The 131,987-nt window shown below is 51.7% G+C and overlaps 4 protein-coding genes across 4 annotated transcripts in view; 2 read left to right on the forward strand and 2 right to left on the reverse strand.

Moving 5' to 3' along the window:
• Window positions 1-14,343: 14,343 nt before the first annotated feature.
• LOC306758711 (uncharacterized protein) lies at window positions 14,344-38,057 on the reverse strand. Its single transcript, XM_079244087.1, has 8 exons — window positions 38,031-38,057; window positions 22,028-22,516; window positions 17,937-18,411; window positions 17,800-17,860; window positions 16,874-17,002; window positions 16,417-16,550; window positions 14,994-15,117; window positions 14,344-14,824 (listed from the first exon to the last, which is right to left on the reverse strand). The coding sequence occupies exons 2-8, from the start codon at window positions 22,445-22,447 to the stop codon at window positions 14,686-14,688; spliced, it is 1,482 nt and encodes a 493-aa protein (XP_079100213.1). The 5' UTR covers window positions 22,448-22,516; window positions 38,031-38,057; the 3' UTR covers window positions 14,344-14,685.
• Window positions 38,058-49,955: 11,898 nt separating this feature from the next.
• Window positions 49,956-54,511, forward strand: ccr9a (chemokine (C-C motif) receptor 9a). Its single transcript, XM_079243662.1, has 3 exons — window positions 49,956-50,081; window positions 50,718-50,783; window positions 53,140-54,511. Exons 2-3 carry the CDS (start codon window positions 50,718-50,720, stop codon window positions 54,217-54,219), a joined length of 1,146 nt encoding a protein of 381 aa, XP_079099788.1. The 5' UTR covers window positions 49,956-50,081; the 3' UTR covers window positions 54,220-54,511.
• A 15,674-nt stretch (window positions 54,512-70,185) lies between these two features.
• On the forward strand, window positions 70,186-120,423 carry bfsp2 (beaded filament structural protein 2, phakinin; the record flags this gene model as incomplete). Its single annotated transcript, XM_079243300.1, has 9 exons — window positions 70,186-70,626; window positions 70,705-70,787; window positions 106,280-106,436; window positions 111,327-111,488; window positions 111,563-111,691; window positions 111,764-112,008; window positions 114,124-114,257; window positions 120,017-120,143; window positions 120,297-120,423. 9 exons carry the CDS (start codon window positions 70,186-70,188, stop codon window positions 120,421-120,423), a joined length of 1,605 nt encoding a protein of 534 aa, XP_079099426.1.
• An 8,498-nt stretch (window positions 120,424-128,921) lies between these two features.
• klhl18 (kelch-like family member 18) overlaps window positions 128,922-131,987 on the reverse strand; it is a 24,485-nt gene continuing 21,419 nt past the window's right edge. The window contains exons 5-10 of the mRNA XM_079243268.1: window positions 131,816-131,976; window positions 131,460-131,596; window positions 131,162-131,384; window positions 130,927-131,031; window positions 130,739-130,850; window positions 128,922-130,656 (exon numbers count right to left, since the gene is read on the reverse strand). Coding sequence (XP_079099394.1) covers window positions 130,270-130,656; window positions 130,739-130,850; window positions 130,927-131,031; window positions 131,162-131,384; window positions 131,460-131,596; window positions 131,816-131,976 — 1,125 coding nt within the window. The 3' untranslated portion in view covers window positions 128,922-130,269. The remainder of the gene's footprint in view (window positions 130,657-130,738; window positions 130,851-130,926; window positions 131,032-131,161; window positions 131,385-131,459; window positions 131,597-131,815; window positions 131,977-131,987) is intronic.

The raw sequence follows: 131,987 nt of genomic DNA on the forward strand, positions 1-131,987 counted from the left end.
CTCCAGGACTTGTCTCCTCCAGGACTTGTCTCCATCAGGACTTGTCTCCATCAGGACTTGTCTCCATAAGGACTTGTCTCCATAAGGACTTGTCTCCTCCAGGACTTGTCTCCACCAGGACTTGTCTCCACCAGGACTTGTCTCCATCAGGACTTGTCTCCATAAGGACTTGTCTCCTCCAGGACTTGTCTCCACCAGGACTTGTCTCCTCCAGGACTTGTCTCCATCAGGACTTGTCTCCATCATGACTTGTCTCCTCCAGGACTGGTCTCCTCCAGGACTTGTCTCCACCAGGACTTGTCTCCATCAGGACTTGTCTCCACCAGGACTTGTCTCCTCCAGGACTTGTCTCCATCAGGACTTGTCTCCATCAGGACTTGTCTCCACCAGGACTTGTCTCCATCAGGACTTGTCTCCATCATGACTTGTCTCCTCCAGGACTGGTCTCCTCCAGGACTTGTCTCCACCAGGACTTGTCTCCATCAGGACTTGTCTCCACCAGGACTTGTCTCCTCCAGGACTTGTCTCCATCAGGACTTGTCTCCACCAGGACTTGTCTCCTCCAGGACTTGTCTCCTCCAGGACTTGTCTCCATAAGGACTTGTCTCCTCCAGGACTTGTCTCCACCAGGACTTGTCTCCACCAGGACTTGTCTCCATCAGGACTTGTCTCCATAAGGACTTGTCTCCTCCAGGACTTGTCTCCACCAGGACTTGTCTCCTCCAGGACTTGTCTCCATCAGGACTTGTCTCCATCATGACTTGTCTCCTCCAGGACTGGTCTCCTCCAGGACTTGTCTCCATAAGGACTTGTCTCCTCCAGGACTTGTCTCCACCAGGACTTGTCTCCACCAGGACTTGTCTCCATCAGGACTTGTCTCCATCAGGACTTGTCTCCTCCAGGACTTGTCTCCACCAGGACTTGTCTCCTCCAGTACTTGTCTCCTCCAGGACTTGTCTCCATCAGGACTTGTCTCCTCCAGGACTGGTCTCCTCCAGGACTTGTCTCCATAAGGACTTGTCTCCTCCAGGACTTGTCTCCACCAGGACTTGTCTCCATCAGGACTTGTCTCCATCAGGACTTGTCTCCATCATGACTTGTCTCCTCCAGGACTGGTCTCCTCCAGGACTTGTCTCCATAAGGACTTGTCTCCTCCAGGACTTGTCTCCACCAGGACTTGTCTCCATCAGGACTTGTCTCCATAAGGACTTGTCTCCTCCAGGACTTGTCTCCATCATGACTTGTCTCCTCCAGGACTTGTCTCCATCATGACTTGTCTCCTCCAGGACTTGTCTCCATCATGACTTGTCTCCTCCAGGACTTGTCTCCATCAGGACTTGTCTCCATCAGGACTTGTCTCCACCAGGACTTGTCTCCTCCAGGACTTGTCTCCATCAGGACTTGTCTCCATCATGACTTGTCTCCTCCAGGACTGGTCTCCTCCAGGACTTGTCTCCATAAGGACTTGTCTCCTCCAGGACTTGTCTCCACCAGGACTTGTCTCCATCAGGACTTGTCTCCATAAGGACTTGTCTCCATAAGGACTTGTCTCCATCATGACTTGTCTCCTCCAGGACTTGTCTCCATCAGGACTTGTCTCCATCAGGACTTGTCTCCACCAGGACTTGTCTCCACCAGGACTTGTCTCCTCCAGGACTGGTCTCCTCCAGGACTTGTCTCCTCCAGGACTTGTCTCCATCAGGACTTGTCTCCATCATGACTTGTCTCCTCCAGGACTGGTCTCCTCCAGGACTTGTCTCCATAAGGACTTGTCTCCTCCAGGACTTGTCTCCACCAGGACTTGTCTCCATAAGGACTTGTCTCCTCCAGGACATGTCTCCATCAGGACTTGTCTCCTCCAGGACTTGTCTCCACCAGGACTTGTCTCCATCAGGACTTGTCTCCACCAGGACTTGTCTCCTCCAGGACTTGTCTCCATCAGGACTTGTCTCCATCAGGACTTGTCTCCTCCAGGACTGGTCTCCTCCAGGACTTGTCTCCACCAGGACTTGTCTCCACCAGGACTTGTCTCCTCCAGGACTTGTCTCCACCAGGACTTGTCTCCACCAGGACTTGTCTCCTCCAGGACTTGTCTCCATCAGGACTTGTCTCCACCAGGACTTGTCTCCTCCAGGACCTGTCTCCATCAGGACTTGTCTCCATCAGGACTTGTCTCCACCAGGACTTGTCTCCTCCAGGACTTGTCTCCACCAGGACTTGTCTCCTCCAGGACTTGTCTCCATCAGGACTTGTCTCCATAAGGACTTGTCTCCTCCAGGACTTGTCTCCACCAGGACTTGTCTCCACCAGGACTTGTCTCCATCAGGACTTGTCTCCAGGGAGGAGACCGCCGTGGGGGGAGGAGACCGCCGTGGAGCGAGGAGACCGCCGTGGAGGGAGGAGACCGCCGTGGGGGGAGGAGACCGCCGTGGAGCGAGGAGACCGCCGTGGGGGGAGGAGACCGCCGTGGAGCGAGGAGACCGCCGTGGAGGGAGGAGACCGCCGTGGAGGGAGGAGACCGCCGTGGAGCGAGGAGACCGCCGTGGGGGGAGGAGACCGCCGTGGGGGGAGGAGACCGCCGTGGAGCGAGGAGACCGCCGTGGGGGGAGGAGACCGCCGTGGAGGGAGGAGACCGCCGTGGGGGGAGGAGACCGCCGTGGAGCGAGGAGACCGCCGTGGGGGGAGGAGACCGCCGTGGGGGGAGGAGACCGCCGTGGAGGGAGGAGACCGCCGTGGAGCGAGGAGACCGCCGTGGGGGGAGGAGACCGCCGTGGAGCGAGGAGACCGCCGTGGAGGGAGGAGACCGCCGTGGAGCGAGGAGACCGCCGTGGGGGGAGGAGACCGCCGTGGGGGGAGGAGACCGCCGTGGAGCGAGGAGACCGCCGTGGGGGGAGGAGACCGCCGTGGAGCGAGGAGACCGCCGTGGGGGGAGGAGACCGCCGTGGAGCGAGGAGACCGCCGTGGGGGGAGGAGACCGCCGTGGAGCGAGGAGACCGCCGTGGGGGGAGGAGACCGCCGTGGAGCGAGGAGACCGCCGTGGGGGGAGGAGACCGCCGTGGAGCGAGGAGACCGCCGTGGAGGGAGGAGACCGCCGTGGAGCGAGGAGACCGCCGTGGGGGGAGGAGACCGCCGTGGGGGGAGGAGACCGCCGTGGAGCGAGGAGACCGCCGTGGGGGGAGGAGACCGCCGTGGAGCGAGGAGACCGCCGTGGGGGGAGGAGACCGCCGTGGAGCGAGGAGACCGCCGTGGGGGGAGGAGACCGCCGTGGGGGGAGGAGACCGCCGTGGGGGGAGGAGACCGCCGTGGAGCGAGGAGACCGCCGTGGGGGGAGGAGACCGCCGTGGAGCGAGGAGACCGCCGTGGGGGGAGGAGACCGCCGTGGGGGGAGGAGACCGCCGTGGAGCGAGGAGACCGCCGTGGGGGGAGGAGACCGCCGTGGGGGGAGGAGACCGCCGTGGGGGGAGGAGACCGCCGTGGAGCGAGGAGACCGCCGTGGGGGGAGGAGACCGCCGTGGGGGGAGGAGACCGCCGTGGAGCGAGGAGACCGCCGTGGAGGGAGGAGACCGCCGTGGAGGGAGGAGACCGCCGTGGGGGGAGGAGACCGCCGTGGGGGGAGGAGACCGCCGTGGAGGGAGGAGACCGCCGTGGGGGGAGGAGACCGCCGTGGGAAGATAGGAACTGGACTAGACCAGCTGCTGGACTTCCAGAAGACGTGGACTGAAGTGATGATGTGAATCCCAGCAGGAAGATCCAGGCGGACCGGATCCGAGTCAGGAGCTCCGACCGTGGGGGGGCGGGGCAATGAGGACGGTGAGGTGGGCGGAGCTCCAGTGGAGAGAGCAGCAAATCAGACGCGTTCTTCATACAACTGAGCAGCTCTCAGACAGGACATGTCGGACGTCATGTTGGACGTCTTCTCTGTCAGGAACCCGGCGCCTGACAGAGTGTGTACTTATGTGTGTGTGTGTATGTGTATGTATATGTATGTGTATGTGTGTGTATGTATGTGTATGGATATGTATATATGTATGCATATGTGTGAGTGTATGTATATGTATATGTATGTGTGTGTATGTATGTGTATATGTATGTATGTATATCTATCTTTATGTATGCATGTATGTGTACATGTGTGTGTATGCATGTGTATGTATGTGTATATGTATGTATGTATATATATAATGTATGTGCGAGTGTATATACATATATATGTAGGTGGGTATGTATTTGCATATACATGTATGCATTATCTCTTTCTTTTGGTTGTTTTTTTTGTTTTTTGTTTTTTTATGTTCTCTTTTCTGTTCTCTTTCTGCCCCTTTCCTGTCCTTTCCGGTCGGGTCCAGCAGCATAAACTCTGTAATACAAACTATTATCCAAAACAAATTGAAAAATAAAATAAGAATCAAGAAATACAAGGGGATCATTACATCTACAAAAGTTCCCCTTGGCAAAATAAATTTGCTCAGCAGAACACAGCATCCAGAACATCAGTCTGCTTGCTTAAATGCTGGACAAGACAAAAAAAAAAAAAAAGGAACCCGGCGCCACGTCACTGAAACACTCACCGAGGACGTCGTCTCACCACGCCATGTTTGCAGAACGGCGAGCACAAAGATCAGACAAAGCAACGCTTGTTAGAGACAGAATTTTATTTCTACGGTTCAGGTGGAGAAGAACTCTGGATGAAGGACGGTTCAGGTGGAGAGGAGCTCTGGATGAAGGACGGTTCAGGTGGAGAGGAGCTCTGGATGAAGGACGGTTCAGGTGGAGAGGAGCTCTGGATGAAGGACGGTTCAGGTGGAGAGGAGCTCTGGATGAAGGACGGTTCAGGTGGAGAGGAACTCTGGATGAAGGACGGTTCAGGTGGAGAGGAGCTCTGGATGAAGGACGGTTCAGGTGGAGAAGAACTCTGGATGAAGGACGGTTCAGGTGGAGAAGAACTCTGGATGAAGGACGGTTCAGGTGGAGAGGAGCTCTGGATGAAGGACGGTTCAGGTGGAGAGGAGCTCTGGATGAAGGACGGTTCAGGTGGAGAGGAGCTCTGGATGAAGGACGGTTCAGGTGGAGAGGAACTCTGGATGAAGGACGGTTCAGGTGGAGAGGAACTCTGGATGAAGGACGGTTCAGGTGGAGAGGAGCTCTGGATGAAGGACGGTTCAGGTGGAGAGGAACTCTGGATGAAGGACGGTTCAGGTGGAGAAGAGCTCTGGATGAAGGACGGTTCAGGTGGAGAGGAACTCTGGATGAAGGACGGTTCAGGTGGAGAGGAGCTCTGGATGAAGGACGGTTCAGGTGGAGAGGAACTCTGGATGAAGGACGGTTCAGGTGGAGAGGAACTCTGGATGAAGGACGGTTCAGGTGGAGAGGAACTCTGGATGAAGGACGGTTCAGGTGGAGAGGAACTCTGGATGAAGGACGGTTCAGGTGGAGAGGAGCTCTGGATGAAGGACGGTTCAGGTGGAGAAGAGCTCTGGATGAAGGACGGTTCAGGTGGAGAAGAGCTCTGGATGAAGGACGGTTCAGGTGGAGAGGAGCTCTGGATGAAGGACGGTTCAGGTGGAGAGGAGCTCTGGATGAAGGACGGTTCAGGTGGAGAGGAGCTCTGGATGAAGGACGGTTCAGGTGGAGAGGAGCTCTGGATGAAGGACGGTTCAGGTGGAGAGGAGCTCTGGATGAAGGACGGTTCAGGTGGAGAGGAACTCTGGATGAAGGACGGTTCAGGTGGAGAGGAGCTCTGGATGAAGGACGGTTCAGGTGGAGAAGAACTCTGGATGAAGGACGGTTCAGGTGGAGAAGAACTCTGGATGAAGGACGGTTCAGGTGGAGAGGAGCTCTGGATGAAGGACGGTTCAGGTGGAGAGGAGCTCTGGATGAAGGACGGTTCAGGTGGAGAGGAGCTCTGGATGAAGGACGGTTCAGGTGGAGAGGAGCTCTGGATGAAGGACGGTTCAGGTGGAGAAGAGCTCTGGATGAAGGACGGTTCAGGTGGAGAGGAGCTCTGGATGAAGGACGGTTCAGGTGGAGAGGAGCTCTGGATGAAGGACGGTTCAGGTGGAGAGGAGCTCTGGATGAAGGACGGTTCAGGTGGAGAGGAGCTCTGGATGAAGGACGGTTCAGGTGGAGAGGAGCTCTGGATGAAGGACGGTTCAGGTGGAGAGGAACTCTGGATGAAGGACGGTTCAGGTGGAGAGGAGCTCTGGATGAAGGACGGTTCAGGTGGAGAAGAGCTCTGGATGAAGGACGGTTCAGGTGGAGAGGAGCTCTGGATGAAGGACGGTTCAGGTGGAGAGGAACTCTGGATGAAGGACGGTTCAGGTGGAGAGGAGCTCTGGATGAAGGACGGTTCAGGTGGAGAAGAACTCTGGATGAAGGACGGTTCAGGTGGAGAAGAACTCTGGATGAAGGACGGTTCAGGTGGAGAGGAGCTCTGGATGAAGGACGGTTCAGGTGGAGAGGAGCTCTGGATGAAGGACGGTTCAGGTGGAGAGGAGCTCTGGATGAAGGACGGTTCAGGTGGAGAGGAACTCTGGATGAAGGACGGTTCAGGTGGAGAGGAGCTCTGGATGAAGGACGGTTCAGGTGGAGAAGAGCTCTGGATGAAGGACGGTTCAGGTGGAGAGGAGCTCTGGATGAAGGACGGTTCAGGTGGAGAAGAGCTCTGGATGAAGGACGGTTCAGGTGGAGAAGAGCTCTGGATGAAGGGCGGTTCAGGTGGAGAAGAACTCTGGATGAAGGACGGTTCAGGTGGAGAGGAGCTCTGGATGAAGGACGGTTCAGGTGGAGAAGAGCTCTGGATGAAGGACGGTTCAGGTGGAGAGGAACTCTGGATGAAGGACGGTTCAGGTGGAGAGGAGCTCTGGATGAAGGACGGTTCAGGTGGAGAGGAACTCTGGATGAAGGACGGTTCAGGTGGAGAGGAGCTCTGGATGAAGGACGGTTCAGGTGGAGAGGAGCTCTGGATGAAGGACGGTTCAGGTGGAGAGGAGCTCTGGATGAAGGACGGTTCAGGTGGAGAAGAGCTCTGGATGAAGGACGGTTCAGGTGGAGAGGAACTCTGGATGAAGGACGGTTCAGGTGGAGAGGAGCTCTGGATGAAGGACGGTTCAGGTGGAGAGGAGCTCTGGATGAAGGACGGTTCAGGTGGAGAGGAGCTCTGGATGAAGGACGGTTCAGGTGGAGAAGAGCTCTGGATGAAGGGCGGTTCAGGTGGAGAAGAACTCTGGATGAAGGACGGTTCAGGTGGAGAGGAGCTCTGGATGAAGGACGGTTCAGGTGGAGAGGAGCTCTGGATGAAGGACGGTTCAGGTGGAGAGGAGCTCTGGATGAAGGACGGTTCAGGTGGAGAAGAGCTCTGGATGAAGGACGGTTCAGGTGGAGAAGAACTCTGGATGAAGGACGGTTCAGGTGGAGAAGAACTCTGGATGAAGGACGGTTCAGGTGGAGAGGAGCTCTGGATGAAGGACGGTTCAGGTGGAGAAGAACTCTGGATGAAGGACGGTTCAGGTGGAGAAGAACTCTGGATGAAGGACGGTTCAGGTGGAGAAGAGCTCTGGATGAAGGACGGTTCAGGTGGAGAAGAGCTCTGGATGAAGGACGGTTCAGGTGGAGAGGAACTCTGGATGAAGGACGGTTCAGGTGGAGAGGAGCTCTGGATGAAGGACGGTTCAGGTGGAGAAGAACTCTGGATGAAGGACGGTTCAGGTGGAGAGGAGCTCTGGATGAAGGACGGTTCAGGTGGAGAGGAACTCTGGATGAAGGACGGTTCAGGTGGAGAGGAACTCTGGATGAAGGACGGTTCAGGTGGAGAGGAGCTCTGGATGAAGGACGGTTCAGGTGGAGAGGAGCTCTGGATGAAGGACGGTTCAGGTGGAGAGGAGCTCTGGATGAAGGACGGTTCAGGTGGAGAGGAGCTCTGGATGAAGGACGGTTCAGGTGGAGAAGAGCTCTGGATGAAGGACGGTTCAGGTGGAGAAGAACTCTGGATGAAGGACGGTTCAGGTGGAGAGGAACTCTGGATGAAGGACGGTTCAGGTGGAGAGGAGCTCTGGATGAAGGACGGTTCAGGTGGAGAGGAACTCTGGATGAAGGACGGTTCAGGTGGAGAGGAGCTCTGGATGAAGGACGGTTCAGGTGGAGAGGAGCTCTGGATGAAGGACGGTTCAGGTGGAGAGGAGCTCTGGATGAAGGACGGTTCAGGTGGAGAGGAGCTCTGGATGAAGGACGGTTCAGGTGGAGAGGAACTCTGGATGAAGGACGGTTCAGGTGGAGAGGAGCTCTGGATGAAGGACGGTTCAGGTGGAGAGGAACTCTGGATGAAGGACGGTTCAGGTGGAGAGGAACTCTGGATGAAGGACGGTTCAGGTGGAGAGGAGCTCTGGATGAAGGACGGTTCAGGTGGAGAGGAGCTCTGGATGAAGGACGGTTCAGGTGGAGAGGAGCTCTGGATGAAGGACGGTTCAGGTGGAGAAGAACTCTGGATGAAGGACGGTTCAGGTGGAGAGGAGCTCTGGATGAAGGACGGTTCAGGTGGAGAGGAGCTCTGGATGAAGGACGGTTCAGGTGGAGAAGAACTCTGGATGAAGGACGGTTCAGGTGGAGAGGAGCTCTGGATGAAGGACGGTTCAGGTGGAGAGGAGCTCTGGATGAAGGACGGTTCAGGTGGAGAGGAACTCTGGATGAAGGACGGTTCAGGTGGAGAGGAACTCTGGATGAAGGACGGTTCAGGTGGAGAAGAACTCTGGATGAAGGACGGTTCAGGTGGAGAAGAACTCTGGATGAAGGACGGTTCAGGTGGAGAGGAACTCTGGATGAAGGACGGTTCAGGTGGAGAGGAGCTCTGGATGAAGGACGGTTCAGGTGGAGAGGAACTCTGGATGAAGGACGGTTCAGGTGGAGAAGAACTCTGGATGAAGGACGGTTCAGGTGGAGAGGAGCTCTGGATGAAGGACGGTTCAGGTGGAGAAGAACTCTGGATGAAGGACGGTTCAGGTGGAGAAGAACTCTGGATGAAGGACGGTTCAGGTGGAGAAGAACTCTGGATGAAGGACGGTTCAGGTGGAGAGGAGCTCTGGATGAAGGACGGTTCAGGTGGAGAAGAACTCTGGATGAAGGACGGTTCAGGTGGAGAGGAGCTCTGGATGAAGGACGGTTCAGGTGGAGAGGAGCTCTGGATGAAGGACGGTTCAGGTGGAGAAGAACTCTGGATGAAGGACGGTTCAGGTGGAGAGGAGCTCTGGATGAAGGACGGTTCAGGTGGAGAGGAGCTCTGGATGAAGGACGGTTCAGGTGGAGAGGAGCTCTGGATGAAGGACGGTTCAGGTGGAGAGGAGCTCTGGATGAAGGACGGTTCAGGTGGAGAAGAGCTCTGGATGAAGGACGGTTCAGGTGGAGAAGAGCTCTGGATGAAGGACGGTTCAGGTGGAGAGGAGCTCTGGATGAAGGACGGTTCAGGTGGAGAGGAACTCTGGATGAAGGACGGTTCAGGTGGAGAAGAACTCTGGATGAAGGACGGTTCAGGTGGAGAGGAGCTCTGGATGAAGGACGGTTCAGGTGGAGAGGAGCTCTGGATGAAGGACGGTTCAGGTGGAGAGGAGCTCTGGATGAAGGACGGTTCAGGTGGAGAGGAGCTCTGGATGAAGGACGGTTCAGGTGGAGAAGAACTCTGGATGAAGGACGGTTCAGGTGGAGAAGAACTCTGGATGAAGGACGGTTCAGGTGGAGAAGAACTCTGGATGAAGGACGGTTTAGGTGGAGAAGAACTCTGGATGAAGGACGGTTCAGGTGGAGAGGAACTCTGGATGAAGGACGGTTCAGGTGGAGAAGAACTCTGGATGAAGGACGGTTCAGGTGGAGAAGAACTCTGGATGAAGGACGGTTCAGGTGGAGAGGAACTCTGGATGAAGGACGGTTCAGGTGGAGAGGAACTCTGGATGAAGGACGGTTCAGGTGGAGAGGAGCTCTGGATGAAGGACGGTTCAGGTGGAGAAGAACTCTGGATGAAGGACGGTTCAGGTGGAGAAGAACTCTGGATGAAGGACGGTTCAGGTGGAGAGGAGCTCTGGATGAAGGACGGTTCAGGTGGAGAGGAGCTCTGGATGAAGGACGGTTCAGGTGGAGAAGAACTCTGGATGAAGGACGGTTCAGGTGGAGAGGAACTCTGGATGAAGGACGGTTCAGGTGGAGAAGAGCTCTGGATGAAGGACGGTTCAGGTGGAGAGGAACTCTGGATGAAGGACGGTTCAGGTGGAGAGGAGCTCTGGATGAAGGACGGTTCAGGTGGAGAGGAGCTCTGGATGAAGGACGGTTCAGGTGGAGAGGAGCTCTGGATGAAGGACGGTTCAGGTGGAGAGGAGCTCTGGATGAAGGACGGTTCAGGTGGAGAGGAGCTCTGGATGAAGGACGGTTCAGGTGGAGAGGAGCTCTGGATGAAGGACGGTTCAGGTGGAGAGGAGCTCTGGATGAAGGACGGTTCAGGTGGAGAGGAGCTCTGGATGAAGGACGGTTCAGGTGGAGAGGAACTCTGGATGAAGGGCGGTTCAGGTGGAGAGGAGCTCTGGATGAAGGACGGTTCAGGTGGAGAGGAGCTCTGGATGAAGGACGGTTCAGGTGGAGAGGAGCTCTGGATGAAGGACGGTTCAGGTGGAGAAGAACTCTGGATGAAGGACGGTTCAGGTGGAGAGGAACTCTGGATGAAGGACGGTTCAGGTGGAGAGGAACTCTGGATGAAGGACGGTTCAGGTGGAGAGGAACTCTGGATGAAGGACGGTTCAGGTGGAGAGGAGCTCTGGATGAAGGACGGTTCAGGTGGAGAAGAACTCTGGATGAAGGACGGTTCAGGTGGAGAGGAGCTCTGGATGAAGGACGGTTCAGGTGGAGAGGAGCTCTGGATGAAGGACGGTTCAGGTGGAGAAGAACTCTGGATGAAGGACGGTTCAGGTGGAGAGGAGCTCTGGATGAAGGACGGTTCAGGTGGAGAGGAGCTCTGGATGAAGGACGGTTCAGGTGGAGAAGAACTCTGGATGAAGGACGGTTCAGGTGGAGAAGAGCTCTGGATGAAGGACGGTTCAGGTGGAGAGGAGCTCTGGATGAAGGACGGTTCAGGTGGAGAGGAGCTCTGGATGAAGGACGGTTCAGGTGGAGAAGAACTCTGGATGAAGGACGGTTCAGGTGGAGAGGAGCTCTGGATGAAGGACGGTTCAGGTGGAGAGGAGCTCTGGATGAAGGACGGTTCAGGTGGAGAGGAGCTCTGGATGAAGGACGGTTCAGGTGGAGAAGAACTCTGGATGAAGGACGGTTCAGGTGGAGAAGAACTCTGGATGAAGGACGGTTCAGGTGGAGAGGAGCTCTGGATGAAGGACGGTTCAGGTGGAGAGGAGCTCTGGATGAAGGACGGTTCAGGTGGAGAGGAACTCTGGATGAAGGACGGTTCAGGTGGAGAAGAACTCTGGATGAAGGACGGTTCAGGTGGAGAGGAACTCTGGATGAAGGGCGGTTCAGGTGGAGAAGAACTCTGGATGAAGGACGGTTCAGGTGGAGAGGAGCTCTGGATGAAGGACGGTTCAGGTGGAGAGGAGCTCTGGATGAAGGACGGTTCAGGTGGAGAGGAACTCTGGATGAAGGACGGTTCAGGTGGAGAAGAACTCTGGATGAAGGACGGTTCAGGTGGAGAGGAACTCTGGATGAAGGGCGGTTCAGGTGGAGAGGAGCTCTGGATGAAGGACGGTTCAGGTGGAGAGGAACTCTGGATGAAGGGCGGTTCAGGTGGAGAGGAACTCTGGATGAAGGGCGGTTCAGGTGGAGAGGAGCTCTGGATGAAGGACGGTTCAGGTGGAGAGGAGCTCTGGATGAAGGGCGGTTCAGGTGGAGAGGAACTCTGGATGAAGGGCGGTTCAGGTGGAGAAGAACTCTGGATGAAGGGCGGTTCAGGTGGAGAGGAACTCTGGATGAAGGGCGGTTCAGGTGGAGAAGAACTCTGGATGAAGGACGGTTCAGGTGGAGAGGAGCTCTGGATGAAGGACGGTTCAGGTGGAGAGGAGCTCTGGATGAAGGACGGTTCAGGTGGAGAAGAACTCTGGATGAAGGACGGTTCAGGTGGAGAGGAACTCTGGATGAAGGACGGTTCAGGTGGAGAGGAGCTCTGGATGAAGGACGGTTCAGGTGGAGAGGAGCTCTGGATGAAGGACGGTTCAGGTGGAGAGGAGCTCTGGATGAAGGACGGTTCAGGTGGAGAGGAACTCTGGATGAAGGGCGGTTCAGGTGGAGAGGAGCTCTGGATGAAGGACGGTTCAGGTGGAGAGGAACTCTGGATGAAGGACGGTTCAGGTGGAGAGGAGCTCTGGATGAAGGACGGTTCAGGTGGAGAAGAACTCTGGATGAAGGACGGTTCAGGTGGAGAGGAGCTCTGGATGAAGGACGGTTCAGGTGGAGAGGAGCTCTGGATGAAGGACGGTTCAGGTGGAGAGGAGCTCTGGATGAAGGACGGTTCAGGTGGAGAGGAGCTCTGGATGAAGGACGGTTCAGGTGGAGAGGAGCTCTGGATGAAGGACGGTTCAGGTGGAGAGGAGCTCTGGATGAAGGACGGTTCAGGTGGAGAGGAGCTCTGGATGAAGGACGGTTCAGGTGGAGAAGAACTCTGGATGAAGGACGGTTCAGGTGGAGAAGAACTCTGGATGAAGGACGGTTCAGGTGGAGAGGAGCTCTGGATGAAGGACGGTTCAGGTGGAGAAGAACTCTGGATGAAGGACGGTTCAGGTGGAGAGGAGCTCTGGATGAAGGACGGTTCAGGTGGAGAAGAACTCTGGATGAAGGACGGTTCAGGTGGAGAGGAGCTCTGGATGAAGGACGGTTCAGGTGGAGAGGAGCTCTGGATGAAGGACGGTTCAGGTGGAGAGGAGCTCTGGATGAAGGACGGTTCAGGTGGAGAGGAGCTCTGGATGAAGGACGGTAGACCAGAAGCAGAGCTTTCAGTCTGAACTTCTGCACGTAAAATAATGTTCTCCAACGTTGGAAACAGAACCAGTAACGTCCAGCCGGCGTCGGACTCATGGTTCCTGTGGAGGAAACGCCGCAAGCTGCTGGCTGAAAAATATGTCCACATCCTGGTTTTCCTACCATGAATCTGGACCAGCTGGGGTCTCTGGGGTCTCTGGGGTCGCCGGGGTCTCTGGGGTCTCTGGGGTCTCTGGGGTCTCTGGGGTCACCGGGGTCTCTGGGGTCGCCGGGGTCTCTGGGGTCACCGGGGTCTCTGGGGTCGCCGGGGTCTCTGGGGTCTCTGGGGTCGCCGGGGTCTCTGGGGTCTCTGGGGTCTCTGGGGTCGCCGGGGTCTCTGGGGTCTCTGGGGTCGCCGGGGTCTCTGGGGTCTCTGGGGTCGCCGGGGTCGCCGGGGTCTCTGGGGTCGCCGGGGTCTCTGGGGTCGCCGGGGTCTCTGGGGTCTCTGGGGTCGCCGGGGTCTCTGGGGTCTCTGGGGTCTCTGGGGATGCCGGGGTCTCTGGGGTCTCTGGGGTCTCTGGGGTCGCCGGGGTCTCTGGGGTCTCTGGGGTCTCTGGGGTCGCCGGGGTCTCTGGGGTCTCTGGGGTCTCTGGGGTCTCTGGGGTCGCCGGGGTCGCCGGGGTCTCTGGGGTCGCCGGGGTCTCTGGGGTCGCCGGGGTCTCTGGGGTCGCCGGGGTCTCTGGGGTCTCTGGGGTCTCTGGTAATGCCGGGGACGCTGGCCGTACAAACATGTAGAATTCTCTACCTGCATACCTGTCCAAGACTGTCTGGGATCTGGCACCATGGAAAAACCGGTTCAAAGGCCTTTAGCACCTCTCCCCACAGAACCTGGTTCAGGGGACCCAGTCTTGAAGCTGGTCCAGGGGACCCAGTACGGAAGCTGGTCCAGGGGACCCAGTCTTGAAGCTGGTCCAGGGGACCCAGTACGGAAGCTGGTCCAGGGGACCCAGTACGGAAGCCGGTCCAGGGGACCCAGTACGGAAGCCGGTCCAGGGGACCCAGTCTTGAAGCTGGTCCAGGGGACCCAGTACGGAAGCCGGTCCAGGGGACCCAGTACGGAAGCCGGTCCAGGGGACCCAGTCTTGAAGCTGGTCCAGGGGACCCAGTACGGAAGCCGGTCCAGGGGACCCAGTACGGAAGCCGGTCCAGGGGACCCAGTCTTGAAGCTGGTCCAGGGGACCCAGTACGGAAGCCGGTCCAGGGGACCCAGTACGGAAGCCGGTCCAGGGGACCCAGTCTTGAAGCTGGTTCAGGGGACCCAGTACGGAAGCTGGTCCAGGGGACCCAGTACGGAAGCCGGTCCAGGGGACCCAGTCTTGAAGCTGGTCCAGGGGACCCAGTACGGAAGCCGGTCCAGGGGACCCAGTACGGAAGCCGGTCCAGGGGACCCAGTACGGAAGCCGGTTCAGGGGACCCAGTCTTGAAGCTGGTCCAGGGGACCCAGTCTTGAAGCTGGTCCAGGGGACCCAGTACGGAAGCTGGTCCAGGGGACCCAGTACGGAAGCCGGTCCAGGGGACCCAGTCTTGAAGCTGGTCCAGGGGACCCAGTACGGAAGCCGGTCCAGGGGACCCAGTACGGAAGCTGGTTCAGACAGATTAACTGGGAAAGCAGGAATTGAACCACCAACCTTTCTGTTATTTGATAACCTGCTTATGACATCAGCAACACTAACTGTCCAATCAGAGCCCAGCCAGCTAAGAGGGGTCGTGGTGTCTGTTGATGTGCTTTAGCAGCAGTTGCCGGTCCGGACTCGAGTACTCGCACTGTTGGCATGGAAACACCTCACCAGTGTGGTGACGGCGAGCGTGGAGGTCCAAACTTTTCTTCTGTATACTACAGGGAGGAAAATACAGAATCATCAGCTGTTACCACGGCAACTGGTAGTCAGGCGAACATCATCTGATTAGTGTCCTGGATCAGAACACCAGGACCAAAGCTGGGTCCTGGTGTTCTGATCCAGATGGGCCCAAAACAAACCACCATGTGTTACCTGTGTACTTACCTGCTGTAGGTACAAAGAGGACACCTGTAGGGTTTCTCCTGACTGTGAGTCCTGCAGTGTCTCAGCAGAGAGCTGCGATCAATGGATGCATAGGGACACTCAGAACACCTGTATGGCTTCTCACCTGGACGCACACACACACAAACACACACACAGAGTCACATTCACCTGGAGGATGGCATTTATTATGTCCTCAGGTGTTATTTACCTGTGTGTGTACTCAGGTGTTATTTACCTGTGTGTGTACCCAGGTGTTATTTACCTGTGTGTGTACTCAGGTGTTATTTACCTGTGTGTGTACCCAGGTGTTATTTACCTGTGTGTGTACTCAGGTGTTATTTACCTGTGTGTGTACCCAGGTGTTATTTACCTGTGTGTGTACTCAGATGTTATTTACCTGTGTGTGTACTCAGGTGTTATTTACCTGTGTGTGTACTCAGGTGTTATTTACCTGTGTGTGTACCCAGGTGTTATTTACCTGTGTGTGTACTCAGGTGTTATTTACCTGTGTGTGTACCCAGGTGTTATTTACCTGTGTGTGTACTCAAGTGTTATTTACCTGTGTGTGTACCCAGGTGTTATTTACCTGTGTGTGTACTCAGGTGTTATTTACCTGTGTGTGTACTCAGATGTTATTTACCTGTGTGTGTACCCAGGTGTTATTTACCTGTGTGTGTACCCAGGTGTTATTTACCTGTGTGTGTACTCAGGTGTTATTTACCTGTGTGTGTACTCAGGTGTTATTTACCTGTGTGTGTAATCAGGTGTTATTTACCTGTGTGTGTAATCAGGTGTTATTTACCTGTGTGTGTACTCAGGTGTTATTTACCTGTGTGTGTACTCAGGTGTTATTTACCTGTGTGTGTACCCAGGTGTTATTTACCTGTGTGTGTACTCAGGTGTTATTTACCTGTGTGTGTACTCAAGTGTTATTTACCTGTGTGGGTCCTCAGGTGTTATTTACCTGTGTGTGTACTCAAGTGTTATTTACCTGTGTGGGTCCTCAGGTGTTATTTACCTGTGTGTGTACTCAAGTGTTATTTACCTGTGTGTGTACCCAGGTGTTATTTACCTGTGTGTGTACTCAGGTGTTATTTACCTGTGTGGGTCCTCAGGTGTTATTTACCTGTGTGGGTCCTCAGGTGTTATTTACCTGTGTGTGTACCCAGGTGTTATTTACCTGTGTGTGTACTCAGGTGTTATTTACCTGTGTGTGTACCCAGGTGTTATTTACCTGTGTGTGTACTCAGGTGTTATTTACCTGTGTGGGTCCTCAGGTGTTATTTACCTGTGTGGGTCCTCAGGTGTTATTTACCTGTGTGGGTCCTCAGGTGTTATTTACCTGTGTGGGTCCTCAGGTGTTATTTACCTGTGTGGGTCCTCAGGTGTTATTTACCTGTGTGGGTCCTCAGGTGTTATTTACCTGTGTGGGTCCTCAGGTGTTGCCGTAGAGATGCCTTCAGTCTGCTGCTGTAGGTGCAGCGAGGACAGGTGAAGGGTTTCTCCCCTCTGTGGACGCCCAGGTGACGTCTCAGAGTCAGCTTAGAGGCGAACTTCCTGCAGGAAAGAGACCACAGGTGTGTGATGGGAGGAGTTCTGAATCTGACACACCTGCTGTGACTGTGATGTTTTACATTATGCAACACCTGATGAGACTTTGTGAACATGATAAAGATGATGCTGAACAGGGAACAGGTGAATCTCACCTTTCCTCCTCGTGTTCATGTCTGAACCACAACTGACCCTTTTCCACACATCTCACCTGTCCTCTGTCCAGACACCAGCTCTGTCATGTTACCAGTTAACATTCTGCAGGAGACAGACCATGTGCATCAGGTCAGGTGACCTGTGTGCAGAGGCATTATGGGAAATATAGTTACCTGTAACACAGAGAGCAGCTCAAACTCTCAGCCTCCTCTTTCTTCTTCTTCCTCCTGGACTTCTTCTTCATCTTGGAGACACAATGAGGAGGAGGAGGAGGAGGTTTACTGGTTGGATTTGGAACCGACCTAATGACCACACACACACACACACACACACACACACACACACACACACACACAAAAAGAGCTCAGAAACATTTAACATGCTCATCACAGACCACCCTGGTCCAGCATGACCTCATACATGACGATAGACACCTGGAAGCAGCTATGCTAACACGTAGCAGAATGAATGCAACATTTAACATAGGATAAATGCTAACATGTTGCAGCAATGCTAACATGTAAAGCCTGCAGCACTTCCTGCAAGGACCTGCATCCACCTGGACAGTCCACCATCACCTTCCTACCATGTCCTCTACTGTTGGATTTCCTGCTTGTGTTGTTCTTACTCAGATGTAAGTTACTTTGGATAAAAGCGTCTGCTACATGACCGTAGAATAGAATAGAATAGAATAGAATAGAATAGAATAGAATAGAATAGAATAGAATAGAACATGTTACATGACCCATTCCAAAGACTGCTTCACTCATCACATTTCCATGTTCTACTGTGTTCCGGGTGAATTACCTGACACAGTGACACATATTTGGCCCCAGGTGTTCCTACAGCAGCGATGCCCAGCTCTGGTCCTCGAGGGCCACCATCCTGCAGGTCTTCCATGTATCTGTGCTTCAACACACACGACTCAAATAATTGGTTGTTGTTCAGAACTTCATCGGCTGTTGGATCCATTTAATGCCAGGTGTGTTGGAGCAGGGACACATGGAAAACCTGCAGGACAGCGGCCCTCAGGGACCGACTTTGGACACTCGAGAGACCCTACATCCAGCCCTGGTAGATGTGGTGAAAACAGACTCACCTGTGAAGAGGCTCCTCCTCCTTTCCTTTTTCTTGTCCAATCAGTGGCTCAGTCCACCGGTCTGAGGACAACAAACATCAGTTTGTAAGTTTTTATTGATGACTGAATGATAATCATAATCTTATGATGAAGCTGACCTGAAGCAATGGAAGTCGTTCTCTGTGAGACCTCCTCTTCCTCTTCCCTCTTCTTCCTCCTCCTCCTGCAGTGGCTCCTCCAATGAGACTCCAGCTCCTCCCAGGTGTTGGACGGCCAGCTGCAGAGGACGCAGCTGAAACCGCCACCATCTCTATGAGATCTGACATGAACGTCCAGCAGGCGGCGGGACGGCAGCGTGAGAGGACACAGGAGACAAAGCAGACGGCGCCCTGTGTGATGCTGCAGGTGGGCGGAGTTAGCGGGGGGAGGTGGGCACTGGTCAGGTGGAGAGGCACCAGGAGGAGGTTTGACGGCAGAGATACGACACAGTCCCAAAGTCATGAGGTGAGCCGACTGGTCCATGTCCTCCTGGATTGAGGCAGGGTGGACAGGACCGGACAGATCGAGGCCGTCTTCCTTCAGAGGGAAGATGTTCTCCTCCTTCTCTTCCTCATGCTCAAACAGAGTGCTGACCTGCAGAAAGAATCAGGGACACATGAAACCAGATGTCATCAGTTTTTATTTTAATCCAGTTTAGATTAATATGGTCCGGTCCTGGTCCAGGTCCTGGTCTGACAAGCTGAAGTAATGAATATGAACCTACCAATGGTTAGAGACAACTGGACTAGAGGACAGAACCTACTATGCCCAAACCCGCTTCAGCCGAAGCTCCAGTACTTGGTTTCCATCGGTTCCATTACAAATGAGATAACCTCATTGTTTGACTCGACACGAACACAACCACAAAATGTGTCTACTCGGAGGTCCTGGTGGAAACACCTACACACCAGGACTGTCAGGCCGGGTTTCTAAGGGCTGCTGGCCTGACCATAGACAAGGTCTATGGACGGATGGACGGATGGATAGAAGGATGGATGGACTGATGGGTGGATGGACGGACTGATGGATGAATGGATGGAAGGATGGATGGACTGATGGGCGGATGGATGGACTGATGGATGGATGGATGGAAGGATCGAATGATGGATGGATTGAATGATGGATGGAATTGTGGATGGATAAAAGATTGGAATGATGATTGGTTGGACTAATGGATGGATGATGGATGATGGATGGATGGATATAATGATGGGTGGATGGATGTATGAATGATGGATGTATGGATGGATGGAATGATGAATGGATGGACTGATGGATGGATGAAAAAATGATGGGTGGATGGATGGATGGAATGATGGATGTATGTATGGATGGATGGATGGAAGGATGGAAGGATTGAATGACGGATGGAATGATGGATGGATGGAATGATGGAAGGATGGAATGATGATTGGATGGACTAATGGATGGATGGATGGACTGATAGATGGATAGATGGATGGGTGGATCGATGGAAGGATGGATGGATGGATGGAATGATAGATGGATATAAGGACTGAAGGATGGATGGGTGGATGGACTGACAGATGGATGATGGATGGATGGATGGAAGGATCAAACGATGGATGGATCGAATGACGGAATGATGGATGGATGGATGGGATGATGGATGGAAGGATTGAATGATGGATGGAATGATGGATGGAAGGATTGAAGGATGGATGATGGATGGATGGATGATGGATTGATGGATGGAAGGATGGATGGACTGATGGGCGGATTGATGGAAGGATGGACGGATGGATGGAAGGATGGATGGACTGATAGATGGATAGATGGATGGATGGATGGAAAGATGGATAGAAGGATGGATGGATGGATGGACGGATGGATAGAAGGATGGATGGACTGATGGGCGGATGGATGAACTGATGGATGGATGGATAGTTGGATGAATGGATGGATGGAATGATAGATGGATGGAAGGATTGAAGGATGGATGGATTGAAGGATGGATGGACTGACAGATGGAATGATGGATGTATGGATGGATGGAATGACAGACGGATGGAAGGATTGAAGGATGGATGGATGGATGGACTGACAGATGGAATGATGGATGGATGATGGATAGATGGATGGAAGGATCAAATGATGGATGGATCGAATGATGGAATGATGGATGGATGGATGGATGGAATGATGGACGGATGGAGGGATGGAAGGAACGGATGGAATGATGGATGGATAGAATGATGAGTGGATGGATGGATTGAAAGATGGGTGGAATGATGGACGGATGGAGGGATGGAAGGAACGGATGGAATTATGGATGATGATTGGATGGACTGATGGATGGATGGATGGATATAATGATGGGTGGATGGATGGATGGAATGATGGATGGATGGATGGATGGATGGATGGAAAGATGAGTGGATGGATGGATGGATGGGTGGATGGATGGATGGAATGATGGATGGATGGATTGAAGGATGGATAGATGGATGGATGGAATGATGGCTGGATATATGGATGGAATGAGTGGAGGGATGGATTGAATGATGGATGGATGGATGGAATTATGGAAGGATGGAGTGATGGATGGACGGATGGAATGATGGATGGATGGATGGAAGGATGGATGGACATAATGATGGGTGGATGGAAGGATGGATGGACTGACTGATGGATGGATGGATGGAATGATGGAAGGATGGATGGATGGATGAATGGACTGATGGAATGATGGATGGAATGATGGATGGAAGAATAGAAGGATGGATGGATGGAAGGATTGAGGGATGGATGGTAGGAAGGATTGAAGGAAGGATGGATGGATGGATGGATGGATGGACTGACGGATGGATGGATGTAATGATGGATGGATGGACTGACGGATGGAATGATGGATGTATGGATGGAATGATGGATGGATGGAAGGATGAATGGATGGATGGATAAATGGAATGATGGATGGATGGAAGGATGAATGGATAAATGGAATGATGGATGGATGGATAAATAGATGGAAGGATTGAAGGATGGATGGACTGACGGATGAAATGATGGATGGATGATGGATGGATGGAATGATGGACGGATGGATGGATAGATGGATGGATGGATTTAATGATAGGTGGATGGATGAATGGATTGATGGATGGATGGAATGACGGATGAAATGATGTATGGATGATGGATAGATGATGGATGGATGGACAGACGGATGGAATGATGTATGGATGGAATGATGGATGGATGGATGGAATGATGGATGCATTGATGGATGGAATGATGGAATGATGGATGGATGGAAGGACGGATGAAATGATGGATGGATGGACTGATGGATGGATTGACGGAATGATGGATGGATGTACGGATGGAATTATGGATGGATGGACTGATGGATGGATAGATGGATGGATGGATTTAATGATAGGTGGATGGATGAATGGATTGATGGATGGATGGAATGACGGATGAAATGATGGATGGAATGACGGAATGATGGATGGATGTACGGATGGAATGATGGATGGATGGACTGATGGATGGATTGATGGATGGACAAATGGAATGAACGATGGATGGAATGATGGATGGAATGACGGAATGATGGATGGATGTACGGATGGAATGATGGATGGATGGAATGATGGATGGCTGGAATAATGGATGGATTGACGGAATGATGGATGGAAGGATTCAGGGATGGATGGATAGACTGATGGTTGGATGGATGAATGAAAAGATGGATGGATAGACTGATGGATGGATGGATGGATGGATGGAATGATGGATGGAATGATAGATGGATGGATGGATGGATTGAATGATGGATGGATGGAATGATGGATGCATGGATGGATGGAATGATGGAAGGATGGAGGGATGGATGGACGGATGGAAAGATGGATGGATGGATATAATGATGGGTGGATGGATGGATAGAATGATGAATGTATGATGGATGGAATGATGGATGTATTGATGAATGGAATGATGGATGGATGGATGGATTGAATGATGGATAGATGGATTGAATGATGGATGGATGGATGGATGGACTGACGGATGGAATGATGGATGGAAGAATTGAAGGATGGATGGATGGATAGATGGGAGGATGGATGGATGGACTGATGGATGGACGGATGGAATGAACGATGGATGGAATAATGGATGGAATGATGGATGGAATGATGGAATGATGGATGGAAGGATGGATGGACGTGTGTATTACCTCACAGTTGTGCGCTACCTGCAGACCCTCCTGGCTGCTGATGTCACAGATGGGTGGGCTCATGCTGTCCAACATGTTGTAGAGGAGGAAGTCTTCATCTTCATCGCTCGGCCTCGTGTCTCCATTCAGCTCCAGCTGATAGGGTGGAGGATCCTGATGAAGCCTAGCTCTCTCACCTCTGTCTGTCCCTACGCAGGTGAGGGCGAGGGGGCGGTGCCTGAGCAGCAGGTGGCTGTTGATGGCAGTCCTGAGTCCGCAGGTGAACTGGCAGAGTTTACAGCGATACAGCTCCACCAGGTAGGACTCCACCAGGGACAATCCTTCCACCTCCTCACAGTACAGACTGGAGCTCATAGCTCCGCCCACAACCTGAAGGGTCACAGGGCTGATGTCATGGTAACGCTGTTTCACCCAGGACATTATGAGATGCTACGGTCATCTGACTGGATCTCCTCTGTCTGCAGGTGAGGTCCGGCAGGTGTCCAACACCTGTAAACAAGCACAAGCCCCACCCACTAACGTCAGACCACGCTCACTCACCGTTGCACCACCTTTTTTTTTTTTTTTTGCACCACCTAGAAACTTGATGATAAATTTACCCAATCAGCTAAGACACTGGCTGCCCCCCCCAAATTACTAAATTGCTGCACAGCACACGACAGAATGCACATAGGCAGATGGCTCGTTCCTCCTAGTTGCAGACCACGTCACTTCCGGATGTAACCACATCACTCTTCCGTCACACCGACAGAACCCCCGTCACACCGACAGAACCCCCGTCACACCAACAGAACCCCCGTCACACCGACAGAACCTCCAATACACCAACAGAACCTCTGTCACACCGACAGAACCCCCGTCACACCGACAGAACCTCCAATACACCAACAGAACCTCTGTCACACCAACAGAACCCCCGTCACACCAACAGAACCTAAGTCACCGACAGAACCTCCGTCACTCTGACAGAACCTCCGTCACTCCAACAGAACTTCCGTCACACCGACAGAACCTCAGTCACTCTGACAGAACCTCTGTCACAGCGACAGAACCTCTGTCACACCGACAGAACCTCCCTCAATGTGACAGAACCTCCGTCACACCGACAGAACCTCCATTACACCAACAGAACCTCCGTCACCGTCAGAAGCTCCGTCACACCAACAGAACCTCAGTCACATCGACAGAACCTAAGTCACCGACAGAACCTCCGTCACTGTGACAGAACCCCCGTCACATCGACAGAACCTCCGTCACACCAAGAGAACCTAAGTCACCGACAGAACCTCCGTCAATCTGACAGAACCTCCGTCACTCCAACAGAACCCCCGTCACACCGACAGAACCTCCGTCACTCCGACAGAACCTCTGTCACACCGACAGAACCTCCGTCACTCTGACAGAACCTCCGTCACACTGACAGAACCTCCGTCACTCCAACAGAACTTCCGTCACACCGACAGAACCTCCGTCACTCCGACAGAACCTCCGACACACTGACACAACTTCCGTCACTCCAACAGAACTTCCGTCACACCGACAGAACCTCCGTCACATCGACAGAACCTCAGTCACACCGACAGAACCTCCATTACACCAACAGAACCTCAGTCACACCGACAGAACCTCCGTCACTGTGACAGAACCTCCGTCACCGTCAGAAGCTCCGTCACTCTGACAGAACCTCTGTCACACCGACAGAACCTCAGTCACTCTGACAGAACCTCTGTCACACCGACAGAACCTCAGTCACTCTGACAGAACCTCTGTCACACCGACAGAACCTCCCTCAATGTGACAGAACCTCCGTCACACCGACAGAACCTAAGTCACCGACAGAACCTCCGTCACTCTGAAAGAACATCCGTCACTCCAACAGAACTTCCGTCACACCGACAGAACCTCAGTCATACCGACAGAACCTCCGTCACTCTGACAGAACCTCCGTCACTCCAACAGAACTTCCGTCACACCGACAGAACCTCAGTCACTCTGACAGAACCTCTGTCAAAGCGACAGAACCTCTGTCACACCGACAGAACCTCCGTCACTCTGAAAGAACCTCTGTCACAGCGACAGAACCTCTGTCACACCGAGAGAACCTCCCTCAATGTGACAGAACCTCCATCACACCGACAGAACCTAAGTCACCGCCAGAACCTCCGTCACTGTGACAGAACCCCCGTCACATCGACAGAACCTCCGTCACCGTCAGAAGCTCCGTCACACCAACAGAACCTCAGTCACATCGACAGAACCTCCGTCACTGTGACAGAACCCCCGTCATCGTCAGAAGCTCCGTCACTCCAACAGAACTTCCGTCACACCGACAGAGCCTCCATCACTCTGACAGAACCTGTGTCACATCGACAGAACCTCCGTCACTCGACAGAACCCCCGTCACAGCGACAGAACCGCCGTCACACTGACAGAACCTCTGTCACCGACAGAAGCTCCGTCACTCCAACAGAACTTCCGTCACACCGACAGAACCTCCATCACTGTGACAGAACCTCAGTCAGACCGACAGAACCTCAGTCAGACCGACAGAACCTCCGTCACTCCAACAGAACTTCCGTCACACCGAAAGAACCTCCGTCACACCGACAGAACCTCTGTCACACCGACAGAACCTCCCTCAATGTGACAGTACCTCCGTCACACAGACAGAACCTAAATCACTCTGACAGAACCTCCGTCACACCGACAGAACATCCGTCACTCTGACAGAACCTCCGTCGCTCCAACAGAACTTCCGTCACACCGACAGAACCTCAGTCACACCGACAGAACCTCCGTCACTGTGACAGAACCTCAGTCACACCGACAGAACCTCAGTCACACCGACAGAACCTCCATTACACCAACAGAACCTCAGTCACACCGACAGAACCTCCGTCACTGTGACAGAACCTCCGTCACCGTCAGAAGCTCCGTCACTCTGACAGAACCTCCATCACTCCAACAGAACCTCTGTCACACCGACAGAACCTCAGTCACTCTGACAGAACCTCTGTCACACCGACAGAACCTCCATCACTCCAACAGAACCTCTGTCACACCGACAGAACCTCAGTCACTCTGACAGAACCTCGGTCACACCGACAGAAACTCCCTCAATGTGACAGAACCTCCGTCACACCGACAGAACCTAAGTCACCGACAGAACCTCCGTCACTCTGACAGAACCTCCGTCACACCGACAGAACCTCAGTCACTCTGACAGAACCTCTGTCACACCGACAGAACCTCCCTCAATGTGACAGAACCTCCGTCACACCGACAGAACCTAAGTCACCGACAGAACCTCCGTCACTCTGACAGAACCTCCGTCACACTGACAGAACCTCCGTCACTCCAACAGAACTTCCGTCACACCGACAGAACCTCCGTCACTCAGACAGAACCTCCGTCACACCAACAGAACCTCCGTCACACCGACAGAACCTAAGTCACCGAAGGAACCTCCGTCACTCTGACAGAACCTCCGTCACTCCAACAGAACCTCTGTCACACCGACAGAACCTCAGTCACTCTGACAGAACCTCCGTCACTCCGACAGAACCTCCGTCACACTGACAGAACCTCCGTCACTCCAACAGAACTTCCGTCACACCGACAGAACCTCCGTCACACCGACACAACCTCCGTCAAACCGACAGAACCTCAGTCACACCGACAGAACCTCCATTACACCAACAGAACCTCTGTCACACCGACAGAACCTCCGTCACTCAGACAGAACCTCCGTCACACCAACAGAACCTCCGTCACACCGACAGAACCTAAGTCACCGAAGGAACCTCCGTCACTCTGACAGAACCTCCGTCACTCCAACAGAACTTCCGTCACACAGACAGAACCTCAGTCACTCTAACAGAACCTCTGTCACAGCGAAAGAACCTCTGTCACACCGACAGAACCTCCCTCAATGTGATAGAACCTCCGTCACACCGACAGAACCTCCATTACACCAACAGAACCTCCGTCACCGTCAGAAGCTCCGTCACACCAACAGAACCTCCGTCATATCGACAGAACCTAAGTCACCGACAGAACCTCCGTCACTGTGACAGAACCCCCGTCACATTGACAGAACCTCCGTCACACCGACAGAACCTAAGTCACCGACAGAACCTCCGTCACTCTGACAGAACCTCCGTCACTCCAACAGAACCCCCGTCACACCAACAGAACCTCCGTCACACCGACAGAACCTCCGTCACTCCGACAGAACCTCCGTCACTCCGACAGAACCTCCGTCACACTGACAGAACCTCCGTCACTCCAACAGAACTTCCGTCACTCCAACAGAACCTCCGTCACACCGACAGAACCTCCGTCACACTGACAGAACCTCTGTCACTCCAACAGAACTTCCGTCACACCGACAGAACCTCCGTCACACCGACACAACCTCCGTCAAACCGACAGAACCTCAGTCACACCGACAGAACCTCCATTACACCAACAGAACCTCAGTCACACCGACAGAACCTCCGTCACTGTGACAGAACCTCCGTCACCGTCAGAAGCTCCGTCACTCTGACAGAACCTCAGTCACTCCAACAGAACCTCTGTCACACCGACAGAACCTCAGTCACTCTGACAGAACCTCTGTCACACCGACAGAACCTCCCTCAATGTGACAGAACCTCCGTCACACCGACAGAACCTAAGTCACCGACAGAACCTCCGTCACTCTGACAGAACCTCCGTCACACCGACAGAACCTCAGTCACTCTGACAGAACCTCTGTCACACCGACAGAACCTCCCTCAATGTGACAGAACCTCCGTCACACCGACAGAACCTAAGTCACCGACAGAACCTCCGTCACACCGACAGAACCTCCATCTCTCTGACAGAACCTCTGTCACAGCGACAGAACCTCTGTCACACCGACAGAACCTCCGTCACTCTGACAGAACCTCTGTCACAGCGCAGAACCTCTGTCACACCGACAGAACCTCCCTCAATGTGACAGAACCTCCGTCACATCGAAATAACCTAAGTCACCGACAGAACCTCCGTCACTCTGACAGAACCTCCGTCACACTGACAGAACCTCCGTCACTCCAGCAGAACTCCCGTCACACCGACAGAACCTCCGTCACTCCGACAGAACCTCTGTCAAAACGCCAGAACCTCGATCTCTCTGACAGAACCTCTGTCACACCGACAGAACCTCCGTCACTGTGAAAGAACCTCCATCACTCCGACCGAACCTCAGTCACACCGACAGAACCTCCGTCACTCCGACAGAACCTCCGTCACACCGACAGAACCTCCGTCACCTCTGTCAAAACGCCAGAACCTCGATCTCTCTGACAGAACCTCTGTCACACCGACAGAACCTCCGTCACTGTGACAGAACCTCCATCACTCCGACAGAACCTCAGTCACACCGACAGAACCTCCGTCACTCCGACAGAACCTCCGTCACACCGACAGAACCTCCGTCACTGTGACAGAACCTCCATCAAACCGACAGAACCTCCATTACACCAACAGAACCTCCGTCACACCGACAGAACCTCCGTCACACCAACAGAACCCCTGTCACACCGACAGAACCTCAGTCACTCTGACAGAACCTCCGTCACACTGACAGAACCTCCGTCACTCCAACAGAACTTCCGTCAAACCGACAGAACCTCTGTCACACCGACACAACCTCCGTCACACCGACAGAACCTCCGTCACACCGACAGAACCTAAGTCACCGACAGAACCTCCGTCACTCTGACAGAACCTCCGTCACACTGACAGAACCTCCGTCACACTGACAGAACTTCCGTCACACCGACAGAACCTCAGTCACTCTGACAGAACCTCTGTCACAGCGACAGAACCTCTGTCACACCGACAGAACCTCCGTCACTCTGACAGAACCTCTGTCACAGCGACAGAACCTCTGTCACACCGACAGAACCTCCCTCAATGTGACACAACCTCCGTCACACCGACAGAACCTAAATCACCGACAGAACCTCCGTCACTCTGACAGAACTCCCGTCACACCGACAGAACCTCCGTCACTCCGACAGAACCTCCGTCACACCAACAGAACCTCTGTCAAAACGCCAGAACCTCGATCTCTCTGACAGAACCTCTGTCACACCGACAGAACCTCCGTCACTGTGACAGAACCTCCATCACTCCGACAGAACCTCAGTCACACCGACAGAACCTCCGTCACACGGACAGAACCTCCGTCACTGTGACAGAACCTCCATCAAACCGACAGAACCTCCATTACACCAACAGAACCTCCGTCACACCGACAGAACCTCCGTCACACCAACAGAACCCCTGTCACACCGACAGAACCTCCGTCACACTGACAGAACCTCCGTCACTCCAACAGAACTTCCGTCACACCGACAGAACCTCCGTCACACCGACACAACCTCCATCAAACCGACAGAACCTCAGTCACACCGACAGAACCTCCATTACACCAACAGAACCTCAGTCACACCGACAGAACCTCCGTCACTGTGAAAGAACCTCCGTCACACCGACAGAACCTCAGTCACTCTGACAGAACCTCTGTCACACCGACAGAACCTCCCTCAATGTGACAGAACCTCCATCACACCGACAGAACCTAAGTCACCGACAGAACCTCCGTCACTCTGACAGAAACTCCGTCACACCGACAGAACCTCAGTCACTCTGACAGAACCTCTGTCACACCGACAGAACCTCACTCAATGTGAAAGAACCTCCGTCACACCGACAGAACCTAAGTCACCGACAGAACCTCCGTCACTCTGACAGAACCTCCGTCACTCCAACAGAACTTCCGTCACACCGACAGAACCTCAGTCACTCTGACAGAACCTCTGTCACAGCGACAGAACCTCTGTCACACCGACAGAACCTCCGTCACTCTGACAGAACCTCTGTCACAGCGCAGAACCTCTGTCACACCGACAGAACCTCCCTCAATGTGACAGAACCTCCGTCACACCGACAGAACCTAAGTCACCGACAGAACCTCCGTCACTCTGACAGAACCTCCGTCACTCCAACAGAACTTCCGTCACACCGACAGAACCTCAGTCACTCTGACAGAACCTCTGTCACAGCGACAGAACCTCTGTCACACCGACAGAACCTCCGTCACTCTGACAGAACCTCTGTCACAGCGCAGAACCTCTGTCACACCGACAGAACCTCCCTCAATGTGACACAACCTCCGTCACACCGACAGAACCTAAGTCACCGACAGAACCTCCGTCATTCTGACAGAACCTCCGTCACTCCGACAGAACCTCCGTCACACCAACAGAACCTCTGTCAAAGCGCCAGAACCTCGATCTCTCTGACAGAACCTCTGTCACACCGACAGAACCTCCGTCACTGTGACAGAACCTCCATCACTCCGACAGAACCTCAGTCACACCGACAGAACCTCCGTCACTCCGACAGAACCTCCGTCACACGGACAGAACCTCCGTCACTGTTACAGAACCTCCATCAAACCGACAGAACCTCCATTACACCAACAGAACCTCCGTCACTCTGACAGAACCTCCGTCACACTGACAGAACCTCCGTCACTCCGACAGAACTTCCGTCACACCGACGGAACCTCCGTCACACCGACACAACCTCCGTCACACCGACAGAACCTCCGTCACACCGACAGAACCTAAGTCACCGACAGAACCTCCGTCACTCTGACAGAACCTCCGTCACACTGAAAGAACCTCCGTCACTGTGACAGAACCTCTGTCACACCGACAGAACCTCCGTCACTCTGAAAGAACCTCTGTCACAGCGACAGAACCTCTGTCACACCGACAGAACCTCCCTCAATGTGACAGAACCTCCATCACACCGACAGTACCTAAGTCACCGACAGAACCTCCGTCACTGTGACAGAACCCCCGTCACATCGACAGAACCTCCGTCACCGTCAGAAGCTCCGTCACACCAACAGAACCTCAGTCACATCGACAGAACCTCCGTCACTGTGACAAAACCCCCGTCATCGTCAGAAGCTCCGTCACTCCAACAGAACTTCCGTCACACCGACAGAGCCTCCATCACTCTGACAGAACCTCTGTCACATCGACAGAACCTCCGTCACTCGACAGAACCCCTGTCACAGCGACAGAACCGCCGTCACACTGACAGAACCTCTGTCACCGACAGAAGCTCCGTCACTCCAACAGAACTTCCGTCACACCGACAGAACCTCCATCACTGTGACAGAACCTCAGTCAGACCGACAGAACCTCAGTCAGACCGACAGAACCTCCGTCACTCCAACAGAACTTCCGTCACACCGACAGAACCTCTGTCACACCGACAGAACCTCCCTCAATGTGACAGTACCTCCGTCACACCGACAGAACCTAAATCACTCTGACAGAACCTCCGTCACACTGACAGAACCTCCGTCACTCCAACAGAACTTCCGTCACACCGACAGAACCTCCGTCACTCCGACAGAACCTCCGTCACACCAACAGAACCTCCGTCACACCGACAGAATCTAAGTCACCGAAGGAACCTCCGTCACTCTGACAGAACCTCCGTCACTCCAACAGAACTTCCGTCACACCGACAGAACCTCAGTCACTCTGACAGAACCTCTGTCACAGCGACAGAACCTCTGTCACACTGACAGAACCTCCCTCAATGTGACAGAACCTCCGTCACACCGACAGAACCTCCATTACACCAACAGAACCTCTGTCACCGTCAGAAGCTCCGTCACACCAACAGAACCTCCGTCACATCGACAGAACCTAAGTCACCGACAGAACCTCCGTCACTGTGACAGAACCCCCGTCACATCGACAGAACCTCCGTAACACCGACAGAACCTAAGTCACCGACAGAACCTCCGTCACTCTGACAGAACCTCCGTCACTCCAACAGAACCCCCGTCACACCGACAGAACCTCAGTCAGACCGACAGAACCTCCGTCACTCCAACAGAACTTCCGTCACACCGACAAAACCTCTGTCACACCGACAGAACCTCCCTCAATGTGACAGTACCTCCGTCACACCGACAGAACCTAAATCACTCTGACAGAACCTCCGTCACACCGACAGAACATCCCTCAATGTGACAGAACCTCCGTCACACCGACAGAAACTCCGTCACTCTGACAGAACCTCCGTCACTCCAACAGAACCTCAGTCACACCGACAGAACCTCCGTCACACCGACAGAACCTCCGTCACTCTGACAGAACCTCAGTCACACCGACAGAACCTCCATTACACCAACAGAACTTCAGTCACACCGACAGAACCTCCGTCACTGTGACAGAACCTCCGTCACCGTCAGAAGCTCCGTCACTCTGACAGAACCTCCGTCACTCCAACAGAACCTCTGTCACACCGACAGAACCTCAGTCACTCTGACAGAACCTCTGTCACACCGACAGAACCTCCCTCAATGTGACAGAACCTCCGTCACACCGACAGAACCTAAGTCACCGACAGAACCTCCGTCACTCTGACAGAACCTCCGTCACACTGACAGAACCTCCGTCACTCCAACAGAACTTCCGTCACACCGACAGAACCTCCGTCACTCCGACAGAACCTCCGTCACACCAACAGAACCTCCATCACACCGACAGAACCTAAGTCACCGAAGGAACCTCCGTCACTCTGACAGAACCTCCGTCACTCCAACAGAACTTCCGTCACACCGACAGAACCTCAGTCACTCTGACAGAACCTCTGTCACAGCGACAGAACCTCTGTCACACTGAAAGAACCTCCCTCAATGTGACAGAACCTCCGTCACACCGACAGAACCTCCATTACACCAACAGAACCTCTGTCACCGTCAGAAGCTCCGTCACACCAACAGAACCGTCACATCGACAGAACCTAAGTCACCGACAGAACCTCCGTCACTGTGACAGAACCCCCGTCACATCGACAGAACCTCCGTAACACCGACAGAACCTAAGTCACCGACAGAACCTCCGTCACTCTGACAGAACCTAAGTCACCGACAGAATCTCCGTCACTCTACAGAACCTCCGTCACACTGACAGAACCTCCGTCACTCCAACATAACCTCCATCAAACCGACAGAACCTCCGTCACTCCAACAGAACCTCTGTCACACCGACAGAACCTCAGTCACTCTGACAGAACCTCTGTCACACCGACAGAACCTCCCTCAATGTGACAGAACCTCCGTCACACCGACAGAACCTAAGTCACCGACAGAACCTCCGTCACTCTGAAAGAACCTCCGTCACACCGACAGAACCTCAGTCACTCTGACAGAACCTCTGTCACACCGACAGAACCTCCCTCAATGTGACAGAACCTCCGTCACACCGACAGAACCTAAGTCACCGACAGAACCTCCGTCACTCTGACAGAACCTCCGTCACACTGACAGAACCTCCGTCACTCCAACAGAACTTCCGTCACACCGACAAAAGCTCCGTCACTCCGACAGAACCTCCGTCACACTGACTGAACCTCCGTCACTCCAACAGAACTTCCGTCACACCGACAGAACCTCCGTCACACCGACACAACCTCCGTCACACCGACAGAACCTCAGTCACACCGACAGAACCTCCATTACACCAACAGAACCTCAGTCACACCGACAGAACCTCCGTCACTGTGACAGAACCTCCGTCACCGTCAGAAGCTCCGTCACTCTGAAAGAACCTCAGTCACTCCAACAGAACCTCTGTCGCACCGACAGAACCTCAGTCACTCTGACAGAACCTCTGTCACACCGACAGAACCTCCCTCAATGTGACAGAACCTCCGTCACACCGACAGAACCTAAGTCACCGACAGAACCTCCGTCACTCTGAAAGAACCTCCGTCACACCGACAGAACCTCAGTCACTCTGACAGAACCTCTGTCACACCGACAGAACCTCCCTCAATGTGACAGAACCTCCGTCACAACGACAGAACCTAAGTCACCGACAGAACCTCCGTCACTCTGACAGAACCTCCGTCACACTGACTGAACCTCCGTCACTCCAACAGAACTTCCGTCACACCGACAGAACCTCCGTCACACCGACACAACCTCCGTCACACCGACAGAACCTCAGTCACACCGACAGAACCTCCATTACACCAACAGAACCTCAGTCACACCGACAGAACCTCCGTCACTGTGACAGAACCTCCGTCACCGTCAGAAGCTCCGTCACTCTGAAAGAACCTCAGTCACTCCAACAGAACCTCTGTCACACCAACAGAACCTCCCTCAATGTGACAGAACCTCCGTCACACCGATAGAACCTACGTCACCGACAGAACCTCCGTCACTCTGACAGAACCTCCGTCACACCGACAGGACCTCAGTCACTCTGACAGAACCTCTGTCACACCGACAGAACCTCCCTCAATGTGACAGAACCTCCGTCACACCGACAGGACCTCAGTCACTCTGACAGAACCTCTGTCACACTGACAGAACCTCCCTCAATGTGACAGAACCTCCGTCACACCGACAGAACCTCCGTCACTCTGACAGAACCTCCGTCACTCCAAAAGAACTTCCGTCACACCGACAGAACCTCCGTCACTCCGACAGAACCTCCGTCAAACCAACAGAACCTCTGTCAAAACGCCAGAACCTCCATCTCTCTGACAGAACCTCTGTCACAGCGACAGAACCTCTGTCACAGCGCAGAACCTCTGTCACACCGACAGAACCTCCCTCAATGTGACAGAACATCCGTCACACCGACAGAACCTAAGTCACCGACAGAACCTCCGTCACTCTGACAGAACCTCCGTCACACTGACAGAACCTCCGTCACTCCAACAGAACTTCCGTCACACCGACAGAACCTCCGTCACTCCGACAGAACCTCCGTCAAACCAACAGAACCTCTGTCAAAACGCCAGAACCTCCATCTCTCTGACAGAACCTGTCACAATGACAGAACCTCCGTCACTGTGACAGAACCTCCATCACTCCGACAGAACCTCAGTCACACCGACAGAACCTCCGTCACTCCGACAGAACCTCCGTCACACCGACAGAACCTCCGTCACTGTGACAGAACCTCCATCAAACCGACAGAACCTCCATTACACCAACAGAACCTCCGTCACACCGACAGAACCTCCGTCACACCAGCAGAACCCCGTCACACCGACAGAACCTCAGTCACTCTGACAGAACCTCAGTCGATCTGACAGAACCTCCGTCACACTGACAGAACCTCCGTCACTCCAACAGAACTTCCGTCACACCGACAGAACCTCCGTCACATCGACACAACCTCCGTCACACCGACAGAACCTCCGTCACTCCAACAGAACTTCCGTCACACCGACAAAAGCTCCGTCACTCCGACAGAACCTCCGTCACACTGACTGAACCTCCGTCACTCCAACAGAACTTCCGTCACACCGACAGAACCTCCGTCACACCGACACAACCTCCGTCACACCGACAGAACCTCAGTCACACCGACAGAACCTCCATTACACCAACAGAACCTCAGTCACACCGACAGAACCTCCGTCACTGTGACAGAACCTCCGTCACCGTCAGAAGCTCCGTCACTCTGAAAGAACCTCAGTCACTCCAACAGAACCTCTGTCGCACCGACAGAACCTCAGTCACTCTGACAGAACCTCTGTCACACCGACAGAACCTCCCTCAATGTGACAGAACCTCCGTCACACCGACAGAACCTAAGTCACCGACAGAACCTCCGTCACTCTGAAAGAACCTCCGTCACACCGACAGAACCTCAGTCACTCTGACAGAACCTCTGTCACACCGACAGAACCTCCCTCAATGTGACAGAACCTCCGTCACAACGACAGAACCTAAGTCACCGACAGAACCTCCGTCACTCTGACAGAACCTCCGTCACACTGACTGAACCTCCGTCACTCCAACAGAACTTCCGTCACACCGACAGAACCTCCGTCACACCGACACAACCTCCGTCACACCGACAGAACCTCAGTCACACCGACAGAACCTCCATTACACCAACAGAACCTCAGTCACACCGACAGAACCTCCGTCACTGTGACAGAACCTCCGTCACCGTCAGAAGCTCCGTCACTCTGAAAGAACCTCAGTCACTCCAACAGAACCTCTGTCACACCAACAGAACCTCCCTCAATGTGACAGAACCTCCGTCACACCGATAGAACCTACGTCACCGACAGAACCTCCGTCACTCTGACAGAACCTCCGTCACACCGACAGGACCTCAGTCACTCTGACAGAACCTCTGTCACACCGACAGAACCTCCCTCAATGTGACAGAACCTCCGTCACACCGACAGGACCTCAGTCACTCTGACAGAACCTCTGTCACACTGACAGAACCTCCCTCAATGTGACAGAACCTCCGTCACACCGACAGAACCTCCGTCACTCTGACAGAACCTCCGTCACTCCAAAAGAACTTCCGTCACACCGACAGAACCTCCGTCACTCCGACAGAACCTCCGTCAAACCAACAGAACCTCTGTCAAAACGCCAGAACCTCCATCTCTCTGACAGAACCTCTGTCACAGCGACAGAACCTCTGTCACAGCGCAGAACCTCTGTCACACCGACAGAACCTCCCTCAATGTGACAGAACATCCGTCACACCGACAGAACCTAAGTCACCGACAGAACCTCCGTCACTCTGACAGAACCTCCGTCACACTGACAGAACCTCCGTCACTCCAACAGAACTTCCGTCACACCGACAGAACCTCCGTCACTCCGACAGAACCTCCGTCAAACCAACAGAACCTCTGTCAAAACGCCAGAACCTCCATCTCTCTGACAGAACCTGTCACAATGACAGAACCTCCGTCACTGTGACAGAACCTCCATCACTCCGACAGAACCTCAGTCACACCGACAGAACCTCCGTCACTCCGACAGAACCTCCGTCACACCGACAGAACCTCCGTCACTGTGACAGAACCTCCATCAAACCGACAGAACCTCCATTACACCAACAGAACCTCCGTCACACCGACAGAACCTCCGTCACACCAGCAGAACCCCGTCACACCGACAGAACCTCAGTCACTCTGACAGAACCTCAGTCGATCTGACAGAACCTCCGTCACACTGACAGAACCTCCGTCACTCCAACAGAACTTCCGTCACACCGACAGAACCTCCGTCACATCGACACAACCTCCGTCACACCGACAGAACCTCCGTCACACCGACAGAACCTAAGTCACCGACAGAACCTCCGTCACTCTGACAGAACCTCCGTCACACTGACAGAACCTCCGTCACTCCAACAGAACTTCCGTCACACCGACAGAACCTCAGTCACACCGACAGAACCTCCGTCACTCTGACAGAACCTCAGTCACACCGACAGAACCTCAGTCACACCGACAGAACCTCCATTACACCAACAGAACTTCAGTCACACTGACAGAACCTCCGTCACTGTGACAGAACCTCCGTCACCGTCAGAAGCTCCGTCACACCAACAGAACCTCCGTCACATCGACAGAACCTCCGTCACTGTGACAGAACCCCCGTCACATCGACAGAACCTCCGTCACACCGACAGAACCTAAGTCACCGACAGAACCTCCGTCACTCTGACAGAACCTCCGTCACTCCAACAGAACCCCCGTCACACCGACAGAACCTCAGTCACTCTGACAGAACCTCTGTCACACCGACAGAACCTCCCTCAATGTGACAGAACCTCCGTCACTCTGACACAACCTCTGTCACACCGACAGAACCTCCCTCAATGTGACAGAACCTCCGTCACACCAACAGAACCTAAGTCACCGACAGAACCTCCGTCACACTGACAGAACCTCCGTCACTCCAACAGAACTTCCGTCACACCGACAGAACCTCAGTCACTCTGACAGAACCTCTGTCACAGCGACAGAACCTCAGTCACTCTGACAGAACCTCTGTCAAAGCGACAGAACCTCTGTCACACCGACAGAACCTCCGTCACTCTGAAAGAACCTCTGTCACAGCGACAGAACCTCTGTCACACCGACAGAACCTCCCTCAATGTGACAGAACCTCCGTCACACCGACAGAACCTAAGTCACCGACAGAACCTCCGTCACTGTGACAGAACCCCCGTCACATCGACAGAACCCCCGTCATCGTCAGAAGCTCCGTCACTCCAACAGAACTTCCGTCACACCGACAGAGCCTCCATCACTCTGACAGAACCTCTGTCACATCGACAGAACCTCCGTCACTCGACAGAACCCCCGTCACAGCGACAGAACCGCCGTCACACTGACAGAACCTCTGTCACCGACAGAAGCTCCGTCACTCCAACAGAACTTCCGTCACACCGACAGAACCTCCATCACTGTGACAGAACCTCAGTCAGACCGACAGAACCTCAGTCAGACCGACAGAACCTCCGTCACTCCAACAGAACTTCCGTCACACCGACAGAACCTCTGTCACACCGACAGAACCTCCCTCAATGTGACAGTACCTCCGTCACACCGACAGAACCTAAATCACTCTGACAGAACCTCCGTCACACTGACAGAACCTCCGTCACACTGACAGAACCTCCGTCACTCCGACAGAACCTCCGTCACACCAACAGAACCTCTGTCAAAACGCCAGAACCTCCGTCACACCGACAGAACCTCCGTCACTCCGACAGAACCTCCGTCACTCCGACAGAACCTCCGTCACACCAGCAGAACCTCTGTCAAAACGCCAGAACCTCCGTCACTCCGACAGAACCTCCATTACACCGACAGAACCTCCGTCACACCGACAGAACCTCCGTCACACCGACAGAACCTCGTTTCGTTTCATCTTGTCTGGTTTTTCTGTCTCCAGACAAACACACAGAACGCTTCCGCTCCACCAGCTGTCCACGCGCGGTGGTTCTGGGCTCCGGAACGAGAACTCGGAGTTTTAGCATGGCTCTGTGTGTGTGTGTGTGTGTGTGTGTGTGTGTGTGTGTGTGTGTGTGTGTGTGTGTGTGTGTGTGTGTGTGTGTGTTTTAGCAGAAGAGAAAGCGCTCACCTGCAGAATGTTTCCTTCCTCTTCCTCTTCTCCTCCTCTTCATCCTCAGCTGCGCGTTACCGCCATCTCGTGCTCGGCGTGGTCACATGGACTGAAAACATCTACTTTAATTTTTTAACTAAAATAATACAACATGATCAGAGTGGTCCCGTTGCCATGGAGACCACTCTGATCTAATCATCATCACAACCGACAGAAAACCCGAGTTACAGATTAAATAATAATAGAAACATTAGAATCCGATGAAACATCAGTTTATTAACATGATCAAAGTTCTGCAGAAGCATCTTGCTGGACCCACCAGATCCTGATCCTGCAGCCAGGAACCTTTCATCAGTACCTGCTGGACCGGGACCTGCTGGACCGGGACAGACTGGACCGGAACCTGCTGGACCGGGACCTGCTGGACCGGGACAGACTGGACCGGAACCTGCTGGACCGGGACCTGCTGGACCGGGACCTGCTGGACCGGAACCTGCTGGACCGGGACCTGCTGGACCGGGACAGACTGGACCGGAACCTGCTGGACCGGGACCTGCTGGACCGGTACCTGCTGGACCGGAACCTGCTGGACCGGGACCTGCTGGACCGGGACAGACTGGACCGGAACCTGCTGGACCGGGACCTGCTGGACCGGTACCTGCTGGACCGGGACCTGCTGGACCGGGACAGACTGGACCAGTACCTGCTGGACCGGGACCTGCTGGACCGGGACCTGCTGGACCGGAACCTGCTGGACCGGAACCTGCTGGACCGGGACAGACTGGACCGGAACCTGCTGGACCGGGACCTGCTGGACCGGGACAGACTGGACCGGAACCTGCTGGACCGGGACCTGCTGGACCGGGACCTGCTGGACCGGGACAGACTGGACCGGAACCTGCTGGACCGGGACCTGCTGGACCGGTACCTGCTGGACCGGAACCTGCTGGACCGGGACCTGCTGGACCGGGACAGACTGGACCAGTACCTGCTGGACCGGGACCTGCTGGACCGGGACCTGCTGGACCGGGACAGACTGGACCGGAACCTGCTGGACCGGGACCTGCTGGACCGGGACCTGCTGGACCGGGACAGACTGGACCGGAACCTGCTGGACCGGGACCTGCTGGACCGGGACCTGCTGGACCGGGACAGACTGGACCGGAACCTGCTGGACCGGGACCTGCTGGACCGGGACTTGCTGGACCGGGACAGACTGGACCGGGACAGACTGGACCGGAACCTGCTGGACCGGGACAGACTGGACCAGTACTTGCTGGACCGGGACAGACTGAACCGGTACCTGCTGGACCGGTACCTGCTGGACCGGGACAGACTGAACCGGGACAGACTGGACCCGGACCTGCTGGACCGGTACCTGCTGGACCGGGACAGACTGGACCGGTACCTGCTGGACCGGGACAGACTGAACCGGGACAGACTGGACCGGGACCTGCTGGACCGGGACCTGCTGAACCGGGACCTGCTGGACCGGTACCTGCTGGACCGGGACAGACTGGACCGGGACCTGCTGAACCGGGACCTGCTGGACCGGTACCTGCTGGACCGGGACAGACTGGACCGGGACAGACTGAACCGGGACCTGCTGGACCGGGACAGACTGGACCGGGACCTGCTGGACCGGGACCTGCTGGACCGGGACCTGCTGGACCGGTACCTGCTGGACCGGGACAGACTGGACAGAAACGGACATTTCTGTGCCAATCGGTACATTTTTTAGGAACGAGATCTTTAAACTGTGAAAAAGGGTTGAAAGTGAGAGTAGTAGAAAAAGTAGAAACCATGAAGGTTCCTGCAGTTAGAAACAGTGTGGAGGGAACTATAGCTAACAGTCATTTTAATTCTAACAACTGTATCATTTTAGTTAAACAATTAGAACATTAATATCTATTATACGTTTTATCTTATAGTTAAATATTTATTTTATTTCTTAGATTATTATTATTATTATTTCATTAACTTTTCTTAATTATTTTTAACATATACTGTTTCGGCATAGTTATTAGCCTTTACAATCTCTTTCTTTATGGATTTAAATATTCTTTTTCAAAACCCTCGCAGTACGAAAAGCCCTTGAAGCTGTATATTTGTATGAAAAGGGCTTTATAATGTTGATTTTAAAAGTTTTTCTGAAGTCACCGTAAATCCCACAAACTGGTAAATCCTGATATCAACTGGCTTTTATTTAACGGCAAATAAATACACAGAGAAGTAGCCTAAAATACAGCAATATAGTTCCCCAAGACAGCAAAATGGTTGCTAAGCAACCATGCATTAATACCCCAGACTAAAGGCCAAAGGCACTGCTGCAGGCTCGTGCTGCAGTGTTGGGTTGCCACGAAGTTAAACATGGCTATCGGGAATACGGAAGAACTCTTGAAAAAGTTGGTAGAGGAAGGAGGCATTGGAGAGACGCCGAGATTCCAAAACGGCAAACAGCAGTTGCCGTTTCTCCAGCGGTAAATGCCGTTGTGCCGTTGGCAAGCTGGAAAACGCCACTGCCCAACAGCAAACTCCGCCTTTAACTGCTTTGCAGCAACAACTTTGTTTACAACAAAAGAACAGTTTTACAGGGATTTGTACGCACTGTCCATGTAAAAACAATGTTTTTAGGGGAAAAACACACATTTTATCTTCTGCATTGACCTTTATGGACCCTATGCTTTGTAGGCTGATATAATAATAAGGTCTGTCGTCATTTTTTTCCTTTGTTAGTTTTAGCATTTTTGTCTGCCCGATTTCCAGCTGAATGATCAGTGATTAAAGAAGATCTGTCTGTAAACAGCATTTGCCATTCTGTTACGGCGGCAGTGTCCGTTGTCAAACCTACTTTGTGGTTATTTGGTTCATGTCATGTCTGGACTCTCAGTCATTCCAGATGTGCAGTAACTCCATGCGTCTGCTGCTGTTGTCTCAAAGGCGCTTGAAAAGCATCGGCTACACTGAAAGAGTAATGACTGCTTGTTATGGTCCTGATTTTTAGCCATGTCCTACAAAGATGAGTCCTCTCCCGTTACGTCAAGGTATCCGACAAAGGCGACTTAATACATGACATAAAATAGCTTGATCGTCTATGAATTCAATTATTACTTGATCAATTAGGCTATTACTAAAAGTGAAATGCATCCGGAGCTTTATAGCAGAAAACATGTGTGTAGTTCACAGCTTGACCATTTGACAACGCTCTAACAGTTTTACAGAGGCGGCTTGCCATTGACAAAGCAGCATTTGCCGTTTGCCGTGTTTGGATCTTGGTGCTGCTGGAGAGGCATTGGCTAAAGAAATTAGAGGTAAGTGTGATTTGGATTTTTATGACACAAATTTTCACAGAAGAGCTGAATTGAATAGAAATCTATAAAGTTAAATGGGTTAGCTAGGTATTAGCTAAGTTTTGTAAAAGAGGTAATGTGTTCGATGAACGGTGTTCCTGTGGTTGTGTTTTAAAAGGCTGGACCGGACGTCTGCGCTGTGCTGTTGGTGTAGAAGGCTGGGCGGAGAAAGAAACATAAAGTCTGTGCCAGTTCCACAGAAATGCTTTGTGTTCTTGTTTTGTATATTACAAAAGTATAGGCGCACAACCAAGACCCTCGGTTACATTGGTGGGATCCTTACCTGCTGTGAGTCTCATGTGAAATCTACATAGCATGAGTGGAAAAGTCTTAGGAAGTTAGGTTTAACTAGCCCCCCTGCTAGCTCCCGCGCAAATTTTTTACAGTGTTCGTTTAGCGCGAGTTGGAGATTGTGGTTCTTGTTGGAAGAGGCTGTCGCATGTCTAACCATAGATAGCCAGACTATTAGTTACTGTAACGTGTCGTAACGAGACCAACCGGCTGGACTATAAAACCTGGAGCGAAGAAAGACCTTTCACCGGCAATGTGAAGACTGAACTCCCACCGCCTTTCACCGGAGAAGAAAAACAGAGCTTTTCCTCCTGGGCTCGGCAATATGAAGCTGCTGTGAAGGCGCTGGTTGGAAGCACCAAAAGTGATTACGATTACAAGCTGGTGGCGATTTTACCTACACGACTGACAAAAGCTGCTTTTCTTCTGTGGGATAGCCTACCAGTAGCTGTCCAGGCAGACTTTATAGAAGTTATAAGACACATTTGGACAAAGACATTTCCTAGACTGTTTCCGAGCAAACCTCTGCGCTCGCCCTCGTGCCTCAAGTGACAGTTTGGAAGTTTATGCAGCAGAGATAAGCAAGCTAGTTCAAGATGCTTTCCCTGGATATGGGGATGTAGCTCAGAAAGAGGAAAAGTTTAGGAGATTCCTGCCGGGCTAGACCCAGCCCTGAGAGCCAAATGTCCTGAACAGGGGGCCGCTGATTTGGAAGAAGCCCTGATGATTGCAGGCCGATGTGAAATGGCCCGAGAGACCCTGAAACTGGATTATGCAATCCCTCCGTTCCAACAGTCTCCAGCTGGGGCTGGTGCAACGGCTACAGCGCATTCCATATCCGACGGAAGTCGGCTGTTCAGAGCTGTGGAAAGGCTCACTGAGGACATGAAAGAAATGAAAATGGAAATGAGACGTGATGGAGGAGAATAATCGACTGAGATCAAGCCGCTGGACGGAGGAATGGAGACCATCTACCCGGCAGCGTGAAGGTCATTGTCAGGTTACTTGTAGGGAACTGGGCTGCAAGTCACGTCACCCACAGGGGGAGCAGAGGGGTCGGTCACCGGTCCATGGCTCGTATGAGAGGGGAGTAGGGGAAGGTCCTGCAGGAAGATGGACTGACTGGTCACCTGCTGAGCAACGAGCCCTCTCCCCTAACTGGAGAGGTCCCAGTCCTGCAAGGGGTCAAGTCTTGGAGGAGCCCCAAAGGCGGAGAGGGGTTCGATTCCTGTCCCCCAAGAGGGAAAACTCATCCAACCAGCCGTTAAAAGAGATGTAGCTGATGTTGCGGCCCAAACACCAGCTAGAGAACAACACATGGGCCCGTCAGAAGAAATATGTCACCTAACACAGGGGGGTGCGCTGGTCCAGAAAATAACAAAGCCGTGGTGCACCTCATATGTGAGGGGAAACATTGAGGGGACAGAAGTCAATATATTAGTGGATTCGGGGTCAACAGAGTCGTTCATCAGTGCAGATTTCCGTATGTCGGTGCCAGCTATGCGGCAACGACCCCTGAATCCAGAGTTGATTGACGCCCGGGGAGTGAATGGTGAGATGTTAGACACATTGGGCACCATTACTGCCACTCTACGTTCAGGCAATAACTCTTGGACTTTGACCAAAACCAGTTGCAACTCGAGGGCGCCATTATTCCACTTTCGAGGGGCACAGAGCTGATTCCGGTGTGTTGCAATGTTTCTGTCACCTCCACTGTATTACTGCCACCCCTCAGTGAGATGCTGGTGCCTGTTAACCTGACATCCATGGGCCACCTTCCTGTCAAGAGTGAGTGTGTTGTAACGCACACACTCACATGAGTAAAGGATGGACGGACCACTGCATATGTCCTGAATCCGACTGACAGTGACATTTTACTGAGAGCAGGCCTGCACCTGGGGGAGTTTTTCTCTGTAGATGAGTCTGAATTGGTGACACTTCCCATTCATAAAGATGAAGTCATCTCTCCCATTCCAGCCCATACTGTGCTTTTGTGTTGCTGGAAGAGTTTCCAGCTGATATGCAGCAAAAGGAACAGCTACTAGCGCTGCGGGTGGAGCACAAGGAAATACGAAGCATCGCATTAAGAGTGGTAATCATCTTCCTCTAAGACAGAGTGGTGAGTGGAGATTCTGTATTGACTACCGCCGTTTAAGCAGTGAAAGACTCTCATCCTCTTCCCAGGGTGGATGACACCCTCCATGCACTAGCGGGCTCCTGTGGTTTAGCACCTTGGACTTTTCTAATGACTACTGGCAGGTGGAGTAGCAGAAGAAGACAACAGGATGGGGCCTCTTGTCATGAGGTTATGTGTTCCTGGTTTCCTGTTTTATTCTGTAGGTTGTTCCTGTTTTGCCTTTGTCTGTGTTCAGTAGTTCACCTGGGTTCATTCAGTTAATCTGTTCCACTTGTGCCTCGTTGTGGTCTGTGTATTTATAACCCTCGGTCTTTGTCTTGAGTTGCTGGATCATTGTGTTAATCCCCTTCTGTTTGGACTAAAACAGTCTTGAACCTGCATCCCAGTTTCTCATCTCTGCGTTTGGGTCCACACCTCAGTGTCCACCCCATGACACCTCACTAACTGGCCGCCAACTTTCCAACACATGATGGAACTGGTGTTGAGAGGACTTCCATGGCAGGTATGCATGGTTTATCTTCATCGCCTGAGAATCCAACGGAAGTGAGAGCATTTGTGGGCTTGTGCTCTTATCATCGACGCTTTGTGAAGGACTTTGCCTGACGGCAGCTCCCCTGCACCACCTCACATGTAACGACACTCCTTTTTCTGTGGACACCCGAATGTGAAGCAGCATTTGTGGATCTGAGAGACATGCTGTCTTCTGCACAAACTGTCACACTCCCCTTTAAGGTGTACACTGATGCCTCTTTGGAGTCTTTGGAGGCTGTGCTGGCCAAAGACAAGGATGGACTGGAGAGGGTGGTTGTGTACGCCAGCCAAGCTCTCACTGCCACTGAAAGACGCTGGTCCACGTTTGACAGGGAGTTGTGGGTCATAGTGTGGGCTGCACGTCAGTTCAGACACTACATTGGATCAGCTGCATTCACCATCATAACTGATCACAAGCCTTGTTGGGCCTTGGCAGCATGGCTCTTGACAAGGATCCCACAGGGCGGAGAGCCAGATGGCTTCTGGAGTTGGACCCCTTTGACTGGGTCATTAAACACACGGAAGGATGGCGCCACGCTGATGGGGATGCTCTGCAACGGCGACCCCCAGATCCTAAACCCTTTGGAGTTCAAGACGAGCAACAGGATGTTGTTATTCAGGTAAATGCTGTGGATGAAGACCCAGCCATTGCTCAGGCATCTGCTCCAGTTCCTCCTCCACCATCAGGTACTCATTGTTCCTCAGATCCTACCATCTTACTTCACTGGGGAAATGGAGGATTTGTCCTTCCTTCAGACACTCTCAAATGATGGGGCTGGGATGAGAGAGCTGCAGCAAGCAGACCCAGACATTCAGAGGGTTTTGAACTGGATTGTGGAAGGAGTTCGCCCACCTCAGGAGCAGATGAGAGGCATCTTCCGGTGGCTGAGAAAACTGTGGACGGTTTCCCCAGCTCTCTGCCGTGGATGGACTGCTCTGCCGAACTGTGAATTTCTCCCTCACCGGCGATTCTCTATACCAAGTAGTGATGTCTCCTTCACTCATCCAAGATGTGCTACAGCACCTTCATGGTGGTCCTGGGTCTGCACATTTTTTAGCTGAAAGACTATGGGAACGTGCAAGGCGGACTTGTTATTGGCCCTCCATGTTCAAAGACATCCAACAGAGCAATGTGTCCCGTGTCAGACCCGAAAGGCTCCGGTCCCTAAGCATCGGGGACCTAGGAGGGCACCTATGACTGGAACCAGTCTAATGCGGTCCCTTTAATCCCAATAACATGTTCCAGCCTCTGTAGCAGAATATTGTGATCAATAGTGTCGAATGCAGCACTGAGATCTACAAGAATGAGTCCAGACAGAAGTCCTTTATCTGAGGCCATGAGAAGATCATTAGACTTTCACCAGTGCTGTCTCTGTGCTATGATGAGCTCTAAATCCTGACTGGAACTCTTCAGATTGTTTCTGCTCAGATAGGAACATAGTTGGGTTGAAACTGTTTTCTCCAGAATTTTAGACCAGAAGGGGAGATTAGATATTGGTCTATAATTAGCTAAAACTCCTGGATCCAGAGTTGGGTTTTTTTTTTTTTTAGCAACGGTTTAATTACAGCTGTCTTGATATATTGAGGTACATATCCTATTAATAGAGATGTATTGATCAGGTCGAGTACAGATGTATTGATTAGGAAACATATTTCCTTGAATAATCTGGTTGGGATGGGGTCTAAAACACAGGCTGAAGGTTTAGATGAAGCTATTATGTTGGTTAACTCGGAGAGCTGTACAGGCAAGAAACGGTCCAAATGACAATCAGCTTCTAAAGACGTCTCTAAGGCTGCTGCAGATGAAATAACATTAGTAGTGTTCAGGTTATTACTGATTTCCTTCCTGATAGAAACTATTTTGTTTCCAGAGAAACTCATAAAGTCGTCACAGCTGAGGTTGAAAGGAATAGATGGCTCAACGGCACTATGGCTCTTAGTCAGTCTGGTTCCAGTGCTGAAGAGAAACCTGGGGTTGTTCTTCTTCTCCTCTATCAAGGATGAATAATAAGCTGTTCTAGCCACATGCAAGGCTTTTTTATACACTATTAAACTTTCTTTCCAGACTATGCGACACTCTTCTAAGCCAGATGAACGCCATTTTCTTTCCAAACGTCTTGATGTCTGTTTTAAAGCTTGAAGCTGGGAATTAAACCACCGGGCCGCTTCTTCTGACCGGTTCTCTTCTTCTTTAGAGGAGCAACATTATCTAGTGTTATACGGATTAAAGCCGTCATTCTAGCAACACATTCATGGACCTGTGTTGGAGTAAAGCTCGGATGGGTGTTTCCTGTCAGGTTAACACATGGTGTTGGAGGAAATACTGCTGAAATAGACTTCTTAAATTTGTTAACAACACTATCTGACAAACATTGACTTAATGAGTTTTCTTCTCAGCCCTTGTGTAGTCAAGTAAAGTAAACTCAAAAGTTATAAAAAAATGATCAGACAGAACAGGGTTATGAGGAAAAACTGTTAGTTGATCACTTCTGATGCCACATGTCAGAAGAAGATCCAGAGTGTGACGATGAGGATGAGTCGGTCTGTGGACATTTTGGGAAAATCCAATTGAACTTAATATAGAGTTAAAGGCAATGGTTAAACTGTCATGTTCATCATCAAGATGAATGTTAAAATCCCCCAGAACAATAACTTTATCAGTATTCAGCACTAAGTCTGATAAGAGGTCTGAGAAGTCAGTTAGGAACTGTGAGGAAGATCCAGGTGGACGGTAGACTACTACAAGGAGAAGTGGCTTCTCTCATTTCCATCTTGGGTGGGAGAGACTAAGAGTCAGGTGTTCAAAGCTACTGGAACTATTTTTATGTTTAGGACTAATCAATAGTTCTGATTTAAAGATAGCTGCCAGAACTCCTCCTCGACCTGTAGTTCTGGGAACATGAACATTTAGACAATCTGGTGGAGTTGATTCATTAATACTAACATGATCCTCCTGCTGCAGCAGATTTCCATAAGACAGAACAGATCAATATGATGATCAGTAATCAGGTCATTGATTAACAGAGACTTCGACACAAGAGATCTGATATTCAATAAACCGCATTTAATGGTTTTATTATGATGTCTTTTTAGATTCATTGCTTTGATATTAATGAGGTTTTCATGATTTACTCCCACTGTGCTGTTTTATTCTTTCTGGGTGGTGGGGGGGGGCAGATACCATCATTATGGGTTGTGGGGGGGGGGGGGGGGAGAATACCATCATTATGGGTTGTGTGGGGGGGGGGGGAATACAATCATTCTGGGTTTTGGGGAGGGTGGGGGGTGGCGACAGGGGTGAGATTACAGAAAAGCATGTGAGACTACAACTCTGCTTCCTAGTCTCAGTCCTGAACAGTCATGGGTTTAACTGACTAATAAAATGATCCATGTTCCTAGAAACGAGAGCTGCTCCATCCATTGTGGGATGAATCCCGTCTCTCCTAATAAGACCAGGTTTTCCCCAGAAGCTTTTCCAGTTATCTATAAAGCCCACATTTTGTTCTGGGCACCACCTAGACAGCCAGCGGTTAAAGGATGACAAACAGCCCCGCCCACACAATGAGACTCCGCCCACACAATGAGACCCCGCCCACACAAAGGCGAGAGGAAGGCCAGGAGAACCCTGAGAACCAGGCAGCCGGCAGCCACCCCCCAAGCACAGACCCCAACCACCCCGCTCCGTAGCCAGCCATGCACCCACCCAGGAAGTGGCAGAGGAGTGGGGGGGGGGGGGGGGGGGGCAGCCAGAGCCCCCCATGGTCAGGGTGAACAGGCCCCAGCAGGCCTGGACCAAAGCCAGCAAAGCCTGGCCATGCCGGGCACCAGCCACCCAGGCCAGACAGAGTGCGGACCCCAGGGCCCGAAGGCGACCCCCCACCCCCACAGGCAGAGGGTCTGGCCCACACCAATAGAGAGCCGGAAAACCTAGACCACCACCAAGTGGATCCAGGCACCAGCTGCGCTCCCTCCCTTTATCTTCCGTCACTTAGACACACCCTCACACGCATCTCCGACCCCGTCCCTCCACCTCTATACACCCACACACACCCCATCACATACTCCACTCTACACACATACACCCCCCCCCCCAGCCCCCCTTCCACCCGGCCTCATATTCCTTATACACACTCCATCATACACACATCCATCACATTGTACCCCCCCTAACATGCCCCTTCCCATACTCTATCCAACCTCATCTGCGTCCCATTGCCCCCCCAGTCACCCTCATCTCTCCTTCCCAACATGCCCCATATGAGATGCCCTGGGGGGTCAGAGGGCAGGCGGGCCCCGACCCAGGCCAGTCGAGGCCCAGGTCTACCAGACAGTAGGGACTGCTTGATCCAGGAAATGCGTTGGACTATCAAGCTCCAGATACAGACGTAGGTGATGATTTGCTTGAGGTTTTCTATGTAATCATGTTAAAATGATGGTTTTAGAGCGTCATTTTGGGGGGGTACCCTGATAAGTACCCTGCTGTACCATTTTCAGAGGGAACCTTCCTGTACTCTAGTTTGAAAGTACATTCATGTCTTGCAGGGTAGATGTACTTTAACAGGTACAGCTTGATAAGGTAGAAAAAAGGACCAGGACCGAAGGGAACAGTCCACCCCCAGCGACACGTGGGGGGGTCCTTCTGGGTACAAACTGCGTCCTGTATGTGTGTGTGTGTGTGTGTGTGCCGACTGCCATCAGCTGCTGGGTCACGTGACCAGGTTGTTTTGCTGCTCTGACAGGAAGCGGTGTCGCCACAGTGCGTGACAGCATGTTCACACCACGCCGCGTTGCATGACAAGCTGTAACCACACACACACGCACACACACACACACACACACACACACACATCTGCAGCTGCAGCTGTGAGGAACTCAGGTCCGTATCTGACTGATTATTGATTTATTGACAAGTTGTTGATCTCACAGCAAACATGTTGTCCTCCTGCTTTCACCAGCTGATCCAGAACTTTCCAGTCCACAGGAGGAAGGACTGGACGTGGGTCTCTGATCCTCTTTACTGATAATGTTGCAAACTGGAAACATTTCACTTCACAACAAGCATTGTTTACTCTGTACGCGCTGCAGGTAAACATGTCCAGGTGGACGTCTGTCCTCCGGGACCGGCCGGTCCACCAGCATCCTCTGGGAATCTGATGCAGCGAGGAATCAGAGGAAGTTTTAGTCAGGTTCATTTCATGGAGATAAGGTCATTTTACGATTTTAAATATCTGCATTTTCACTCAATCCAATAAAAACAACTTCTTTTACTAAATTTAAAGTTTCACCACATTTTCTTCCCTAAACCCACCATGACCCTGATCCTGTTGGATCAAAGTTGTCCAGATCCGACCAGAACATAAACTGGAGATTTTAATCCAGATTAAAGCTGGGACTGGATTACATAATCCCACCCATTTCACAATCTGATGACTGTCCAGGAAATCCTGCAGAAGAAGAGGAGGAAGAAAAAGAAGGAGTCTCTGTACAGGTAGTGGAGTCAGAGATAGTTTCGTACAACCAAAACTGGTCCAGCAGGTCCTGGTCTGACTGGACAGAGCAGCCACAGGAGAACTCTGGACTTAGTCTGGACCAGAACCTTGTCTGGACCAGGATGCAGTAACCCTGGAGCATGTCTCCTCCTCTGTCTCCTCCTCTGTCTCCTCCTCTGACAACTTGCGTAACGTCTTCCTTTGTGGTTTAACGGACAGAAACTGAGACGAGCAGCAGACAGAAGCTGTAGAGACGACGAGACGTCTGACGGTGAGTCTGTTCTCGCCTTGCTGGACTGTTCCGGGTCAGTCTGTCCGCTGTATGGACCTGCTTCTAAACTGGTTGTTTAATATCGATGCTCAGCTGCGAGACGTCTCATCAGGCTCAGGCGGTAATTTCATATCCTAACGAAGAAATCTGGTCGGGAGTCAAACCGTCAACTCAAATTTAACCACCAGAAGTCTCCGTCCTGATGTTTTCATCATGACACTAAAAACCGACCTGCCGACACCGAGACAAATCTGGAATTATCTTCAGATTGTTCTATTCTATTCTATTCTATTCTATTCTATTTTCTGTAGTAAATCTGCAGACGTTGTGACCAGAGGATGTCTCTGGCTGTTTATTACCTACAGTTACAGAATGTTTCAGTTGCCGACAGAAACGTTTCCACCTGGAACCAATGATGATGATGATGATGATGATGATGATGATGCAGCTTGAATCCAGTCAGTCAGACTTCCGGTCACCCTGTAAAGGTGTAGCGAGTAGCATAGTTGTAACGAGTAGCAGTGCAGGTGTAGCAAGCAACGCCAGAAGCTTCACCTGCGTGCAGTCATGTGACAGGAGGCCCATATATGGTCATCATGTCATGCATGCAGCTTTTAACATGTTTCTCTCTTGAAGATGGATGACCTCATCAACATGACCAGCACTTCAGTGGATGACATCATGACGGCGCTGACAACTGAGGTAATCAATGAGTGGTGATTACTGACTGATTCCATATTGATTGCGATCTTCGTTCAGGTGTGTTGCAGGGTCTGTTCAGGTGTGTTCAGGCATGTTCAGGTGTGTTCAAGTATGTTCTGGGGTCTGTTCAGGTGTTTTCAGGTGTGTTGCAGGGTCTGTTCAGGTGTGTTCAAGCATGTTTAGGTATGTTCAGGTGTGTTCCAGAGTCTGTTCAGGCATCTTCAGATGTGTTCAGGCGTTTTCAGACGTGTTCAGGTGTGTTCAGGTGTGTTCCAGGGTCTGTTCAGGTGTGTTCCATAGTCTGTTCAGGTGTGTTCAGGCATGTTCAGGTATGTTCAGGTCTGTTCAGGTGTGTTCCATAGTCTGTTCAGGTGTGTTCAGGCATGTTCAGGTATGTTCAGGTCTGTTCAGGTGTGTTCCATAGTCTGTTCAGGTGTGTTCAGGCATGTTCAGGTATGTTCAGGTCTGTTCAGGTGTGTTCCATAGTCTGTTCAGGTGTGTTCAGGCATGTTCAGGTGTGTTCAGGTGTTTTCAGGTGTGTTGCAGGGTCTGTTCAGGTGTGTTCAAGCATGTTTAGGTATGTTCAGGTGTGTTCCAGAGTCTGTTCAGGCATCTTCAGATGTGTTCAGGCGTTTTCAGACGTGTTCAGGTGTGTTCAGGTGTGTTCCAGGGTCTGTTCAGGTGTGTTCAGGCATGTTCAGGTGTGTTCCAGGGTCTGTTCAGGTGTGTTCCATAGTCTGTTCAGGTGTGTTCAGGCATGTTCAGGTATGTTCAGGTCTGTTCAGGTGTGTTCCATAGTCTGTTCAGGTGTGTTCAGGCATGTTCAGGTATGTTCAGGTCTGTTCAGGTGTGTTCCATAGTCTGTTCAGGTGTGTTCAGGCATGTTCAGGTATGTTCAGGTCTGTTCAGGTGTGTTCCATAGTCTGTTCAGGTGTGCTCAGGCATGTTCAGGTATGTTCAGGTCTGTTCAGGTGTGTTCCATAGTCTGTTCAGGTGTGTTCAGGCATGTTCAGGTATATTCAGGTGTGTTCCAGAGTCTTTTTTGGCGTGTTTATGTGTGTTCAGGCCTGCTCAGATGTGTTTAGATGTCTTCAGGTATGTTCTGGTGTGTTTAGGCGTGTTCAGGGGTGTTCAGGCATGTTCAGGCGTGTTCAAGCATGTTTAGGTATGTTCAGGTGTGTTCCAGAGTCTGTTCAGACGTCTTCAGATGTGTTCAGGCGTTTTCAGGCATGTTCAGGTGTGTTCAGGTGTGTTCCAGAGTCTGTTTAGGCGTGTTCAGGTGTGTTCAGGCCTGCTCAGATGTGTTTAGATGTGTTCAGGTATGTTCTGGTGTGTTTAGGCATGTTCAGGCATATTCAAGTGTGTTCAGGCGTGTTCAGGTATGTTCTGGTGTGTTTAGGCATGTTCTGGCGTGTTCAGGTGTGTTCAAGTGTGTTCCAGGATCTGTTCAGGCGTGTTCAGGTATGTTCAGGCGTGTTCAGGTGTGTTCAAGTGTGTTCCAGGATCTGTTCAGGCGTGTTCAGGTATGTTCAGGCGTGTTCAGGTATGTTCAGGTGTGTTTAGGCGTGTTCAGGTGTGTTCAGGCGTGTTCAGGCGTGTTCAGGTATGTTCATGTGTGTTTAGGCGTGTTCAGGTGTGTTCAGGTCTGTTCAGGCGTGCTCTGGGGTATGTTCAGGTGTGTTCAAGCGTGTTCAGGTATGTTCATGCGTGTTTAGGTGTGTTCAAGCGTGTTCAGGTATGTTCAGGCGTGTTCTGGTGTGTTCAGGCATGTTCAGGTGTGTTCAGGCGTGTTCAGGCGTGTTTAGGTGTATTCATGTGTGTTCAGATGTGTTCAGGCGTGCTCAGATGTGTTCAGGCGTGTTCAGGTGTGTTCAAATGTGTTCAGATGTGTTCAGATGTGTTCAGGTGTGTTCAGATGTGTTCAGGTGTGTTCAGATGTGTTCAGGTGTGTTCAAATGTGTTCAGGTGTGTTCAAGTGTGTTCCAGGATCTGTTCAGGCATGTTCAGGTATGTTCAGGTGTGTTTAGGCGTGTTCAGGTGTGTTCATATGTTTTCAGCCGTGTTCAGGTGTCTTCAGGCATGTTCAGGTGTGTTCAGGTGTGTTCCGGGGTCTGTTCAGGTGTGTTTAAACGTGTTCAGGCATGCTCAGGTGTCATCAGGCGTGTTCAGGTGTCTTCAGGTGTGTTCAGTTGTGTTCCGGGGTCTGTTCAGGTGTGTTCAGGCGTGTTCAGGCATGTTCAAGTGTCTTCAGGCGTGTTCAGGCATGTCCAGATGTGTTCAGGCATGTTCAGGTGTATCTAGGCGTGTTTAGGTCTGTTCAGGTGACACCACGTGACGCTAGTCATCTGTCTTGCAGGATCCGTTCAACGGTTCTTACTCCACCACAGAAGAAGACTACTTATACTCAGACATTCCTGACCAGATGTGTGACCGGTCCTCGGTCCGGGACTTCCGGGGTCATTACGAGCCGCCACTCTTCTGGATGATCGCCATTGTGGGCGGGGCTGGAAACCTGGCGGTGGTGTGGATCTACCTGAACTTCCGGCGGCGGCTGAAGACCATGACGGACGTGTATCTGCTGAACCTGGCAATGGCGGACCTGCTGTTCCTGGTCACGCTGCCTCTGTGGGCTGCCGAGGCTTCCTACGGCTGGATCTTTGGCCCCGCCCTCTGCAAGCTTAACTCCACCCTCTATAAGGTGAACCTGTTCAGCAGCATGCTGCTGCTCACCTGCATCAGCGTGGACCGCTACGTGGTCATCGTGCAGACTACCAGAGCTCAAAACTCGCAGGTGGAGCGCCGTCGCTGCAGCCGGCTGGTGTGCGCTGGGGTGTGGCTGCTGGCGCTGCTGCTCGCCACACCTGAGCTGGTGTTCGCCATACCTGCGCAGGGTGACCAGAAGTCCTACTGCAGGATGGTGTATCCGGCCAACCTCGGGAACCGCACCAAGATCCTGGTCCTGTCCTTGCAGGTGAGCATGGGTTTCTGCCTGCCCTTCATCATCATGGCATTCTGTTACAGCGTCATCATCAGCACGCTGCTGAAGACCCGCAACTTCCAGAAGCACAAGGCCATGCGCGTCATCCTGGCAGTGGTGGTGGCCTTCGTGGCGTCGCAGCTACCCTACAACGGCATGCTGGTGATGGAAGCCGTCCAGGCGTCCAACATGACCCTGACGGACTGTGAGAAGCTGAAGGCGCTGGACATGACGGGACAAGTCCTGAAGAGTCTGGCCTACACCCACGCCTGCATCAACCCCTTTCTCTACGTCTTTGTGGGCGTGCGCTTCCGCCGCGACTTGATGCAGCTGCTGCGCTGCTGCCGCCGACTGCAGTCCGCCACCAAGAGTCCGCTGGGGAAGACCAGGAGTCCCCTGAACTCCACCAGGGCCTCGGTGCTATCCGACAGCGACACCTCTCAGGCCCTGTCGCTGTAGGAACGCCACTTCCTGGTCACGTGGATGGAGACGCCACGAGCTGCCTTCATCTCTCTTCATAACACGCTGCTGTACCCCAAATGTCCAAAACCGCCTCAAACAATCCAGGTCTGAAGACTTTCCTGTCTTCCCTGCTCCGCCAGGATGGGCGACCTCCAACGGTCCAAGCATCCAACCGTGGCCAGCGGGAAAACTGGGTCTTATCCAACATAAAACGTCCTGATGCGAACTAAACGCACTCCAGATGTTTGCAGAACTTCACCCAGAAGCACAACGGTCTGAACCAGGACTGGACCAGGTTTTAATCAGGACTGGACCAGGTCAGAACCAGATTTTAATCTGAACTGAATCTGGTATGAACCAGGTCTGAACCAGGACTGAACCAGGACTAAACCAGGTTTTAATCAGGACTGGACCAGGTCAGAACCAGGACTTTGTCCGGTGTTTTATTGAATGTTTCTGAACCTTTTCGGGTTTTTCTCATAATCAGAATTGCAGTTTGGTTTGAAGCCAAATTCGACTGTTAGCTGCTTTTCAGACAAAATATTTTGTCACATGACCACTGATCACACGACTTGTTAAACTGAGCCATGAAATATGATGAATGTGTCCTCCACCACTGTTAACACATGCTAAGACATGCTTACACAGGCTAACACGGCTAAGACCGGCCAACACAGGCTAACACAAGCTAACACAGGCTAATGCAAGTGTTTAAATGATCCATAACAGCTTCCTAAACAGGCAGTATCAGCCAGTGTGTATCTACACCAGTTTATTTGGAAAAGGGTTAACAGTAATTTACAGAGCAATGAGACAATGTTTGCAAGAATGTCTGTGAACAAAAAAACTTTTGTTGTAGATTTACTTTAAAACTTCCAAGCTGGCTTTGATTTCAATCATAATGATGTAGTTTCATGTCTAACATGTTTTACTTTTTTTCTGCTCAATATGTTTTATTGTTATTGAAGAATTTTGTTGCCTAGCTACCATGCTACCACGCTACCTAGCTTAAAAATACATTTTTTCTTTGAAACAAGGTGTTGCTGTACGATGTGTAAACAGTGCAACAGTGTGGAAATATGTTCTGCTACTGCTGTTTTTCTAACTGTGTTCTGTAATTACTGGTTGGAAAGACCAGTTTAACGTCTTTTTTAAAATGCTATCAGGCCAATGGTGTGTTTGAGGTTAAATTGTATTTCCATTGTTTCTGAATAAAACTTTGCATCATCTCCAGTAATTTAAAAAAAAAAAGTGGTTTTTTTTTTTTTTATTTTATAACGTAAAATCACAATGAACATCATTTATTATGCATGAAATGTTATGCATTAAATGGCTGTTGGTTATCCTGAGAGCAATGTTGCATTTCCTGCTGACATGGAAATGTTGCTGTTGAAGACTTTTGTCTTCCTTTGTATTAAATGCAGACAGTAAATCATGTGTTACTACAGACTGACACACAGAGGCTAACACAGGCTAATAGAAGCTAACAAAGACGAATGCAGGCTAATGGAGGCTGATGGAGGCCAATGGAGGCTGATGGAGGCTAATGGAGGCTGATGGAGGCTAATAAAGGCTAATGGAGGCTGATGGAGGCTAATGAAGGCTGATGGAAGCTAATGAAGGCTGATGGAGGCTGATGGAGGCTAATGGAGGCTGATGGAGGCTGATGGAGGCTAATAAAGGCTAATGGAGGCTGATGGAGGCTAATGAAGGCTGATGGAGGCTGATGGAGGCTGATGGAGGCTGATGGAGGCTAATGGAGGCTGATGGAGGCTAATGGAGGCTGATGGAGGCTAATGCAGGCTGATGGAGGCTGATGGAGGCTGATGGAGGCTGATGGAGGCTAATGGAGGCTAATGGAGGCTAATAAAGGCTAATGGAGGCTGATGGAGGCTAATGAAGGCTGATGGAGGCTGATGGAGGCTGATGGAGGCTGATGGAGGCTAATGGAGGCTAATGGAGGCTGATGGAGGCTGATGGAGGCTGATGGAGGCTAATAAAGGCTAATGGAGGCTGATGGAGGCTAATGAAGGCTGATGGAGGCTGATGGAGGCTGATGGAGGCTAATGCAGGCTGATGGAGGCTGATGGAGGCTAATAAAGGCTAATGGAGGCTGATGGAGGCTAATGAAGGCTGATGGAGGCTGATGGAGGCTGATGGAGGCTGATGGAGGCTGATGGAGGCTAATGGAGGCTGATGGAGGCTAATGAAGGCTGATGGAGGCTGATGGAGGCTGATGGAGGCTAATGGAGGCTGATGGAGGCTGATGGAGGCTAATGGAGGCTGATGGAGGCTAATGCAGGCTATTGGAGGCTAATGGAGGCTGATGGAAGCTAATGAAAACTGATGGAGGCTGATGGAGACTAATGGAGGCTAATGGAGGCTGATGGAGGCTAATGCAGGCTAATGGAGGCTAATGGAGGCTGGTGGAGGCTGAAGGAGGCTAATGGAGGCTGGTGGAGGCTGATGGAAGCTAATGAAGGCTGATGGAGGCTGATGGAGACTGATGGAGGCTAATGCAGGCTAATGGAGGCTGGTGGAGGCTGATGGAAGCTAATGAAGGCTGATGGAGGCTGGTGGAGGCTGAAGGAGGCTAATGGAGGCTGGTGGAGGCTGATGGAAGCTAATGAAGGCTGATGGAGGCTGATGGAGACTGATGGAGGCTAATGCAGGCTAATGGAGGCTAATGGAGGGTGATGGAAGCTAATGAAGACTGATGGAGGCTAATGGAGACTAATGGAGGCTGAAGGAGGCTGATGGAGGCTGATGGAGGCTAATGCAGGCTAATGGAGGCTAATGGAGGCTGGTGGAGGCTGATGGAAGCTAATGAAGGCTGATGGAGGCTGATGGAGACTGATGGAGGCTAATGGAGGCTGATGCAGGCTGATGGAGGCTAATGCAGGCTAATGGAGGCTGATGGAAGCTAATGAAGACTGATGGAGACTAATGGAGGCTGAAGGAGGCTAATGGAGGCTGATGGAGGCTGAAGGAGGCTAATGGAGGCTGATGGAGGCTAATGCAGGCTAATGGAGGCTAATGGAAGCTAATGAAGGCTGATGGAGGCTAATGGAGACTAATGGAGGCTGAAGGAGGCTAATGGAGGCTGATGGAGGCTAATGCAGGCTAATGGAGGCTAATGGAGGCTGATGGAGACTAATGGAGGCTGATGGAAGCTAATGGAGGCTAATGGAAGCTAATGGAGGCTAATGGAGGCTAATGCAGGCTAATGGAGGCTAATGGAGGCTGATGGAAGCTAATGGAGGCTAATGGAGGCTGATGGAGGCTGATGGAGGCTGAACGGAGCAGTACTTGTGTAGTATTTCTGGCATGAAGTAAATAACTTGTTTACATGTTATTGTGGGTGAAATGAGGAAGTTGAGACATTGCCTGCAGATTTCTTCACATCCTGTTTGTCTTTTCAAGCTAAACTTTGTTCTGTAAAATCATCTGAACCTGCTGAAACTTTGTTTTTCTTCCACACAGAACATAAAAAACTTTTTTATTTCTGGATGAAACAAAGAAATTCTACTCAAATCAGTTTTACATGTAAGTTTGTTCATGTTTACATTATCGGATATAAAATTATTCTGAACTGGTTTTAGTGGAACAAAGGCAGGTTCTGATGAGGTCAGCGGGTCAGACCGGGTCAGATGAGGTCTGACCAGGTCAGACGATGTCTGTCGGGTCAGATGAGGTCTGGCCTGGTCCCTCTCCGGGGTCTGTCCCGGTCCCTCTCCGGGGCCTGTCCCAGTCCCTCTCCGGGGTCTGTCCCGGTCCCTCTCCAGGTCTGTCCCGGTCCCTCTCCAGGTCTGTCCCGGTCCCTCTCCGGGGCCTGTCCCAGTCCCTCTCCGGGGTCTGTCCCGGTCCCTCTCCAGGTCTGTCCCGGTCCCTCTCCAGGTCTGTCCCGGTCCCTCTCCGGGGTCTGTCCCGGTCCCTCTCCAGGTCTGTCCCGGTCCCTCTCTGGGGTCTGTCCTGGTCCCCATCCAGGACTGTCCCGGTCCCTCTCCAGGTCTGTCCTGGTCCCTCTCCAGGTCTGTCCTGGTCCCTCTCCAGGTTTGTCCTGGTCCCTCTCTGGGGTCTGTCCTGGTCCCTATCCAGGACTGTCCCGGTCCCTCTCCAGGTTTGTCCTGGTCCCTCTCTGGGGTCTGTCCTGGTCCCTCTCCAGGTCTGTCCTGGTCCCTCTCCGGGGTCTGTCCCGGTCCCTCTCCGGGGTCTGTCCCGGTCCCTCTCCAGGTCTGTCCCGGTCCCTCTCCGGGGTCTGTCCCGGTCCCTCTCCATGTCTGTCCCGGTCCCTCTCCGGGGTCTGTCCCGGTCCCTCTCCAGGTCTGTCCCGGTCCCTCTCCGGGGTCTGTCCCGGTCCCTCTCCAGGTCTGTCCCGGTCCCTCTCCGGGGTCTGTCCCGGTCCCTCTCCAGGTCTGTCCCGGTCCCTCTCCATGTCTGTCCCGGTCCCTCTCCAGGTTTGTCCTGGTCCCTCTCTGGGGTCTGTCCTGGTCCCTCTCCAGGTCTGTCCTGGTCCCTCTCCGGGGTCTGTCCCGGTCCCTCTCCAGGTCTGTCCTGGTCCCTCTCCGGGGTCTGTCCTGGTCCCTCTCCAGGTCTGTCCTGGTCCCTCTCCGGGGTCTGTCCTGGTCCCTCTCTGGGGTCTGTCCTGGTCCCTCTCCAGGTCTGTCCTGGTCCCTCTCCAGGTCTGTCCTGGTCCCTCTCCGGGGTCTGTCCTGGTCCCTCTCCATGTCTGTCCCGGTCCCTCTCCGGGGTCTGTCCCGGTCCCTCTCCGGGGTCTGTCCTGGTCCCTCTCCATGTCTGTCCCGGTCCCTCTCCGGGGTCTGTCCTGGTCCCTCTCCATGTCTGTCCCGGTCCCTCTCCGGGGTCTGTCCTGGTCCCTCTCCATGTCTGTCCCGGTCCCTCTCCAGGTCTGTCCTGGTCCCTCTCCATGTCTGTCCCGGTCCCTCTCCAGGTCTGTCCCGGTCCCTCTCCGGGGTCTGTCCTGGTCCCTCTCCATGTCTGTCCCGGTCCCTCTCCGGGGTCTGTCCTGGTCCCTCTCCATGTCTGTCCCGGTCCCTCTCCGGGGTCTGTCCTGGTCCCTCTCCGGGGTCTGTCCTGGTCCCTCTCCGGGGTCTGTCCTGGTCCCTCTCCAGGGTCTGTCCCGGTCCCTCTCCATGTCTGTCCCGGTCCCTCTCTGGAGTCTGTCCCGGTCCCTCTCCATGTCTGTCCCGGTCCCTCTCTGGAGTCTGTCCCGGTCCCTCTCCAGGTCTGTCCCGGTCCCTCTCCAGGTCTGTCCCGGTCCCTCTCCAGGTCTGTCCTGGTCCCTCTCCATGTCTGTCCCGGTCCCTCTCTGGGGTCTGTCCCGGTCCCTCTCCAGGTCTGTCCCGGTCCCTCTCCGGGGTCTGTCCTGGTCCCTCTCCAGGTCTGTCCCGGTCCCTCTCCGGGGTCTGTCCTGGTCCCTCTCCATGTCTGTCCCGGTCCCTCTCTGGAGTCTGTCCCGGTCCCTCTCCGGGGTCTGTCCTGGTCCCTCTCCAGGTCTGTCCCGGTCCCTCTCCAGGTCTGTCCCGGTCCCTCTCCGGGGTCTGTCCCGGTCCCTCTCCATGTCTGTCCCGGTCCCTCTCTGGGGTCTGTCCTGGTCCCTCTCCAGGTCTGTCCCGGTCCCTCTCCGGGGTCTGTCCTGGTCCCTCTCCATGTCTGTCCCGGTCCCTCTCCAGGTCTGTCCTGGTCCCTCTCCAGGTCATTCCTGGTCCCTCTCCGGGGTCTGTCCTGGTCCCTCTCCATGTCTGTCCCGGTCCCTCTCTGGGGTCTGTCCCGGTCCCTCTCCAGGTCTGTCCCGGTCCCTCTCCGGGGTCTGTCCTGGTCCCTCTCCAGGTCTGTCCTGGTCCCTCTCCAGGTCTGTCCCGGTCCCTCTCCGGGGTCTGTCCTGGTCCCTCTCCAGGTCTGTCCTGGTCCCTCTCCAGGTCTGTCCTGGTCCCTCTCCGGGGTCTGTCCTGGTCCCTCTCCATGTCTGTCCCGGTCCCTCTCTGGGGTCTGTCCCGGTCCCTCTCCAGGTCTGTCCCGGTCCCTCTCCGGGGTCTGTCCTGGTCCCTCTCCATGTCTGTCCCGGTCCCTCTCTGGGGTCTGTCCTGGTCCCTCTCCATGTCTGTCCTGGTCCCTCTCCATGTCTGTCCCGGTCCCTCTCCGGGGTCTGTCCTGGTCCCTCTCCATGTCTGTCCCGGTCCCTCTCCGGGGTCTGTCCTGGTCCCTCTCCATGTCTGTCCCGGTCCCTCTCTGGGGTCTGTCCCGGTCCCTCTCCAGGTCTGTCCCGGTCCCTCTCTGGGGTCTGTCCTGGTCCCTCTCTGGGGTCTGTCCCGGTCCCTCTCCGGGGTCTGTCCTGGTCCCTCTCCAGGTCTGTCCCGGTCCCTCTCCGGGGTCTGTCCTGGTCCCTCTCCATGTCTGTCCCGGTCCCTCTCCGGGGTCTGTCCTGGTCCCTCTCCATGTCTGTCCCGGTCCCTCTCTGGGGTCTGTCCCGGTCCCTCTCCAGGTCTGTCCCGGTCCCTCTCCGGGGTCTGTCCTGGTCCCTCTCCAGGTCTGTCCTGGTCCCTCTCCATGTCTGTCCTGGTCCCTCTCCATGTCTGTCCCGGTCCCTCTCTGGGGTCTGTCCTGGTCCCTCTCCATGTCTGTCCCGGTCCCTCTCTGGGGTCTGTCCCGGTCCCTCTCCAGGTCTGTCCCGGTCCCTCTCTGGGGTCTGTCCTGGTCCCTCTCCAGGTTTGTCCTGGTCCCTCTCTGGGGTCTGTCCTGGTCCCTCTCCATGTCTGTCCTGGTCCCTCTCCAGGTCTGTCCCGGTCCCTCTCTGGGGTCTGTCCTGGTCCCTCTCCAGGTTTGTCCTGGTCCCTCTCTGGGGTCTGTCCTGGTCCCTCTCCATGTCTGTCCTGGTCCCTCTCCATGTCTGTCCCGGTCCCTCTCCGGGGTCTGTCCTGGTCCCTCTCCATGTCTGTCCCGGTCCCTCTCTGGGGTCTGTCCTGGTCCCTCTCCAGGTTTGTCCTGGTCCCTCTCTGGGGTCTGTCCTGGTCCCTCTCCAGGTCTGTCCTGGTCCCTATCCAGGACTGTCCCGGTCCCTCTCCAGGTCTGTCCCGGGTTCAGACGAAAGGAAGACTTTTCTGTCTCCAACCTCTGCAGGTCAGAGTTCCTCTCTGTCCAGTTTGACCCAGTTTGACTCTGAAGACAATGTCTTCTACAGCATGACTTTACTTTCATGGTCTTTATTCTTTAGAATTTTAATGTTGTAAAACGCTCTGATTAAAAGGTTTTCTGGTCTGGGAACTGAAGTCTGGATGGAGACAAAATGTCTCTGCTCTGGTTGTTGTGACATTTGGTTGCCATGGCGATGAGACAGAAAATGGAAATTAATCTCAGATCTGTGGTTTGATTGTTTCTGCAGGTTCTGAAATCTAAACCGGGACAGGTCTGGTTCTGGAGACAAGTCAACCGGCACCAAGCTGTGTGTTCTGGTGCAGTTCTGTCCGGTGTTCTTCTGGTCCACGTGGAACCGACAGAACCGTGATCTGATCTGTGGCAGCTCAGAGTTCCCCTCGTGTGTCAGCGCTCACCACTTCCTGTTGGCGCCTCAGAGCTTCCTGTTGAGATTGAACAGGAAGAATCTGTGATGCTTGACATCAGTCTGCCTCCTGAACCACAGACTGATTTTTCAAAAACACCTTTCAGTCAGAACAGACTGTACAGTCGTCATGGTGACGTCAGGAGGGGAAAGTTTCACTTCTCTGCAGCAACCGCCTGTTTAGGTTCTGATCCTGACCCAGAAACAACAAGGCAACCACCCTGAAAAGCATCTCCTTTCTCCGAGCTGCTGGCTTTTCAGACAGCGAACTTGTAGGTGGGCTGGTTTATGACATCCTTAGTAAAAGAAAACGAGGCCTTTGTTAGAAACAAGACACACATTCATCATGTTTTCTGTCTTTCTTTAATGTGACAGGACATCCAGCAGAGTGGTTGGCAACTGGTGGCTCGCGGGCCAGAAAGGGCCCTCGGACTGTAATATCTGGCTCAGATTCTATTAATAAAAACTGATTACAAAAGTTAATGCGAAGACACTGCTAAAAAACAGAGTGGCCCCTTTAAGAAACACAGAGCAAAAGGAAAGAAAGATAAATGCTCGTTAGCTGCATGGGGAGCAGAGGAAGTTAGCTGTGGAAAACTGTCCAGTTAGCGGTGAATGCTATCTTACAAGCATTAACAATAAACGCTCAGCTCTTCTAGGTCCAGCAGAATCCTATTTCTGCTTCACTGCAGATGGGTAAAGGGGAGGAGTTTAGCCTAAAGCTATCTGAAGCTAGCTGCTGATGGGTGAATGAGAGGAGTTGAGCCTAAAGCTAGCTGCAGCTAGCTGCTGATAGGTAAAAGGGAGGAGTTTAGCCTGAAGCTAGCTGCTGCTAGCTGCTGATAGGTAAAGGGGAGGGGTTTAGCCAAAAGCTAGCTGCGGCTAACTGCTGATATGTAAATGGGAGTAGTTACCCTGAAGCTAGCTGCTGATAGGTAGGAGGAGTTTAGCCTGAAGCTAGCTGCAGGTGGGTAAAACGGAAGAGTTACCCTGAAGCCAGCTGCAGCTAGCTGCTGATGGGTGAAGGGGAGTAGATATGCTGCTGATGGGTGAAGGGGACGAGATACCCTGAAGCTAGCTGTAACTAGCTGCTGATGGGTAAAGGGGAGGAGTTACCCTGAAGCTATTTGCGGCTAGCTGCAGATGGATCAAGGGGAGGAGTTACCCAGAAGCTAGCTGCAGATGGGTAAAGGGGAGGAGTTTAGCCTAAAGCTAGCTGCAGCTTACTGCTGATGGGTAAATGGGAGGAGTTACCCCGAAGCTAGCTGCTGATAGGAATAAGGGAGGAGTTGAGCCTAAAGCTAGCTGCTGCTAGCTGCTGACAGGTAAAGGGGAGGAGTTTAGCCAAAAGCTAGCTGCGGATAACTGCTGATATGTAAAGGGGAGGAGTTTTCCTGAAGCTAACTGCTGATAGGTAGGAGAAGTTTAGCCTAAAGCCTTCTGCAGCTAGCTGCAGATGGGTAAAGCGGAAGAGTTACCCTGAAGCTATCTGCAGCTAGCTGTTGATAAGTAAAAGAGGAGGAGTGTAGCCCAAAGCTATTTGCAGCTAGCTGCTGATGGGTGCAGGGGAGGAGTTTATCTTAAAGCTATCTGCAGCTTGCTGCTCATAGATAAACGGGAGGAGATTAGCCAAAAGCTAGCTGCGGCTAACTGCTGATATGTAAAGGGGAGGAGTTTTCCTGAAGCTAACTGCTGATAGGTAGGAGAAGTTTAGCCTAAAGCTATCTGCAGCTAGCTTCAGATGGGTAAAGCGGAAGAGTTACCCTGAAGCTAGCTGCAGCTAGCTGCTGATAGGTAAAAGAGGAGGAGTGTAGCCCAAAGCTATTTGCAGCTAGCTGCTGATTGGTGCAGGGAAGGAGTTTATGCCTAAAGCTATCTGCAGCTAGCTGCTGAAAGGTAAAAGGGAGGAGTTTAGCCTAAAGCTAGCTGCAGATAGCTGCAGATGGGTAAAGGGGAGGATTTTAGCCTAAAGCTAGCTGCTGATAGCTGCAGATGGGTAAAGGGGAGGAGTTTAGCCTAAAGCTAGCTGCATCTAGCTGCTGATAGGTAAAAGGGAGGAGTTTAGCCTGAAGCTAGCTGTAGATAGCTGCTGTGGGGTAAAGGGGGGAGTTACCCTGAAGCTAGCTGTTGATAGGTGGGAGGAGTTTAGCCTGAAGCTAGCTGCAGGTGGGTAAAGCGGAAGAGTTACCCTGAAGCCAGTTGCAGCTAGCTGCTGACGGGTGAAGGGGAGGAGATACCATGAAGCTAGCTGTAACTAGCTGCTGATGGGTGAAGGGGAAGAGTGACCCTGAAGCTCTCTGCAGCTATCTGCAGATGGGTAAAGGGGAGGAGTTACCCAGAAGTTAGCTGCAGATGGATAAAGTGGAGGAGTTTAGCCTGAAGCTAGCTATAGCTAGCTGCTGATAGGTAAAAGGGAGGAGTTTAGCCTAAAGCTAGCTGCATCTAGCTGCTGATGGGCAAAGGGAGGGAGTTACCCTGAAGCTATCTGCAGCTAGCTGCTGATGGGTGAAGGGGAGGAGATACCCTGAAGCTAGCTGTAACTAGCTGCTGATATTTAGGAGGAGTTTAGCCTGAAGCTAGCTGCAGGTGGGTAAAGCGGAGGAGTTACCCTGAAGCTATCTGCAGCTAGCTGCTGATAGGTAACGGGTAGGAGTTTAGCCTAAAGCTATCTGCAGCTAGCCGCTGATAGGTAAAGGAGAGGAGTTTTGCCTAAAGCTAGCTGCTTATAGGTATGAGGAGTTACCCTGAAGCTAACTGCAGCTAGCTGCTGATGGGTAAAGGGGAGGAGTTACCCTGAAACGAGCAGCAGCTAGCTGCTGATGAGTAGAAGGAAGAAGTTTAGCCTAAAGCTAGCTGCAGCCAGCTGCTAATGGGTAAAGGGGAGGAGTTACCCTGAAACAAGCAGCAGCTAGTTGCTGATGGCTGAAGGGGAGGAGTTTAGCCTAAAGCTAGCTGCGGATAGCTGCTGATGGCTGAAGGGGAGGACTTTAGCCTGAAGCTAGCTGCTGATAGGTAGGAGGAGTTTAGCCTAAAGCTTGCTGCAGATGAGTAAAGTGGAGGAGTTTAGAATTAAGCTAGCTGCTGATAGGTAGGGGATACCCTGAAGCTAGCTGCAGCTAGCTGCTGATGGGAAAGGAGAGAAGTTACCCTGAAGCTAGCTGCAGTCAGCTGCTGATAGGTAAAGGGGAGGAGTTTAGGTTAAAGCTAGCTTCAGATGGGTAGAAGGGAGGAGTTTAGCCTAAAGCTAGCTGCAGCCAGCTGCTAATGGGTAACGGGGAGGAGTTACCCTGAAGCTAGCTTCAGCCAGCTTCTGATGGGTGAAGGGGAGAGTTACCCTGAAGCTAGCTGCAGCCAGCTGCTGATGGTTGTAGGGGAGGAGTTACCCTCAAGGTAGCTGCAGCCAGCTGCTGATGGTTGTAGGGGAGGAGTTACCCTGAAGCACACCCAGAGTTCCAATCGCAGAGTTCCACACCTAGAGTTCCACTCATAGAGTTCCACACGCAGAGTTCGACTCGCAGAGTTCCACTCGCTGAGTTCCACTCGCAGAGTTCCACTCGCTGAGTTCCACTCGCAGAGTTCCACACCTAGAGTTCCACTCATAGAGTTCCACACCCAGAGTTCGACTCGCAGAGTTCAACACCCAGAGTTCCACACCCAGAGTTCCACTCATAGAGTTCCACATCCAGAGTTCCAATCGCAGAGTTCCACACCTAGAGTTCCACACCCAGAGTTTGACTCGCAGAGTTCCAATCGCAGAGTTCCACTCGCGGAGTTCCACACCCAGAGTTCCACTCGCAGAGTTCCACACCCAGAGTTCCACTGACAGAGTTCCACTCGCAGAGTTCCAATCGCAGAGTTCCACACCTCGAGTTCCACTCATAGAGTTCCACACGCAGAGTTTGACTCGCAGAGTTCCAATCGCAGAGTTCCACTCGCGGAGTTCCACACCCCGAGTTCCACTCGCAGAGTTCCACACCTAGACTTCCACTTGCAGAATTCCACTCGCAGAGTTCCAGACCCAGAGTTCGACACGCAGAGTTCCACTCATAGAGTTCCACACCCAGAGTTCCAATCGCAGAGTTCCACACCTAGAGTTCCACCCGCAGAGTTCCCCTCGCAGAGTTCCACACCTAGACTTCCACTCGCAGAATTCCACTCGCAGAGTTCCAGACCCAGAGTTCGACACGCAGAGTTCCACACCCAGAGTTCCACACCCAGAGTTCCACACCCAGAGTTCGACACGCAGTTCCACTCATAGAGTTCCACACCCAGAGTTCCACACCCAGAGTTTGACACGCAGTTCCACTCATAGAGTTCCACTCGCAGAGTTCCACACCCAGAGTTCCACTCGCAGTGTTCCACACCCAGAGTTCCACACGCAGAGTTCCACACCCAGAGTTCCACACCCCGAGTTCCACACCCAGAGTTCCACACCCAGAGTTCCACACGCAGAGTTCCACACCCAGAGTTCCACACCCCGAGTTCCACACCCCGAGTTCCACTCGCAGAGTTCCACACCCAGAGTTCCACACCCAGAGTTTGACACGCAGAGTTCCACACCGAGTTCCACACGCAGAGTTCCACACCCAGAGTTCCACACCGAGTTCCACACGCAGAGTTCCACACCCAGAGTTCCACACCCAGAGTTCCACACCCAGAGTTCCACACGCAGAGTTCCACACCGAGTTCCACACGCAGAGTTCCACACCCAGAGTTCCACACCCAGAGTTCCACACCCAGAGTTCCACACGCAGAGTTCCACACCCAGAGTTCCACACCCAGAGTTTGACACGCAGAGTTCCACACCCAGAGTTCCACACGCAGAGTTCCACACCCAGAGTTCCACACCCCGAGTTCCACACCCAGAGTTCCACACCCAGAGTTCCACACGCAGAGTTCCACACCCAGAGTTCCACACCCCGAGTTCCACACCCCGAGTTCCACTCGCAGAGTTCCACACCCAGAGTTCCACACCCAGAGTTTGACACGCAGAGTTCCACACCGAGTTCCACACGCAGAGTTCCACACCCAGAGTTCCACACCGAGTTCCACACGCAGAGTTCCACACCCAGAGTTCCACACCCAGAGTTCCACACGCAGAGTTCCACACCGAGTTCCACACGCAGAGTTCCACACCCAGAGTTCCACACCCAGAGTTCCACACCCAGAGTTCCACACGCAGAGTTCCACACCCAGAGTTCCACACCCAGAGTTTGACACGCAGAGTTCCACACCCAGAGTTCCACACGCAGAGTTCCACACCCAGAGTTCCACACCCAGAGTTCCACACCCAGAGTTCCACACCCAGAGTTCCACACGCAGAGTTCCACACCCAGAGTTCCACACCGAGTTCCACACGCAGAGTTCCACACCCAGAGTTCCACACCCAGAGTTCCACACGCAGAGTTCCACACCCAGAGTTCCACACCCAGAGTTTGACACGCAGAGTTCCACACCCAGAGTTCCACACGCAGAGTTCCACACCCAGAGTTCCACACCCAGAGTTCCACACCCAGAGTTCCACACGCAGAGTTCCACACCCAGAGTTCCACACCCAGAGTTTGACACGCAGAGTTCCACACCCAGAGTTCCACTCGCAGAGTTCCACACCCAGAGTTCCACACCCAGAGTTCCATTCGCAGAGTTCCACACCCAGAGTTCCACACGCAGACTACTGCTCGCACAGCGGGATGTCGGCACACCTGCCCCACAGAGGAGAACATCATGATTTTTGATCACTACAGACCTGTATCCAACTTGCTGTTTCTTAGTAAAATGATAGAAAAAGTTGTTTTTATTCAGCTAAATGAGTTTTTAAACAGGAATAATATCTTAGAAAAGTGTCAGTCTGGTTTTAGGAGAGACCACAGTACTGAGACGGCCCTTTTAAAGATTGTGAATGATCTCAGAGGCAATCTGGATGCACAAAAACTTTCTGTCCTGGTGCTGCTGGATCTCAGTGCCGCTTTCGATGCAGTAGACCACCAGATTCTATTAAACAGACTCAGATGTCTGGTGGCCTCTTAGGTACTGTTTTAAAATGGTTTTACTCCTTTCTCACAGATCGTTTTTTATAAATATGGACACATGCTCCTCAAAGACCCATAAAATAAAATGTGGGGTTCCCCAAGGATCAATTTTAGGCCCGTTACTTTTTAACCTGTATATGTTGCCACTTGGGGATGTCATCAGGAGACACGGCATTGATTTCCACAGCTATGCTGATGATACACAGCTTTACATCGCTGTGTCTCCTGATGACCTGGAGCCAGTTAACACCCTTTTAAACTGTATTTTAGATGTAAAGTCATGGATGGCAGAGAACTTCTGACAGCTCAACCAGGACAAGACTGAAGTTTTAATCATTGGTCCTGAAGACAAGAGCAAGATCATGTCATGCAAACTGCAGAGTTTTAAATCCTCTCAGTGTGTACGAAATCTGGGTGTTATTTTTGACTCTGAGCTGAATTTTATTCCACATATCAGAAATGTTACAAAGACAGGATTTTATCATCTTAAAAACATCGCCAGAGTCCGCCCATTTCTCTCTCTTGCCAGCACGGAGGTACTAATGCATACTTTTATTTCTAGTAGACTAGACGACTGTAATGCCCCACGCGCTGGTCTTCCCAAAAAGAGTATTTCTAGTTTACAACGACTGCAGAACTCGGCGGCACGAGTTCTGACAAGGACCAGGATGCGGGAACACATTACACCAGTTTTAAAGTCGCTGCATTGGCTCCCCGTGCATTTCAGGATTGATTTTAAGGTTCTTTTAGTGGTTTATAAATGTCTTAATGGTCTTGGGCCTTCTTATTTATCTGATCTGTTTTTAAGGTATGAACCCTCGCGGACCCTGAGGTCCTCAGGTACCGGCCTTTTAGTTCTTCCTAAAGTTTGTACCAAAACATATGGCGAGGCCACATCTCAGTATTACGGGCCTCGCCTATGGAACAGCCTGCCTGAGGGCCTCAGGGCTGCAGAGACTGTTGATGTCTTTAAAAAAAAAAAACCGCTCAAGACCTTTTTAGTTTAGCTTTTAACTAAGTTTTAACATTCTTATATTAACCCATATTTATTCTTCTTTCTAGTTAATTTGATTTATATATTTTATATATTGATTTACATCTTTTTAGTTAATTTGATTTATTTATTTTATATATTTATTTACATATTAGTATAGATTTTATTATTTTATTATTTTTTAAATGGATTTTATTTTTTTTTAGTCATCACTCCAGTTCTCTCCTCATTGGGGTCCTCTTCACCGAGGGCTGCCCCTGCTCTGACTGCATGGGTGTTGCTGTTGGGGCTGTCCCTGTCTGGTGGGTCGGGATCCGGTGCTGCAGCCTTACAGTTGTGGCGTGGGTCCTGTCTGCCCGGACCCGGGTGGCCCCCATGGTGATGGTCTGGGTGGTCTTGGTTGGGGGCAGCCCTTTGTGTAGAGGCTCACTGAGAATATCGTTTCCTTATCTGGTGCACATCTGGTGCAAATGCACCTGGCCATTCATCTTCTTTTAACTGTTATAGGGCAAATAGGGCATGGGTGAGGGTGGCTGTGGGTGGGTGAAGGGGGATTTGTATGTGTGTTTTATCTACTTTGATGTAAATTCTTTTATAATGTAAAGCACTTTGTATTGTTTTTAAGCACGAAAAGTGCTATACAAATAAAGTTTGATTTGATTTGATAATCTAAAACAGTCTTCTTCAAGATTTTTTGAGTCAAGGCACACCACAAACCAAAATGTTTTTTGAGTTTTTTTAAAGTCCATATAATTAATATAAAGTCCATCTTGCCTCTTGAAATAGAAATCAGATGAATAGAAGAAAAAGGAATTTCATCGTCCTTCACTCGGACCTGCTTGGAGAAACACAGAGCTGCTTTTCAGACCAATCAGGTGAATTTGGGTCATTTCTAAGGGAACACCTGTGTCCCACGGCCCAGTGGCGGAAAAACACTGATCTAGAAACACGTCCAGCAGACAGCGGGAAGTGACGTCACGCTTCACCAAACTTTGATCTGCCTGGATGTTAACAGTTGTTCTGATCCAGTTCTTTATGTTCCAGAACCGGGTCCTCTGAATTTAGTTTGGGCTCATAGAACCTGATCAGAACCAGTGGTGGTTTAGGGTCTATACTGAGCACGTGCAGAACACCTGTCTCTGGGTCCTTCCTGACCCCCCCCCCCCCCCCCCCCCCCCCCCACACACACACACACACACACACACACAAACCCCCCCCCTGCTGATGCAGCTGAAATGGTCTGTGTTTCCACGGGAACAAAAGCCTGCAGAACAAACAGGTCCATGTTTCCAGAACTCCGTCCGTCCATAAAACCGGACGGCGGGTGTCCCGGGGCGGTTTGCCTCCCGGTCCTGCTGAGCGTCATGCCTCTTCCCCGACGCCGCTCGTCCCTGCTGGGACAGCCGTCCTCCGAGCGCGCCGCCTCGTCCTCCCCCTGCGGGAGGAAGACGGCGGCCGGGACCACCTCCCCCCGCGGGGTATTCATCAGCTCCCCAGCCCCGGTGGGCGGGGCCTCTGGACTGGGGACGCGGGTGTCCCGCAGAGCTCTGGGGATCAGCAGCGTCTTCCTGCAGGGCATGAGGAGCAGCACAACGCCAGTCCTCCCCCGGACCGGGGATCGGACCGCCGGACAGACTACCGCCAGTCTGAATGGCTGCCTGATGGAGTACCGGGACAAAGTCCGGGCTTTGGAGCAGCTGAACCGGCAGCTGGAGGACCAGATCCGGTTCTGTCTGGATCGCAAGGCGTCCAGCGCTGGGGCCTGGGGGGGTCTGAGGAGAGAGTGGGAGGACGTTTACAGACAGGTAAGGACGAGGGGGGAAGTCACTGACAGACGGGGGCGCGCAGCCGGCTGACGCTGTATCTTCCCACGCTCTGTGCAGGTCAGTGAAGCCATCCTGGACAACGCTCGGCTGATGCTGCAGACGGAGAACATTCAGGCCAACGCAGAGGACTTCAGAGGAAGGTCCTGATCACCCTCTGATCAATAAACCAGCCGATCACACAGATCAATAAACCAGCCGATCACACAGATCAATAAACCAGCCGATCACATAGATCAATAAACCAGCCGATCACACAGATCAATAAACCAGCCGATCACACAGATCAATAAACCAGCCGATCACACAGATCAATAAACCAGCCGATCACATAGATCAATAAACCAGCCGATCACACAGATCAATAAACCAGCCGATCACATAGATCAATAAACCAGCCGATCACACAGATCAATAAACCAGCCGATCACACAGATCAATAAACCAGCCGATCACACAGATCAATAAACCAGCCGATCACACAGATCAATAAACCAGCCGATCACACAGATCAATAAACCAGCCGATCACACAGATCAATAAACCAGCCGATCACACAGAACAATAAACCAGCCGATCACACAGATCAATAAACCAGCCGATCACACAGATCAATAAACCAGCCGATCACATAGATCAATAAACCAGCCGATCACACAGATCAATAAACCAGCCGATCACACAGATCAATAAACCAGCCGATCACATAGATCAATAAACCAGCCGATCACACAGATCAATAAACCAGCCGATCACATAGATCAATAAACCAGCCGATCACACAGATCAATAAACCAGCCGATCACACAGATCAATAAACCAGCCGATCACACAGATCAATAAACCAGCCGATCACACAGATCAATAAACCAGCCGATCACACAGATCAATAAACCAGCCGATCACACAGAACAATAAACCAGCCGATCACACAGATCAATAAACCAGCCGATCACATAGATCAATAAACCAGCCGATCACACAGATCAATAAACCAGCCGATCACACAGATCAATAAACCAGCCGATCACACAGATCAATAAACCAGCCGATCACACAGATCAATAAACCAGCCGATCACATAGATCAATAAACCAGCCGATCACACAGATCAATAAACCAGCCGATCACATAGATCAATAAACCAGCCGATCACACAGATCAATAAACCAGCCGATCACATAGATCAATAAACCAGCCGATCACACAGATCAATAAACCAGCCGATCACACAGATCAATAAACCAGCCGATCACACAGATCAATAAACCAGCCGATCACACAGATCAATAAACCAGCCGATCACACAGATCAATAAACCAGCCGATCACACAGATCAATAAACCAGCCGATCACACAGATCAATAAACCAGCCGATCACACAGATCAATAAACCAGCCGAACACACAGATCAATAAACCAGCCGATCACATAGATCAATAAACCAGCCGATCACACAGATCAATAAACCAGCCGATCACATAGATCAGGGTCTGTGTTGTAGAACAGCTACTGGACAGGGTTCAATTTCAGGTCCTGATTCAGGTTCTGGTCTAGGTTCTGGTTCTGGTCCTGAATCTTGTTCTGGTCTAGGTCCTGGTTCTGGTTCTGGTTCAGGTCCTGGTTCTGGTTCTGGTTCAGGTTTAGATCCTGGTTCTGGTTCTGGTTCTGGTTCAGGTTTAGGTCCTGGTTCTGGTTCTGGTTCTGGTTCAGGTTCAGGTTCAGGTTCTGGTCTAGGTCCTGGTTCTGGTTCAGGTTCTGATTCAGGTTCTGGTCTAGGTTCTGGTTCTGGTTCTAGTCCTGATTCTTGTTCTGGTTCTGATTCTTGTTCTAGTCTAGGTTCTGGTCCTGATTCTTGTTCTGGTTCTGGTCCTGATTCTTGTTCTGGTTCTGGTCCTGATTCTTGTTCTAGTCTAGGTTCTGGTTCAGGTCCTGATTCTTGTTCTAGTCTAGGTTCGGGTTCAGGTCCTGATTCTTGTTCTAGTCTAGGTTCTGGTTCAGGTCCTGATTCTTGTTCTGGTTCTGGTCCTGATTCTTGTTCTACTCTCTGTTCTGGTTCTGGTCCTGATTCTTGTTCTGGCTCAGGTTCTGGTCTAGGTTCTGGTTCAGGTTTCGGTCCTGGTCCTGGTTCTGGTTCAGGTTAAGGTTTAGGTCCTGGTTCTGGTTCAGGTTCAGGTTCAGGTCCTGGTTCTGGTTCTGGTTCTGGTTCAGGTTCAGGTTTAGGTCCTGGTTCTGGTTCTGGTTCAGGTTCAGGTTTAGGTCCTGGTTCTGGTTCTGGTTCAGGTTCAGGTTCAGTTTCAGGTTTAGGTCCTGCTCCTGGTCCTGGTCCTGGTTCAGGTTCAGGTTTCGGTCCTGATTCTGGTTCTGGTTCTGGTTCAGGTTCAGGTTCAGGTTCAGGTTTAGGTCCTGGTTCTGGTTCAGGTTCTGGTTCAGGTTCAGGTTTAGGTCCTGGTTCTGGTTCTGGTTCAGGTTTAGGTCCTGATTCTGGTTCAGGTTTAGGTCCTGGTTCTGGTTCTGGTTCTGGTTCAGGTTCAGGTTCTGGTCTAGGTCCTGGTTCTGGTTCAGGTTCTGATTCAGGTTCTGGTCTAGGTTCTGGTTCTGGTTCTAGTCCTGATTCTTGTTCTGGTTCTGATTCTTGTTCTAGTCTAGGTTCTGGTCCTGATTCTTGTTCTGGTTCTGGTCCTGATTCTTGTTCTGGTTCAGGTCCTGATTCTTGTTCTGGTTCTGGTCCTGATTCTTGTCCTGGTTCTGGTCCTGATTCTTGTTCTAGTCTAGGTTCTGGTTCAGGTCCTGATTCTTGTTCTAGTCTAGGTTCTGGTTCAGGTCCTGATTCTTGTTCTAGTCTAGGTTCTGGTTCAGGTCCTGATTCTTGTTCTGGTTCTGGTCCTGATTCTTGTTCTACTCTCTGTTCTGGTTCTGGTCCTGATTCTTGTTCTGGTTCAGGTTCTGGTCTAGGTTCTGGTTCAGGTTCAGGTTTAGGTCCTGGTTCTGGTTCAGGTTCAGGTTTAGGTCCTGGTTCTGGTTCTGGTTCAGGTTCAGGTTTAGGTCCTGGTTCTGGTTCTGGTTCAGGTTCAGGTTTAGGTCCTGGTTCTGGTTCAGGTTCAGGTTTAGGTCCTGGTTCTGGTTCAGGTTCAGGTTCTGGTCTAGGTCCTGGTTCTGGTTCAGGTTCTGATTCAGGTTCTGGTCTAGTTTCTGGTTCTGGTTCTAGTCCTGATTCTTGTTCTGGTTCTGATTCTTGTTCTAGTCTAGGTTCTGGTCCTGATTCTTGTTCTGGTTCTGGTCCTGATTCTTGTTCTAGTCTAGGTTCTGGTTCAGGTCCTGATTCTTGTTCTAGTCTAGGTTCGGGTTCAGGTCCTGATTCTTGTTCTAGTCTAGGTTCTGGTTCAGGTCCTGATTCTTGTTCTGGTTCTGGTCCTGATTCTTGTTCTGGCTCAGGTTCTGGTCTACGTTCTGGTTCAGGTTTAGGTCCTGGTCCTGGTTCTGGTTCAGGTTAAGGTTTAGGTCCTGGTTCTGGTTCTGGTTCAGGTTCAGGTTCAGGTCCTGGTTCTGGTTCTGGTTCAGGTTCAGGTTTAGGTCCTGGTTCTGGTTCTGGTTCAGGTTCAGTTTCAGGTTTACGTCCTGCTCCTGGTCCTGGTCCTGGTTCAGGTTCAGGTTCAGGTTTCGGTCCTGATTCTGGTTCTGGTTCAGGTTCAGGTTCAGGTTCAGGTTTAGGTCCTGGTTCTGGTTCAGGTTCTGGTTCAGGTTCAGGTTTAGGTCCTCGTTCTGGTCCTGGTTCAGGTTCAGGTTTAGGTCCTGGTTCTGGTTCAGGTTCAGGTTCAGGTTTAGGTCCTGGTTCTGGTTCTGGTTCAGGTTCAGGTTTAGGTCCTGGTTCTGGTTCAGGTTCAGGTCCTGGTTCAGGTTCAGGTTTAGGTCCTGGTTCTGGTTCAGGTTCAGGTTCAGGTTCTGGTTCTGGTTCAGGTTCAGTTTCAGGTTTCGGTCCTGATTCTGGTTCTGGTTCAGGTTTAGGTCCTGGTCCTGGTTCTGGTTCAGGTTAAGGTTTAGGTCCTGGTTCTGGTTCTGGTTCTGGTTCTGGTTCAGGTTCAGGTTCAGGTTCAGGTCCTGGTTCTGGTTCTGGTTCTGGTTCAGGTTCAGGTTTAGGTCCTGGTTCTGGTTCTGGTTCTGGTTCAGGTTCAGGTTTAGGTCCTGGTTCTGGTTCTGGTTCAGGTTCAGTTTCAGGTTTACGTCCTGCTCCTGGTCCTGGTCCTGGTTCAGGTTCAGGTTTCGGTCCTGATTCTGGTTCTGGTTCAGGTTCAGGTTTAGGTCCTGGTTCTGGTTCAGGTTCTGGTTCAGGTTCAGGTTTAGGTCCTCGTTCTGGTCCTGGTTCTGGTTCAGGTTTAGGTCCTGGTTCTGGTTCTGGTTCAGGTTCAGGTTCAGGTTTAGGTCCTGGTTCTGGTTCAGGTTTAGGTCCTGGTTCTGGTTCTGGTTCAGGTTCAGGTTTAGGTCCTGGTTCTGGTTCAGGTTCAGGTCCTGGTTCTGGTTCAGGTTCAGGTTTAGGTCCTGGTTCTGGTTCAGGTTCAGGTTCTGGTTCTGGTTCTGGTTCAGGTTCAGTTTCAGGTTTCGGTCCTGATTCTGGTTCTGGTTCAGGTCCTGGTTCTGGTTCAGGTTCAGGTTTAGATCCTGGTTCTGGTTCTGGTTTAGGTCCTGGTTCTGGTTCTGGTTCAGGTTTAGATCCTGGTTCTGGTTCAGGTTCAGGTTCAGGTTTAGGTCCTGGTTCTGGTTCAGGTTCAGGTTCTGGTCTAGGTCCTGGTTCTGGTTCAGGTTCAGGTTCAGGTCCTGGTTCTGGTTCTGGTTCTGGTTCAGGTTCAGGTTTAGGTCCTGGTTCTGGTTCTGGTTCTGGTTCAGGTTCAGGTCCTGGTTCAGGTTCAGGTTCAGGTTTCGGTCCTGGTTCTGGTTCTGGTTCAGGTCCTGGTTCTGGTTCTGGTTCAGGTTCAGGTTTAGGTCCTGATTCTGGTTCAGGTTCAGGTTTAGGTCCTGGTTCTGGTTCTGGTTCAGGTTCAGGTTCAGGTTCTGGTCTAGGTCCTGGTTCTGGTTCAGGTTCTGATTCAGGTTCTGGTCTAGGTTCTGGTTCTGGTTCTAGTCCTGATTCTTGTTCTGGTTCTGATTCTTGTTCTAGTCTAGGTTCTGGTCCTGATTCTTGTTCTGGTTCTGGTCCTGATTCTTGTTCTAGTCTAGGTTCCGGTTCAGGTCCTGATTCTTGTTCTAGTCTAGGTTCTGGTTCAGGTCCTGATTCTTGTTCTAGTCTAGGTTCCGGTTCAGGTCCTGATTCTTGTTCTAGTCTAGGTTCTGGTTCAGGTCCTGATTCTTGTTCTGGTTCTGGTCCTGATTCTTGTTCTACTCTCTGTTCTGGTTCTGGTCCTGATTCTTGTTCTGGCTCAGGTTCTGGTCTAGGTTCTGGTTCAGGTTTAGGTCCTGGTCCTGGTTCTGGTTCAGGTTAAGGTTTAGGTCCTGGTTCTGGTTCTGGTTCAGGTTCAGGTTCAGGTCCTGGTTCTGGTTCTGGTTCAGGTTCAGGTTTAGGTCCTGGTTCTGGTTCTGGTTCAGGTTCAGGTTTAGGTCCTGGTTCTGGTTCTGGTTCAGGTTCAGTTTCAGGTTTACGTCCTGCTCCTGCTCCTGGTCCTGGTTCAGGTTCAGGTTTCGGTCCTGATTCTGGTTCAGGTTCAGGTTCAGGTTCAGGTTCAGGTTCAGGTTTAGGTCCTGGTTCTGGTTCAGGTTCTGGTTCAGGTTCTGGTTTAGGTCCTCGTTCTGGTCCTGGTTCAGGTTCAGGTTCAGGTTTAGGTCCTGGTTCTGGTTCAGGTTCAGGTTCAGGTTTAGGTCCTGGTTCTGGTTCAGGTTTAGGTCCTGGTTCTGGTTCTGGTTCAGGTTCAGGTTCAGGTTTAGGTCCTGGTTCTGGTTCAGGTTCAGGTCCTGGTTCAGGTTTAGGTCCTGGTTCTGGTTCTGGTTCTGGTTCAGGTTCAGGTTCTGGTTCTGGTTCTGGTTCAGTTTCAGGTTTCGGTCCTGATTCTGGTTCTGGTTCAGGTCCTGGTTCTGGTTCTGGTTCAGGTTTAGAACCTGGTTCTGGTTCAGGTTCAGGTTTAGGTCCTGGTTCTGGTTCTGGTTCAGGTTCAGGTCCTGGTTCTGGTTCTGGTTCAGGTTCAGGTTCAGGTCCTGGTTCTGGTTCTGGTTCTGGTTCAGGTTCAGGTTTAGGTCCTGGTTCTGGTCCTGGTTCAGGTTCAGGTTTCGGTCCTGATTCTGGTTCAGGTTCAGGTTTAGGTCCTGGTTCTGGTTCAGGTTCAGGTTCAGGTTCAGGTTCAGGTTTAGGTCCTGGTTCTGGTCCTGGTTCAGGTTTAGGTTCTGGTTCTGGTTCTGGTTCTGGTTCAGGTTCAGTTTCAGGTTTAGGTCCTGGTCCTGGTTCAGGTTTAGGTCCTGGTTCTGGTTCTGGTTCAGGTTCAGGTTCAGGTTCTGGTCTAGGTTCTGGTTCTGGTTCTAGTCCTGATTCTTGTTCTGGTTCTGATTCTTGTTCTAGTCTAGGTTCTGGTCCTGATTCTTGTTCTGGTTCTGGTCCTGATTCTTGTTCTGGTTCAGGTCCTGATTCTTGTTCTGGTTCTGGTCCTGATTCTTGTCCTGGTTCTGGTCCTGATTCTTGTTCTAGTCTAGGTTCTGGTTCAGGTCCTGATTCTTGTTCTAGTCTAGGTTCTGGTTCAGGTCCTGATTCTTGTTCTAGTCTAGGTTCTGGTTCAGGTCCTGATTCTTGTTCTAGTCTAGGTTCTGGTTCAGGTCCTGATTCTTGTTCTGGTTCTGGTCCTGATTCTTGTTCTACTCTCTGTTCTGGTTCTGGTCCTGATTCTTGTTCTGGTTCAGGTTCTGGTCTAGGTTCTGGTTCAGGTTCAGGTTTAGGTCCTGGTTCTGGTTCAGGTTCAGGTTTAGGTCCTGGTTCTGGTTCTGGTTCAGGTTCAGGTTTAGGTCCTGGTTCTGGTTCTGGTTCTGGTTCAGGTTCAGGTTTAGGTCCTGGTTCTGGTTCAGGTTCAGGTTTAGGTCCTGGTTCTGGTTCTGGTTCTGGTTCAGGTTCAGGTTCTGGTCTAGGTCCTGGTTCTGGTTCAGGTTCTGATTCAGGTTCTGGTCTAGTTTCTGGTTCTGGTTCTAGTCCTGATTCTTGTTCTGGTTCTGATTCTTGTTCTAGTCTAGGTTCTGGTCCTGATTCTTGTTCTGGTCCTGATTCTTGTTCTGGTTCTGGTCCTGATTCTTGTTCTAGTCTAGGTTCTGGTTCAGGTCCTGATTCTTGTTCTAGTCTAGGTTCGGGTTCAGGTCCTGATTCTTGTTCTAGTCTAGGTTCTGGTTCAGGTCCTGATTCTTGTTCTGGTTCTGGTCCTGATTCTTGTTCTACTCTCTGTTCTGGTTCTGGTCCTGATTCTTGTTCTGGCTCAGGTTCTGGTCTACGTTCTGGTTCAGGTTTAGGTCCTGGTCCTGGTTCTGGTTCAGGTTAAGGTTTAGGTCCTGGTTCTGGTTCTGGTTCAGGTTCAGGTTCAGGTCCTGGTTCTGGTTCTGGTTCAGGTTCAGGTTTAGGTCCTGGTTCTGGTTCTGGTTCAGGTTCAGTTTCAGGTTTACGTCCTGCTCCTGGTCCTGGTCCTGGTTCAGGTTCAGGTTCAGGTTTCGGTCCTGATTCTGGTTCTGGTTCAGGTTCAGGTTCAGGTTCAGGTTTAGGTCCTGGTTCTGGTTCAGGTTCTGGTTCAGGTTCAGGTTTAGGTCCTCGTTCTGGTCCTGGTTCAGGTTCAGGTTTAGGTCCTGGTTCTGGTTCAGGTTCAGGTTCAGGTTTAGGTCCTGGTTCTGGTTCTGGTTCAGGTTCAGGTTTAGGTCCTGGTTCTGGTTCAGGTTCAGGTCCTGGTTCAGGTTCAGGTTTAGGTCCTGGTTCTGGTTCAGGTTCAGGTTCAGGTTCTGGTTCTGGTTCAGGTTCAGTTTCAGGTTTCGGTCCTGATTCTGGTTCTGGTTCAGGTTTAGGTCCTGGTCCTGGTTCTGGTTCAGGTTAAGGTTTAGGTCCTGGTTCTGGTTCTGGTTCTGGTTCAGGTTCAGGTTCAGGTTCAGGTCCTGGTTCTGGTTCTGGTTCAGGTTCAGGTTTAGGTCCTGGTTCTGGTTCTGGTTCAGGTTCAGGTTTAGGTCCTGGTTCTGGTTCTGGTTCAGGTCCTGGTTCTGGTTCTGGTTCAGGTTCAGGTTTAGGTCCTGATTCTGGTTCAGGTTCAGGTTTAGGTCCTGGTTCTGGTTCTGGTTCAGGTTCAGGTTCAGGTTCTGGTCTAGGTCCTGGTTCTGGTTCAGGTTCTGATTCAGGTTCTGGTCTAGGTTCTGGTTCTGGTTCTAGTCCTGATTCTTGTTCTGGTTCTGATTCTTGTTCTAGTCTAGGTTCTGGTCCTGATTCTTGTTCTGGTTCTGGTCCTGATTCTTGTTCTAGTCTAGGTTCCGGTTCAGGTCCTGATTCTTGTTCTAGTCTAGGTTCTGGTTCAGGTCCTGATTCTTGTTCTAGTCTAGGTTCCGGTTCAGGTCCTGATTCTTGTTCTAGTCTAGGTTCTGGTTCAGGTCCTGATTCTTGTTCTGGTTCTGGTCCTGATTCTTGTTCTACTCTCTGTTCTGGTTCTGGTCCTGATTCTTGTTCTGGCTCAGGTTCTGGTCTAGGTTCTGGTTCATGTTTAGGTCCTGGTCCTGGTTCTGGTTCAGGTTAAGGTTTAGGTCCTGGTTCTGGTTCTGGTTCTGGTTCAGGTTCAGGTTCAGGTCCTGGTTCTGGTTCTGGTTCAGGTTTAGGTCCTGGTTCTGGTTCTGGTTCAGGTTCAGGTTTAGGTCCTGGTTCTGGTTCTGGTTCAGGTTCAGTTTCAGGTTTACGTCCTGCTCCTGCTCCTGGTCCTGGTTCAGGTTCAGGTTTCGGTCCTGATTCTGGTTCAGGTTCAGGTTCAGGTTCAGGTTCAGGTTCAGGTTTAGGTCCTGGTTCTGGTTCAGGTTCTGGTTCAGGTTCTGGTTTAGGTCCTCGTTCTGGTCCTGGTTCAGGTTCAGGTTCAGGTTTAGGTCCTGGTTCTGGTTCAGGTTCAGGTTCAGGTTTAGGTCCTGGTTCTGGTTCAGGTTTAGGTCCTGGTTCTGGTTCTGGTTCAGGTTCAGGTTCAGGTTTAGGTCCTGGTTCTGGTTCAGGTTCAGGTCCTGGTTCAGGTTTAGGTCCTGGTTCTGGTTCTGGTTCTGGTTCTGGTTCAGGTTCAGGTTCAGGTTCTGGTTCTGGTTCTGGTTCAGTTTCAGGTTTCGGTCCTGATTCTGGTTCTGGTTCAGGTCCTGGTTCTGGTTCTGGTTCAGGTTTAGAACCTGGTTCTGGTTCAGGTTCAGGTTTAGGTCCTGGTTCTGGTTCTGGTTCAGGTTCAGGTCCTGGTTCTGGTTCTGGTTCAGGTTCAGGTTCAGGTCCTGGTTCTGGTTCTGGTTCTGGTTCAGGTTCAGGTTTAGGTCCTGGTTCTGGTCCTGGTTCAGGTTCAGGTTTCGGTCCTGATTCTGGTTCAGGTTCAGGTTTAGGTCCTGGTTCTGGTTCAGGTTCAGGTTCAGGTTCAGGTTCAGGTTTAGGTCCTGGTTCTGGTCCTGGTTCAGGTTTAGGTTCTGGTTCTGGTTCTGGTTCTGGTTCAGGTTCAGTTTCAGGTTTAGGTCCTGGTCCTGGTTCAGGTTTAGGTCCTGGTTCTGGTTCTGGTTCTGGTTCTGGTTCAGGTTCAGGTTCTGGTCTAGGTCCTGGTTCTGGTTCAGGTTCTGATTCAGGTTCTGGTCTAGGTTCTGGTTCTGGTTCTAGTCCTGATTCTTGTTCTGTTTCTGATTCTTGTTCTAGTCTAGGTTCTGGTCCTGATTCTTGTTCTGGTTCTGGTCCTGATTCTTGTTCTGGTTCAGGTCCTGATTCTTGTTCTGGTTCTGGTCCTGATTCTTGTCCTGGTTCTGGTCCTGATTCTTGTTCTAGTCTAGGTTCTGGTTCAGGTCCTGATTCTTGTTCTAGTCTAGGTTCTGGTTCAGGTCCTGATTCTTGTTCTAGTCAAGGTTCTGGTTCAGGTCCTGATTCTTGTTCTAGTCTAGGTTCTGGTTCAGGTCCTGATTCTTGTTCTGGTTCTGGTCCTGATTCTTGTTCTACTCTCTGTTCTGGTTCTGGTCCTGATTCTTGTTCTGGTTCAGGTTCTGGTCTAGGTTCTGGTTCAGGTTCAGGTTTAGGTCCTGGTTCTGGTTCAGGTTCAGGTTTAGGTCCTGGTTCTGGTTCTGGTTCAGGTTCAGGTTTAGGTCCTGGTTCTGGTTCTGGTTCTGGTTCAGGTTCAGGTTTAGGTCCTGGTTCTGGTTCAGGTTCAGGTTTAGGTCCTGGTTCTGGTTCTGGTTCAGGTTCAGGTTCTGGTCTAGGTCCTGGTTCTGGTTCAGGTTCTGATTCAGGTTCTGGTCTAGTTTCTGGTTCTGGTTCTAGTCCTGATTCTTGTTCTGGTTCTGATTCTTGTTCTAGTCTAGGTTCTGGTCCTGATTCTTGTTCTGGTCCTGATTCTTGTTCTGGTTCTGGTCCTGATTCTTGTTCTAGTCTAGGTTCTGGTTCAGGTCCTGATTCTTGTTCTAGTCTAGGTTCGGGTTCAGGTCCTGATTCTTGTTCTAGTCTAGGTTCTGGTTCAGGTCCTGATTCTTGTTCTGGTTCTGGTCCTGATTCTTGTTCTACTCTCTGTTCTGGTTCTGGTCCTGATTCTTGTTCTGGCTCAGGTTCTGGTCTACGTTCTGGTTCAGGTTTAGGTCCTGGTCCTGGTTCTGGTTCAGGTTAAGGTTTAGGTCCTGGTTCTGGTTCTGGTTCAGGTTCAGGTTCAGGTCCTGGTTCTGGTTCTGGTTCAGGTTCAGGTTTAGGTCCTGGTTCTGGTTCTGGTTCAGGTTCAGTTTCAGGTTTACGTCCTGCTCCTGGTCCTGGTCCTGGTTCAGGTTCAGGTTCAGGTTTCGGTCCTGATTCTGGTTCTGGTTCAGGTTCAGGTTCAGGTTCAGGTTTAGGTCCTGGTTCTGGTTCAGGTTCTGGTTCAGGTTCAGGTTTAGGTCCTCGTTCTGGTCCTGGTTCAGGTTCAGGTTTAGGTCCTGGTTCTGGTTCAGGTTCAGGTTCAGGTTTAGGTCCTGGTTCTGGTTCTGGTTCTGGTTCAGGTTCAGGTTTAGGTCCTGGTTCTGGTTCAGGTTCAGGTCCTGGTTCAGGTTCAGGTTTAGGTCCTGGTTCTGGTTCAGGTTCAGGTTCAGGTTCTGGTTCTGGTTCAGGTTCAGTTTCAGGTTTCGGTCCTGATTCTGGTTCTGGTTCAGGTTTAGGTCCTGGTCCTGGTTCTGGTTCAGGTTAAGGTTTAGGTCCTGGTTCTGGTTCTGGTTCTGGTTCAGGTTCAGGTTCAGGTTCAGGTTCAGGTCCTGGTTCTGGTTCTGGTTCAGGTTCAGGTTTAGGTCCTGGTTCTGGTTCTGGTTCAGGTTCAGTTTCAGTTTCAGGTTTACGTCCTGCTCCTGGTCCTGGTCCTGGTTCAGGTTCAGGTTTCGGTCCTGATTCTGGTTCTGGTTCAGGTTCAGGTTTAGGTCCTGGTTCTGGTTCAGGTTCTGGTTCAGGTTCAGGTTTAGGTCCTCGTTCTGGTCCTGGTTCAGGTTCAGGTTTAGGTCCTGGTTCTGGTTCTGGTTCAGGTTCAGGTTCAGGTTTAGGTCCTGGTTCTGGTTCAGGTTTAGGTCCTGGTTCTGGTTCTGGTTCAGGTTCAGGTTTAGGTCCTGGTTCTGGTTCAGGTTCAGGTCCTGGTTCTGGTTCAGGTTCAGGTTTAGGTCCTGGTTCTGGTTCAGGTTCAGGTTCTGGTTCTGGTTCTGGTTCAGGTTCAGTTTCAGGTTTCGGTCCTGATTCTGGTTCTGGTTCAGGTCCTGGTTCTGGTTCAGGTTCAGGTTTAGATCCTGGTTCTGGTTCTGGTTTAGGTCCTGGTTCTGGTTCTGGTTCAGGTTTAGATCCTGGTTCTGGTTCAGGTTCAGGTTCAGGTTTAGGTCCTGGTTCTGGTTCAGGTTCAGGTTCTGGTCTAGGTCCTGGTTCTGGTTCAGGTTCAGGTTCAGGTCCTGGTTCTGGTTCTGGTTCTGGTTCAGGTTCAGGTTTAGGTCCTGGTTCTGGTTCTGGTTCTGGTTCAGGTTCAGGTCCTGGTTCAGGTTCAGGTTCAGGTTTCGGTCCTGGTTCTGGTTCTGGTTCTGGTTCAGGTCCTGGTTCTGGTTCTGGTTCAGGTTCAGGTTTAGGTCCTGATTCTGGTTCAGGTTCAGGTTTAGGTCCTGGTTCTGGTTCTGGTTCAGGTTCAGGTTCAGGTTCTGGTCTAGGTCCTGGTTCTGGTTCAGGTTCTGATTCAGGTTCTGGTCTAGGTTCTGGTTCTGGTTCTAGTCCTGATTCTTGTTCTGGTTCTGATTCTTGTTCTAGTCTAGGTTCTGGTCCTGATTCTTGTTCTGGTTCTGGTCCTGATTCTTGTTCTAGTCTAGGTTCCGGTTCAGGTCCTGATTCTTGTTCTAGTCTAGGTTCTGGTTCAGGTCCTGATTCTTGTTCTAGTCTAGGTTCCGGTTCAGGTCCTGATTCTTGTTCTAGTCTAGGTTCTGGTTCAGGTCCTGATTCTTGTTCTGGTTCTGGTCCTGATTCTTGTTCTACTCTCTGTTCTGGTTCTGGTCCTGATTCTTGTTCTGGCTCAGGTTCTGGTCTAGGTTCTGGTTCAGGTTTAGGTCCTGGTCCTGGTTCTGGTTCAGGTTAAGGTTTAGGTCCTGGTTCTGGTTCTGGTTCTGGTTCAGGTTCAGGTTCAGGTCCTGGTTCTGGTTCTGGTTCAGGTTCAGGTTTAGGTCCTGGTTCTGGTTCTGGTTCAGGTTCAGGTTTAGGTCCTGGTTCTGGTTCTGGTTCAGGTTCAGTTTCAGGTTTACGTCCTGCTCCTACTCCTGGTCCTGGTTCAGGTTCAGGTTTCGGTCCTGATTCTGGTTCTGGTTCAGGTTCAGGTTCAGGTTCAGGTTCAGGTTCAGGTTCAGGTTTAGGTCCTGGTTCTGGTTCAGGTTCTGGTTCAGGTTCTGGTTTAGGTCCTCGTTCTGGTCCTGGTTCAGGTTCAGGTTCAGGTTTAGGTCCTGGTTCTGGTTCAGGTTCAGGTTTAGGTCCTGGTTCTGGTTCAGGTTTAGGTCCTGGTTCTGGTTCTGGTTCAGGTTCAGGTTCTGGTTCTGGTTCTGGTTCAGTTTCAGGTTTCGGTCCTGATTCTGGTTCTGGTTCAGGTCCTGGTTCTGGTTCTGGTTCAGGTTTAGAACCTGGTTCTGGTTCAGGTTCAGGTTTAGGTCCTGGTTCTGGTTCTGGTTCAGGTTCAGGTCCTGGTTCTGGTTCTGGTTCAGGTTCAGGTTCAGGTCCTGGTTCTGGTTCTGGTTCTGGTTCAGGTTCAGGTTTAGGTCCTGGTTCTGGTCCTGGTTCAGGTTCAGGTTTCGGTCCTGATTCTGGTTCAGGTTCAGGTTTAGGTCCTGGTTCTGGTTCAGGTTCAGGTTCAGGTTCAGGTTCAGGTTCAGGTTTAGGTCCTGGTTCTGGTCCTGGTTCAGGTTTAGGTTCTGGTTCTGGTTCTGGTTCTGGTTCAGGTTCAGTTTCAGGTTTAGGTCCTGGTCCTGGTTCAGGTTCAGGTTTCGGTCCTGGTCCTGGTTCAGGTTCAGGTCCTGGTTCTGGTTCTGGTTCAGGTTCAGGTTTAGATCCTGGTTCTGGTTCTGGTTCTGGTTCAGGTTTAAGTCCTGGTTCAGGTTCTGGTTCAGGTTCAGGTTCAGGTTCAGGTTCAGGTTTCGGTCCTGGTTCTGGTTCTGGTTCAGGTTCAGGTTCAGGTTTAGGTTTAGGTCCTGGTTCTGGTTCTGGTTCTGGTTCAGGTTTAGGTCCTGGTTCAGGTTCAGGTTCAGGTTTAGGTCCTGGTTCTGGTTCAGGTTCAGGTTCAGGTTTAGGTCCTGGTTCTGGTTCTTCTTCTGGTTCAGGTTCAGGTTTAGGTCCTGGTTCTGGTTCTGGTTCAGGTTCAGGTTTAGGTTTAGGTCCTGGTTCTGGTTCTGGTTCAGGTTCAGGTTCAGGTTCAGGTTTAGGTTCTGGTTCTGGTTCTGGTTCAGGTTCAGGTTTAGGTCCTGGTTCTGGTTCAGGTTCTGGTTCAGGTTCAGGTTTAGGTCCTCGTTCTGGTCCTGGTTCAGGTTCAGGTTTAGGTTCAGGTTTAGGTCCTGGTTCTGGTTCAGGTTTAGGTCCTGGTTCTGGTTCTGGTTCAGGTTCAGGTTTAGGTCCTGGTTCTGGTTCAGGTTCAGGTCCTGGTTCAGGTTCAGGTTCAGGTTTAGGTCCTGGTTCTGGTTCTGGTTCTGGTTCAGGTTCAGGTTCTGGTTCTGGTTCAGGTTCAGTTTCAGGTTTCGGTCCTGATTCTGGTTCTGGTTCAGGTTTAGGTCCTGGTCCTGGTTCTGGTTCAGGTTAAGGTTTAGGTCCTGGTTCTGGTTCTGGTTCAGGTTCAGGTTCAGGTTCAGGTTCAGGTCCTGGTTCTGGTTCTGGTTCTGGTTCAGGTTCAGGTTTAGGTCCTGGTTCTGGTTCTGGTTCAGGTTCAGGTTTAGGTCCTGGTTCTGGTTCTGGTTCAGGTTCAGTTTCAGGTTTACGTCCTGCTCCTGGTCCTGGTCCTGGTTCAGGTTCAGGTTTCGGTCCTGATTCTGGTTCTGGTTCAGGTTCAGGTTTAGGTCCTGGTTCTGGTTCAGGTTCTGGTTCAGGTTCAGGTTTAGGTCCTCGTTCTGGTCCTGGTTCAGGTTCAGGTTTAGGTCCTGGTTCTGGTTCTGGTTCAGGTTCAGGTTCAGGTTTAGGTCCTGGTTCTGGTTCTGGTTCAGGTTTAGGTCCTGGTTCTGGTTCTGGTTCTGGTTCAGGTTCAGGTTTAGGTCCTGGTTCTGGTTCAGGTTCAGGTCCTGGTTCAGGTTCAGGTTTAGGTCCTGGTTCTGGTTCAGGTTCAGGTTCAGGTTCTGGTTCTGGTTCTGGTTCAGGTTCAGTTTCAGGTTTCGGTCCTGATTCTGGTTCTGGTTCAGGTCCTGGTTCTGGTTCTGGTTTAGGTCCTGGTTCTGGTTCTGGTTCAGGTTTAGATCCTGGTTCTGGTTCAGGTTCAGGTTCAGGTTTAGGTCCTGGTTCTGGTTCAGGTTCAGGTTCTGGTCTAGGTCCTGGTTCTGGTTCAGGTTCAGGTCCTGGTTCTGGTTCTGGTTCAGGTTCAGGTTTAGGTCCTGGTTCTGGTTCTGGTTCTGGTTCAGGTTCAGGTTCAGGTCCTGGTTCAGGTTCAGGTTCAGGTTTAGGTCCTGGTTCTGGTTCTGGTTCTGGTTCAGGTCCTGGTTCTGGTTCTGGTTCTGGTTCAGGTTCAGGTTTAGGTCCTGATTCTGGTTCAGGTTCAGGTTTAGGTCCTGGTTCTGGTTCTGGTTCAGGTTCAGGTTCAGGTTCTGGTCTAGGTCCTGGTTCTGGTTCAGGTTCTGATTCAGGTTCTGGTCTAGGTTCTGGTTCTGGTTCTAGTCCTGATTCTTGTTCTGGTTCTGATTCTTGTTCTAGTCTAGGTTCTGGTCCTGATTCTTGTTCTGGTTCAGGTCCTGATTCTTGTTCTAGTCTAGGTTCCGGTTCAGGTCCTGATTCTTGTTCTAGTCTAGGTTCTGGTTCAGGTCCTGATTCTTGTTCTAGTCTAGGTTCCGGTTCAGGTCCTGATTCTTGTTCTAGTCTAGGTTCTGGTTCAGGTCCTGATTCTTGTTCTGGTTCTGGTCCTGATTCTTGTTCTACTCTCTGTTCTGGTTCTGGTCCTGATTCTTGTTCTGGCTCAGGTTCTGGTCTAGGTTCTGGTTCAGGTTCAGGTTCAGGTCCTGGTTCAGGTTCAGGTCCTGGTTCTGGTTCTGGTTCAGGTTCAGGTTTAGGTCCTGGTTCTGGTTCTGGTTCAGGTTCAGGTTTAGGTCCTGGTTCTGGTTCTGGTTCAGGTTCAGTTTCAGGTTTACGTCCTGCTCCTGGTCCTGGTCCTGGTTCAGGTTCAGGTTTCGGTCCTGATTCTGGTTCTGGTTCAGGTTCAGGTTTAGGTCCTGGTTCTGGTTCAGGTTCTGGTTCAGGTTCAGGTTTAGGTCCTCGTTCTGGTCCTGGTTCAGGTTCAGGTTTAGGTCCTGGTCCTGGTTCTGGTTCTGGTTCAGGTTCAGGTTTAGGTCCTGGTTCTGGTTCAGGTTTAGGTCCTGGTTCTGGTTCTGGTTCAGGTTCAGGTTCAGGTTTAGGTCCTGGTTCTGGTTCAGGTTCAGGTCCTGGTTCTGGTTCAGGTTCAGGTTTAGGTCCTGGTTCTGGTTCAGGTTCAGGTTCTGGTTCTGGTTCTGGTTCTGGTTCAGGTTCAGTTTCAGGTTTCGGTCCTGATTCTGGTTCTGGTTCAGGTCCTGGTTCTGGTTCAGGTTCAGGTTTAGATCCTGGTTCTGGTTCTGGTTTAGGTCCTGGTTCTGGTTCTGGTTCAGGTTTAGATCCTGGTTCTGGTTCAGGTTCAGGTTCAGGTTTAGGTCCTGGTTCTGGTTCAGGTTCAGGTTCTGGTCTAGGTCCTGGTTCTGGTTCAGGTTCAGGTTCAGGTCCTGGTTCTGGTTCTGGTTCTGGTTCAGGTTCAGGTTTAGGTCCTGGTTCTGGTTCTGGTTCTGGTTCAGGTTCAGGTCCTGGTTCAGGTTCAGGTTCAGGTTTCGGTCCTGGTTCTGGTTCTGGTTCTGGTTCAGGTCCTGGTTCTGGTTCTGGTTCAGGTTCAGGTTTAGCTCCTGATTCTGGTTCAGGTTCAGGTTTAGGTCCTGGTTCTGGTTCTGGTTCAGGTTCAGGTTCAGGTTCTGGTCTAGGTCCTGGTTCTGGTTCAGGTTCTGATTCAGGTTCTGGTCTAGGTTCTGGTTCTGGTTCTAGTCCTGATTCTTGTTCTGGTTCTGATTCTTGTTCTAGTCTAGGTTCTGGTCCTGATTCTTGTTCTGGTTCTGGTCCTGATTCTTGTTCTAGTCTAGGTTCCGGTTCAGGTCCTGATTCTTGTTCTAGTCTAGGTTCTGGTTCAGGTCCTGATTCTTGTTCTAGTCTAGGTTCCGGTTCAGGTCCTGATTCTTGTTCTAGTCTAGGTTCTGGTTCAGGTCCTGATTCTTGTTCTGGTTCTGGTCCTGATTCTTGTTCTACTCTCTGTTCTGGTTCTGGTCCTGATTCTTGTTCTGGCTCAGGTTCTGGTCTAGGTTCTGGTTCAGGTTTAGGTCCTGGTCCTGGTTCTGGTTCAGGTTAAGGTTTAGGTCCTGGTTCTGGTTCTGGTTCTGGTTCAGGTTCAGGTTCAGGTCCTGGTTCTGGTTCTGGTTCAGGTTCAGGTTTAGGTCCTGGTTCTGGTTCTGGTTCAGGTTCAGGTTTAGGTCCTGGTTCTGGTTCTGGTTCAGGTTCAGTTTCAGGTTTACGTCCTGCTCCTGCTCCTGGTCCTGGTTCAGGTTCAGGTTTCGGTCCTGATTCTGGTTCTGGTTCAGGTTCAGGTTCAGGTTCAGGTTCAGGTTCAGGTTTAGGTCCTGGTTCTGGTTCTGGTTCAGGTTCAGTTTCAGGTTTACGTCCTGCTCCTGGTCCTGGTCCTGGTTCAGGTTCAGGTTTCGGTCCTGATTCTGGTTCTGGTTCAGGTTCAGGTTTAGGTCCTGGTTCTGGTTCAGGTTCTGGTTCAGGTTCAGGTTTAGGTCCTCGTTCTGGTCCTGGTTCAGGTTCAGGTTTAGGTCCTGGTTCTGGTTCTGGTTCAGGTTCAGGTTCAGGTTTAGGTCCTGGTTCTGGTTCAGGTTTAGGTCCTGGTTCTGGTTCTGGTTCAGGTTCAGGTTTAGGTCCTGGTTCTGGTTCAGGTTCAGGTCCTGGTTCTGGTTCAGGTTCAGGTTTAGGTCCTGGTTCTGGTTCAGGTTCAGGTTCTGGTTCTGGTTCTGGTTCTGGTTCAGGTTCAGTTTCAGGTTTCGGTCCTGATTCTGGTTCTGGTTCAGGTCCTGGTTCTGGTTCAGGTTCAGGTTTAGATCCTGGTTCTGGTTCTGGTTTAGGTCCTGGTTCTGGTTCTGGTTCAGGTTTAGATCCTGGTTCTGGTTCAGGTTCAGGTTCAGGTTTAGGTCCTGGTTCTGGTTCAGGTTCAGGTTCTGGTCTAGGTCCTGGTTCTGGTTCAGGTTCAGGTTCAGGTCCTGGTTCTGGTTCTGGTTCTGGTTCAGGTTCAGGTTTAGGTCCTGGTTCTGGTTCTGGTTCTGGTTCAGGTTCAGGTCCTGGTTCAGGTTCAGGTTCAGGTTTCGGTCCTGGTTCTGGTTCTGGTTCTGGTTCAGGTCCTGGTTCTGGTTCTGGTTCAGGTTCAGGTTTAGCTCCTGATTCTGGTTCAGGTTCAGGTTTAGGTCCTGGTTCTGGTTCTGGTTCAGGTTCAGGTTCAGGTTCTGGTCTAGGTCCTGGTTCTGGTTCAGGTTCTGATTCAGGTTCTGGTCTAGGTTCTGGTTCTGGTTCTAGTCCTGATTCTTGTTCTGGTTCTGATTCTTGTTCTAGTCTAGGTTCTGGTCCTGATTCTTGTTCTGGTTCTGGTCCTGATTCTTGTTCTAGTCTAGGTTCCGGTTCAGGTCCTGATTCTTGTTCTAGTCTAGGTTCTGGTTCAGGTCCTGATTCTTGTTCTAGTCTAGGTTCCGGTTCAGGTCCTGATTCTTGTTCTAGTCTAGGTTCTGGTTCAGGTCCTGATTCTTGTTCTGGTTCTGGTCCTGATTCTTGTTCTACTCTCTGTTCTGGTTCTGGTCCTGATTCTTGTTCTGGCTCAGGTTCTGGTCTAGGTTCTGGTTCAGGTTTAGGTCCTGGTCCTGGTTCTGGTTCAGGTTAAGGTTTAGGTCCTGGTTCTGGTTCTGGTTCTGGTTCAGGTTCAGGTTCAGGTCCTGGTTCTGGTTCTGGTTCAGGTTCAGGTTTAGGTCCTGGTTCTGGTTCTGGTTCAGGTTCAGGTTTAGGTCCTGGTTCTGGTTCTGGTTCAGGTTCAGTTTCAGGTTTACGTCCTGCTCCTGCTCCTGGTCCTGGTTCAGGTTCAGGTTTCGGTCCTGATTCTGGTTCTGGTTCAGGTTCAGGTTCAGGTTCAGGTTCAGGTTCAGGTTCAGGTTTAGGTCCTGGTTCTGGTTCAGGTTCTGGTTCAGGTTCTGGTTTAGGTCCTTGTTCTGGTCCTGGTTCAGGTTCAGGTTCAGGTTTAGGTCCTGGTTCTGGTTCAGGTTCAGGTTCAGGTTTAGGTCCTGGTTCTGGTTCAGGTTTAGGTCCTGGTTCTGGTTCTGGTTCAGGTTCAGGTTCAGGTTTAGGTCCTGGTTCTGGTTCAGGTTCAGGTCCTGGTTCAGGTTTAGGTCCTGGTTCTGGTTCTGGTTCAGGTTCAGGTTCTGGTTCTGGTTCTGGTTCAGTTTCAGGTTTCGGTCCTGATTCTGGTTCTGGTTCAGGTCCTGGTTCTGGTTCTGGTTCAGGTTTAGAACCTGGTTCTGGTTCAGGTTCAGGTTTAGGTCCTGGTTCTGGTTCTGGTTCAGGTTCAGGTCCTGGTTCTGGTTCTGGTTCAGGTTCAGGTTCAGGTCCTGGTTCTGGTTCTGGTTCTGGTTCAGGTTCAGGTTTAGGTCCTGGTTCTGGTCCTGGTTCAGGTTCAGGTTTCGGTCCTGATTCTGGTTCAGGTTCAGGTTTAGGTCCTGGTTCTGGTTCAGGTTCAGGTTCAGGTTCAGGTTCAGGTTTAGGTCCTGGTTCTGGTCCTGGTTCAGGTTTAGGTTCTGGTTCTGGTTCTGGTTCTGGTTCAGGTTCAGTTTCAGGTTTAGGTCCTGGTCCTGGTTCAGGTTCAGGTTTCGGTCCTGATTCTGGTTCTGGTTCAGGTCCTGGTTCTGGTTCTGGTTCAGGTTCAGGTTTAGATCCTGGTTCTGGTTCTGGTTCTGGTTCAGGTTTAAGTCCTGGTTCAGGTTCTGGTTCAGGTTCAGGTTCAGGTTCAGGTTCAGGTTTCGGTCCTGGTTCTGGTTCTGGTTCAGGTTCAGGTTCAGGTTTAGGTTTAGGTCCTGGTTCTGGTTCTGGTTCTGGTTCAGGTTTAGGTCCTGGTTCAGGTTCAGGTTCAGGTTTAGGTCCTGGTTCTGGTTCAGGTTCAGGTTCAGGTTTAGGTCCTGGTTCTGGTTCTTCTTCTGGTTCTGGTTCTGGTTTAGGTCCTGGTTCTGGTTCAGGTTCAGGTTTAGGTTTAGGTCCTGGTTCTGGTTCTGGTTCAGGTTCAGGTTCAGGTTCAGGTTCAGGTTTAGGTTCTGGTTCTGGTTCTGGTTCAGGTTCAGGTTTAGGTCCTGGTTCTGGTTCAGGTTCTGGTTCAGGTTCAGGTTTAGGTCCTCGTTCTGGTCCTGGTTCAGGTTCAGGTTTAGGTCCTGGTTCTGGTTCAGGTTCAGGTTCAGGTTTAGGTCCTGGTTCTGGTTCAGGTTTAGGTCCTGGTTCTGGTTCTGGTTCAGGTTCAGGTTTAGGTCCTGGTTCTGGTTCAGGTTCAGGTCCTGGTTCAGGTTCAGGTTCAGGTTTAGGTCCTGGTTCTGGTTCTGGTTCAGGTTCAGGTTCTGGTTCTGGTTCAGGTTCAGTTTCAGGTTTCGGTCCTGATTCTGGTTCTGGTTCAGGTTTAGGTCCTGGTCCTGGTTCTGGTTCAGGTTAAGGTTTAGGTCCTGGTTCTGGTTCTGGTTCAGGTTCAGGTTCAGGTCCTGGTTCTGGTTCTGGTTCTGGTTCAGGTTCAGGTTTAGGTCCTGGTTCTGGTTCTGGTTCAGGTTCAGGTTTAGGTCCTGGTTCTGGTTCTGGTTCAGGTTCAGTTTCAGGTTTACGTCCTGCTCCTGGTCCTGGTCCTGGTTCAGGTTCAGGTTTCGGTCCTGATTCTGGTTCTGGTTCAGGTTCAGGTTTAGGTCCTGGTTCTGGTTCAGGTTCTGGTTCAGGTTCAGGTTTAGGTCCTCGTTCTGGTCCTGGTTCAGGTTCAGGTTTAGGTCCTGGTTCTGGTTCTGGTTCAGGTTCAGGTTCAGGTTTAGGTCCTGGTTCTGGTTCAGGTTTAGGTCCTGGTTCTGGTTCTGGTTCTGGTTCAGGTTCAGGTTTAGGTCCTGGTTCTGGTTCAGGTTCAGGTCCTGGTTCAGGTTCAGGTTTAGGTCCTGGTTCTGGTTCAGGTTCAGGTTCAGGTTCTGGTTCTGGTTCTGGTTCAGGTTCAGTTTCAGGTTTCGGTCCTGATTCTGGTTCTGGTTCAGGTCCTGGTTCTGGTTCTGGTTTAGGTCCTGGTTCTGGTTCTGGTTCAGGTTTAGATCCTGGTTCTGGTTCAGGTTCAGGTTCAGGTTTAGGTCCTGGTTCTGGTTCAGGTTCAGGTTCTGGTCTAGGTCCTGGTTCTGGTTCAGGTTCAGGTTCAGGTCCTGGTTCTGGTTCTGGTTCAGGTTCAGGTTTAGGTCCTGGTTCTGGTTCTGGTTCTGGTTCAGGTTCAGGTTCAGGTCCTGGTTCAGGTTCAGGTTCAGGTTTAGGTCCTGGTTCTGGTTCTGGTTCTGGTTCAGGTCCTGGTTCTGGTTCTGGTTCAGGTTCAGGTTTAGGTCCTGATTCTGGTTCAGGTTCAGGTTTAGGTCCTGGTTCTGGTTCAGGTTCAGGTTCAGGTTCAGGTTCAGGTTCTGGTCTAGGTCCTGGTTCTGGTTCAGGTTCTGATTCAGGTTCTGGTCTAGGTTCTGGTTCTGGTTCTAGTCCTGATTCTTGTTCTGGTTCTGATTCTTGTTCTAGTCTAGGTTCTGGTCCTGATTCTTGTTCTGGTTCAGGTCCTGATTCTTGTTCTAGTCTAGGTTCCGGTTCAGGTCCTGATTCTTGTTCTAGTCTAGGTTCTGGTTCAGGTCCTGATTCTTGTTCTAGTCTAGGTTCCGGTTCAGGTCCTGATTCTTGTTCTAGTCTAGGTTCTGGTTCAGGTCCTGATTCTTGTTCTGGTTCTGGTCCTGATTCTTGTTCTACTCTCTGTTCTGGTTCTGGTCCTGATTCTTGTTCTGGCTCAGGTTCTGGTCTAGGTTCTGGTTCAGGTTTAGGTCCTGGTCCTGGTTCTGGTTCAGGTTAAGGTTTAGGTCCTGGTTCTGGTTCTGGTTCAGGTTCAGGTTCAGGTCCTGGTTCTGGTTCTGGTTCAGGTTCAGGTTTAGGTCCTGGTTCTGGTTCTGGTTCAGGTTCAGGTTTAGGTCCTGGTTCTGGTTCTGGTTCAGGTTCAGTTTCAGGTTTACGTCCTGCTCCTGCTCCTGGTCCTGGTTCAGGTTCAGGTTTCGGTCCTGATTCTGGTTCTGGTTCTGGTTCAGGTTCAGGTTCAGGTTCAGGTTCAGGTCCTGGTTCTGGTTCAGGTTCTGGTTCAGGTTCAGGTTTAGGTCCTCGTTCTGGTCCTGGTTCAGGTTCAGGTTCAGGTTTAGGTCCTGGTTCTGGTTCAGGTTCAGGTTCAGGTTTAGGTCCTGGTTCTGGTTCAGGTTTAGGTCCTGGTTCTGGTTCTGGTTCAGGTTCAGGTTCAGGTTTAGGTCCTGGTTCTGGTTCAGGTTCAGGTCCTGGTTCAGGTTTAGGTCCTGGTTCTGGTTCTGGTTCTGGTTCAGGTTCAGGTTCTGGTTCAGGTTCTGGTTCAGTTTCAGGTTTCGGTCCTGATTCTGGTTCTGGTTCAGGTCCTGGTTCTGGTTCTGGTTCAGGTTTAGATCCTGGTTCTGGTTCTGGTTTAGGTCCTGGTTCTGGTTCTGGTTCTGGTTCAGGTTTAGAACCTGGTTCTGGTTCTGGTTCAGGTTCAGGTTCAGGTTTAGGTCCTGGTTCTGGTTCTGGTTCAGGTTCAGGTTCAGGTCCTGGTTCTGGTTCTGGTTCTGGTTCAGGTTCAGGTTCAGGTCCTGGTTCTGGTTCTGGTTCTGGTTCAGGTTCAGGTTTAGGTCCTGGTTCTGGTCCTGGTTCAGGTTCAGGTTTCGGTCCTGATTCTGGTTCAGGTTCAGGTTTAGGTCCTGGTTCTGGTTCAGGTTCAGGTTCAGGTTCAGGTTTAGGTCCTGGTTCTGGTCCTGGTTCAGGTTTAGGTTCTGGTTCTGGTTCAGGTTCAGTTTCAGGTTTAGGTTCTGGTCCTGGTTCAGGTTCAGGTTTCGGTCCTGATTCTGGTTCTGGTTCAGGTCCTGGTTCTGGTTCTGGTTCAGGTTCAGGTTTAGATCCTGGTTCTGGTTCTGGTTCTGGTTCAGGTTTAAGTCCTGGTTCTGGTTCTGGTTCAGGTTCAGGTTCAGGTTCAGGTTCAGGTTCAGGTTCAGGTTTCGGTCCTGGTTCTGGTTCTGGTTCAGGTTCAGGTTCAGGTTTAGGTTTAGGTCCTGGTTCTGGTTCTGGTTCAGGTTTAGGTCCTGGTTCAGGTTCAGGTTCAGGTTTAGGTCCTGGTTCTGGTTCAGGTTCAGGTTCAGGTTTAGGTCCTGGTTCTGGTTCTTCTTCTGGTTCAGGTTCAGGTTCAGGTTCAGGTTTAGGTCCTGGTTCTGGTTCAGGTTTAGGTCCTGGTTCTGGTTCTGGTTCAGGTTCAGGTTTAGGTCCTGGTTCTGGTTCTGGTTCTGGTTCAGGTTCAGGTTCTGGTTCAGGTCCTGGTTCAGGTTCAGGTTTAGGTCCTGGTTCTGGTTCAGGTTCAGGTTCAGGTTTAGGTTTAGGTCCTGGTTCTGGTTCTGGTTCTGGTTCAGGTTCAGGTTCAGGTTCAGGTTCAGGTTTAGGTTCTGGTTCTGGTTCTGGTTCAGGTTCAGGTTCAGGTTTCGGTCCTGATTCTGGTTCCGGTCCTGGTTCAGGTTCAGGTTCAGGTTTCGGTCCTGATTCTGGTTCTGGTTCAGGTCCTGGTTCTGGTTCAGGTTCAGGTTTAGATCCTGGTTCTGGTTCTGGTTCTGGTTTAGGTCCTGGTTCTGGTTCTGGTTCTGGTTTAGGTCCTGGTTCTGGTTCAGGTTTAGGTCCTGGTTCTGGTTCTGGTTCAGGTTTAGGTCCTGGTTCTGGTTCTGGTTATGGTTATGGTTATGGTTCTGGTTCTGGTTCAGGTTCAGGTTTAGGTCCTGGTTCTGGTTCTGGTTCAGGTACAGGTTCAGGTCCTGGTTCTGGTTCAGTTTCAGGTTCAGGTTTAGGTCCTGGTTCTGGTTCAGGTTCAGGTTTAGGTCCTGGTTCTGGTTCTGGTTCTGGTTCAGGTTCAGGTTCTGGTCTAGGTCCTGGTTCTGGTTCAGGTTCTGATTCAGGTTCTGGTCTAGGTTCTGGTTCTGGTTCTAGTCCTGATTCTTGTTCTGGTTCTGATTCTTGTTCTAGTCTAGGTTCTGGTCCTGATTCTTGTTCTGGTTCTGGTCCTGATTCTTGTTCTAGTCTAGGTTCTGGTTCAGGTCCTGATTCTTGTTCTAGTCTAGGTTCTGGTTCAGGTCCTGATTCTTGTTCTAGTCTAGGTTCTGGTTCAGGTCCTGATTCTTGTTCTAGTCTAGGTTCTGGTTCAGGTCCTGATTCTTGTTCTGGTTCTGGTCCTGATTCTTGTTCTACTCTCTGTTCTGGTTCTGGTCCTGATTCTTGTTCTGGTTCAGGTTCTGGTCTAGGTTCTGGTTCAGGTTCAGGTTTAGGTCCTGGTCCTGGTTCTGGTTCAGGTTCAGGTTTAGGTCCTGGTTCTGGTTCTGGTTCAGGTTCAGGTTCAGGTCCTGGTTCTGGTTCTGGTTCAGGTTCAGGTTTAGGTCCTGGTTCTGGTTCTGGTTCAGGTTCTGGTTCAGGTTCAGGTTCAGGTCCTGGTTCTGGTTCTGGTTCAGGTTCAGGTTTAGGTCCTGGTTCTGGTTCAGGTTCAGGTTCAGGTTTAGGTCCTGGTTCTGGTTCAGGTTTAGGTCCTGGTTCTGGTTCTGGTTCAGGTTCAGGTTTAGGTCCTGGTTCTGGTTCAGGTTCAGGTCCTGGTTCAGGTTCAGGTTCAGGTTCAGGTTTAGGTCCTGGTTCTGGTTCTGGTTCAGGTTCAGGTTCTGGTTCTGGTTCAGGTTCAGTTTCAGGTTTCGGTCCTGATTCTGGTTCTGGTTCAGGTTTAGGTCCTGGTCCTGGTTCTGGTTCAGGTTAAGGTTTAGGTCCTGGTTCTGGTTCTGGTTCAGGTTCAGGTTCAGGTTCAGGTCCTGGTTCTGGTTCTGGTTCAGGTTCAGGTTTAGGTCCTGGTTCTGGTTCTGGTTCAGGTTCAGGTTTAGGTCCTGGTTCTGGTTCTGGTTCAGGTTCAGTTTCAGGTTTACGTCCTGCTCCTGGTCCTGGTCCTGGTTCAGGTTCAGGTTTCGGTCCTGATTCTGGTTCTGGTTCAGGTTCAGGTTTAGGTCCTGGTTCTGGTTCAGGTTCTGGTTCAGGTTCAGGTTTAGGTCCTCGTTCTGGTCCTGGTTCAGGTTCAGGTTTAGGTCCTGGTTCTGGTTCTGGTTCAGGTTCAGGTTCAGGTTTAGGTCCTGGTTCTGGTTCAGGTTTAGGTCCTGGTTCTGGTTCTGGTTCTGGTTCAGGTTCAGGTTTAGGTCCTGGTTCTGGTTCAGGTTCAGGTCCTGGTTCAGGTTCAGGTTTAGGTCCTGGTTCTGGTTCAGGTTCAGGTTCAGGTTCTGGTTCTGGTTCTGGTTCAGGTTCAGTTTCAGGTTTCGGTCCTGATTCTGGTTCTGGTTCAGGTCCTGGTTCTGGTTCTGGTTTAGGTCCTGGTTCTGGTTCTGGTTCAGGTTTAGATCCTGGTTCTGGTTCAGGTTCAGGTTCAGGTTTAGGTCCTGGTTCTGGTTCAGGTTCAGGTTCTGGTCTAGGTCCTGGTTCTGGTTCAGGTTCAGGTTCAGGTCCTGGTTCTGGTTCTGGTTCAGGTTCAGGTTTAGGTCCTGGTTCTGGTTCAGGTTCAGGTTCAGGTCCTGGTTCAGGTTCAGGTTCAGGTTTAGGTCCTGGTTCTGGTTCTGGTTCTGGTTCAGGTCCTGGTTCTGGTTCTGGTTCAGGTTCAGGTTTAGGTCCTGATTCTGGTTCAGGTTCAGGTTTAGGTCCTGGTTCTGGTTCTGGTTCAGGTTCAGGTTCAGGTTCTGGTCTAGGTCCTGGTTCTGGTTCAGGTTCTGATTCAGGTTCTGGTCTAGGTTCTGGTTCTGGTTCTAGTCCTGATTCTTGTTCTGGTTCTGATTCTTGTTCTAGTCTAGGTTCTGGTCCTGATTCTTGTTCTGGTTCAGGTCCTGATTCTTGTTCTAGTCTAGGTTCCGGTTCAGGTCCTGATTCTTGTTCTAGTCTAGGTTCTGGTTCAGGTCCTGATTCTTGTTCTAGTCTAGGTTCCGGTTCAGGTCCTGATTCTTGTTCTAGTCTAGGTTCTGGTTCAGGTCCTGATTCTTGTTCTGGTTCTGGTCCTGATTCTTGTTCTACTCTCTGTTCTGGTTCTGGTCCTGATTCTTGTTCTGGCTCAGGTTCTGGTCTAGGTTCTGGTTCAGGTTTAGGTCCTGGTCCTGGTTCTGGTTCAGGTTAAGGTTTAGGTCCTGGTTCTGGTTCTGGTTCTGGTTCAGGTTTAGGTCCTGGTTCTGGTTCTGGTTCAGGTTTAGGTCCTGGTTCTGGTTCTGGTTCAGGTTCAGGTTTAGGTCCTGGTTCTGGTTCTGGTTCAGGTTCAGTTTCAGGTTTACGTCCTGCTCCTGCTCCTGGTCCTGGTTCAGGTTCAGGTTTCGGTCCTGATTCTGGTTCAGGTTCAGGTTCAGGTTCAGGTTCAGGTTCAGGTCCTGGTTCTGGTTCAGGTTCAGGTTTAGGTCCTCGTTCTGGTCCTGGTTCAGGTTCAGGTTCAGGTTTAGGTCCTGGTTCTGGTTCAGGTTCAGGTTCAGGTTTAGGTCCTGGTTCTGGTTCAGGTTTAGGTCCTGGTTCTGGTTCTGGTTCAGGTTCAGGTTCAGGTTTAGGTCCTGGTTCTGGTTCAGGTTCAGGTCCTGGTTCAGGTTTAGGTCCTGGTTCTGGTTCTGGTTCTGGTTCAGGTTCTGGTTCAGGTTCTGGTTCAGTTTCAGGTTTCGGTCCTGATTCTGGTTCTGGTTCAGGTCCTGGTTCTGGTTCTGGTTCAGGTTTAGATCCTGGTTCTGGTTCTGGTTTAGGTCCTGGTTCTGGTTCTGGTTCTGGTTCAGGTTTAGAACCTGGTTCTGGTTCTGGTTCAGGTTCAGGTTCAGGTTTAGGTCCTGGTTCTGGTTCTGGTTCAGGTTCAGGTTCAGGTCCTGGTTCTGGTTCTGGTTCAGGTTCAGGTTCAGGTCCTGGTTCTGGTTCTGGTTCTGGTTCAGGTTCAGGTTTAGGTCCTGGTTCTGGTCCTGGTTCAGGTTCAGGTTTCGGTCCTGATTCTGGTTCAGGTTCAGGTTTAGGTCCTGGTTCTGGTTCAGGTTCAGGTTCAGGTTCAGGTTTAGGTCCTGGTTCTGGTCCTGGTTCAGGTTTAGGTTCTGGTTCTGGTTCTGGTTCAGGTTCAGTTTCAGGTTTAGGTCCTGGTCCTGGTTCAGGTTCAGGTTTCGGTCCTGATTCTGGTTCTGGTTCAGGTCCTGGTTCTGGTTCTGGTTCAGGTTCAGGTTTAGATCCTGGTTCTGGTTCTGGTTCTGGTTCAGGTTTAAGTCCTGGTTCTGGTTCTGGTTCAGGTTCAGGTTCAGGTTCAGGTTCAGGTTCAGGTTCAGGTTTCGGTCCTGGTTCTGGTTCTGGTTCAGGTTCAGGTTCAGGTTTAGGTTTAGGTCCTGGTTCTGGTTCTGGTTCAGGTTTAGGTCCTGGTTCAGGTTCAGGTTCAGGTTTAGGTCCTGGTTCTGGTTCAGGTTCAGGTTCAGGTTTAGGTCCTGGTTCTGGTTCTTCTTCTGGTTCAGGTTCAGGTTCAGGTTCAGGTTTAGGTCCTGGTTCTGGTTCAGGTTTAGGTCCTGGTTCTGGTTCTGGTTCTGGTTCAGGTTCAGGTTTAGGTCCTGGTTCTGGTTCTGGTTCAGGTTCAGGTTCTGGTTCAGGTCCTGGTTCAGGTTCAGGTTTAGGTCCTGGTTCTGGTTCTGGTTCAGGTTCAGGTTCAGGTTTAGGTTTAGGTCCTGGTTCTGGTTCTGGTTCTGGTTCAGGTTCAGGTTCAGGTTCAGGTTTAGGTTCTGGTTCTGGTTCTGGTTCAGGTTCAGGTTCAGGTTTCGGTCCTGATTCTGGTTCCGGTCCTGGTTCAGGTTCAGGTTCAGGTTTCGGTCCTGATTCTGGTTCTGGTTCAGGTCCTGGTTCTGGTTCAGGTTCAGGTTTAGATCCTGGTTCTGGTTCTGGTTCTGGTTTAGGTTCTGGTTCTGGCTCTGGTTTAGGTCCTGGTTCTGGTTCAGGTTCTGGTTCAGGTTCAGGTTTAGGTCCTGGTTCTGGTTCTGGTTCAGGTTTAGGTCCTGGTTCTGGTTCTGGTTATGGTTATGGTTCTGGTTCTGGTTCAGGTTCAGGTTTAGGTCCTGGTTCTGGTTCAGGTACAGGTTCAGGTCCTGGTTCTGGTTCAGTTTCAGGTTCAGGTTTAGGTCCTGGTTCTGGTTCAGGTTCAGGTTTAGGTCCTGGTTCTGGTTCTGGTTCTGGTTCAGGTTCAGGTTCTGGTCTAGGTCCTGGTTCTGGTTCAGGTTCTGATTCAGGTTCTGGTCTAGGTTCTGGTTCTGGTTCTAGTCCTGATTCTTGTTCTGGTTCTGATTCTTGTTCTAGTCTAGGTTCTGGTCCTGATTCTTGTTCTGGTTCTGGTCCTGATTCTTGTTCTAGTCTAGGTTCTGGTTCAGGTCCTGATTCTTGTTCTAGTCTAGGTTCTGGTTCAGGTCCTGATTCTTGTTCTAGTCTAGGTTCTGGTTCAGGTCCTGATTCTTGTTCTAGTCTAGGTTCTGGTTCAGGTCCTGATTCTTGTTCTGGTTCTGGTCCTGATTCTTGTTCTACTCTCTGTTCTGGTTCTGGTCCTGATTCTTGTTCTGGTTCAGGTTCTGGTCTAGGTTCTGGTTCAGGTTCAGGTTTAGGTCCTGGTCCTGGTTCTGGTTCAGGTTCAGGTTTAGGTCCTGGTTCTGGTTCTGGTTCAGGTTCAGGTTCAGGTCCTGGTTCTGGTTCTGGTTCAGGTTCAGGTTTAGGTCCTGGTTCTGGTTCTGGTTCAGGTTCTGGTTCAGGTTCAGGTTTAGGTCCTGGTTCTGGTTCTGGTTCTGGTTCAGTTTCAGGTTTACGTCCTGCTCCTGGTCCTGGTCCTGGTTCAGGTTCAGGTTTAGGTCCTGGTTCTGGTTCAGGTTCAGGTTTAGGTCCTGGTTCTGGTTCTGGTTCTGGTTCAGGTTCAGGTTCTGGTCTAGGTCCTGGTTCTGGTTCAGGTTCTGATTCAGGTTCTGGTCTAGGTTCTGGTTCTGGTTCTAGTCCTGACTCTTGTTCTGGTTCTGATTCTTGTTCTAGTCTAGGTTCTGGTCCTGATTCTTGTTCTGGTTCTGGTCCTGATTCTTGTTCTGGTTCTGGTCCTGATTCTTGTTCTAGTCTAGGTTCTGGTTCAGGTCCTGATTCTTGTTCTAGTATAGGTTCTGGTTCAGGTCCTGATTCTTGTTCTGGTTCAGGTCCTGATTCTTGTTCTGGTTCTGGTCCTGATTCTTGTTCTACTCTCTGTTCTGGTTCTGGTCCTGATTCTTGTTCTGGTTCAGGTTCTGGTCTAGGTTCTGGTTCAGGTTCAGGTTTAGGTCCTGGTCCTGGTCCTGGTTCTGGTTCAGGTTCAGGTTTAGGTCCTGGTCCTGGTTCTGGTTCAGGTTCAGGTTCAGGTTCAGGTTCAGGTCCTGGTTCTGGTTCTGGTTCTGGTTCAGGTTCAGGTTTAGGTCCTGGTTCTGGTTCTGGTTCAGGTTCAGTTTCAGGTTTACGTCCTGCTCCTGGTCCTGGTTCAGGTTCAGGTTTCGGTCCTGATTCTGGTTCTGGTTCAGGTTCAGGTTTAGGTCCTGGTTCTGGTTCAGGTTCTGGTTCAGGTTCTGGTTCAGGTTCAGGTTTAGGTCCTCGTTCTGGTCCTGGTTCAGGTTCAGGTTTAGGTCCTGGTTCTGGTTCAGGTTCAGGTTCAGGTTTAGGTCCTGGTTCTGGTTCAGGTTTAGATCCTGGTTCTGGTTCAGGTTCAGGTTTAGGTCCTGGTTCTGGTTCAGGTTCAGGTCCTGGTTCAGGTTCAGGTTCAGGTTCAGGTTCAGGTTCAGGTTCAGGTTCAGGTCCTGGTTCTGGTTCAGGTTCTGGTTCTGGTTCTGGTTCAGGTTCAGTTTCAGGTTTCGGTCCTGATTCTGGTTCTGGTTCAGGTCCTGGTTCTGGTTCAGGTTCAGGTTTAGATCCTGGTTCTGGTTCTGGTTTAGGTCCTGGTTCTGGTTCTGGTTCAGGTTTAGATCCTGGTTCAGGTTCAGGTTTAGGTCCTGGTTCTGGTTCAGGTTCAGGTTCAGGTTCAGGTCCTGGTTCTGGTTCTGGTTCTGGTTCAGGTTCAGGTTTAGGTCCAGGTTCTGGTTCAGGTTCAGGTTTAGGTCCTGGTTCTGGTTCTGGTTCAGGTTCAGTTTCAGTTTCAGTTTCAGGTTTACGTCCTGCTCCTGGTCCTGGTTCAGGTTCAGGTTTCGGTCCTGATTCTGGTTCTGGTTCAGGTTCAGGTTCAGGTTTAGGTCCTGGTTCTGGTTCAGGTTCAGGTTCTGGTTCAGATTCAGGTTTAGGTCCTGGTTCTGGTCCTGGTCCTGGTTCAGGTTTAGGTTCTGGTTCTGGTTCTGGTTCAGGTTCAGTTTCAGTTTCAGGTTTAGGTCCTGGTCCTGGTTCAGGTTCAGGTTTCGGTCCTGATTCTGGTTCTGGTTCAGGTCCTGGTTCTGGTTCTGGTTCAGGTTCAGGTTCAGGTTCAGGTTCAGATCCTGGTTCTGGTTCTGGTTCTGGTTCAGGTTTAGGTCCTGGTTCTGGTTCTGGTTCTGGTTCAGGTTCAGGTTCAGGTTTCGGTCCTGGTTCTGGTTCTGGTTCAGGTTCAGGTTTAGGTCCTGGTTCTGGTTCTGGTTCTGGTTCAGGTTCAGGTTTAGGTCCTGGTTCTGGTTCAGGTTTAGGTCCTGGTTCTGGTTCAGTTTCAGGTTCAGGTTTAGGTCCTGGTTCTGGTTCTGGTTCAGGTTCAGGTTTAGGTCCTGGTTCTGGTTCAGGTTCAGGTTCAGGTTTAGGTCCTGGTTCTGGTTCAGGTTCAGGTTCAGGTCCTGGTTGTGGTTCTGGTTCAGGTTCAGGTTTAGGTTCTGGTTCTGGTTCAGGTTCAGGTTCAGGTTTCGGTCCTGATTCTGGTTCCGGTCCTGGTTCAGGTTCAGGTTCAGGTTTCGGTCCTGATTCTGGTTCTGGTTCAGGTCCTGGTTCTGGTTCAGGTTCAGGTTTAGATCCTGGTTCTGGTTCTGGTTCTGGTTTAGGTTCTGGTTCTGGTTCTGGTTTAGGTCCTGGTTCTGGTTCAGGTTCTGGTTCAGGTTCAGGTTTAGGTCCTGGTTCTGGTTCTGGTTCAGGTTTAGGTCCTGGTTCTGGTTCTGGTTATGGTTATGGTTCTGGTTCTGGTTCAGGTTCAGGTTTAGGTCCTGGTTCTGGTTCTGGTTCAGGTACAGGTTCAGGTCCTGGTTCTGGTTCAGTTTCAGGTTCAGGTTTAGGTCCTGGTTCTGGTTCAGGTTCAGGTTTAGGTCCTGGTTCTGGTTCTGGTTCTGGTTCAGGTTCAGGTTCTGGTCTAGGTCCTGGTTCTGGTTCAGGTTCTGATTCAGGTTCTGGTCTAGGTTCTGGTTCTGGTTCTAGTCCTGATTCTTGTTCTGGTTCTGATTCTTGTTCTAGTCTAGGTTCTGGTCCTGATTCTTGTTCTGGTTCTGGTCCTGATTCTTGTTCTAGTCTAGGTTCTGGTTCAGGTCCTGATTCTTGTTCTAGTCTAGGTTCTGGTTCAGGTCCTGATTCTTGTTCTAGTCTAGGTTCTGGTTCAGGTCCTGATTCTTGTTCTAGTCTAGGTTCTGGTTCAGGTCCTGATTCTTGTTCTGGTTCTGGTCCTGATTCTTGTTCTACTCTCTGTTCTGGTTCTGGTCCTGATTCTTGTTCTGGTTCAGGTTCTGGTCTAGGTTCTGGTTCAGGTTCAGGTTTAGGTCCTGGTCCTGGTTCTGGTTCAGGTTCAGGTTTAGGTCCTGGTTCTGGTTCTGGTTCAGGTTCAGGTTCAGGTCCTGGTTCTGGTTCTGGTTCAGGTTCAGGTTTAGGTCCTGGTTCTGGTTCTGGTTCAGGTTCTGGTTCAGGTTCAGGTTTAGGTCCTGGTTCTGGTTCTGGTTCTGGTTCAGTTTCAGGTTTACGTCCTGCTCCTGGTCCTGGTCCTGGTTCAGGTTCAGGTTTCGGTCCTGATTCTGGTTCTGGTTCAGGTTCAGGTTTAGGTCCTCGTTCTGGTCCTGGTTCAGGTTCAGGTTTAGGTCCTGGTTCTGGTTCTGGTTCAGGTTCAGGTTCAGGTTTAGGTCCTGGTTCTGGTTCAGGTTCAGGTTTAGGTCCTGGTTCTGGTTCTGGTTCTGGTTCAGGTTCAGGTTCTGGTCTAGGTCCTGGTTCTGGTTCAGGTTCTGATTCAGGTTCTGGTCTAGGTTCTGGTTCTGGTTCTAGTCCTGACTCTTGTTCTGGTTCTGATTCTTGTTCTAGTCTAGGTTCTGGTCCTGATTCTTGTTCTGGTTCTGGTCCTGATTCTTGTTCTGGTTCTGGTCCTGATTCTTGTTCTAGTCTAGGTTCTGGTTCAGGTCCTGATTCTTGTTCTAGTATAGGTTCTGGTTCAGGTCCTGATTCTTGTTCTGGTTCAGGTCCTGATTCTTGTTCTGGTTCTGGTCCTGATTCTTGTTCTACTCTCTGTTCTGGTTCTGGTCCTGATTCTTGTTCTGGTTCAGGTTCTGGTCTAGGTTCTGGTTCAGGTTCAGGTTTAGGTCCTGGTCCTGGTCCTGGTTCTGGTTCAGGTTCAGGTTTAGGTCCTGGTCCTGGTTCTGGTTCAGGTTCAGGTTCAGGTTCAGGTTCAGGTCCTGGTTCTGGTTCTGGTTCTGGTTCAGGTTCAGGTTTAGGTCCTGGTTCTGGTTCTGGTTCAGGTTCAGTTTCAGGTTTACGTCCTGCTCCTGGTCCTGGTTCAGGTTCAGGTTTCGGTCCTGATTCTGGTTCTGGTTCAGGTTCAGGTTTAGGTCCTGGTTCTGGTTCAGGTTCTGGTTCAGGTTCTGGTTCAGGTTCAGGTTTAGGTCCTCGTTCTGGTCCTGGTTCAGGTTCAGGTTTAGGTCCTGGTTCTGGTTCAGGTTCAGGTTCAGGTTTAGGTCCTGGTTCTGGTTCAGGTTTAGATCCTGGTTCTGGTTCAGGTTCAGGTTTAGGTCCTGGTTCTGGTTCAGGTTCAGGTCCTGGTTCAGGTTCAGGTTCAGGTTCAGGTTCAGGTTCAGGTTCAGGTCCTGGTTCTGGTTCTGGTTCAGGTTCTGGTTCTGGTTCTGGTTCAGGTTCAGTTTCAGGTTTCGGTCCTGATTCTGGTTCTGGTTCAGGTCCTGGTTCTGGTTCAGGTTCAGGTTTAGATCCTGGTTCTGGTTCTGGTTTAGGTCCTGGTTCTGGTTCTGGTTCAGGTTTAGATCCTGGTTCAGGTTCAGGTTTAGGTCCTGGTTCTGGTTCAGGTTCAGGTTCAGGTCCTGGTTCTGGTTCTGGTTCTGGTTCAGGTTCAGGTTTAGGTCCAGGTTCTGGTTCAGGTTCAGGTTTAGGTCCTGGTTCTGGTTCTGGTTCAGGTTCAGTTTCAGTTTCAGTTTCAGGTTTACGTCCTGCTCCTGGTCCTGGTTCAGGTTCAGGTTTCGGTCCTGATTCTGGTTCTGGTTCAGGTTCAGGTTCAGGTTTAGGTCCTGGTTCTGGTTCAGGTTCAGGTTCTGGTTCAGATTCAGGTTTAGGTCCTGGTTCTGGTCCTGGTCCTGGTTCAGGTTTAGGTTCTGGTTCTGGTTCTGGTTCAGGTTCAGTTTCAGTTTCAGGTTTAGGTCCTGGTCCTGGTTCAGGTTCAGGTTTCGGTCCTGATTCTGGTTCTGGTTCAGGTCCTGGTTCTGGTTCTGGTTCAGGTTCAGGTTCAGGTTCAGATCCTGGTTCTGGTTCTGGTTCTGGTTCAGGTTTAGGTCCTGGTTCTGGTTCTGGTTCTGGTTCAGGTTCAGGTTTCGGTCCTGGTTCTGGTTCTGGTTCAGGTTCAGGTTTAGGTCCTGGTTCTGGTTCTGGTTCTGGTTCAGGTTCAGGTTTAGGTCCTGGTTCTGGTTCAGGTTCAGGTTTAGGTCCTGGTTCTGGTTCAGTTTCAGGTTCAGGTTTAGGTCCTGGTTCTGGTTCTGGTTCAGGTTCAGGTTTAGGTCCTGGTTCTGGTTCTGGTTCAGGTTTAGGTCCTGGTTCTGGTTCAGGTTCTGGTTCAGGTTCAGGTTCAGCTTTAGGTCCTGGTTCTGGTTCAGGTTCAGGTTCAGGTCCTGGTTCAGGTTCAGGTTCAGGTTCAGGTTTAGGTCCTGGTTCTGGTTCAGGTTCAGGTTCAGGTCCTGGTTGTGGTTCTGGTTCAGGTTCAGGTTTAGGTTCTGGTTCTGGTTCTGGTTCTGGTTCAGGTTCAGGTTCAGGTTCAGGTTTAGGTCCTGGTTCTGGTTCTGGTTCAGGTTTAGGTTCTGGTTCTGGTTCTGGTTCTGGTTCAGGTTCAGGTTCAGGTTCAGGTTCAGGTTTCGGTCCTGATTCTGGTTCTGGTTCAGGTTCAGGTTTAGGTCCTGGTTCTGGTTCAGGTTCTGGTTCAGGTTCAGGTTCAGGTTCAGGTCCTGGTTCTGGTTCTGGTTCTGGTTCTGGTTCAGGTTCAGGTTCAGGTTCAGGTTTAGGTCCTGGTCCTGGTTCAGGTTCAGGTTCAGGTTCAGGTTTCGGTCCTGATTCTGGTTCTGGTTCAGGTCCTGGTTCTGGTTCAGGTTCAGGTTCAGGTTTAGATCCTGGTTCTGGTTCTGGTTCTGGTTTAGGTCCTGGTTCTGGTTCAGGTTCAGGTTTAGGTTCTGGTTCAGGTTCAGTTTCAGGTTTAGGTCCTGGTCCTGGTTCAGGTTCAGGTTTCGGTCCTGATTCTGGTTCAGGTTCTGGTTCAGGTTCAGGTTTAGGTCCTGGTTCTGGTTCTGGTTCAGGTTCAGGTTTAGGTCCTGATTCTGGTTCAGGTTCAGGTTTAGGTCCTGGTTCTGGTTCAGGTTCTGGTTCAGGTTCAGGTTTAGGTCCTGGTTCTGGGTCTGGTTCAGGTTCAGGTTCAGGTTTAGGTCCTGGTCCTGGTTCAGGATCAGGTTTAGATCCTGGTTCTGGTTCTGGTTCAGGTTTAGGTCCTGGTTCTGGTTCTGGTTCAGGTTCAGGTTCAGGTTTAGGTCCTGGTCCTGGTTCTGGTTCTGGTTCAGGTTCAGGTTCAGGTTTAGGTCCTGGTTCTGGTTCAGGTTCAGGTTCAGGTTCAGGTTCAGGTTTAGGTCCTGGTTCTGGTTCTGGTTCAGTTTCAGGTTCAGGTTTAGGTTTAGGTCCTGGTTCTGGTTCAGGTTCAGGTTCAGGTTTAGGTCCTGGTTCTGATTCAGGTTCAGGTCCTGGTCCTGGTCCTGGTTCAGGTTCAGGTTCAGGTTTAGGTCCTGGTTCTGGTTCTGGTTCTGGTTCTGGTCCTGGTCCTGGTTCAGGTTTACGTCCTGGTTCTGGTTCAGGTTTAGGTCCTGGTTCTGGTTCAGGTTCAGGTTCAGGTTCTGTGTGACTTTAAATTGGCCCTTCATCACCTCCTCCTGATAGGGTGTCAGACAGCGCCTCCTGCTGTAAGACCAGCTCCACCAGCAGGAGGTGCAGTGACGTCTCTCTCTGCAGGTACGAGAACGAGCAGCCGTTCAGGAGAGCCGTGGAGGAGGAGATCAGCTCCTTGTACCGAGTCATCGAGGAGGCGAACGTGACGAAGGCGGAGCTGGAGGAGCAGATGGAAAACATGAGGGAGGAGCTCCGCAGCCTGGAGTTTAACCACGAACAGGTCCAGAACCCTGCTCCTCTGGAGGAGAACCCTGCTCCTCTACAGGAGAACCCTGCTCCTCTAGAAGAGAACCCTGCTCCTCTACAGGAGAACCCTGCTCCTCTAGAAGAGAACCCTGCTCCTCTAGAAGAGAACCCTGCTCCTCTACAGGAGAACCCTGCTCCTCTAGAAGAGAACCCTGGTCCTCTACAGGAGAACCCTGCTCCTCTAGAAGAGAACCCTGCTCCTCTAGAAGAGAACCCTGCTCCTCTAGAAGAGAACCCTGCTCCTCTACAGGAGAACCCTGGTCCTCCGGAGGAGAACCCTGCTCCTCTACAGGAGAACCCTGGTCCTCCGGAGGAGAACCCTGCTCCTCTACAGGAGAACCCTGCTCCTCTAGAAGAGAACCCTGCTCCTCTACAGGAGAACCCAGCTCCTCTAGAAGAGAACCCTGCTCCTCTACAGGAGAACCCTGGTCCTCCGGAGGAGAACCCTGCTCCTCTACAGGAGAACCCTGGTCCTCCGGAGGAGAACCCTGCTCCTCTACAGGAGAACCCTGCTCCTCTAGAAGAGAACCCTGCTCCTCTACAGGAGAACCCTGCTCCTCTAGAAGAGAACCCTGCTCCTCTACAGGAGAACCCTGGTCCTCCGGAGGAGAACCCTGCTCCTCTACAGGAGAACCCTGCTCCTCTAGAAGAGAACCCTACTCCTCTACAGGAGAACCCTGGTCCTCCGGAGGAGAACCCTGCTCCTCTACAGGAGAACCCTGCTCCTCTAGAAGAGAACCCTGCTCCTCTACAGGAGAACCCTGGTCCTCCGGAGGAGAACCCTGCTCCTCTACAGGAGAACCCTGCTCCTCTAGAAGAGAACCCTGCTCCTCTACAGGAGAACCCTGCTCCTCTACAGGAGAACCCTGCACCTCTACAGGAGAACCCTGGTCCTCCGGAGGAGAACCCTGCTCCTCTAGAGGAGAACCCTGCTCCTCTAGAGGAGAATGCTGCTCCTCTAGAAGAGAACCCTGCTCCTCCTGAGGAGAACCCAGCTCCTCTAGAGGAGAATGCTGCTTCTATAAAGGAGAACCCTGCTCCTCAACAGGAGAACCCTGCTCCTCTAGAAGAGAACCCTGCTCCTCTACAGGAGAACCCTGCTCCTCTAGAGGAGAATGCTGCTTCTATAAAGGAGAACCCTGCTCCTCAACAGGAGAACCCTGGTCCTCCGGAGGAGAACCCTGCTCCTCTACAGGAGAACCCTGCTCCTCTAGAGGAGAATGCTGCTTCTATAAAGGAGAACCCTGCTCCTCAACAGGAGAACCCTGCTCCTCTAGAAGAGAACCCTGCTCCTCTACAGGAGAACCCTGCTCCTCTAGAAGAGAACCCTGCTCCTCTAGAAGAGAACCCTGCTCCTCTACAGGAGAACCCTGCTCCTCTACAGGAGAACCCTGGTCCTCCGGAGGAGAACCCTGCTCCTCTACAGGAGAACCCTGCTCCTCTAGAAGAGAACCCTGCTCCTCTAGAAGAGAACCCTGCTCCTCTACAGGAGAACCCTGGTCCTCCGGAAGAGAACCCTGCTCCTCTACAGGAGAACCCTGCTCCTCCGGAGGAGAACCCTGCTCCTCTACAGGAGAACCCTGCTCCTCTACAGGAGAACCCAGCTCCTCTAGAAGAGAACCCTGCTCCTCTACAGGAGAACCCTGGTCCTCCGGAGGAGAACCCTGCTCCTCTACAGGAGAACCCTGCTCCTCTAGAAGAGAACCCTGCTCCTCTACAGGAGAACCCTGCTCCTCTAGAAGAGAACCCTGCTCCTCTACAGAAGAACCCTGGTCCTCCGGAGGAGAACCCTGCTCCTCTACAGGAGAACCCTGCTCCTCTAGAAGAGAACCCTGCTCCTCTACAGGAGAACCCTGCTCCTCTAGAAGAGAACCCTGCTCCTCTACAGGAGAACCCTGCTCCTCTAGAAGAGAACCCTGCTCCTCTACAGGAGAACCCTGGTCCTCCGGAGGAGAACCCTGCTCCTCTACAGGAGAACCCTGGTCCTCCGGAGGAGAACCCTGCTCCTCTACAGGAGAACCCTGCTCCTCTAGAAGAGAACCCTACTCCTCTACAGGAGAACCCTGCTCCTCTAAAGGAGAACCCTGCTCCTCCAGAGGAGAATGCTGCTTCTATAAAGGAGAACCCTGCACCTCTACAGGAGAACCCTGCTCCTGTAGAGGAGAACCCTGCTCCTCCTGAGGAGAACCCTGCTCCTCTAGAGGAGAACCCTGCTCCTCCTGAGGAGAACCCTGCTCATCTACAGGAGGACCCTGCTCCTCCTGAGGAGAACCCTGCTTCTCCTGAGGAGAACCCTGCTCCTCTAGAAGAGAACCCTGCTCCTGTAGAAGAGAACCCTGCTCCTGTAGAGGAGAACCCTGCTCCTCTACAGGAGAACCCTGGTCCTCTAGAAGAGAACCCTGCTCCTCCTGAGGAGAACCCTGCTCCTCTACAGGAGAACCCTGCTCCTCTAGAGGAGAACCCTGCTCATCTACAGGAGGACCCTGCTCCTCCTGAGGAGAACCCTGCTTCTCCTGAGGAGAACCCTGCTCCTCTAGAAGAGAACCCTGCTCCTCCTGAGGAGAACCCAGCTCCTCTAGAGGAGAACCCTGCTCCTCTAAAGGAGAACCCTGCTCCTCTAGAGGAGAATGCTGCTTCTATAAAGGAGAACCCTGCTCCTCAACAGGAGAACCCTGCTCCTCTAGAAGAGAACCCTGCTCCTCTACAGGAGAACCCTGGTCCTCCGGAGGAGAACCCTGCTCCTCTAGAGGAGAACCCTGCTCCTCTAGAGGAGAACCCTGCTCCTCTAGAGGAGAATGCTGCTTCTCTACAGGAGAACCCTGCTCCTGTAGAGGAGAACCCTGCTCCTCTAGAGGAGAACCCTGCTCCTCTAGAGGAGAATGCTGCTCCTCTAGAGGAGAACCCTGCTCCTCTAGAGGAGAATGCTGCTCCTCTAGAGGAGAACCCTGCTCCTGTAGAGGAGAACCCTGCTCCTCTAGAGGAGAATGCTGCTTCTCTACAGGAGAACCCTGCTCCTCTAGAGGAGAATGCTGCTCCTCTAAAGGAGAACCCTGCTCCTCTAGAGGAGAATGCTGCTTCTCTACAGGAGAACCCTGCTCCTCCTGAGGAGAACCCTGCTCCTGTAGAGGAGAACCCTGCTCCTCTAAAGGAGAATGCTGCTTCTCTACAGGAGAACCCTGCTCCTCCTGAGGAGAACCCTGCTCCTGTAGAGGAGAACCCTGCTCCTCTAGAGGAGAATGCTGCTTCTCTACAGGAGAACCCTGCTCCTCCTGAGGAGAACCCTGCTCCTGTAGAGGAGAACCCTGCTCCTCCAGAGGAAACACTGCTCCTCCTGAGGAGAACCCTGCTCCTCTAGAGGAGAATGCTGCTTCTCTACAGGAGAACCCTGCTCCTCCTGAGGAGAACCCTGCTCCTGTAGAGGAGAACCCTGCTCCTCCAGAGGAAACACTGCTCCTCCTGAGGAGAACCCTGCTCCTCCAGAGGAAACACTGCTCCTCCTGAGGAGAACCCTGCTCCTCCAGAGGAAACACTGCTCCTCCTGAGGAGAACCCTGCTCCTGTAGAGGAAACCCTGCTCCTGTAGAGGAGAACCCTGCTCCTCCTGAGGAGAACCCTGCTCCTGTAGAGGAGAACCCTGCTCCTGTAGAGGAAACCCTGCTCCTGTAGAGGAGAACCCTGCTCCTCTAGAGGAGAATGCTGCTTCTCTACAGGAGAACCCTGCTCCTCCTGAGGAGAACCCTGCTCCTCTAAAGGAGAATGCTGCTTCTCTACAGGAGAACACTGCTCCTCCTGAGGAGAACCCTGCTCCTGTAGAGGAAACCCTGCTCCTGTAGAGGAGAACCCTGCTCCTCCTGAGGAGAACCCTGCTCCTGTAGAGGAAACCCTGCTCCTGTAGAGGAGAACCCTGCTCCTCTAGAGGAGAACCCTGCTCCTCTAGAGGAGAATGCTGCTTCTCTACAGGAGAACCCTGCTCCTCTAGAGGAGAACCCTGCTCCTCTAAAGGAGAACCCTGCTCCTCTAGAGGAGAACCCTGCTCCTCTAGAGGAGAATGCTGCTTCTCTACAGGAGAACCCTGCTCCTGTAGAGGAGAACCCTGCTCCTCTAGAGGAGAATGCTGCTCCTCTAGAGGAGAACCCTGCTCCTCTAGAGGAGAACCCTGCTCCTCTAGAGGAGAATGCTGCTTCTCTACAGGAGAACCCTGCTCCTCTAGAGGAGAATGCTGCTTCTCTACAGGAGAACCCTGCTCCTCCTGAGGAGAACCCTGCTCCTGTAGAGGAAACCCTGCTCCTGTAGAGGAGAACCCTGCTCCTCTAGAGGAGAACCCTGCTCCTCTAGAGGAGAATGCTGCTTCTCTACAGGAGAACCCTGCTCCTCTAGAGGAGAACCCTGCTCCTCTAAAGGAGAACCCTGCTCCTCTAGAGGAGAACCCTGCTCCTCTAGAGGAGAATGCTGCTTCTCTACAGGAGAACCCTGCTCCTGTAGAGGAGAACCCTGCTCCTCTAGAGGAGAATGCTGCTCCTCTAGAGGAGAACCCTGCTCCTCTAGAGGAGAACCCTGCTCCTCTAGAGGAGAATGCTGCTTCTCTACAGGAGAACCCTGCTCCTCTAGAGGAGAATGCTGCTTCTCTACAGGAGAACCCTGCTCCTCCTGAGGAGAACCCTGCTCCTGTAGAGGAAACCCTGCTCCTGTAGAGGAGAACCCTGCTCCTCCTGAGGAGAACCCTGCTCCTGTAGAGGAAACCCTGCTCCTCTAGAGGAGAACCCTGCTCCTGTAGAGGAGAACACCTCCTCCTCACAACCATTGTCATAGCAACGTTTCTGTGACATGTCCCTGATTGGCTGGCCTGCTGTCATGTGACCCTGCAGGACGTGGCCGTTCTCTACCAGCAGATGGCGGGCCGGGACGTGGACGAACCCGACGCTCCCATAGAAACCAGTCTGGAGCAGATCCTGGCCTCCATCAGGAGCCACTGGGAGAAAGTCACGGAGAGGAACCGAGCAGAGACTGACAGTTACCTGGAGTGTAAGGTAGGAGGCCTCACCTGGACAACATCACCTGTGTGGTCAGGGGCGCCGCCTGTCTGATGGCGTGTGCGCTGCAGGAGGCGCAGTGTGTGAGCAGCCGGCTGAGTCCAGAGGAGGAGCAGGTGGAGGCGCTGAAGGTGGAGTGCAGCGACGCCGGCTGTAGGATCCAGAGTCTGCAGGCCGAGACCGAGTCCATCAGAGCGCTGGTGATGCGAGCAATACAAGTCTCATAACCTGATCTCCATCTCAGGACCTGACATGGCATCCTGTTTCCGTAGAAACGAGGTCTGGAGAACTCGCTTAGTGACACGCGGCACTGGCATGACATGGAGCTGCAGAACCTCGGTTCCGTGGTGGCCAAGCTGGAAACGGAACTGGACGATGTTCGCGCCGAGGCTGAGCAGCAGCGGCGCGACTACGACACGTTGCTAAGCAACAAGCATCGCCTGGAGCAGGAGATCGGTCTGTACCATGGCATCCTGGACGGAGAGGAGAACCGGTTCCATCCGGTCTCACAAACACAGTAGGTACCTGAGCTAAAGTCCCGATGATGTCATCACCTTCGGCTTCATCATCAGCATGATCAACAAAATCATATGTAATCACACATTACATCACAATAATCAATTAAATCAATAAAATCCCAATCATGACATCATCAGAACATTTAACTACGGCTCTTAGATGTGATGATGTAAGCTGGACGAGTCATCGTGTTTTCAGGAGAGAACGTCCTGGAATCAAATGTGAGAACCCTGGGGAACATCAACCTGCACTATGATGCTGCAAATATTCTATGCAGAACCCTGGGGAACATCAACCTGCACTATGATGCTGCAAATATTCTATGCAGAACCCTGGAGAACATCAACCTGCACATTGTTACTGTAAATGTTATATGCAGAACCCTGGAGAACATCAACCTGCACATTGTTACTGTAAATGTTCTATGCAGAACCCTGGGGAACATCAACCTGCACATTGTTACTGTAAATATTCTATGCAGAACCCTGGGGAACATCAACCTGCACTATGATGCTGCAAATATTCTATGCAGAACCCTGGGGAACATCAACCTGCACTATGATGCTGCAAATATTCTATGCAGAACCCTGGAGAACATCAACCTGCACATTGTTACTGTAAATGTTATATGCAGAACCCTGGAGAACATCAACCTGCACATTGTTACTGTAAATGTTCTATGCAGAACCCTGGGGAACATCAACCTGCACTATGATGCTGCAAATATTCTATGCAGAACCCTGGAGAACATCAACCTGCACATTGTTACTGTAAATGTTATATGCAGAACCCTGGGGAACATCAACCTGCACATTGTTACTGTAAATGTTCTATGCAGAACCCTGGGGAACACCAACCTTCACCTTGTTACTGTAAATGTTATATGCAGAACCCTGGGGAACATCAACCTGCACATTGTTACTGTAAATGTTCTATGCAGAACCCTGGGGAACACCAACCTTCACCTTGTTACTGTAAATGTTCTATGCAGAACCCTGGAGAACATCAACCTGCACATTGTTACTGTAAATGTTCTATGCAGAACCCTGGGGAACACCAACCTGCACATTGTTACTGCAAATGTGCTATGCAGAACCCTGGGGAACACCAACCTGCACATTGTTACTGTAAATGTTCTATGCAGAACCCTGGAGAACATCAACATGCACATTTTTACAGCAAATGTTCTATGCAGAACCCTGGACAACATCAACCTGCACTATGATGCTGCAAATGTTCTATGCAGAACCCTGGAGATCATCAACTTGCACTATGTTACTGTAAATGTTCCATGCAGAACCCTGGGGAACACCAACCTGCACATTGTTACTGTAAATGTTCTATGCAGAACCCTGGGGAACACCAACCTTCACCTTGTTACTGTAAATGTTCTATGCAGAACCCTGGAGAACATCAACCTGCACATTGTTACTGTAAATGTTCTATGCAGAACCCTGGGGAACACCAACCTGCACATTGTTACTGCAAATGTGCTATGCAGAACCCTGGGGAACACCAACCTGCACATTGTTACTGTAAATGTTCTATGCAGAACCCTGGAGAACATCAACATGCACATTTTTACAGCAAATGTTCTATGCAGAACCCTGGACAACATCAACCTGCACTATGATGCTGCAAATGTTCTATGCAGAACCCTGGAGATCATCAACTTGCACTATGTTACTGTAAATGTTCCATGCAGAACCCTGGGGAACACCAACCTGCACTATGATGGTGCAAATGTTCTATGCAGAACCCTGGAGAACATCAACCTGCACATTGTTACAGTAAATGTTCTATGCAGAACCCTGGAGAACATCAACTTGCACATTGTTACTGTAAATGTTCTATGCAGACCCCTGGAGAACATCAACCTGCACATTGTTACTGTAAATGTTCTATGCAGAACCCTGGAGAACATCAACTTGCACATTGTTACTGAAAATGTTCTATGCAGAACCCTGGAGAACATCAACTTGCACATTGTTACTGTAAATGTTCTATGCAGAACCCTGGAGAACATCAACATGCACATTTTTACAGCAAATGTTCTATGCAGAACCCTGGGGAACATCAACCTGCACTATGATGCTGCAAATGTTCTATGCAGAACCCTGGAGATCATCAACTTGCACTATGTTGATGCAGATGTTCTATGCAGAACCCTGGAGAACATCAACCTGCACATTGTTACTGTAAATGTTCCATGCAGAACCCTGGGGAACACCAACCTGCACTATGATGGTGCAAATGTTCTATGCAGAACCCTGGACAACATCAACATGCACATTTTTACAGCAAATGTCATATGCAGAACCCTGGAGAACATCAACCTGCACATTGTTACTGTAAATGTTCTATGCAGAACCCTAGGGAACAACAACCGTCACTATGATGCTGCAAATGTTCTATGCAGAACCCTGGAGAACATCAACATGCACATTTTTACAGCAAATGTTCTATGTAGAACCCTGCGGAACATGAACTTGTGCATTATTACTGTAAATGTTCTATGCAGAACCCTGGAGAACATCAACCTGCACATTGTTACTACAAATGTTAAATGCAGAATCCTGGAGAACATCAACATGCACATTTTTACAGCAAATGTCATATGCAGAACCCTGGAGAACATCAACCTGCACATTGTTACTGTAAATGTTCTATGCAGAACCCTGGGGAACAACAACCGTCACTATGATGCTGCAAATGTTCTATGCAGAACCCTGGAGAACATCAACATGCACATTTTTACAGCAAATGTTCTATGTAGAACCCTGCGGAACATGAACTTGTGCATTATTACTGTAAATGTTCTATGCAGAACCCTGGAGAACATCAACCTGCACATTGTTACTACAAATGTTCAATGCAGAACCCTGGAGAACATCAACCTGCACATTGTTACTGTACATGCTCTGTGCAGAACCTTGAAGAACATAAATCTGCGCATTTTTACAGTAAATATTCTATGCAGAACTATGGAGAACCTCAATCTGTGCAGTATGTTACAGTAAATGTTCTATGCAGAACCCTGGAGAACATCAACCTGTGCATTGTTACAGCAAATGTTCTATGGGGAACCCTGTAGAAAAATCAAAGCAGAACCCTGGAGAACACCAACCTGCACTATGTTACAGTACATGTTCTATGCAGAACCCTGGAGAACACCAACCTGCACTATGTTACAGTAAATGCTCTATGCAGCACCATGGAGAACATAAACTTGCACATTTTTACAGCAAATGTTCTATGCAGAACCTTGCAGAACATGAACATTTGCATTATTACTGTAAATGTTCTATGCAGAACCCTGGGGAACATCAACCTGCACATTGTTACTACAAATGTTCAATGCAGAACCCTGGAGAACATCAACCTGCACTGTGTTACTGTACATGCTCTGTGCAGAACCTTGAAGAACATAAACCTGCGCATTTTTACAGTAAATATTCTATGCAGAACTACGGAGAACCTCAACCTGCACATTGTTACAGTAAATGTTCTATGCCGAACCCTAGAGATCATCAACTTGCACTATGTTACAGTACATGTTCTATGCAGAACCCTGGAGAACACCAACCTGCACTATGTTACAGTACATGCTCTAAGCAGAACCCTGGAGAACATCAACCTGTGCATTGTAACAGCAAATGTTCTATGCAGAACCCTGTAGAAAATCAACACAGAACCCTGGAGAACATCAACCTGCACTATATGACTGTACATGTTCTGTGCAGAACCTTGGAGAACATAAACCTGCGCATTTTTTACAGTAAATATTCTATGCAGAACTATGGAGAACACCAACCTGCACTATGTTACAGTACATGTTCTATGCAGAACCTTGGAGAACACCAACCTGCACTATGTTACAGTACATGCTCTATGCAGCACCATGGAGAACATAAACCTGCGCATTTTTACAGTAAATGTTCTATGCAGAACTATGGAGAACATCAACCTGTGCAGTATGTTACAGTAAATGTTCTATGCAGAACCCTGGAAAACACCAACCTGCACTATGTTACAGTAAATGTTCTAGGCAGTAACAGAATCTAAGCAGAATTTAAACAGAACATTAATCTACACATTTTTACAGTCAATGTGAAGCAAAACCCTGGATAACATAAACCTGCACTATGTTGCTATAAATGTTCTATGCAGAACCCCGAAGAATATAAACCTGCACTAGGTTACTGTAAGTGTTCTATGCAGAACCATATCGAACATAAACCTGCACTATGCTACAGTACATGCACTATGCAGAACCCTAGAGATCATCAACTTGCACTATGTTTCAGTAAATGTTCTATGCAGAACCCTAGAGATCATCAACTTGCACTATGTTTCAGTAAATGTTCTATGCAGAACCGTAGAGATCATCAACTTGCACTATGTTTCAGTAAATGTTCTATGCAGAACCCTAGAGATCATCAACTTGCACTATGTTACAGTAAATGTTCTATGCAGAACCCTAGAGATCATCAACTTGCACTATGTTTCAGTAAATGTTCTATGCAGAATCCTAGAGATCATCAACTTGCACTATGTTTCAGTAAATGTTCTATGCAGAACCCTAGAGATCATCAACTTGCACTATGTTACAGTAAATGTTCTATGCAGAACCCTAGAGATCATCAACTTGCACTATGTTTCAGTAAATGTTCTATGCAGAATCCTAGAGATCATCAACTTGCACTATGTTACAGTAAATGTTCTATGCAGAACCCTAGAGATCATCAACTTGCACTATGTTTCAGTAAATGTTCTATGCAGAATCCTAGAGATCATCAACTTGCACTATGTTTCAGTAAATGTTCTATGCAGAATCCTAGAGATCATCAACTTGCACTATGTTACAGTAAATGTTCTATGCAGAACCCTAGAGATCATCAACTTGCACTATGTTTCAGTAAATGTTCTATGCAGAATCCTAGAGATCATCAACTTGCACTATGTTACAGTAAATGTTCTATGCAGAACCCTAGAGATCATCAACTTGCACTATGTTACAGTAAATGTTCTATGCAGAACCCTAGAGATCATCAACTTGCACTATGTTTCAGTAAATGTTCTATGCAGAATCCTAGAGATCATCAACTTGCACTATGTTACAGTAAATGTTCTATGCAGAACCCTAGAGATCATCAACTTGCACTATGTTTCAGTAAATGTTCTATGCAGAACCCTAGAGATCATCAACTTGCACTATGTTTCAGTAAATGTTCTATGCAGAATCCTAGAGATCATCAACTTGCACTATGTTACAGTAAATGTTCTATGCAGAACCCTAGAGATCATCAACTTGCACTATGTTTCAGTAAATGTTCTATGCAGAACCCTAGAGATCATCAACTTGCACTATGTTTCAGTAAATGTTCTATGCAGAATCCTAGAGATCATCAACTTGCACTATGTTACAGTAAATGTTCTATGCAGAACCCTAGAGATCATCAACTTGCACTATGTTTCAGTAAATGTTCTATGCAGAACCCTAGAGATCATCAACTTGCACTATGTTTCAGTAAATGTTCTATGCAGAACCCTAGAGATCATCAACTTGCACTATGTTTCAGTAAATGTTCTATGCAGAACCCTAGAGATCATCAACTTGCACTATGTTACAGTAAATGTTCTATGCAGAACCCTAGAAATCACCAACCTGCACTATGTTACAGTAAATGTTCTATGCAGAACCCTAGAGATCATCAACTTGCACTATGTTTCAGTAAATGTTCTATGCAGAACCCTAGAGATCATCAACTTGCACTATGTTTCAGTAAATGTTCTATGCAGAACCCTAGAGATCATCAACTTGCACTATGTTTCAGTAAATGTTCTATGCAGAATCCTAGAGATCATCAACTTGCACTATGTTACAGTAAATGTTCTATGCAGAACCCTAGAGATCATCAACTTGCACTATGTTTCAGTAAATGTTCTATGCAGAACCCTAGAGATCATCAACTTGCACTATGTTTCAGTAAATGTTCTATGCAGAACCCTAGAGATCATCAACTTGCACTGTTTCAGTAAATGTTCTATGCAGAACCCTAGAGATCATCAACTTGCACTATGTTACAGTAAATGTTCTATGCAGAACCCTAGAAATCACCAACCTGCACTATGTTACAGTAAATGTTCTATGCAGAACCCTAGAGATCATCAACTTGCACTATGTTTCAGTAAATGTTCTATGCAGAACCCTAGAGATCATCAACTTGCACTATGTTACAGTAAATGTTCTATGCAGAACCCTAGAAATCACCAACCTGCACTATGTTACAGTAAATGTTCTATGCAGAACCCTAGAGATCATCAACTTGCACTATGTTTCAGTAAATGTTCTATGCAGAACCCTAGAGATCATCAACTTGCACTATGTTTCAGTAAATGTTCTATGCAGAACCCTAGAGATCATCAACTTGCACTATGTTACAGTAAATGTTCTATGCAGAACCCTAGAAATCACCAACCTGCACTATGTTACAGTCCATGTTCTTTTGTAATTGTTCCCGAAAACCCTAAAGTACATAAACCTCAACTATGTTAAAGTAACTGTTCTAAGCGGAACTGTGGAGATCTTTGGCTTCCACCTTGCGACTCTATTTTTCCAAAAGGAACCTTGGCACATTACTGTAATTGTTCTATATAGAGCCCTAAACAACATCAACATGCATGTTGTTCTTCTAAATGTTCTAAGTGAAACCCTGGTGAACATCAATCAGTACTATGTTACAGTACATTTTCTATGCAGAATCCTAAAGAATATAAACCCCCACTATGTTATAGTAAATGTTCTAAGAACCATGGAGAACATTCTAGGCCGGTCAGCAGAGAACACCAGCCTGATGTTACAGTAATTGTTCTAAGCAGAACCCTGAAGAGCACTGGCTTGCATGTTGTTACTATAAGTGCTTGGTGGTGGTTGTGGGGCCTTGGTCGGGGCCTTCCTGCCCCCACAGGGACGTCTCACACAGGGCGTGTTGGGAAGGAGAGATGAGTATGCGAAAGTGATTGTTTGAAGTTGTGAACAGAAGGTGAGGGGGGGGGGTAAAGGGAACTAGGCGCTCGGGTGGGGTGGGTGTATGTGGATGGGTGGGGGCGTCTATGTTTGGGTGTTTGTGTTTGTGAAAGGAGGTGCTCATGGATCACGGAAAGTTTGAGGTTGGACGGTTGGGGGTGTGTGTGTGTGTGTGTGTGTGTGTGTGTGTGTGTGTGTGTGTGTGTGTGTGTGTGTGTGTATGATTAGAGTGGTGTGTGAGAGTGGGGCCCAGCTGCCCTGGAGGGCCAGTCCTCGCTGGTCCAGGCCTGCTGGGGCCTGTTGCCCCTGACTGTGGGGGACTCTGGCTGGGGCCCCCCCTCTGCCACCTCCTGGGTGGGTGCATGGCTGGCTCCAGAGCGGGGCGGTCTGTGCTTAGGGGTGGCTGCCGGCTGCCCGAGCCTCGAGGTTCTCCTGGCCTGGGGGGGTCACGTTGTGTGGGCAGGGTCACATCGGCATGATCTCTCTTCTCTGAACACGTTCCACTCTGTATGTTCTACATGTGACACAGTCACTGAGTCGTCTGCAGGTTTATCTACGAACAGCAGCTGGTTTTGTCTAGTTTCAGGGTTAGATTGCTAATTTCTGGTTCTCCTGCATTCGTGGTTGGCTTAAGTGTGTGTGTGTGTGTGTGTGTGTATACGTATATATGTATGTAGGTGGAAGTATATGTATGTTTCTCTTTCTCTCTACGAGGTGTTTTTCTGTTTTCTCTTCTTCTCAATTCTCTCCCTGTCCCTCTTCTATCCTCTCCGGTCCAGTCCAGCAGTACCAACTCTGCATTATAAACAATTTTGCAAAATAGAGGAATAAAAGAAGAGGAACATCATTATCTATAAAGCTCCTCTTGGCAGAGTGAATGTGTTCTGCAGAACAACATCCAGACCATCATTCTGCTGCTTCTATGCTGGACAAGACACTAAAGTGTTTTCATTGAGACCCTCCTCTTCCTCCTCAGGGCTTCGGGTCTTCATCCAGAACTTGAAAAAGACTCCAAGACCGATACTGGATCTGCAGGACAATGAGTCAGTAGTTACCATGGATCGTTTTGGCCTTGCAGACTCTGAGACAGGCCTGAGTGGCATGTGAGAAGCGTGTTGTGGTAGAACCAGACCAGGACCAACTGGACCAGGCCTTCAGAGTCCTGGAATCTGTTACACATAGTCTGTTTGGTGTTTTCAATAAAACTGAGTCAAAATAAAGGTGGTGGTGCGTTCAAGTCTTTTTATGTTCCGCAGGAAGTGTCTAAACACATATGAGACCAGGTCTCCCCGGGACACTAGGTCTCCCTGTGACACTAGGTCTCCCCGGGACACTAGCTCTCCCGGAGACACTAGGTCGCCCTGGGACACCAGGTCTCCCTGAGACAATAGGTCTCCCTGTGACACTAGGTCTCCCCGGGACACTAGGTCTCCCGGAGACCAGGTCTCCCTGGGACACTAGGTCTCCCTGAGACCAGGTCTCCCTGGGGACACTAGGTCTCCCGGAGACCAGGTCTCCCTGGGACACTAGGTCTCCCTGAGACCAGGTCTCCCTGGGACACTAGGTCTCCCTGGGACACTAGGTCTCCCTGGGGACACTAGGTCTCCCGGAGAAACTAGGTCGCCCCGGGACACTAGGTCTCCCTGAGACCAGGTCTCCCCAGGACACGAGGTCTCCCCAGGACACGAGGTCTCCCTGAGACCAGGTCTCCCCAGGACACGAGGTCTACCCGAGATACTAGGTCTCCCTGAAACCAGGTCTACCTGGGACACTAGGTCTCCCCGTGACACTAGGTCTCCCTGAGACCAGGTCTCCCTGGAACACCAGGTCCCCCCGAGACACTAGGTCTCCCTGGGACACAAAGTCCCCCCGAGACACTAGGTCTCCCCGAGACACTAGGTCTCCCTGGGACACTAGGTCTCCCGGAGACACTAGGTCTCCCTGGGCCACTAGGTCTCCCAGAGACACTAGGTCTCCCGGAGACACTAGGTCGCCCCAGGACACTAGGTCTCCCTGAAACCAGGTCTCCCTGGGACACTAAGTCTTCCCGGGACACTAGGTCTCCCCGAGACACTTGGTCTCTCCGAGACACTAGGACTCCCTGAGACCAGGTCTCCCCAGGACACTAGGTCTCCCCGATACACTAGGTCTCCCTGAAACTAGGTCTCCCCGGGACACTAGGTCTCCCCGAGACACTAGTCTCCCTGAGACCAGGTCTCCCTGGGACACTAGTTCTCCCCGAGACACTAGGTCTCCCCAGGACACTAGGTCTCCCTGAAACCAGGTCTCCCTGGGACACTAGGTCTCCTTGAGACCAGGTCTCCCTGGGACACTAGGTCTCCCTGGGACACTAGGTCTCTCGGAGACACTAGGTTGCCCCGGGACACTAGGTCTCCCCAGGACACCACGTCTCCCTGAGACCAGGTCTCCCCGAGACACTAGGTCTCCCTGAGACCAGGTCTCCCTGGGACACTAGTTCTCCCCGAGACACTAGGTCTCCATGAGACCAGGTCTCCCTGGGACACTAGTTCTCCCCGAGACACTAGGTCTCCCCAGGACACTAGGTCTCCCTGAAACCAGGTCTCCCTGGGACACTAGGTCTCCCTGGGACACTAGGTCTCCCTGGGACACTAGGTCTCTCGGAGACACTAGGTCGCCCCGGGACACTAGGTCTCCCCAGGACACCACGTCTCCCTGAGACCAGGTCTCCCCGAGACACTAGGTCTCCCCGGGACCCTAGGTCTCCCTGAGACCAGGTTTCCCTGGGACACTAGATCTCCCCGAGACACTAGGTCTCCCCGGGACACTAGGTCTCCCGGAGACACTAGGTCTCCCCGGGACACCAGGTGTCCCCGGGACACTGCGTCTCCCTGGGACACTAGGTCTCCCCGGGACACTAGGTCGCCCTGGGACACTAGGTCTCCCTGAGACACTAGGTCTCCCTGTGACACTAGGTCTCCCTGGGACACTAGGTCTCCCGGAGACCAGGTCTTCCTGGGACACTAGGTCTCCCTGAGACCAGGTCTCCCTGGGACACTAGGTCCCCCCGAGACACTAGGTCTCCCTGGGACACAAGGTCCCCCCGAGACACTAGGTCTCCCCGAGACACTAGGTCTCCCTGGGACACTAGGTCTCCCGGAGACACTAGGTCTCCCTGGGCCACTAGGTCTCCCAGAGACACTAGGTCTCCCGGAGACACTAGGTCGCCCCAGGACACTAGGTCTCCCTGAAACCAGGTCTCCCTGGGACACTAAGTCTTCCCGGGACACTAGGTCTCCCCGAGACACTAGGTCTCCCTGAAACTAGGTCTCCCCAGGACACTAGGTCTCCCCGAGACACTAGTCTCCCTGAGACCAGGTCTCCCTGGGACACTAGTTCTCCCCGAGACACTAGGTCTCCCCAGGACACTAGGTCTCCCTGAAACCAGGTCTCCCTGAAACCAGGTCTCCCTGGGACACTAGGTCTCCTTGAGACCAGGTCTCCCTGGGACACTAGGTCTCCCTGGGACACTAGGTCTCTCGGAGACACTAGGTTGCCCCGGGACACTAGGTCTCCCCAGGACACCACGTCTCCCTGAGACCAGGTCTCCCCGAGACACTAGGTCTCCCTGAGACCAGGTCTCCCTGGGACACTAGTTCTCCCCGAGACACTAGGTCTCCCCAGGACACTAGGTCTCCCCAGGACACTAGGTCTCCCTGAAACCAGGTCTCCCTGGGACACTAGGTCTCCCTGGGACACTAGGTCTCTCGGAGACACTAGGTCGCCCCGGGACACTAGGTCTCCCCAGGACACCACGTCTCCCTGAGACCAGGTCTCCCCGAGACACTAGGTCTCCCCGGGACCCTAGGTCTCCCTGAGACCAGGTTTCCCTGGGACACTAGATCTCCCCGAGACACTAGGTCTCCCCGGGACACTAGGTCTCTCCGTGACACTAGGTCTCCCGGAGACACTAGGTCTCCCCGGGACACCAGGTGTCCCCGGGACACTGCGTCTCCCTGGGACACTAGGTCTCCCCGGGACACTAGGTCGCCCTGGGACACTAGGTCTCCCTGAGACACTAGGTCTCCCTGTGACACTAGGTCTCCCTGGGACACTAGGTCTCCCGGAGACCAGGTCTTCCTGGGACACTAGGTCTCCCTGAGACCAGGTCTCCCTGGGACACTAGGTCTCCCGGAGACCAGGTCTCCCTGGGACACTAGGTCTCCCTAGGACACTAGGTCTCCCCGAGACACTAGGTCTCCCTAGGACACTAGGTCTCCCCGAGACACTGGGTCTCCCCGGGACACTAGGTCTCCCTGAGACCGGTTCTCCCTGGGACACTAGGTCTCCCTGAGACCAGGTCTCCCTGGGGACACTAGGTCTCCCGGAGACACGAGGTCGCCCCGGGACACTAGGTCTCCCTGGGACACTAGGTCTCCCCGAGACCAGGTCTCCCCAGGACACGAGGTCTCCCTGAGACACTAGGTCTCCCTGAAACCAGGTCTCCCCAGGACACGAGGTCTCCCCGAGACACTAGGTCTCCCTGAAACCAGGTCTACCTGGGACACTAGGTCTCCCCGTGACACTAGGTCTCCCTGAGACCAGGTCTCCCTGGGACACTAGGTCCCCCCGAGACACTAGGTCTCCCTGGGACACTAGGTCTCCCCGAGACACTAGGTCTCCCCGGGCCACTAGGTCTCCCGGAGACACTAGGTCGCCCCAGGACACTAGGTCTCCCTGAAACCAGGTCTCCCTGGGACACTAAGTCTTCCCGGGACACTAGGTCTCCCCGAGACACTTGGTCTCTCCGGGACACGAGGTCTCCCGGAGACACAAGGTCACCCCGGGACACTAGGTCTCCCGGAGACACAAGGTCGCCCCGGGACACTAGGTCTCCCTGAGACACTAGGACTCCCTGAGACCAGGTCTCCCCAGGACACGAGGTCTCCCCGATACACTAGGTCTCCCTGAAACTAGGTCTCCCCGGGACACTAGGTCTCCCCGAGACACTAGGTCTCCCTGAGACCAGGTCTCCCCAGGACACTAGGTCTCCCTGAAACCAGGTCTCCCTGGGACACTAGGTCTCCTTGAGACCAGGTCTCCCTGGGACACTAGGTCTCCCTGGGACACTAGGTCTCTCGGAGACACTAGGTTGCCCCGGGACACTAGGTCTCCCCAGGACACCACGTCTCCCTGAGACCAGGTCTCCCCGAGACACTAGGTCTCCCTGAGACCAGGTCTCCCTGGGACACTAGTTCTCCCCGAGACACTAGGTCTCCCCAGGACACTAGGTCTCCCTGAAACCAGGTCTCCCTGGGACACTAGGTCTCCCTGGGACACTAGGTCTCTCTGAGACACTAGGTCGCCCCGGGACACTAGGTCTCCCCAGGACACCACGTCTCCCTGAGACCAGGTCTCCCCGAGACACTAGGTCTCCCCGGGACCCTAGGTCTCCCTGAGACCAGGTTTCCCTGGGACACTAGATCTCCCCGAGACACTAGGTCTCCCCGGGACACTAGGTCTCCCCGGGACACTAGGTCTCCCGGAGACACTAGGTCTCCCCGGGACACCAGGTGTCCCCGGGACACTGCGTCTCCCTGGGACACTAGGTCTCCCCGGGACACTAGGTCGCCCTGGGACACTAGGTCTCCCTGAGACACTAGGTCTCCCTGTGACACTAGGTCTCCCTGGGACACTAGGTCTCCCGGAGACCAGGTCTTCCTGGGACACTAGGTCTCCCTGAGACCAGGTCTCCCTGGGACACTAGGTCCCCCCGAGACACTAGGTCTCCCTGGGACACAAGGTCCCCCCGAGACACTAGGTCTCCCCGAGACACTAGGTCTCCCTGGGACACTAGGTCTCCCGGAGACACTAGGTCTCCCTGGGCCACTAGGTCTCCCAGAGACACTAGGTCTCCCGGAGACACTAGGTCGCCCCAGGACACTAGGTCTCCCTGAAACCAGGTCTCCCTGGGACACTAAGTCTTCCCGGGACACTAGGTCTCCCCGAGACACTAGGTCTCCCTGAAACTAGGTCTCCCCAGGACACTAGGTCTCCCCGAGACACTAGTCTCCCTGAGACCAGGTCTCCCCGGGACACTAGTTCTCCCCGAGACACTAGGTCTCCCCAGGACACTAGGTCTCCCTGAAACCAGGTCTCCCTGAAACCAGGTCTCCCTGGGACACTAGGTCTCCTTGAGACCAGGTCTCCCTGGGACACTAGGTCTCCCTGGGACACTAGGTCTCTCGGAGACACTAGGTTGCCCCGGGACACTAGGTCTCCCCAGGACACCACGTCTCCCTGAGACCAGGTCTCCCCGAGACACTAGGTCTCCCTGAGACCAGGTCTCCCTGGGACACTAGTTCTCCCCGAGACACTAGGTCTCCCCAGGACACTAGGTCTCCCCAGGACACTAGGTCTCCCTGAAACCAGGTCTCCCTGGGACACTAGGTCTCCCTGGGACACTAGGTCTCTCGGAGACACTAGGTCGCCCCGGGACACTAGGTCTCCCCAGGACACCACGTCTCCCTGAGACCAGGTCTCCCCGAGACACTAGGTCTCCCCGGGACCCTAGGTCTCCCTGAGACCAGGTTTCCCTGGGACACTAGATCTCCCCGAGACACTAGGTCTCCCCGGGACACTAGGTCTCTCCGTGACACTAGGTCTCCCGGAGACACTAGGTCTCCCGGAGACACTAGGTCTCCCCGGGACACCAGGTGTCCCCGGGACACTGCGTCTCCCTGGGACACTAGGTCTCCCCGGGACACTAGGTCGCCCCGGGACACTAGGTCTCCCCAGGACACCACGTCTCCCTGAGACCAGGTCTCCCCGAGACACTAGGTCTCCCCGGGACCCTAGGTCTCCCTGAGACCAGGTTTCCCTGGGACACTAGATCTCCCCGAGACACTAGGTCTCCCCGGGACACTAGGTCTCTCCGTGACACTAGGTCTCCCGGAGACACTAGGTCTCCCGGAGACACTAGGTCTCCCCGGGACACCAGGTGTCCCCGGGACACTGCGTCTCCCTGGGACACTAGGTCTCCCCGGGACACTAGGTCGCCCTGGGACACTAGGTCTCCCTGAGACACTAGGTCTCCCTGTGACACTAGGTCTCCCTGGGACACTAGGTCTCCCGGAGACCAGGTCTTCCTGGGACACTAGGTCTCCCTGAGACCAGGTCTCCCTGGGACACTAGGTCTCCCTGGGACACTAGGTCTCCCGGAGACCAGGTCTCCCTGGGACACTAGGTCTCCCTAGGACACTAGGTCTCCCCGAGACACTAGGTCTCCCTAGGACACTAGGTCTCCCCGAGACACTGGGTCTCCCCGGGACACTAGGTCTCCCTGAGACCGGTTCTCCCTGGGACACTAGGTCTCCCTGAGACCAGGTCTCCCTGGGGACACTAGGTCTCCCGGAGACACGAGGTCGCCCCGGGACACTAGGTCTCCCTGGGACACTAGGTCTCCCTGAGACCAGGTCTCCCCAGGACACGAGGTCTCCCTGAGACACTAGGTCTCCCTGAAACCAGGTCTCCCCAGGACACGAGGTCTCCCCGAGACACTAGGTCTCCCTGAAACCAGGTCTACCTGGGACACTAGGTCTCCCCGTGACACTAGGTCTCCCTGAGACCAGGTCTCCCTGGGACACTAGGTCCCCCCGAGACACTAGGTCTCCCTGGGACACTAGGTCTCCCCGAGACACTAGGTCTCCCCGGGCCACTAGGTCTCCCGGAGACACTAGGTCGCCCCAGGACACTAGGTCTCCCTGAAACCAGGTCTCCCTGGGACACGAGGTCTCCCGGAGACACAAGGTCACCCCGGGACACTAGGTCTCCCGGAGACACAAGGTCGCCCCGGGACACTAGGTCTCCCTGAGACACTAGGACTCCCTGAGACCAGGTCTCCCCAGGACACGAGGTCTCCCCGATACACTAGGTCTCCCTGAAACTAGGTCTCCCCGGGACACTAGGTCTCCCCGAGACACTAGTCTCCCTGAGACCAGGTCTCCCTGGGACACTAGTTCTCCCCGAGACACTAGGTCTCCCCAGGACACTAGGTCTCCCCAGGACACTAGGTCTCCCCAGGACACTAGGTCTCCCTGAAACCAGGTCTCCCCAGAACACTAGGTCTCCCCAGGACACTAGGTCTCCCTGAAACCAGGTCTCCCTGGGACACTAGGTCTCCTTGAGACCAGGTCTCCCTGGGACACTAGGTCTCCCTGAGACCAGGTCTCCCTGGGACACTAGGTCTCCCTGGGACACTAGGTCTCCCGGAGACCAGGTCTCCCTGGGACACTAGGTCTCCTGGAGACCAGGTCTCCCTAGGACACTAGGTCTCCCCGAGACACTGGGTCTCCCCGGGACACTAGGTCTCCCTGAGACCGGTTCTCCCTGGGACACTAGGTCTCCCTGAGACCAGGTCTCCCTGGGGACACTAGGTCTCCCGGAGACACGAGGTCGCCCCGGGACACTAGGTCTCCCTGGGACACTAGGTCTCCCTGAGACCAGGTCTCCCCAGGACACGAGGTCTCCCCGAGACACTAGGTCTCCCTGAAACCAGGTCTACCTGGGACACTAGGTCTCCCCGTGACACTAGGTCTCCATGAGACCAGGTCTCCCTGGGACACTAGGTCCCCCCGAGACACTAGGTCTCCCTGGGACACTAGGTCTCCCCGAGACACTAGGTCTCCCTGGGCCACTAGGTCTCCCGGAGACACTAGGTCGCCCCAGGACACTAGGTCTCCCTGAAACCAGGTCTCCCTGGGACACTAAGTCTTCCCGGGACACTAGGTCTCCCAGAGACACTTGGTCTCTCCGGGACACGAGGTCTCCCGGAGACACAAGGTCACCCCGGGACACTAGGTCTCCCGGAGACACAAGGTCACCCCGGGACACTAGGTCTCCTGGAGACACAAGGTCGCCCCGGGACACTAGGTCGCCCCGGGACACTAGGTCTCCCCGAGACACTAGGTCTCCCCGAGACACTAGGTCTCCCTGAAACTAGGTCTCCCCGGGACACTAGGTCTCCCTGAGACCAGGTCTCCCCAGGACACTAGGTCTCCCGGAGACATTAGGTCTCCCTGGGACCAGGTCTCCCTGAGTCACCACACTGGATCTCCAGATCGTCCTTTTGGTCCAGGATGACATGACGATGCATTTGTTCCCCTTCACACACGAGGCGTTCAAAGACCAAGACTTTACTTCCAGATGCTGGACAAGAGGCTGCCCAGAAATCAGGAGCATTGAAACTGATCATTACCTTTCTGGTCGTTGATCTTTCTGATCATTACCTTTCTGGTCGTTGATCTTTCTGATCATTACCTTTCTGGTCGTTGGTCTTTCTGATCATTACCTTTCTGGTCGTTGATCTTTCTGATCATTACCTTTCTGGTCGTTGATCTTTCTGATCATTACCTTTCTGGTCGTTGATCTTTCTGATCGTTGATTAGAAGATGAATAAGGTCCGAGGTGGGCATGAGGATAAAAACGTTAGCGTTATAGGTGTAACACATTCAGGTGATTAAAGATCAACATTAAATCAGTTGATTACTGATCAGTAATGAGTGATCAGTAATATATTGATCATTTAACAAAGGTCCTGTTGGAAGTAAAGCTCAACCTGAGACGTAAATAAGATCAAATCCTCTTTAATGGTCAACAAAACAAATGAATCATAAATTAATCAATAAAATTAAGTGATCAGTCATTGACAACGAGGTTCTGAGGAGGACAAGGACTCACATGGATAAACCGTCTCCATGACAACCGCCGAAGCAGCCCATCTTCCCTGCAAGTGTCTTTAAACATTATGAATAAGTCCTGTAACAGGAGACCCCCTGCTGCTCACAGCACACCTGGAGGCGCACCTGGAGGTGCACCTGAAGGTACACCTGAAGGTACACTTGGAGGCGCACCTGGAGGTGCACCTGAAGGTACACCTGAAGGTACACCTGGAGGTGCACCTGAAGGTACACCTGAAGGTACACTTGGAGGCGCACCTGAAGGTACACCTGGAGGCGCACCTGGAGGCACACCTAGAGGGACACCTGGAGGCACACCTGGAGGCACACCTAGAGGGACACCTGGAGGCACACCTGGAGGAACACCTGGAGGCACACCTGGAGGGACACCTGGAAGTGCACATGGAAGCACACCAAAAGGGACACCTGGAGGGACACCTGGAGGCACACCTGAAGGTACACCTGGAGGTGCACCTAGAGGCCACCTGGAAGCACACCTAGAGGGACACCTGGAGGGACACCTGGAGGCACACCTGAAGGTGCACCTGGAGGCACACCTAGAGGCACACCTAGAGGCACACCTGAAGGTACACCTGGAGGGACACCTGGAGGCGCACCTGAAGGTGCACCTGGAGGCGCACCTGAAGGTGCACCTGGAGGCACACCTAGAGGCACACCTAGAGGCACACCTGGAGGGACACCTGGAGGCACACCTGAAGGTACACCTGGAGGTGCACCTGGAGGCCACCTGGAAGCACACCTAGAGGGACACCTGGAGGGACACCTGGAGGCACACCTGAAGGTACACCTGGAGGTGCACCTGGAGGGACACCTTGAAGCACACCTAGAGGGACACCTGGAGGTGCACATGGAGGTGCATCTGGAGGCACACCTGGAGGCACACCTGTCCAGAGCAGAATGATGACAGGAAACTAGGCTGGAACTGGACTCGGACGGTTCTGGTGAAGATCAGAACGGATCTGATGTGTGAGGACCCCATCCGTCTCTGAGAGTCTGATGCACAATGTCTTTGACCGCTGGCGAAGACGGGGTCACATGTCAGCTGCGACTCCCGTGGGGCTTATGCCAACTTCCTGTCCATCCAGTGAGGACAACGATCAGAGATTGCCTGAGCCGCCAGGATCATGGCGGCCTGCAGAGGGCGCCGCTGCTCCACAGGAAGAGTTCAGAATTTGTGTCACTTCCTGTTTGGAAGCTGGTCCAGGTGAGAGAAGAATTCCTGTCCAAAGCAGCTTCATTTGGTCATCAAGTACAGATCAATACTTAACATCAATCCACCCACACACATGCTAATAGCTGGATGCGACTAGCACCATGCTAGCAGCAGCTAACGCTACAGTTTTTTCCCAGAATGCTGCAGGCCTGGCATCAGTGTGCAGGTTTGATCCCAGCTGAGGTACCAAAAACACAGCGGACACCAGCGCCCTCTGGTGGACGCCACCCTTCCCACCACTATCAGAAAAGCCCTGGTCCCTGGCTGTGATTGGTGGGTTTAGGCAGGCTGCAGGGGGATGCAGCCGACGCCGACGCCGCCCTCGTGACTCACCATGGGAGCCATGAAAGTCCAGCGGTTGGTGTCAGGGTTGTACATCTCCACGGAGCAGAGGTTGGACTGTCCGTCATACCCACCCACCGCGTACAGGCGCCCCGACGTGGACACCAGCGACACCCGGCTGCGTCGCGTGTTCATCGCCACTAGGAGGCTCCACTGGCCCGACGTGGAGCTGAACACCTCGGCGCCGCTCAAGAACCCCGAGCCGTCGTACCCGCCAGCCACATACATGTGACTGCCAAGGGCCGATGCCCCGTGCCGGCATCGCTTGTTGAGCATGGCAACGGCGGGATGCCAGCGGTCGGTGTGGTGGTTGTAGCACTCCACCTGCAGGGGGCGGGGCATCAGACACAGGTAAACGTCAAGCAGCTGATCCGCTGTGACACCTGGATCAGACAGTCCAACTGACCGTGTTGAAGATCTGCAGACCGTCATGGCCGCCTGACACAAAAATACGTCCATCGAACACCGTCACGCCGGCGGCGCTGCGACTGGCACTCATCTCCGTCACCATCGTCCACCTGCAGAGATACAACACGCCAGTCACATGACAGGAAGTCACATGATGGGTGAGCTGAGCGTCCAGGTGGAACTCACCTGTCTGTTTCTGGAGAGTAACACTCCACTGAGTTTAGCGACGACTTCCCATCGTAGCCGCCACACACATAGATGTGCCCGTCAATCACAACCGTTCCCATGGCGCTGCACGAAACAAAGATGACATCAGCAGTCAAGTAGCGATCAGTTTTGATTAGAGTATTGATGAAAATTTTCTTCAGAGTATTTGTCAGAATATTGATGGGAGTATTGGTCAGAGTATTGATCATGTGACCTGCGCTGGCTGTTCATGCTTGACACCTGTGTCCAGCTGTCAGTCTCAGGGTTGTACACCTCCACAGTGCTGAGCCGTGATTGGCCATCGTATCCGCCAATGGCGTACAGCAATCCGTTTACGACAGCCACACCAACCCTGCTGCGAGCCGTTCTCATTGGCTGACATCGCTCCCAGAAGTTTCCCATTGGATCAAACACCTCAACCACATTTAGGGAGTCACCTGGAGGCAGTCAGAACCGGATCAGTGCACACAGGTGTGTTCCCTCAGAGATAACAGGTGAGAAAGCAGGTGTACCTGAGCTGTTCAGTCCTCCCACGGCGTAAATGAGCCCTGAGATGGACGTGCAGCATCTCTGTCGCGTTTTGAAGGCGGGAAGGTGAGGACGCCGCTCTGGCATCAGGTGGAAATCTTTGGCTTCATCCACCAAGTCCCTGAAACAAAAAGGTTTTTAAAAAAGAAACCAGATCCAGTTCTGGACCAGAACCAGAACCACAGAGAACACAAAGAACTGGTTTCACGAGTTCTTTACGTTGGAGCTGAAGGGATGTAGACCAACTTACGATGTGAAGAAGGAGGTGAGAACCAAGAGGAAAAAAAACAACGTAAAAGTCCTATGAAATGCAACAAGGCCATCAGGTGTGGTTGCTTACCTGCACTTGTGGCAGCAGCGTATGAGTTCGTCCTGCTGTACCCGGTCCGACAAGAACTGAGGGCGACACAGAGGAAGTCGGATCTTTGACAGCAGTTCCGGCAGCAATGCCTCCCTCTGATCCCGGTCATGATAGACCCAGGTCAACACTGCCTCAAACACCTGCACAGGTA

Source organism: Telmatherina bonti (assembly GCF_933228915.1).
Source record: "Telmatherina bonti genome assembly, chromosome: 7".
In the NCBI taxonomy this organism is placed as follows: domain Eukaryota; kingdom Metazoa; phylum Chordata; class Actinopteri; order Atheriniformes; family Telmatherinidae; genus Telmatherina; species Telmatherina bonti.

What these genes read in the sequence shown, in the direction of transcription:
- LOC306758711 (XM_079244087.1), bottom strand. Translation starts at nt 22,447, where the DNA reads ATGTCCTGGGTGAAACAGCGTTACCATGACATCAGCCCTGTGACCCTT. An exon ending in AGGTAGCGCACAACTGTGAG is followed by an intron (nt 18,412 to 22,027) that starts GTAATACACACG and finishes TTCTTTCTGCAG; the next exon opens with GTCAGCACTCTGTTTGAGCA. An exon ending in ACACCTGAGGACCCACACAG is followed by an intron (nt 15,118 to 16,416) that starts GTAAATAACACC and finishes GTGTGCGTCCAG; the next exon opens with GTGAGAAGCCATACAGGTGT.
- ccr9a (XM_079243662.1), top strand. Translation starts at nt 50,718, where the DNA reads ATGGATGACCTCATCAACATGACCAGCACTTCAGTGGATGACATCATG. An exon ending in TGACGGCGCTGACAACTGAG is followed by an intron (nt 50,784 to 53,139) that starts GTAATCAATGAG and finishes TCTGTCTTGCAG; the next exon opens with GATCCGTTCAACGGTTCTTA.